We start from the raw sequence: 144,179 nt of genomic DNA, 5'->3' as shown, positions 1-144,179 counted from the left end.
GCATTAATTAACTTTAAATTTCCAAAATGATCTCCTTTGACTCCATGTCTCACATCCAGGTCATGCAGAGAGAAGAAGTGGGCTTCCATGGCCTTGGGCTGCTCTACCACTGTGACTCTGCAGAATACAGCCCCCCTGCCAGCTGCTTTGATGGGTTGGTATTGAGTGTCTGCAGCTTTTCCAGATGCATGGTGCAAGGTGTCAGTGAATCTATCATTCTAGGGTCTGGAGGATGGCGACCCTCTTCTCACAGCTCCACTAGGCAGTACCCAGTGGAGACTCTGTGTGAAGGCTATGACCCCACATTTGCCTTCCACACTTTCCTAGCAGAGGTTCTTAATGAGACCTCCACCCTTGCAGCAAACTTCTGTCTGGGCATCCAGGTGTTTCCACACAACCTCTGAAATCTAGATGAAGGTTCCCAGACCTCAATTCTTGACTTCCGTGCACTGCAGGCACAATCCTACATGGAAACTGCAAAGGCTTGGAGCTTGCACCCTCTTAAATAATGGCCCAGGTTGTACCTTGGCCCCTTTAGCCACAGCTGGAGCTGTAGCAGCTGGGACTCAGGGCATCATGTCCCAAGGCTGCAGAGAGCAGGGGGCCTTGGTCCTGGCCCACAAAAACACTTTTTCTCCTAGGTTTCCAGACCTGTGATGGGAGAGCATGCTATGAAGGTCACTTTTATGCCCTGGAGACATTTTTCCCATTCTCTTGGTGGTTGACATTTGGTTCCATATTAATTATGTAAATTTAGGCAGCCAGCTTGAATTTCTCCCATAAAATGGTTTTTTTTTTTTCTGTTGCATCATCATGCTTCAAATTTTCCAAACTTTTCAAATCTTTATGCTCTTCTTTCTCTTAAACACTTTGCCATTTAGAAATTTCTCCTGCCAAATACCCTAAATCATCTCCCTCAAGTTCAAGTTTCCACAGATGTCTAGGGCAGGAGCAAAATGCCACCAGTATCTTTGCATAGCCGGAGTGACCTTTACTCCATTCCCAACAAGTTCCTCATCTCCATCTGAGACCACCTAAGCCTGGAACCCATTGTCCAATTCACTATCAGCATTTTCCATTCAACAATTCTCTAGCAAGTTCCAAAATTTCTCACATCTTCCTGTCTTCTGAGCCCTTCAAGTCTCTAGGGAGTTCTAAACTTTCCCACATTTTCCTGTCTTCTTTTGAGCCGTCCAAACTGTTCCAACCTCTGCCTGTTACCCAGTTCCAAAGTTGCTTCTACATCTTCAGGTATCTTTATTGCAGCACCCCTCCTCTGCTAACAGTTTACTGTATTAGTTCATTCTCATGCTGGTAATAATGACCTATCCAAGATTGGGCAATTTAAAGGGAAAAGAGAATTAATTGATACACAGTTTTGCATGACTGGAGAAGCCTCAGGAAACTTACCATGGCAGAAGGGGAAGCAAACATGTCCTTCTTCGCATGGTTGCAGGAGAGATAAATTCCAAGCAAAATTGGGGAAAAGCCCCTTGTGAAACCATCAGATCCTATGAGATGAGAATGGTAGCATGGGGTAACCATCCCAATGATTCAATTACTTCCCACCGGATCCCTCCCATGACATGTGGAGGTCATGGGAATCACAATTCAAGATGAGATTTGGGTGGGGAAACATATCATGTGGATTTTTCTATTTCTAGACAGACCCTCACCTAAAGGAAGAATAGCGGTAGTCAATGTGATATAATTTGAAAGATTTTGCAATATGCCCCTACCTAAATATTATTCCCCTTGGCCACCCATATATCCAAGGAGCAGGACTATAATGATTGTCTTGGTGGGAATAAAAAGCTAGAGAATTCTCAGGAATAGATACAATGCCTTAGTTAACAGGTATTCCCCAAAGTAATCACATTTATTTTTATTTTTACAAGCTCTGTTTGAGGGCGGAGGACAAACTTCTATTTTTGAAATTTAAGAGGACTGAAATCATATCAAGTAAATATTTTTACCACAATGGTAAAAAAACTAGAAATGAAAACAAAGTTTTTTGGAAAATTCACAAATATATGTGAAGTAAACCCCATGTTCCTGAACAGGCAATGAGTCCAAGAAAAGATTAAAAGGAAAATGTACAAATATTAAATGGCACACAAAAATGGAAACAACACACCAGAACTTATGATGTGCAGCAAAAGCAGTTCTAAGAGGGAATTTTATAGTTACAAAAGTTTGCATTCATAAAAAAGAAAGAACTGAAATAAAAATCCAAATATTATACCTCAATAAACTAGAGGAAGATAAACAAACTAAATTTACGACTAGTAGAAGAAAGAAGATAACAGATACAAGAGCAGAAATAAATGAAATAGGGACTAGAAAAGCAATAGAAGAGATCAAACTAAGAGTTGAGTTTTTAAAATGAACTTTTAGTCAGACTAAATAAGAAAATAGAAGATTCAAACAAACAATAAATGAAAGAGGAAACTTTACGAATATCAAAGAAATACAAAGATCTATAAGAAACTACTATGAACAGTTATATGCCAACAAATTGATAACCTAGAAGAAATGGATAAATTCCTAGAAACATGGAATCTATCAAGACTGAATCATGAAGAAATACAAAATCTAAACAGACTGACAATGAGTAAGGTAATTGGGTAACTAATTAGAAAAAGCTCCCATCAAAGCAAAGCCCAGGAACCAATAGCTTCCTGGCTCATTTCTACCAAACATTTAAGAAATAACTGGCTAGGTATGGTGGCTCAAGCCTGTAATTCCAGCACTTTGGGAGTCCGAGGTGGGTGGATCATTTGAGGTCAGGAATTCAAGACCACCCTGGCCAACGTGCTGAAACCCTGTCTCTACTAAAAACACAAAAATTAGCTGGTCAGGTAGTGGCACACGCATGTAATCCCAGCTACTCGGGAGACTGAGGCAGGAGAATCTCTTGAGCCTGGGAAGTGAGGGTTGCGGTGAGCCAAGATCACACCACTGCACTCCAGCCTGGGCGACAGAGTAAGACACTGTCACAAACAAACAAACAAACAAACAAACAAACCACAAAGCAAGAAATAACTAATACCATCCTTCTCAAACTCTTTTTTTTTTTTTTTTGAGACGGAGTCTCGCTCTGTCGCCCAGGCTGGAGTGCGGTGGCACCATCTCGGCTCAAACTGCAAACTCTGCCTCTGGGGTTCAGGCCATTCTCCTGCCCCAGCCTCCCGAATAGCTGGGTCTACAGGTGGCTGCCACCACGCCCAGCTAATTTTTTTGTATTTTTACTAGAAACCAGGTTTCACCGTGTTAGCCAGGATAGTCTCGATCTCCTGACCTCGTGATACACCCACCTCGGCCCCCCAAAGTGCTGGGATTACAGGTGTGAGCCACCACACCCAGCCTCAAACTCTTTCAAACACTGAAGAAGAGGAAGTAACTTCCAAATTCATTTTACAAGGCCAGTGTTACCCTTATAGCAGAGCCAGAAAAGGACACGACAAGGAAAGAAAATTACAGTCCAATATTCCTGATGGACAATAATGTAAAAGTCCTTGGTAAATACCAGCAAACTGATTAAAAGGCACAGTTAAATGATTATTCACCATGATCAAGTGGGATTTATCCATGGGATATAAGTTGGTTCAACATATACTTATTAATACAAGTGATATACGACATTAGCAGAATGAAAGACAAAACTATATGATCATCTCATTAGATGAAGATGAGTCATTTGAAAAAAGTCAATATCCTTTAATGATAAAAACTCTCAACAAATTAGGTATAGAAGAAATGTTACTCAACATAATAAAGGCCATACATACCAAACCCACAGCTAATATCATAATGAATAGTGAAAAGTTGAAGGCTTTTTCTCTAAGATCAGAAACAAAACAAGGATACTCATTTTCAATATGTCCCTTAAATATAGTACTAAAGTTCTGGCTGGGACAACTAGGGAAAAAAATAAATAAAATATCTCCAAATCAAAAGTTTACAGATGACATGATATTTTATAGAAAAAATGCTAAAGAGTTCACCAAAAACACTGTTAAAAATAATAAACAAATTCATTAAAGTTGCACAATATAAAATCAACATACAAAACTTAGTTGTGTTTCTGTACATTAACACTGCAAAAATGGAAAAAAAAATCCTAAAATTTGTATGGAACCTCAAAAAACAACAGCAAAAACAACAACAACAGCAACAAACACCAAAGGGCCAAAGTAGTCTTGGGAAAAACAAACAAAGCTGGAGACATGACATTACCTGATTTCAAAATATATTACAAAAGTATAGTTATTGGCCAGGCACAGTGGCCCACAAGTCTAATCCTAGCACTTTGGGAGGCCAAGGCAGGCAATTGCTTGAGCCAGGAGTTTGAGACCAGTCTGTGCCACATGGCAAGATACCTTCTTTAAAAAAGAAGAAAAAAAAAGTGTAGTTATCAAAACAACATGATATTCAAGTTCAAGAGATCTGTCATACAATGTGGTGGCTACTGTTAAAAACACTGTGTTGTATACTTAAAATGGGCTCAGAGCATAGATTTTAAGTGTTAAAAATAATACATGTAGTAATGCACATGTTAATTAACTTTATTCATTCTACAATGTACATATATTTATATATCTTTCAAGATATGTTGTAAACCATAAATATATGTAATTTTTATTTGTTAACTTAAGATACAAATAAGATAATTTTTCTGAGAAACAAAACCCAGCACAGTATTGGCACAGAAAGAGACATATAAACCAAATATACAGAAGAGAGAGCCCAGAAATAAATTCAAACATTTACAGTCAACTGATGAACAAATGTGCCAGAATACATAATAGGAAAAGGATAGTCTTTTAAATAAATAATGTTGGGAAAACTGGATATCCATAGGTAGAAAAATGAAATTAGAACCTCATCTCACATCATATGCAAAAATCAACTCAAAAAAGATTTAAATGTAAAGCCTGAAACTAGAAAACTACTAGAAGAAAACATAGAGAAAATCACCTTGATATTGATCTGCGCAAAGTTTTTCTGAATGTGACCCCAAAGGCACAGGGAATGAAATAAAAGGAGACAAATAAGATTACATCAAACAAAAAGTGGCACAGCAAAGAAAACAATCAACAGGGTGAAGAGACAACCTCCAGAATGTGATAAAGTATTCTCAAACCATACATCTGACAGAAGGTTAATGTCCAAAATATATAAAGAACTCAAATAAGTCAATACCAAGAAAACAAGTAACCTGATTACAAAATGGGCAAAGGACCTGAATAGACATTTCCCCAAATATAAGACAAAAATGGCCAACAGGTATATGAAAAAAAATGTTCATCATTTTTATATTTACATTATCAGGGAAATATAACTTAAAACCACATGAAATATCACCCCATACTTTTTAGAATGCCTATTATCAAAAAAACAAAAGATAAGTATTGGTGAGTATATGGAGAAAAAGAGAGCCTTGTACACGACTGGTAGAAGTGTAAATTGGTGCAACCATTTTGAAAAACAGTATGTAAATTTCTCAAAATTTTAAACATAGAAATAGCATACAATTCAGCAGTCCCATTTCTGGTTATATATCCAAAGGAAATGGCAATTAGTTTGCCAGAGATATTTGCATTCCCTGCTTATTGCAGCATTACTCACAATAGCCAAGATACAGAATCAAGCTGAGTCCATTGATAGATGAATGAATAAGAAAAATGCGATGTATACATACACACATACATATATAATATGCACACACACACACAGATATACACACATATATGTATACATAAAATGGAATACCATTCAGCCTTAAAAAGGATGCAATCTTGTGATTTGTGACAACAAGGATGAACCTGGGAGACTTATGCTAAGTGAAAGAGACCAGGCATGGAAAGACAAACACTGCAAACCTGTCATTTGTATGTGGAATTTTAAAAAGCTGAACTTATGGAATTAGAGAAGAAAATGGGGTTGAGCAGGGGTGCAAAGATGGAGAGATGTTAGTCATAGGTTACACATTTTTAATTAGGAGAAACACATTTTGGAAATCTGTTGTAGAGCATGATAACTACAGTTATTAAAATTTAATGTATAATTGAAAATTGCTCAGAAAATAGATTTTAAATATTCTCACCTCAAAAAAAAAAAGAAAAATATGAGAGGTAATGAGTATGTTTATTAGCTTCATTTAACTATTACACAATGTATACAAATATCAAAACATGTTGTATACCATAAATATATATGATTTCTATTTGTCAATTAAACCTTAAAACTGATACAACTGCTTTCTGTTTCCCAATATTATGTTAATTGTTAATTCTTATGACTAAATTGTTTTTTCCTTCTTTTTATTTATTAATTTTGGGATTAAATATGAAAATTTACAAGTAATTTTGTAAAAACATTTTTATATTCCATACACAAACCTATCCTAAAAATATCTCAGAAAAATTCCTTTGTGCCTGTTTTTTTCCCTGAGCCAAATGTATTTTTAGCCAACTAATTAATACCAGAAAGATAAAAAATTATCTTTTCATTTAGTATGAAATATTCATAGCTCTGAGTATTTAATTGTAAGAAATATATAGAATTAAAAAGCAGAAATTAATTTGTTCAGTGATAAAATATAACACCTCTAACTTAAGGGATTTTCACTGTCTTCTTAGAAAGTAGATCTTGGAGATTTCAAGCCAGATGTCTAAGTAGAGGTGTGACTACAAACCTAACTGTTTTATATGTAAGTTGAAGGTCAAAGAAACAAATGCAGCTGGAAAAGAACTGAGAGAAACTAGGAGATCCCCTACTATCAGGAAAATAGATCCACAAAAATTGCATCTGCATGTTTGAAGTAGAAAAAGATTGAAAATTTTGTAATGAAAAATTGAAATCTATGTTAAGTCCTACAATTGCCAATAGACAGAAGACTACTAGGATCCTCCAATGAATCATATGGCAAGGGCCATGAAAATAATAAGATGCCTTTCTGACTAGATATTTTCAATTCAGTAGTCCCCATCCCAATCTTTGCTCTGTTTTTTAATTTATAATGAAGCAAGACTGACTTTACAAGCATCTACCTTTCAGATGCCTTTTCTTTATTCTCTTATAGCGTAAATGATCACGTTTACTAGGTGAATGCAGATAAAATCTAAAGAATTGGATCCATTTCTTGTCTTCAAATAACCTAGCCACAAAGAATGACCTAACTTTACCTAAAATGTTGGATAAACTTATAACACAAATCAAGCAAGTAAGGAAACACAGGTGTCTATCAAATCAACAAGTCTAGCTTTGTTAGCGTTTCGGAATTTTCTTTATCAGTATTTTTGTTTGGTATCAACTTCCTCCTTCCATATCTCTGTCCCTTTTTCCTTGCACCTAACTCTCTCACTGTCTCCATATCATTTATAATTATTTCTCTTTCTTTAAAAACTGACTCTTATACTAAGGTACATTCTTCATTTAAATACAAACATACAAAATAAAAACATTTCTGCAAAGTTAGAGATCCTATAAAAATAGGATTTTTTTTCTGTTTCTACTTTGCTGCTACTTTATTTCTCTTTCAGTTACTCAGATGTTACTTCAGACCTTTTAAATTTCTTTTATTTCTGAGGCACTGAAGATATGTTTGCTTGAACTCAATCATGCTATAACCTTATTAAAAATAACTATAAATTGACCAAAAAAATGAAAGCCAGAAAAAAATCAGAGGAAAAGAAACAAAATAAAAGGACAGGAAAGCAAAGAAATGTGTTGCAGATTATCTTTAAGCAAAATAGCTGGTTCATGTATAAGCAACAATCCTTCAAGGGGAGATAAAAGTGTTTGCCTGAGTACAACTTTTATCTCCCCTTGAAGGGGAGTGTGATATCAGCAGACCCAATATCACACATTAGCTGAGAATGGATAATAACACTGAGGCCCTGATGTAACAAAGTGAGTCATCTCACATGAAGTACGGCAATATACAAGGATTTCTAGTAGATTGGGAATCAAACTGAGCCACGGTCCCAATTCTACCAGAGATGTTTTTCTAGGTTTCAGACGTCTCATAGGAAAAATGAGGGATGTTGCACTTGTTGCCTGGGCAGCATGTGTCGAAGGAACCCCTAGCATAATGATTTTAAGTATTTTGCTTTGCTATCAACATAAACTCACCAAATGGGCTATAATAAACAATTCAAATTCAACTTTTATTCAACAAAGAAATCAAGTATTAAAGGTCCCAGAATTTTCAATATTATGTTACAAAAAAAACTTTTTCTGCCACATGTCATAAATATTTTGTTAAACCATGTTTTCTAATTTGGAGATTAAATTAGGGATATCATAGTCACTATACAGGTTTATAAATTTTGCAATTCATATTTCACAAGCATCAGCAGCCTGTGGATATTCCAGCAGTAGCAACCCTAGGGCATTTTTTGGAGACCAGAGGCTATCTTTCATTGAACTCACAAACAAGTTCATGCCTGCAAGGTTTTGATGCTCCACTCCTACTTTTCCAAGGGGTAAGTTAGTCCCTTCATTAAATTCGAGGTAAACAGTTCCATGTTTATTTTTACTACTGGTTCATTTGGCCAATAAATACTGCTGCTGGATTGCAGGCTGTGACAATCCCCAGCACATATAAACTACATTCTATCTATGGTTGCTACCCTTGGCACTTCTGTCTCTTGTTTTACCAGGCACAGCATTTGCTCACTGATTGCCACCATTGCACAGTAGAAGGACCTAGTTTCTGTGGTGTCTGAGTTTCTCAAGGGCAAAACTCTAAAGTGGCCTGTGACTAAGGACATCTGAAAGACACGAACAAAGAACCATTATTTCCTGTTAGAGTGATACTAGGCAGTGTTTGTACAGTAATATATTTTGTAGTTCAATGAACAACCCCATTCAGTATTTTAGGAAGATATTTAATGTAGTCTATCTCTACCCTTCATAGGTCTCAGAAATGAATCCAATGGGGACTGAGTAGAAATGTAAATCCTGCAGACCAATTCCATATTCTGTCCAGAATTACTCCGTAATGATTAGGACAGTGGTATCAAGTTAATAGTTTTATACCTTGTTCTCTTACTTTAAAATTTATTTTCTCCTAAAAAGCTAATTATTTTCCCTGTTAATAGACTTCTCTTGAATAGTCCCACCAGTTTTCTACACATAACCACAGTGTCTGAATCCCCAAAATGGTCCTAGTTGATATTATTCCCCAGAGGTTTTTTCTACTACGTAGATAAAGACATTTCAATTAGGAATTGCTAGACAATTCACCAGATGTCTTCAGATATTCCACCACTTAGTAATAGACCAAGTGTGGGCTAAACCTGATGTTAGTGTTACACTTCAAACAAAAGGCACATAGGAAGGAAAACAGAAACTTACTCTCAAGATCTACCACAAGCTACTAACTGATTATTTCTCTACCGTAAGATTGCACATGAGTTTTGCTTGCTCGCTTGCTTGCTTGCTTGCTTGCTTGCTTGCTTTCTTTCTTTCTTTCTTTCTTTCTTTCTTTCTTTCTTTCTTTCTTTCTTTCTTTCCTCCTTCCTTCCTTCCTTCCTTCCTTCCTTCCTTCCTTCCTTCCTTCCTTCCTTCCTTCCTTCCTTCTTTCTTTCTTTCTTTCTTTCTTTCTTTCTTTCTTTCTTTCTTTCTTTCTTTCTTTCTTTCTTTCTCTTCTTTCTTTCTTTCTTTCTTTCTTTCTTTCTTTCTTTCTTTCTTTCTTTCTTTCTTTCTTTCTTTCTTTCTTTCTTTCTTTCTTTCTTTCTTTCTTTCTTTCTTTCTTTCTTTTGTTGGATCTGTACCTTTCAAGAGAACTTCAATAAGGAAATATGAGATTTTAAAATTAAGTAAGATAAACTTTTTTTTTTAAATGGCAGTCTATCTAGTTCCTACCAGGATGCTAAAGTAGCAAGACTACTGAAGTTCAGCCTTAAGAGAAGCTAGAAAGAAATTCCAGATAAATTGTAAAGGGAAAACATAAAACATCAAGGAAAGGAGAAAACTGTAAGAAATCCTTGGGTGATGGGTGGCTGTTTTAAAACTGCTGTGTGAGGGGTGGTACGGGGAGCAAGACCTACTACAAGGAGAAAACCTTAGCGGGGTAGGAACTGTAGAGTTCTGCCCTTGTTCTTCCACCATCCTCATTAACTTCTGGTTGTTGCTTCTGCAACCATTCAGGAAGTGTTCTCGCCCTTTTATTGGGGTAAAATAAATGAGATCATAACCTGAAGAATTATTATTATTATTATTATTATTATTTATTTATTTATTTATTTGTTTATTATTATTATTATTATTTTGAGACAGAGTCTCGCTCTGTCGCCCAGGCTGGAGTGCAGTGGCGCGATCTCAGCCCACTGCAAGCTCCGCCTCCCGGGTTTACGCCATTCTCCTGCCTCAGCCTCCCGAGTAGCTGGGACTACAGGCGCCCGCCACCTCGCCCGGCTAGTTTTTTGTATTTTTTAGTGGAGACGGGGTTTCACCATGTTAGCCCATGTTGGGATGGTCTCAATCTCCTGACCTCGTGATCCGCCCGTCTCGGCCTCCCAAAGTGCTGGGATTACAGGCTTGAGCCACCGCGCCCGGCGTGAAGAATTATTTTATAGAATGAGGAATACTCTGATATCAGCTCCCTCCATCTCAGGGCTCAATCCACCCTGAACTCACAGGGGTTGGACTGAGGTCTGGCGTTGCTCACATGCTGACTGTACAGAGATTTGATAATAGCAGGTTGGAGGTTGTAATTTTAAAAGAGCTTCCTTACAAGTTTGACCGTTGTCTGGAAACTTGGCTTCTGAAGCATTCTCGAAATGATAAGATTGTGTCTCTAAGTCTAGGTTGTTTATACGAACACCATGCTTTATGTGAAAACATGCTTTTCTTCTGGGAGTCTGGCATGTTTGTTGCTAGACTGAGAATGCCTGTGTGACCAGCCTCCACTAAAAACCCTAAATTATGTCTCAAACAAGATTACCTGGGTAGAAATGTCATGAAGATGCCACTGCATTTTTGGTGCTAGAGGGTGGGCATACTCTCTGCAACCCCTTATGGAAAGGAAAGAGCATAGGAAATCTGCACATGAATTCCTCCAGACACTGTTTACTTCTCTTTGTTGGTTCTTATTCTGTCTCTAATAAATCTTAGCTGTGAGTACAACAATATGCTAAGATTCCTGAATTTGTTTAATGAGTCATTAAATGTGTGGGACACTGGAAACACTGACGAAATAACTGATAACCTCCAGGAGATAGGAGGTCCAATGCCAAATTAACAGCACCCTTGAGGAGCACAGCCATCTCTGAAGAAAAACAAATATTGGCTTACCACTTTCATCACAAGCAGAATGTTAGAACAGATGGGCCAAGAATTAAAAAGTATTTCTATAAACCTTCTAAAAGAGATAAGAGAATATTTTGACAACAAGAAAAAAGGGAAGTATGAAGTATCTTCTAACCTGTTTTTTAGTCCATTTGCATGCTGTAATAGAACTCACTTCTTCTCATATATTTTAGGAATTTGTTAGTCCATGTTGGTTTTTGACTATATTTCTTGTCTCCATCTTCTCTCTCTTCTTGTATATTTGTAGAATATTCATGTGGAATGCTAGCTAGCTTACATTTCAGATCAAACTTTAATTGCTTCTTCTTTTCAAGTATGTTTCAGCTTCACCTTCATGAATCGAAATCATAGTCTTCCTCCAGGTCCAGCTTAAATTTCATAATCTCTATGAAACCACATTACTGTTCAATTCCTTAATTACCAATTCCATGCTACATTAACTACAATACTTTTTTTCATAGCATTATTTGTAAGGTGTTTATATTATTTGAACTGATATATGACTGCCCTATTAGAATACAGTACTTTGGGGAGTAGAGACTATATCTTAGTCAGCTATCCTACAACTCTCTGCAAAGATATATTGAATAGTATTGTATTAGTAAAAAAGATGGGATGTAATAAAATTAATAATTGCAATTGCTAATCTTTATTGAAGACTTACTATGTTATTAATTTTTCAATGTTCTGACTTTAATAACTTATGTAATCCTCAAAACAGTTTATAAGTGAAACTCTCCTATAGTCCCCATTTTGAAGATAAAACAACTAAAGCACATGGGAATTTAATAACCTCCCTAAGGTTAAAGTGATGCTAAGTGAAAAAACAATCTTTGAATCAGTGAGGTCCAGTCCCAGAGGCTGAACTGTTTAAATACGCTGTGAAACTTCTTTTATTAATAGATGAGAAATATTAAGATTTCCTGATTTAGAAACAAAACCTAACAAAGCAAAACAAAGTATTAAATTTGAATTTCAAGTAAACAACAAATCATTGTTTTTTTTATAAGTAGCTCCTAAATACTGCATGGGATATAATTATACTAAAATTTAATTGTTGTTTATCTGAAATTCAAATTTGACTGGGTGTCTTATATCCAGTCACTCTACAAATACAAATAATGATATATATCTAAATAGAAGTTTGACAACTTGTGTGGTAGACAGAGAGATGTACCACTCAGATAACCTTTATGAAATAGTGTACTTTCCAACTGTGGAGTGTGGAATGTCCAGACAAGCCTCCCCCCAGCACTTCCTCAGGGCCTGCTTGATTTCTGTCTGATCATTTCCCTTTCTAGGGCAGCTGGCATCTGCTGACTGAGGATGGTGCCTATAAAAGCCCAGCTAGTGTAGCCCAATGCCAGACAACTGTAACAGGCAATATTGACTCTAAGCTCCTGTAGTCAGTCCAAGCCTTTTATGACTTCCTGATTGACCAACTCTGCCTCCTTCTCCTTCCTTTCACAGATGTCAATCCTTAATAAATATCTTGAACCTCAAACTTTGTCTTCATGTCTGCCTTCGGGGAACTCAAACGTCAACAGCTTACATTTAGAGGTAACCAAGTAACAGAACAAGAACCTGTTTCTTTCTACAAAGCACTTCTATTAACAGACAAATAATTTTTACTGTAGCCCCTTTGCTGAAATCACAGCAATATACCTTGTATCAGTTAGGATTTGGACAGGAAGCAGATATATACTCAAAGGTGACAATTTAAAAAATTTAATGAAGACACTATTTACAAAGGTGTGGACAGGCCTAAGCAAACCCAGAAGGTTGTTACATAATTTGTTATGAAGAACAAAATTTGACATGGAGGCTATAAAAATCTAATTAGCAATGCAGAAAGTCATCACTAACCCTAATTCTCTAAGGGATATGGGTAAGAGATGGTTACCAGAGCCCAAAAAAATGTTCAGCTAATGCTGGGACAGGAGTATCCCTCACAGATGAGAAAAAAGTATAGCCACGGACCAACCATAGCCTAGTTGCAAGAAGCCATACGAACACAAACACAGATCTCTCATTCTTTCCAGGGTCCCAACTATCGCTGGTGCATGCCATGGGGTGAGCCCAGCCAGAAGCCAGAAGGCCAGGTGGAGGACAGCCTGCACGCAGAAAACAGGGCCAGCACAGAGTGAAGAGTGGACTTGACAGGAAAATAAAGACTAGACCAAAACACTAAAGCTCAAGATCAAGAATGGTATGCTAATTCATGAAGCAAAAGAAAGGCAGAACATGAGACAGACTATTGCATCAGAAATGGAAAGACCTCAGTTATAGTACTATTAATATACCTGATTATTTTTTATATTTCAGGCAAGTCACTGTCTCTCTGGGTCTGTTTGGTCATCTTTTAAATGAATCCATAAACTCTAGGGTTTCTTCAGGCTTTAACAATCCGTAATTATACCTACCTAAATTTCCTATATAAAGTCTATGAAGAGAACGACTTTGGGAAATGAGATACAGAATTATTTAAGAAAGCAGGATAATTATGAAATAGCAATGACCTGCTTTAAGAAAATTAAGAGAGCAGCAGGAAAGGTAATATGTAGGATTTGCTAATGACAATGGGTTATTCACAAGAGCAAAAGTTGTCACAGGAGATGGTGTGAAAATAAAAGGATAAAACATGGAACACAAAGGAAATACAGATGGATTAATAAATACATAAAAATTTTAATAGTAATTTTTAGTAATCCCAGTTTACTATGATCAAATTCAATCATGAAAGACTAGAAAGAAATAAGATGTCTACACATGTATATTTTTTTTCATTTGGATATAAGTACAATATGGGTTAATAAAAAGAACAGGTAAATTTAAGATCAAAGTTCAGAGAGTTCAAATATTCATAAAGTACTTTGAAAGAACAAATAAGATATTTAGTTGAAAGTGTTTTGAAAGCTTTAAATTGCCACTCAAATATTGTTGACCTTTTTGTTGGGATCAATCTATTGGTATCTTAATGGATTTTTTTTCTAGATAGAAAGTGTTTGAATGTTTCTAAACACATATTTCTGAAAGAGGGATCAAGGAGTCATGGCAAAATATGGCATGGATAAAACACAGTTTATTAGCATGGTAGATTATATTACTTGTTACCAAAAGTTCCAGTTCCTGTCCATGTAGTGCCTCTTCGTGTGAGAAGATGATGCCCTGTTGAACTTCGAAGTGGCCTTAAGACTTGCTTTGACTGATGAAATATAGGTAGAAGAGACATGTGTCACTTTGGGGCAGAAGTTCATGAGCTCACATGTCTCTTTCCCCTCTGTCCTGATGAATAGCAATGTACTGTGTAGCAGCTGCTCATCAGCCTGAGTCCCACAGTGGCTATGACATAAAACAAAGCCACAGTCAAACCAAGATAGACATACATTGTTAAAGAGAAATATAATTTTGTTGCTATGACTGACTGGGATTTTTGTGGTAGTTTTTACTGCAGCATAACTTAGTCTATATTAACTGATGTGATTGGTTTTCTACTATATTTACATTATTTTTCTTGCCTGAGCAGCTTTTGGGTACCCAGTTTTTGTTTTGACAGTTCAGCTATAGTTCAGAATATGTGTCTCCAAAGAGACATATGCTTGCTGCAGATTTGGCCTGATAGTTTTAGGGTGGAAATACCTTACCTGCTTCCTTCACTCTCAGGTAGATTCTGGACCTGAACTCAGGAGTTGTGATCGGAGACTGTAGTAAAGCTAAGGAATTACTAACTGTGTGTATTAGTCAGGGTTCTCCAGAGGGACAGAACTAAGAGGAGAGATGTATATATGAAAAGGAGTTTATCAAGGAGAATTGTCTCCCACGATCACAAGGCAAAGTCCCACAATAGGCCATCTGCAAGGTGAGAAAGAAATAAGCCAGTAGTAGCTCAGTCTGAGAATAAAGCCTCAAAAATAAGGAAGCCAACAGTGCAGCCTTTGGTCTGTAGCCGAAGGCCTGAGAGCCCCTGACAAACCACTGGTGTAAGTCCAAGAGTCCAAAGGCCAAAGAACTAGGAGTCTGATGTCTAAGGGCAGGAAGCAACCAGCATGGAAGGAAGATAAAGGCCAGAAGACTCAGGAAGCCAGCTTATCCCAGCTTCTTCCACCTGTTCTGTTCTAGCTGCACTGGCAGCCAATTGGATGGTGCCCACTAACATTGAGGGTGGGTCTTCTTCTCCCAGTTCACTGACTCAAATGTTAATCTCCTCTAGCAACACCTTCACCCTCATGGACACACTCAGAACAATACTTTGCCAGCTATCTAGGCATCCTTCAATCCAATCAAGTTGACACCTAATATTAACCATCACACTGTATTAATCCTATACATCAGTCTGTGGATTTTTCTTCCTGAGGCAAATCAGGGTGCTATTTCTGGTACTTATACTTTTCTTTTTTTACTAGTCTTCTTTGAAATTATTTCTTTGATTTGTTTCTTTGACCCTTTTTGTCATCATGTTCAAATTTAATATTCTTATTTATTTGATACTGTTGCAAATATTTCACTGGATATCTGCTGAAGTTGACATTAAATGCTATATTTATTGTGGGCAATTTAAATAAATCTATTCTGCAGAGGCGATGTCATTACAAAGACTGTAGCGTGTGTGTGTATGTGTGTGTGTGTATGTGTGTGTGTATTTGTAACCCTAGCCAATAACTTGATGACATATATAGAAAGAGTAAAGTACAGAGAAGGAAGGAAGGAGAGGAGATAAGCCAAGGCAAAAAGAGGAGAGAGAAGTATCATTCAGAGAAGTGGAAATAAATGGCCATGATAGTTCAGTTCAGGAGAGATTACATCTTCCTCAAAGAAAAAGTGATAGCCAACCTGTAATTTGCCGGTGATGTGGAAAATCAGATCATGCATGTTTAGTACATATGTATCATATGAGAGAGATGTTTACTATGAAGTGAATAAAGCCTTAAGTTTAAGCATCAATCCTTTTGCTTGCACTGAATCTTCCAAAACCCTGGGTGGAGGGTGTTTTGCAAAACAATATGATCACAAGGTAAAATCTTTCTGTAACGCAATTTTAAACTGCTGTGGAGATTATTTTCTCTTTACACGCTGACTTCCCTTTGTTGCAATTCTTATTTTATGTAGTGTTCGAGTGAACATGAATATTTTTGGAATCTGGCTAAGAGCAAGTTGAATGGGAAATACGTTTATTTGGGGTTTAAGGATATAATTGTGTGTTTCCTAGCCACTTCTGTGTCAATTTATTAATAATGAACCAATACAGAAATGTATTCCTGGAATACCTCTTTCTGCCTTTAATGATAGATGATATATGTGGTATTATGACCTGAAAGTGCAGGTTCATTAGATGTATCCTTATTCACACTTTTCAAGCACTGAGCATTACAAGTATGTGGTTAGTGTAGAAAAATAGTATATGGAGCAAGAAGGTATTCTGTGAAAATTTCTTCTAAACATCAAACAGACATGGAAAACTGTAAGTGGAAGATAAGAGTTTGCCTCAGTGCACAGTCAGAATGGACCTTATATCCTGTCAGAAACCCAATTGATAATGTGGTATATACCATGATAAAAAGTCAAATCTTGAGTTTCTCACCCCCCCGTTTTTAATGGGATTCAAAAAATAAATTTTTTTCAGAATGCTTCTGTTCAAAGGATCAAACTTTCAGCAGTGTTATACAAAAAAAAAAATCAATATGTGGGACAGCATATTTATGCATCTAATCTTTTAATAATAAAAATATGCTGCCAGTCATGCTAAAGGAAAGATTGATTTAACTGTAATTTCTCTAAAGAAAATAATATTACAAAATAATTGTCATTCAAAGAGATGATCGATGTATATGTATCTAAGTCAAGTAAATAAAAAAAGTCAAGCAATTAATTAATAAAAATGTAATTATTTTGGAGTTTATGACGTTTATAGTGTTTGTCACCCTTTAAAATTTGTAAAGGTTTGTCTTTTGAAATAAATACTTAGATTTATAATCAAATTTATATTTAAACTTCGTAATATTTAATGATGAAAATGGACCCCAAATTACATAAGCTTGAGGATGCACAAAACCTGAAACTCTATGAGTAATAGAAAGATAGTACTGTATAAAGATTATGGCGTAAGGAAAGCTATGGAAGTGCCAAATTGATAGCATTTATGGGAGAGGATAAGAATGCATTAAGTGGGATAGAGCCACTAAATACCATTGAAATAATTTGAATAATTATTAAAGGCTTTTATTGAGTTAACATCCATGTCTATAATTCAGTAGTTATACTTTGGCATCACTGATGAAGAAGAACAATGATGGTGAAGAATCATATTAAGAGATAATTAAGTAAAGGGTAGGAGGAGGCATAAATATATATTCAAGAAAAAATGTATGTGAAAATTATCTAGTCAACGAATCATTCCATATAGGAGTAAAAAAATAAAGGAAAATAAAAAAATACAACCTATTTTAAGATGTTTAGAATGATGGCAATGCTAATAACTAACATCAGTAATACATTCTAAAGAAATCAGATTGGGAAAGAATATGTCCTGGGTAGATGTTTTCAAAAAATAATCACCCAATTTCTCCATCCTCTTCAATGCCAGCTTCCTTAGCTTTCCTTTCCCACTTATAGGCCAGCTCCTAAGATGAGTTGACAATATTCACAGCCTTCATTACCAAAACTATTACTCAGTTGCCAAGCTACTGCAATTTGAATTCCAGTTCCTATCCTCCCCTGCAACTACTCTTTCAAAAATTACCAGAAATCTCAGTGTTTGTAAACATCAATAATACTTAGAAGTCTTGTTTCTAAACATCAGTAGATATTTTCCAGCTCTTATTTTACTATCTCAGCAGAATGGTTGACATTCCCTATTAAAGCACTCGTACTTTTAACACTCTTTGTTTTTCTCTCCACATTTTAACTACTTTGTCTATGTTTATTTTGTATCTCCATCATCTTCTACATGGCTATTCAATGTCAAAACCTCTAGAAATCAATTCTAGATCCTCTCCTTTTTCCACTTTATAATCTCTCTCTAGAAGACATCATTCAAATCTTCAATTACTATATCTAAATCTATGTCTCACAAATGCATATCTCCAGTCAAGAACTTTTGTCTGCACTCTGTACTCATATATATATGAGAGTATGTATATAATTATATACACACACATATATATGTGTGTGTGTGTGTGTGTATACTATTATTTGGTATGCAAGAAACTCAGAAATTCTTACACAAAATGAAAATGAAAATTTTCAATTTTGTCTTCTTCCAGTGTTTCCTAACAAAACTATTGTGTCCACATTATACCCATAAGAAAATTACATAATCTTTATTTCAATCAAACAGACAAGCAAAAAAAAATCACAGCAAATAGTTTATTTGGAGGGTGCAGCAGGTACCAGCAGAAAAGTAGAGAAGTTATACACGTAAAGAGAGTAAGCCAATAAAGGGTGAATTACTAAATCAAGTATCACAGAGAACAAACAAAACATAATTCTGTAGGGAAAATATGTGAAATGGTGAAAAACACTCAGCACAAAGTTGTACCACTTAAAAGGACAGGGAATTGGGGTATTTACGCACCATCTCCTACAATCATTTGTTAAGGGCTGTTCTTGAGACATGTTTATTTCTTGGTATTTCTGGAATATAAAAAGAACTGACTTCCATGGTTCCAAAAGAAACCTCTCTTGGACCAAGATGCGGATATTGACAGCTGGAAGTAATTTTTATTACAGCAAAGTAATAATATCCAAGGGACATATACAAGGGACTCTCAGTGACTGCTACAATCACCCTTTGCAATACTCAGATTCATTTTCTCCCTTCATGAAGCTCACTTCATCTGTTGTTGCTTACTCATGAAATTTTTAAAAAACTAAAATAAAACACAAAGAGTTACAACAGAGGAATAGTGGGACAAGTCAGACTAGTAGGACAAGATGACACAGTTGGCCCCAAGAACACAAGTGGTTTTCATTGTCTCTGTCTTCTTCCATCCATTCCAATGTTTTTTCACTTGAGGTTTATTTCTGAGGTTCTGAACCCCAGATTAACACCAATGGATCACAATTACTGTAATTGTCCATTTACAGTTATTACTGGACATTAAAGCACCAGGCAATGCCACAGTGAATCACCTGGGTTCCAGATATATTCCACCCACCTTATTATATAGTTGCAATCTCAAGACTTAATGATAATCAGAGTAAATCATCCTTGCCAGCATAGTTACTCCTTTCTTTGCCTGCTAATGCACTAGCATATAAACCCAACATAACTAATCCAAATTATAGTTTTATGTTTAATGGAACTCTTACTATCTAAAGGTAAAAGTGTGCTTCTCCTGGGAACAAAAACCTCTGTTTCAACAAAGCCTAAATTTGTGAAGACAAAAAGCACAACATTCTTAAGTGGATTATTGAGAGTAATGTTGAGACAGGTTACTCCTTTCATTTCTTGCTTTTTATGCCAAGGAATAAACAAACACCTATCAGCATGAAGCATCATATAATGCTCATTGGTTCAGAGTACCATCCCAACCCTGCATACAGGGCATCACTTCTAATAATATACATTAGCTGTGCTTTTAAAAGATAATCTCAACATTCTATCAGGATAGGCTTTCCTGGATTGTGGAATATGCGGTAGGATCAGTGGATACCATGGTCATTTGCCCATGATCACATCTCCTTATTTATGAAGTGCCTTTTCATTGTCATGTGGGATTCCATCTTGATAAATTACTTTTTGTTCCCTAGCATAGGCAGCGAGGGTGAAACAGTGTATAGATGAATTGTTGCCTCCTCCAGGATGGAAGGATGTAATAAAATGAACTTTCCTATGTGGATGGGTGGTTTCTTTAAGGGAGGATAGCATATATAAGTTTAGTGTTGGGTTTTGTTACTAAAAAGTCAATCATGCAATGTCATTAACTAGATGAGCATGAATAAGAAGGAACCAATGATGTTAGGCCCATGCATAGCCTTCATCCTTATGCTGAAAGAGTAAGCCCACAAAAGACACTGAACAAGACGGGCAGTAGAACTCCTGCAGCAGAGGCCAGTCTTTACTCTTGGCCATTCCAGTTTTTACACAGTGCATGTAATAGCCGTGATTGCAGGAATGAATGAATGATCCTCATGCTTCCTGGCACTCTCACAGATAAATCCCCGGATTCCTTTCTTTCCTTCCAATCATTTAACTTTGTTCCTTCCAGGCCCTCAAACAACCAGCTAATCACTTTTCATTGCTCAAAAAAACGTGTCTTTACATAAATTGGAGACCAGTTAAAACTGTGGCCATTGTAAAAATTTTACCTACCTTCCAAAGCCATTTGAAAATATGGAGATAAAATATGATAAACATTTTTAGCTATGATCATTGCATTGAGCCTACTTATTATAAACTGGGTCATGGTTTTATGTAAATAACATGTGCCCGATAGTCTTACTTGCACCTTCTACTGAATGAATAATCCCCATCATATGATGGATTTCTACTGTTGGGTCTGACAATATCCAATTTGTGAGAGCTCTGAATGCAAAGGAATTTGACTCCCATGGTTGGGTATTCTTTCTCTGCTAAGGCTAGGAGCATGATAAGAGCAATTTTTCAAATTATGAACAGTTTCCTGCTACAGACCATATGCCATGGCTCTAAAACACTAGAATTTCTATTGCAGCTCTCTTATTGGGACTTCCCAAATATTCTACATGCTTATGTTATTGACTACAAATGCCCCTAGCAACGTAGGATCATTTGGATATTACATAAGTAGCAGGTTTGTATACTGCTGCAGTGACCTTTCTTGATATGGTCCTTCATCAAAATTAGCAAACTCTGACTCAACTGATAAATTAGCTAGAGCATTATTTTCCAATGATGTACTGCCTCTGTAACATGAAAGGATCTAAAGTGTGAAGTAGAATATGTGTTCTTTGTCTGGGAGAGGCATGTCAGAATTTTTCACTCTAATAGATCCTTAAAAGTTTTATCCATGTGGCAAGAATCTGAAGCTTTTTAGGTTTTATCTTCTATAATCTAGTGCATATGTGCCTCACTAGGGCACCTAGAGTATGATCTACTTTTTGTTCTCCATGCTTAATTCATAGAATATTATCAATCCAGTGAGACCAGCTTATTGTTCTGTAGAATGTCTAATCAGAGTCCTATGTGAAGAATAATACAAGCATAATATAACTTTGGAGCAAGACCATGAATGCATCTTGTTTGTCTCATGACTGTTTCCCAGTGTCTATTCTTTGTGAATTGCTTCAAATTATTCTTGATAATAGGGATTGAAAATACCACATTTGCCAGATCAATAGCTTCTGGTGCTCGCTATGAAGCTATTGATCTGGTGAATGTGTTCTCATCAATTCCTGTCATAAATTGTTATTGCCTATTATTATCTATTTTATAGATCAATTATTGTACATTAAATATACTCGACATAGCAGCTCCAAACGAGGCTGACAGTTAAGCTTATGACAGTCCCCATAAAAAGGACATCATTCAGTCAGGTTTTGAAAGGGCCAGATAGGTGAATTAAATAGAAAGGTGACCACCAACTTTGCATCCTTTAAGGCTCTCAGGTGGCACTAATCTCTCCATTATGGCTTCTGGCTTAACATGTCCAGGGCTTGGGGAGTCATGGTTTTACAAATATTTTCTTGGCTTTTTCTACATTGCAGTTCTTATTTCACAGGTGAGATAACTAGTTACTATTATGTTATAGCAAGCCAGGGATTATTACCACTCCATTTACTTCTTTCTGGTTAGTGATCCAGTTCCAGAAACTTCTCCTAGAAATCACTTTCTAATCACTTTTAATTTGAATTGTTTGATTTTGGATTTCCTAAGATGCAGATTCTGAGATAAAGGTTCAATTTTAAGTAGCTAATATCAGCTATTCAGAAAAAAAAAATGAATATAGGAATGAAAAGCAAATGCAAGGCTGAAAAGATGTCTCTAAAACACTGCCTGTGGTTACTGAGGTCACGTAATGACACTGGGAAAATGTACAGATTGTTTTTCAGGATAATATAATTGTTTGAATGCTACTTTATTAATATCTGTCAGTTATTCTTTGAGGGCCAATACGGAGGGGTTTTTATTTCTTAGCGCTTCTAGCCTCCCATCCTTGTAGCGTACAGTGATCTTCAGCACTTTCAGAAAAAAAGCCTTCAGGCATAGTGATGCAAAGACGCACACCTGGAAGTTGGCAGTCATCTAGTGCACAAGAAAACGTTGAAGTCTGAGCTTCTGCTACAAGTTTGCTAATAATAATTACTCTAGGCAACGGGCTTTTGTTGAGGATGTTCTGGACAAGCCAGAACATGTGGTAACCTTATCTTTCCACGTCTAAGTTCTCTCTTGACTCCCACATTCTCTACACTGAAGAAGGCCACCAGATTGACCTTCTCAAGACACAAATCTGATCAAGTTATCTTCTTGCATCAAACCTTTTGGGGGCTTGTATTGTTCAAAGGATGAAATCAAATCTCCTTAATATGGCCTATGTGTTCTGGATGACATACTCGCATTTGTTCCAGGGTCTCTGCTCATGTGGTTCTCTCTGATTTCAGTATGCTTCTCTCTTATCCTTCACATTTTAGTTCAAGCATCACTTCCTCAGAGATGCTGGTGTGCATCTTATCTGTTGGTATTTTAACTTATCTTTAATCAAAACAGTCTGATTTATTATGGAGAATACGGGACACTTGATAGCTGCCATAGACAATAGAGGGTGTAGAATGTTTTTAAACTGTCTGAATCATTATAAAATCTCTTTCTCCTACCTAATCTCAAGGTTCATGTCTAAGAAGAAATGGGAAAACTTTTTTTAATCTAATGTATTAGTCGGCTTGGACTGCCATAAAATAATACTGGAGCCAGAGTGTGAGTAGGGCCCTGGAAGAGAGCAGTGGTGTAGGCTGCACCCCACAGAACCATTGAGGTGATGTCACCTCATTGGTGGGCCTGTACTGAACAACATATCAACAAAGAGGATTGTTTTTGTTTTCCACATGTTTAATGGGGTAAAGTTGCCTTGTTAAATATTTGCCTTGCTAGGTTTTGAAGGTACTTTGGACCCCTCATCCCTCTCTTTCCTATTTCTCCCCTGAATATGAGAACGTCTAACTTATGCCTGTACAGCAATTGTACTTGGCAGCACACAACATGTTTGGTTTCATACATTCACAACTGGAGAGAAATTTTGCACCAGGATGAATCATACATACAGTCTCATCCATGTCTGATTTAGATGAGATTTAGAGGAGACTAGACTTTAAAGTAGAGGCTGGATTGAATTAAGATTTGGGGGCTGTTAGAATGGAATGAATGGATTTGTTGTGCGGGAAGGTCATTAATTATGGAGGGCCAGGGACAAATGCTATAGACTCAACGTTATGTCCATTTAAAATGTATATGCTGAAACCCTAATCTCTATTGTGATGGTATTTGAAGATGGGACCTATGGAAAGTATTTAGGTCACAAGAGTAGAACCTTCATGATGGGAGTAGTATCCTTTTTAGAGGAGATATGAGTGAGCTTGCCTACTTCTCTCATTCTACCATATGATGAAATATCAGGAAGACAGCCATATACAAACCAGAAGCAGTGCCTTCACCATAACCTGACCATGCTGACACCCTAATCTCAGACTTTCTATCCTCCAGAACTGAGAAATAGATTTCTGTTATTTAAGCAACCAGTCTATGTTATCCTTGTTATAACAGTCCAAATTTACAAAGATAGGCACTAATCCTATTGTAAGAGCCCTACCCTCATGACTTTATCTTTCCCTAATTGTCTCTGTGAGGCCTCATCTCTGAAAACCCATCACATCCTTCTGATTTGTCTTGACGTCGTTTTTCTTTTTTTATTCTTTGTTTTGTTTTGTTTTGAGATGAGGTCTTACTCTATCATCCAGACTGGAGGGTGGTGGTGTGATCTCATCTCACTGCAGATTTGACACCCCCCCCAACCCCCGGGCTCAAGTGATCCTCCCACCTCCACTTCCTGAGTAGCTAGGACAACAGGTGTGTCACCAAGCCTGGATAATTTTTTGTTGGTGTTGTAGAGATGGGGTCTTGTTATGTTCCCTAGGCTGGTCTCAAACTCTTGACCCCTAGCAATCCTTTCACCTTGACCTTCCAAAGTGCTCAGATTACAGGCCTGAGCCACTTCACCTGGCAATATCTTGATTTCTTTCATCTTGGGTTGAGTATAGGCCCAGAATACTTGCAGCCTATTAAAGACTCCATTTACCAAGGCTAATTGTTACTAACTGTGGTTAGTAATGTGTTAGAAATGTAGTCCATTTCTGGACTACAGCTTGATGCAGCTATACATAGGTTTCCAGTGTTATATGTGCAGTTTGAATCAAAGCATCTATAGCATGTTGAAAGTGGCAGAGTATTGATGTTATGCTTATATAGAAATCCAGCAAGTCATATCTTATACTACCCTTTGGCATTGAGATTCTAAGCTTCCTAGTGTCGATAGGGCCATCACTAGAGGATTTTTTTTTTTGGTTGTTTCCTGCTCTGCTCCATCATATATTGATGCTGGCTGAATATGGGCCTTAAATAGATTTCAGACAGTTTCCTCCTTAGCTATGGTAGGACCTTGTATAGCAGCACTGACACTAACAACCCAGAATTAGAACAGAATTCCCAGGTTAAGGGCTAAGTCCTCCCTAAGACTGAGTCCCCTCACTTCAGCTACCAACCACAAGTTCTTGGGGTTCCAAATGTGACCATACTTCTCATTAACTGGTTATAAATTTGGCAATTCCCACTACCCTTTCAGGTTTAGTAATTCACTAGAATGAGTCACAGAATGTGAGAAAGTGCTCTACTTACAATTACATGTTGCAAAGGATAGAAGTCAGGAGCAGTCAAATGAAGAGAGGCATAGAATGAAGTCTGGCAGGGTCCCGAATTCAAAGTACCCATCTCCGCAAGATGTGTCACCCTCCCAGACTATCAGTATGTATCACCAACCAGGAAGCTCAACCCAACTACAAGTTTCAAGTTTTTATGAGATTTTATAACATAGACATGATTGATTGAATTGCTGGGGCTATGGTGTCGAACTCAATTTTTAGTCTCCCTCTCCTCCACAGAGGTCAGACCGATATTAAGTGGCTCAAAGCTGTAACCCTCTAATCATGTGATTACTCCTTCCCACATGGCCAGCCCTATCCTTAAACTATCTAGGGGCCAACTATGAGTCATATCATCAGCATAAACTCAGGTATGATCGCAGTGACTCATCATGAATAACAAAGGCACCTTACCACTTGGGAAGTTTCAAAGATTTAGAAATTGTGTCTCAGGAACCCAGGACAAAGACTAGACAAATGCTTTATTATACAATAAATATGCATAATATTGTCTATGTTCCTAGAACTTAGATTATTGGCAAATAAACTCCCAAAATTTCTGGGTGAATAAGCTGTTCATAGTCCATGTAGAAATAAAGTATCCTAAGACATAATGACATAATGACATAATTAATTATTCATATATTTTGACTATGAAACATATAAAACACTGGTCTATTTCATCATGCTGAAAACGGTTTCTTTTCCTAATGCTTTTATTTTGGTTAGTAGGTCATACACATTTGTGGTTTAACATTTGCAAATCATTATTATTTTTACCTAATATGTGAAGTATAAAACAGAAGTAAATTTTTTTTTTCTTTTTTTTTTGAGATGGAGTTTCGCTCATGTTGCCCAGGCTGGAGTGCAATGGCGCGATCTTGGCTCACTGCAACCTCCGCCTCCTGGGTTCAAGCTATTCTCTTCTCAGCCTCCCAAGTAGCTGGGATTACAGGCACCTGCCACCACGCCCAGCTAATTTTCTGTACTTTTAGTAGAGACAAGGTTTCACCATGTTGGCCAGGCTAGTCTCGAACTCCCGACCTCAGGTGATCTACCCGCCTCAGCCTCCCAAAGTGCTGGGATTACAGGCATGAGCCACTGTGCCCGGTCAAACAGAAGTAAATTTTATCAGAAAAAATTTAAGGATATTTAGCTCCTGTGTGACCCTTAAAAAATGTAAACCACATTATACCATACAATCTTAAGTGCCATAAATGGGAAAAAAAATCCATATTTCTTCTCAATATACTATTTAACTTATGGCCAAAAGAATAGATGGTTTCTTTTAAAAGTCATTGTATTTTGATTAGTAAGATTTTCTATCTGGTTAAAATAATCTAGTTATTCCACCATTTTAACTCTCAAACATACTATCCAGCCTGATTATTTGGTTTAAATAAAAGTAAAAGTAAAAGAAGAAACTTTCAAAGTTGCAGGATGTAACCATAGTCTCAATTCTACTTTTTCCACTAAAGAAAACCTCTGTTACGTGGATAATAAAGTCATAGGCACAGTGATATCTTAAGCAAACAAAAAACGCTGTTCCTAAATCTTTATTAGCATATCAGTTGCCCCACTGGAACGTTAAACATGCCACTTAAGCCTTGGAACTGTGGCTCTTTTTTTTTTTTTTCTGAGACGGAGTCTCGCTCTGTCACCCAGGCTGCAGTGTAGTGGCTCCATCTCCCATCTCCGCTCACTGCAAGCTCCGCCTCCCAGATTCATGCCATTCTCCTGCCTCAACCTTTGGAGTAGCTGGGACTACAGGCGCCCGCCACCACACCCAGCTAATTTTTTGTACTTTTTTTAGTAGAGACAGGGTTTCACCATGTTAGCCAGGATAGTCTCGATCTCCCAACCTCATGATCCGCCCGCCTGGGCCTCCCAAAGTGCTGGGATTACAGGCATGAGCCACCTCGCCTGGCCGCTATGGCTCTTTTATATCAATTAATCATCATATTTGGATGGATCCCAGAACGGCCCAACTATTTTAAGCATTGTTTCTTTTTGTTTTGAAATCTCAGAATGCTCTGGGGTTAGAGAAGGAAGAGAGGTAAAGTGAAGGGAGGCTGATAATAGCAGGAATGAAACATTGTGTTTGTTTTCTTAGAAATATAATTTTATAAGCCTCCTCTCATCTGCTGAAAGAATGTGGGCCCACTACATTTTCAATGTTATACTGTTAAAATATTCTCCTCATTTGATATTCTTCACCACATCAAATTATGCTACATAAAATCGGTGTTAACTTTTAAAGTATTAGCATGGGATATTCTGGGACTAAATGTTTCCCTCAAATGTATGTGAATCTTGCTGGCACTCAAGACTCATCCTTCAAGAAATGGATTTGCTCATACAATTAAACATAAGCAATTGAGAGTTAAGCAGATTTCTATTGCTTCTTACCAGCCAAACTCCAGTGGGGGTCATGTAGGAAGAGCCTTAACCTTTAAAATTGTGGCTTTCTGCCATGCCTGTATTAAAGCATTCATTGTGTGGGGGCTGGGCATATACGATAATGAGAATTTAAAATTCCAAACTAAATATACTAAGGAAAATTGTTGCAGACCTAATTAGCCATACGCGGGCTAAACCACTCAGCTTTTAGGAGCACCGTGAGCACACAGTCACTGCAAAGAGGGAGATGGCAGGCTAGAGTGTGAATGTTACAAAAGTTTAACTGGCATGACTTCATTACTACTGCCATTACCACTTTATTTAGACCCTCATCGACACTGACCTGTCATGTTCCAAATGGTCTTGAACATTTGCCCTGCTGCTGCTATTCTATAGTCAATTTCTCTAGTCTCTCTTCTGGTTTCCCTCATATTTTTCAAAGTGCTGCCTGGGTGAGTATCTAACATTTAGAAATATATTATCATATCACTTTTTTATTTAAAATTATTTAAAAGCACCCTGTATGTTGTATTCAAGTAAACTACCTTAAGAGGGTACCTCCTTTATAGTCAGGCCGTTACTTTGCTATCCATTTTGATCACAAACTATGATGTGGTTTCTTTTATTTATGTTATAGGAAAATTCACATGTTGAATCATATCTACATGCATCATTAGAATAAACAAGATGATTAATCGAAATTCCAATTCTGTACAGTGTTTAGTCTTCTTATAGTGCCACTCTGCTCTTGCTATTGGAGGTTGGAGAATGAGAGAGAATTAACTACAACATTTTCCACCAGATTATTGAATCAAGAGTGAGCTCTTTGTTTTTCCTTAGTGTCTTCTTGCTGCAATAAATAAATAAATAAATAAATAAATAAATAAATAAATAAGTAAATAAAATTTAAAAAGAAAAGAAAAAATGAAAATCCCTTTAGAGCACAACTCTTTTATTTCTTAATAAAATTATATATATAATGATATTTAAAGTGCTTTTGTGATCAGCACTTGTTGACCAGGTGAGCATTTCCCAGCATTCTTATGTCTGTATTCTTATAGTGCTTGTTTATTTTAGCTTTTGTTACAGGATTTTTGGGGTGTTACTTTTCTGGCTGAAAACTTCTGTGGCCAGTGGCTCCTTTGCCTGAGTTCTTGTCCTGCATCCAGGAAGAATGAAGTACACGGACAAGTGGAGAGTGAGCAAGACAAACAGGAGTTTTATTGAGTGTTAGAATAGCTCAGAGGAGACCCGCAAGGGTAGGTCCTCTGTGCAGACAAGTCATCCCATCAAGTGTTCAGCTCTCAGCAGAGTAGAGGCCCTAGAGTGGGTGGCCACTCTCTGCAAGCAGGTCCTCCCATCCTCTCTGCAGTTATCAGCAGAGAGGACGCCTGGAAAGGGTGGCTACTCTCTGCAGCTGGCAGTCCCAACATCTCTGAAGGTCTCTGAAGTTTTCAGCTGAGAGGGTGGCTCCTCTGTACTGCTGGTCGTCCTGTCATTTACTGCTATCAGCAGAGAGGATAGCTCATCTCTGCAGCTGCTCCTCCCATCGTCTCTTCCTCTTCTGCACTGCTCTGGCTGAGCTCGGGGCTTTTATAAACCTCAGAGGGGAGGAAGTGTGTGCTGACTGGTTCATGGGCTGACATGGGAGGGCCTGGAAAAGGCAAAAGACCCCGCTGGGGACCCCTGACTGGTAGTCCAGCCCCTGCCTTCAGGCCTTCCCTGGCCTGAAGGTGGGGCTTTACTGGGAACCCGCCCCCTTCTGCCCAGGAGCCTGTCTGCCTCTCACTGCCATCCATGACACTCAGGCTGCTTGAACCAAGGAGCACTTGCAGTCCAGCGTCCAGCCTCCCTCAGACTCCTTCAGCTTCCCCTCTCATGTTCCTTGGGCCCCAATTCCGGAGAGGGCTGAGGTGTACCGGGGCTGGCGTGTCAGTGCTGCCCTAAGCGTGCTCACACCTAGCTGGACTGTGCAGCACCAGGGCTCGGCCTCAAACCCGCTCCCAGATCAGAGTAGGCACTGACAGCAGGGAGAAGCCAGGCAGCAGCATCAGGTACTTCTGAGCCTGTGAGGGTGGGGGGCCTTCGCAGGCCCCCATGAGTGCAGGGATGCCTGAGTCTTCAGTGCCCCTTTGGGTGGCTGCAGCTGTCCCCAAGACAGGGCTCCTGCCTGCTCTGTGGAGCAGGCGGCTTGGGTCTGCGCTGTGCATTGGGCGGCTGCAGCTGCACACGGGAGGGCAGGGATCCTGCCTGCTCCTGCCCCTGCGACAACCCAAAGACACAGGGAGGCTCTGATCTGCAGCCATAACTTGGATGGTTGCAGCCCCACCGAGGAGGTCAGGGCCCCTGCCTGCTCCATGGAGTCGGAGACCCAGGTCTACAGCACTAGTTTGGGGAGCTACAGCAGCACCTAGGGAACTCCCGCCCCAACACGGAAGGGGCAGGGCTCCTGCAGACTCCATGGAGCATGCAGCCATAGGGGGCTTCCCTGCTGCAGTTGCATGATGGCAGTGGGAGGCCATCTGGAGTGGTGGCTGCCAAAGATCTATCTCCATTAACTGACTTTGATATTGGTTCCCATTTTTTTTATCGCTCAAAGTATAATAATCTATCCACGCAATCAAATTAATAAGTCATGGAATTTCAGAGGTGAAAAATGGATTTCAAGCTTGTCTAAGGCATTAACATTTTGGGCTACTCTGGATTAAGTAATTCTCCACCCATTACAGTTTATATGAAGAAGTTAGGTAGATCCTCGGCAAGAATTATGTTTTTGTATGGGGATGGATGGGGGTAAGGTAGAAAACAAAGTATTAGACCAGGAATAATAAAATTTCCAAATTCCTTTCAGCTTCAAAATCTTAGCCTAGCATTCCTTTTATAAATATCAGAAGATATAACCGATGTTCTATGGATTTAACTACATTACTCAGGTCACACAGCTATGTGCTAGAAAACTTATATTAAGTATCACTTCCTGGATACATGGTATTTCTGTCGTACCCTGTATCTCTCCTCAAAAACTAATCATATTAATTTTGTCCATTTTTCCTTGTGCCATCCACTAGGTGCGAAGTTTTAAGCTATTAAAGACATAAGCCATATATATTCCAACCCTAGAGTTTAAAGTTAATTGTAAGTAAAAGGAGTAATGAAAAAATAATAATTATTGAAAACTTAGGCATCCATGAGTGCTGAGATATATGCCACAAGGTGGAATGATTGAAAAAATATATTCCTGGAGAAAGTCAATTTTAGCTTCAGTTGAAATGGTAAGGCATATGGATGTGTGTGTGTGTGTGTGTGTGTGTGTGTGTGTGTGTGTTGTGTGTGTGTGTACATGTGTTTTGATGGAGAAAGGGTTGAAATGATTTTATGAGAAAAAGGGTTGCTGAAGTTCTTAGAGCTAATAAAGTGTAGTGTTCTGGTACAATGAATGTGCCTTGGACATTTTCATCTTTGTTCTACCCATTTTTAAACTGTGTTTTCTAGAATACTGACATTCTACAGACAGTAAATAGTTTAACAGTATATAATCAGGGAGAACTTTTAATATCAGATCTTACTTTTTAGAAATTCAAAGGCTCATTATAATAAAGGTGTTTGCATAACAGAAATTTAGTTAATGTTATTAAATCCAATGTCTTCCAAGGTTTAACCAGGAACTCTTTATTAGCAGAACAAATATGAATATTTTGTTTTTGTTTTTGTTTTGTAGAATACTATTTGAATAACATGCTCCAAATGGTAAAGTATCCTATTCTGAGTCTCCGATTTCTCTAGCCAGGCTTATTCTGTTTGTTAAAGTATTTTGTTTATTGTGTCTGTTTGAATATTTTGTCATCCATCTTGTCCAGATAATTCATTCTGAATCTGTTCTGAGTCAAGTATTGACTAATGGGCCAGGATAGGGCATTGTTTCATTTCCACAATCTGGAGGCTTTTCGTGTAGTGAAGAAAAAGATCCAGAAAAAGAACTAAGCAGGTCTTCCTGAGAGAGCAGATTTCAATCAACCACATTCAAATAAAAAGAATTAAAAATTCAAAAACTAGAAAAAAGTTTATTCTAAAAACAAAACTAAATGATTATTCTGAAACTTCCTTTTGAAAATAAATTCATGTTTTCTGAAATTTCAAAATATTTCTACATAATTTCAAAGCTGGAAATAAATGGAAAAGTAATGATCTGTGTTAGATAAGAGTTCTAAATTTCTTTTTAAAGAAGCAATATGTCAGTGTGTTCAATTCTTTGCCTTCTACTTTTAAACTTAACTTTCTGAACCCAGGAGGCAGAGCTTGCAGTGAGTGGAGATCACGCCACTGCACTCCAGCCTGGGTGACAGAGCAAGATTCCATCTCAAAACACACAAACAAAAACTTAACTTCCTCATAAAGCAATCTTTTTCGATTACCTGCTCCACCCTGACTCATTTCAAGCACCTGCTCCACCCTGACTCATTCCCATTACCTGCTCCACCCTGACTCATTCCCATTACCTGCTCCATCCTGACTCATTCTGATTATCTGCTCTGTCATAACCACTTTTCCTGCCAAACCACTCACCCTGTCACTGCCTTTAAATTAGCCAATCGGAATTAGTTTAGCTTGTGTGGTCTAACTCTAGCCAATAGGGGAAGGACACAGCAGCAGGAGCCACGTGTGTCAGGGATAAGAACCCCTTCTTTGTCCAAGTGTGTGCTCACCATTGCTCCATCTGTAAGGGTGCACACTTCCATAGAAGTAACTTGCCTTGCTGAGAATTAAAAAGAAAAATTTATATTTGAGTACTGTTCCCTTTGCGGCACCAAAACTTTATTTATAACATCTGTATGATTAAATATTCATTAACCACAATTTCTTTAAATAGCTAAAAATGTGTATACTTTTAAAACATTTTTGGTTTCCTAAAACCACTGCCTTCTACAGTGTTTACAAGAGCACCATACTCTAAGTCATTGTAGAACTATTTTTCACAATGAGATAATGATCCTGTGGTCTTAACTGTCCTAATAATACATCATGGCTTCATACCTAATAGAGATGTGTTGTTTTGATAATATCCCTTACTAGCAGGCCTGATTAGACAGTTCTAGTAGGAGGTATACTGGAAAATTACTTGTATAATTAATCAGAAGCCAGCCTGGGCCTGAATATTCCTCTGCTTATAGGTTACCCATTGCCTAATTATACTCTCTTTAATTATAGTGAGTTCAAGCTTCTCCTTTTGTTGCTCAAGGGGGTTATTTGGGAGTGTATTAACACAGAAACTGTTGCACAGTATTTTAATGAGTGGCTCAGGTAACAAGATGAGGTTATACAATTTATCAAAAGTTTGGTTGAACTGAATAATTTTTAATGTCTAAAATTCATTGAATGTTGTTTAGTTGTAGGGCAATGAATAATCATAACCATGTTCTCATTTTAATGAACATGTAAGTATTTGACTATCAAGTAAAAACAATATAATAAAATATATTTCAGCAGTTCCATGATGCAATCACTAATCTGATATTTGTGAAAGTTATGTGAATTAGGCAGTCACATCTTATTGGCCACTTTGCCTAAAATCTGTTAAATTTCACCTTGCTCAATACTAACATCACAATAAAAAGAGAGTTAAAACTAAAATCAACATTAGATATCCTACATAATACATTAATAAGATAATATGTGATTATAATGTCTTCAGTCTTCTTCAAGTCTCATCCCTGTGCCATCATCATCAAGGATCCAATGAAGGGTTATTAATGCTATCTTTTCAAGGGGTTCTATGATGGTTAATTTTAGGTGTCAACTTTACCTAGACATTTGATTAAACATTACACCGAATGTGTCTCTGAGGGTGTTTTCTGGATGAGATTAGCATTTGAATTAGTAGACTGAGTGAAGATTGCTTTACCCAGCGCAAGGGAGAATCATTCAATTGGCTGAGGGTCTGAATAGAACAAAATGTGGGATAGGGGACAATTTGCTCTCTCTGACTGAATGTTTTTGGCATGGGACATTGGTCTTTTCCTGCCCTTGAGCTAGAACTTACATCAGTGGTTCTCCAAGCTCTCAGGTCTTTGAACTTGAACTGGAACTACACAATAGACTCTCCCAGGTCTGCAGCTTACAGATAGCAGATAGTGGGACTTCCCAGCCCCCGTAATCACTTAAACTTAGTGCTTATCATCTCACTCTCTCTCCTCTTTCTTTCTCTCTTTTTATGGGTTGGTGTATGTGTTTGTATCTCCTATTGGTTCTGTTTCTCTGGAGAGCACTGATTAAAACTTTGGTATAGCAAGATTTATAACTGCATCAATGCATTTTTTTATTGTTCTTAAAAAATCAGGTAATTGAAGTTTATGTTTTAAAAATAGTCTCAAGAGATGAAGGAAATCACACTTTACTAAAGGAAAAGTTAGAGCCAAAAAATATAACAAATGAAGTTTATTATGCAATTATAAGCAATTATATTGCCATTCAAGCCAGATATTTCATGAGTTTTGAAAGAGAATGGGAGAGGCTAATAGGTTAAAAAGTTTTCTGTGTGTTTGGCTTCTTCATTCCTTCTTATAAACTATTATTGTTATTATAATGAAACTTATATTCTGAGAAAGATTGTAAGGCATTTCTTTATAACTGTGGGAAAACAGTAAATTCAAATTTACTTATAAAATTCTGATTGGCAATATAGAATTTTTGAAAATGTGTATTCAATTTGAAAAGTTGAAATATAACACAACATATTAACAAACTGAATGATTTTATTCTTTAATGGTGAGAATAGACTTGTGAAGAGTGTGACATGACATCAGTGGAAAGGTAGAAGTTTTAGATATTGGCAAAAATATACAATGAAAGATTTAGCAACAAAATGCATGAGATTAAAGAATAGAAAAGGGTCTAGTTATTGTTACATAAAATACTTTTAATAAAAGTTTGCTATGTTAGATTATGAGGTTGCATAAAAGATATGTGAAAATTCAATGTGAATTCAGAACAATTAATATTTGATTTTTAATAATACAATAGGAATCCTAGACACATCTTATACAGGATCTGGAGAAAGCTTACTCTTACAGGGAATATAAAAGGCTCAGTTAGAATGTCAGCTAGATAATAGAGTGCAAAGAGTTACTGTACATCAGGGATGCATATCTTTTGTGTTAGACACTGTTTAGAATGCTTCAATATTTTCAAAGGTAATATGGGAAAATGATTTTAAGAATGACACTTACAGAAATGCACTGAAAAAAAGTACAGGAATAATAACTACTGCACAAAGAAGTAAAATTAAAGCTGCCAAAATTCAATACATTTCACAGTTGAAAAAGTGCCCCTTTAAAAGCTTATTGCTTAATTTTGAAGCAATTGGGAATCCTCATGGAAGTTAAATAAAAAATAAAATTACTTGTTCTGGCATTGCAACTTTACTCAGAAATTCTTGAAGTTGAGTTAAGCAGACATCATTGTTATGGTTATTCTTTTATATATTCTGAATGGCATGCCAGTCATTTCTGATAGAGTTGTTCATCATAAAATAGACCATATAGACTCACAGATTTGGTAAGTTAAATCCTGTTATAACAATATTGACCAGTCCAGCAGAAAAGAATGGCCACCTTGATTTGCTAAGGAGTGTGACTGTAGGTTGTAAAACTTTCCCATATTGCTAATATTTTCTACAAATCATTAATGATCTGTTCATTTTTTCTTTCTCCTCTTTATGCTTCATGTTGGAATTCTGTTACTGTGTATTCAAGTTCAGTGGCCTTTACTTCTCCAGTGAATTACCTGCAATTCATTCCATATAGTGTCTTTGTAATTATCGATAATGTGTATTTCATTACTGGAAGTTTTATTTGAGTTTCTTTTTCATCTTCCATTTCTCTTCTCTCTTCATATTCATATCTTTCATTTTGAACATGTATATCTTTCCTAGTTACATGTCACATTTTTATATCTCTACATGCTAATATTTTTATTGAATGTAAAATATTGCAAATTTTACAATTTGCTACTGATTTTTTAAAACATATTTTGCCTTTACTTTGGGACATATTTTATATTCTAAGAATTAGTTTGTTCCTTTAGGGCTTGCTTTTCAGTTTTATTTTTTCGATAGCCCTAGTAGTAGACCTAGTAATCTCACTTCTAAACCAATTCCTTCCTACAGATTCTAAGCAATTTCCTATGAATCAGGAGGTCTTTCTATTGTAGTGCTAGCAGCATGACTGTTTTTTCTTTTTTTGGCTTTAAAATGCTCCAGTGAGGGCTCCTCCTTCTCCTTTCTGATTGTTCTTTCTCTGGCTACAGGTATTTTCCTCACACAAGCTGATAAATTCTAAACAAAAGACTTAAAAGACCCCTTCTGCATATCTCCAGAGCCCTCTCCTTACACAGTTTCTTTCTTTGTTGTATTTTTCCAATGAAGTCTAACCATTGTCCTCTGAGAACTTTGATCACTGTCTCCTCGCTGCAGCAGGACTGCTGATTTATATTTGAGTTTCTCTTCTCCCTATTGCATTTTCAAACTTATTACCACATACTAAATAGGACAATCATCCACCTCATCTGCTTTCTTTCTTTTACGTGTCATTGTCCTGAAATGCCTCTTTTCCAGTGTCTAAAAACTGTCTTGTATATTGTGTCTGATTTTATATGCAGTTAATGTGGGAGGGTAAATTCTGCTCCTGCCATTTCATTGTGGCCAGAAATGGGAGTTCTTTACCCTCAGATTTTGATGATAAATGTACTTAAATTTTGCCATCGAATGCTTTACAGAGTGTTGAAGTTAATAAGCAAGTGAAGGAATGGAGTAGCTTTTAGTCTAGGCCTGGGGCTATCACCACTCTAAAACAGAAATATGAGTTGAAATTCCAGATCAAAACATGGGCTGGTTAGGTGAGATGGCTGGCAAGCCTGTGGGTATCAGATAAATACTATGGATGAAGGATAAGTAAAGACAAACATTATTGTGTGAAACCCAGATAATCACATCTATTACTTGAGGACATCTATATGTAGAGTTTAATTTAGTCCATTATTGACTCTGGGTCGAAGAAGTCTATTTGGATTTTTTAGATAAATATTACATCTATGTAGATCCACCTCAAATTTACTTTGAGTGTATATCTTCTACTCTTATGAAATCATGACATTTCAAATGTGGATTTTGTTCTTTCCTACAGACACCAACTACTCAAACTAAGCATATGAATAATTTATTTAAGAACATTAATAATAATTGAGACAGAAAATGATATAGCCAACATTTCTCTTTAGATTCATAATTGTTCCTGTACATTATATAAGTAACATTCACATTGATATTGTATACCAGGCAGTTCCTTTATGTGTATTTAGAAGCATTCATTCAACATACACTTATTCGGTGCCTATGTGCCAGATAATTACTGATGTAGTAAAAATACAGTGAAGAAAAAAGAAGACTGCTGTATGGTGTTTTAGGAAAATCAGACTATAATAAACAAACAATAAAATATGGTATGGCAGAGACTTCTATTATAACAACAATGAAGTAACTGAAAATGGATTTATCTTTTTCATGTAAATAATTTTAAGAAAAAATAGAAACCAAGAAAGATGTGACTGTGATTATTGAGAGAAAAAAATAAATCAATTTAAAATAAATAAATAAATAAAATGACTTTCTACCTGGAAACATTTTGCCAATCTTAGTAAAGGTTTAGGTTTCCACACAGAGCTTGTTAGCCCGGCTAAAGTGACAAGACAGAGCTCTAAGTTCAGGGAAGTAGAGGTGGTTTCACTTTGTAAGACAGACTACCTAGAAGAATAGAGTGATATGGAGAAAAAGCTGCAGAATTCTGCACAGGGGCCTCCCTCTATCTGTTACGGGCCTCCCTCTATCTGTTACTGAATTGTAGGCAATACATATATAGGTAGAAACATCATAAGGACAGGGAGAAAAGAACTGGGAATATGTGAGATAAAAGTTCCCAGAGAGCACACAGGGTTGAAAGACGTTTGCATTTCAACCATTAAGAGTGGGGAACTCTTCCAAAAATAAGATATTTTTAAAAACCCAAATGATATTTCTAAAAGTAAAAAAGTACAATACGTAGAAACAATTCACTGGGTTGACTTAATAACAAATATAAAATATTGCTGAATACGAGGATCATTATAGCTCAAGTCAAAGGTGTAAGAACTATCCACACTGAAAAAGAGATTGAGAAACACACACACACACACACACACACACACACACACACACACACATTCCCAGACTTTAGTGAAAACATGGGACAATATTGTTACATAATAGCTTATTTTTTTGTTTGTTGAAAACTGTAAATTCCCAAATTTAAACAGATCAGCAAACCTCTTAAAGCAAAAAGCGAAGAAACTAGTCCTAGGAAGATTATAGTCAATTGTTGAAAACAAGGTAAAAAACGGAAAAATTTAACGGCAAAACAAATAAAGGATATTTTATGTATAGATAAATAGAAAAAATAGCATAGCTATCATGACAAACTATGCAAGCAGAAAATGGAGTATCTTTAAAAATGAAAATGGAAAAAGTTTGTCAATCTAGAATTTTATAACTAGAGAAGATGGTGTTCAGACATTAATGTAAAATAAAGACATTTTCAGAAAAACAAAGTGAAGGGAAAACCATTTCCAGTAACTTATACTATGAGAAAACTTAAAGCACATTCTTTAATCAGGATACCAGGTGAAAATTTGAATCTAGACAAATGGAAAAGGACCACCAAAAGACAGTAAATATATGGATATAGAGAAAATACATTTTCTATTAAAAAATTATTCTTCTAAATGAAAACTAATAAAAAGTTTATTATAAAACTATTTTAATGCCAGCTTAGTTTATTGTATATATATACGTAAATGTGTGACACAAATAGCACAAAGGATAGGAGGGAGGATGTTGAAAGATACCACTTTTAATTGTCCAAGATTCTTAGTCTATTCAGGCTGCTATAACAGAATACCACAGACTGAGTGGTTTACAAACAACAAAAATTTATTTCTCATAATTCTGAAGACTAAGAATTTCAAGATCAAGATACCAACAGATTCAGCATCCAGATGGGGCCTGCTTTTTGCTTCAAAAATGACTGTCTTCTTGCTGTGTCCTCACATGGGAGAAGGGGCACACTCATCAGGGTTCTAATCCTATTGATGAAGTCCCCTCTCATGGCTGAATTACCACCCAGAGGCTTCACTACCTAATTCCATCACCTCAGACGTTAGGACTTCAGCATATACATTTTGGGGAGACACAAGCACTCGGAACATAATATTCCACCCCTGGTCTTCAAAAATTCATGTCCTTCTCACATGCCAAATACATTGATTTCACACTGTATTAGTCCATTTTCCCACTGCTGATAAAGACATATCTGAGACTGAGTAACTTATACAGAAAAAAGAGGTTTAATGCACTCACAGTTCCACGTGGCCGGGGAGGCCTCACAATCATGGCGGCAAGCGAAAGGCAAGTCTCACATAGCTGCAGGAAGGAGATAATGAGGGCCAAACACAAGGGGTTTTCCCCTATAAAACCATCAGATCTGGTGATACTTATTCACTACCATGAGAACACTATGGGAGGAACCACCCCCATGATTCAATTATCTCCCACGGGATCCCTCCAACAACACCCGGGAATTATGAGAGCTACAATTCAAGATGAGATTTCAGTGGAGACACAGGCAAACCATATCATACACCAACAGGTCCAAAAGTCCTATAATGAAGATATGTTAAGATTTCTGCCTGGCACCTCTTCATATCACCCTTTTGCTGTACTTGTCAGCTGTCTCAGACATGGCTCCCAAAGGCCCAGATGCTGTGTATACTGTACCTAGCATAGCTGTGAGGGCATGGCTGCCTTCACCTAGATTTCAAATGATGCCACAGACAGCCATAGCTAGGCTTGGGGCCCTAACACAGAACCCTCTTTACAACAATGCTTAATGGAGTCATGCAGGGAGTGTCACAACTGAGACCTTAGACTGGTAGAACCACCTGTATCCAATTCCACCCAGGAAGGGCAGCAGGCACATGCCCAACCTATGTGAGCTAGAATGTGAGCACAGCAACACCTGGAGCCTTGTGGCCCAATCAATGCATGGAAAGGCTGCAGGAGTTGTACCCACACCTTAGTGGTCCTGGAAGGCAGGACAGCATTTCCAATAGCCCTAGAAGATAGAGTATTGAGCCAAAGATTGGTTTTAGACTGTCTCAGAAATTGTCACTACTTTCTCTCTTCTTTTTTTTCTATTTCTCCCTTTTGAGAGCTTGTTTGGAGGTTCTAGCAGGGGAGCACAGTTACTCATATGCTCTTGACTGAAGAAAGTCCTCCTCTATTGGGGAGGCCATTCTCATCAACTGAGCACATGGAGCAGTGAAGGAGAAAAAGAGGAAAACATGCCCAACTACCCAGATCACCCTCGCATCCCTATTTTTCTGTTTGAGAATGGCAATGTCTGTCATGAGCCTGCCACACCACTGAATTTTGGAAGCACACACAGTTTCATTTTACAGATTCACAGCTGGAGAGCAATTTAAGATAAATCATACCTTGAATTTCACTCATATCTGAATTAGATATTTAAATGAGATGGGACTTTAGACATTTAAGTTGATGCTGGAATTGGTTAAAACTTTTAGGGCTATTGGGATGGAATGATGTATTTTATATGTGAGAAAGGTAGAACCCTTATGAATGGGATTGGTGCACTTACAAAATAGGCCCAAGAGAGATCATTGACCCCTCCCACTATGGGATGCAACAAGAATGCACCATCTATTAACCAGAAAACAGGCCTTCACCAGAACCTGTATTTCCCAGAGCCTTGATCTTGGACTTTCTAGCCTTCAGACCTGTGAGAAATAAATTTCTGTTGCTCATAAGCTACTCTGTTTATGGTGCTTTGTTAAGGCAGACTACCAGACTAGGTCAGTGTTCCTCATTTCCATATGAGACTTCATCAGAATACCTTCTACCATCCATATTTCTACCAACATTCTGTTTATCATAATTTAAGTATTGTTTAAGAAGATGCTTTTGTGTCCAGCTGTGTTATTTTCTTTTCTTTTTGAACTATTATCAGAATCACCTTTAAAAGTCCCTTAACAGAAATATTGGCTTTGTCTAACATGCACTTCAAAACTCTTTCAGCCTCTATCCATTACACAGTTCTGAATATGCTTCCACATCTTTAGGTATTTGTTTTGGTAATACCTCATTTCTAGATAGGAATATTTGTCTTAATCAGTTCAGGCTACTATAAGAAGGATACCATAGCCTAGGTAACTTAGAAACAACATAAATTTATTTTTCACTGTTCTGAACATTTGTAAATCCAGGATCAAGGTGCTGGCAGATTGGTGTCCAGTGAGAGCCTTCTTGCTGGTTCATAAACAATTCTCTTTTCACTGTGTCCTCAGAAGCAAGAAGGGTTAAGGGAATTCCCTCAGTCTCTTTCAAAAGGGCACTATTCCACTCATTAGGGCTCCATCTCCAGGACCTAAATACTTACCATGGCCCTACCTCCCAATCCCATCGCCGTAGTGGTTAGGATTTCAACAAATGAATTTTGGGAGAGATACCAAGTGTTTAGGATTTCAACAGGTGCATTTTGGAGAGACATAAACATTTAGTCTATAATAAAGATATGTAAACTTGTTTAAATTGGGATAGGTTAAAGGTACACATTTAAAGATAAAATACTGTGTAGCTTGTGTATAATAAGATAATATTCTGTAGATAAAACTAAAACTTTGTATTTTTAGTTGACATAATTATATGCTTAAAAAACAAAAATATATATTCAAAAAATTGTAACATAGAAATGAATTTTGTAATACAACATTATACAAGATGAGTTAAAAAAAAAACCTATTGTATTTTTATAGATGAGCAATGATCAATGGGAAGAGAAAATTTTGATTTGTCATTTAAAATAGCACCAAAACAAGTAAAGACTTATCTAAATATTTGACCCAATGTGTGCAAAACCTATATTCTGAAAAGTATAAAATATGACTTTGAGAAACTAAAGAACTTTCAAACAAATGGGAAACTCTACCATGTTACTGGATTGGACAACTAAATATTTTAGTGTAAAAATTCTTTCCATATTGATCTAAAGATAAAGAGCAATCCTTTTAATGCAATAGGTTCTTTTGAATAAATTGTTAACTTGTTTCTAAAACTTATATGCTATATTGGTCATCTATTGCTGTATAAGAAATTACCACAAATTTACCAACTTAAAACATTGCACATTTATTTTCTCATAAATTATGTGTCAGGAATAAAGGTTACAGCTTAGCTTTTCCTCTGACTCAGAATATCTCTGGCTTCAATCAAGGTGCCAGCCAGGGCTGCCATCTCATCTGAATATTCACCAAGGAAAAGATGTATTTTTAGTATTACTTATGAGGTTGTTGGTAGAATTCATTTCCTTTGTGGGCTATTGAACCAAGGGCCTCAGTTCCTAGCTGGTTGTTGGCTAGAGGCCATCCTCAATTCCCTGTCATACAGCCTCCCTCACAAGGCAACTTGTTTCATAAAAATGTGCAAGAAAAAGAAGTTGCTAGCAAGGCTATTCATTCTTTTGTAATTAACGATTATAACATCTTCATTTCAATTAGAGTGTTTGTTTCTAACAGGGCTATGAATATCAGGAGGTGAGGATCGCAGCAGAGCATCTTATTATCTACCTATCATAAATGGAAATGCAAATGACCAGGAATCACCAACATAATTGTTTGCAAAAGATAAATGGCCAGGCGTGCTGGCTCACGCCTGTGATCCCAGCACTTTGGGAGGCCAATGCAGGTGGATCACCTGAGGTCAGGAGTTTGAGACCCACCTGGCCAACATGGTGAAATCCCATCTCTATTAAAATACAAAATTAGCCAAGCGTGGTAGCACACGCCTGTAATCCCAGCTACTCAGGAGGTTGAGGAAGGAGAATATCCTGAACTCTGGAGGCAGAGGTTGCAGTGAGCAGAGATCGTGCCACTGCACTCCAGGCTGAGCAACAAAGTGAGACTCCATCTCAAAAAAAAAAAAAAAAAAAAAAAAAAAAAAAAAAGAGAGAGAGAAAAGATAAAGATAAACGACACTAGCAAATTTTCACTAGCTGATTTCAGGATTTAGTACTTATCTAGAGTGGTCAAGATAATATGATACAGGCAAATAGTCATATACGTCAGTGAAAGATTAGAAAGTACAGAAATAAACTCAGTCATAAGTGGCCAATTTTATTTCACCAAAGGAATCAAACTAACTTAATTGAGAAATGATTGTCTTTTTAACACATAGTCCTGGAGTAACTGAATAGACATATGTTGTCAAAGTAAAAATACAGCCTGGTGTGGCTCATGCCTGTACTCTCAGCACTTTGGGAAGCTGAGGTAGGAGGATGGCTTGAGCTCAGGGGTTTGAGACTAGCCTGGGCTCTACAAAAGATACAAAACCCTGTCTCTACAAAAGATACAAAAATTAGCCACATGTGGTGGTGTGTACTTGAAGTCCCAGATACTTGGCAGGCTGAGGTGGGAAGATCACTCGAGCCCAGGAGGTAGCAGTTGTAGTGAGCCATGATTGCATGACTGCACTCCAGCCAGAGTGACAGAGCGACACCATGTCTCAACAACAGCAACAACAACAAAAAAGTATTAAAGAAAAAAATGTAAAAGCTCCAAATTACAAAATTCTCAGAAAAATAAAAAAACTCAGTGGAAAAAAATTGTGACCTTTGCATTGGCCAACATTTCCTAAATGGGACTCATAAGGCACAAGTCATAAAAATTTTTAAAAAATTATTTAAACTTCTACCAATTAATAGACACTATTATGAAAATGAAAAAGACATGAAGAAAATATATATCTGACATTTATTAAGATGATAAAAATCTCCAATATCTCAATGATAAGAAAACAGCAGAAAACTAGAAAGTGGGTAAATATTTGGATAGGCAGCTCACAAAAGATAAGTAATCATATTTAACATGTCAAACATGCTCAATATTTTTAGCTATTAGAGAAATGCAAATCAAAACCACAGAGATATCATACACATCCACTAGAATGGCTAAAATAAAAAAGCCTGGCAAGATCAATTGTTGGTAGAGACTTGGGGCAACTGGGATATTAATACGTTGCAATGTGGAATAAAAATGGTACAACCACTTTAGAAAACATTTTGCTGTTTTTTAAAAAGTTAATTTACCATAAGACACAGAAATTTCACCCCTAATTATCAAAAGCAAACATTAAAAATATTTGTACCTAGATACTTGTATAGCTTCATTCATAATACCCAAAATTCAACTTAAAACAAATGTCTATCAAGAGCAAAATAAGCAAAATTATGATATATACATATATCTGTATATCGAAATACTAATTAACATTTAAAGTCCAATTATTATGCACAACACAAATAAAGAAACCTTTTATTTAGCCGAAAAAAACCAGAAAGAAAACCTTGTACACTATGTGATTCCCTTTATACAAAAACCTAGAAATGAAAAAATCAGATGAGTGATTACTGAGGGCCAAGCTTTTGGGGACTTTTGACTGCAGTGAGGCATAAGGGGATATTTTAGATTATTGAGACATTCTATCTCTTGATTTTACTGATGCATATAGGTGTGTATATTTGTCAAAACTCATAGGACTCAGAACATAATAGGGGTATATTTTATTAGGTAAGTTATCAATAAGGTTAATTAAATTATAAAAATAGATGTCAAAAAGTGATTTGAGAAAAAAATAGGAAGATAAGGAACTCTGTAAAATGAGGACTTCGATAAAATATAATGGTCAGCGAAGACTTCATCTTCACTGACACTTGAACAATTTGTTAAGAGAAGACAGTCAATGAGGTGGAAGAACCTTTTAGGTCAAGGGAACAATAATTGCAAAGTCCATTAGCTGGGAGTACACATGATATATTTGAAAAACAGCTGGAAGGTTATATTCTGGTCAGTAGTTAGCAAGAGAATAGTAATTAGAGATATTGTCAGAGCATTAAAGTCAGAAGTAGGAGAAAGGTGAAAAATCTTCAAAATCCTTGTAGGCTATTTTAAGGATTCAGCAGTTTTGAGCAGAGTGATGACACTATCTGACATATTTTAAATAGATAACCCTAGCTGTTGTATGGAATATTAATGTGAGGAAAGGAAACGGAACATGAAAGCACAATTCAAAAAGCTATAGCAAGATTCTAAAAATGCTTATATAACCTTCATATTTTCAACAGGATTTTCTGACAGACTGGATGTTGGATTTAAAGGAAATTAAGGAATTTTAGATGACTCCAAGCATGTTGGATGAATAAAGAGAAGAATAAAAGATTGCTTACTGAAGTAAATAAAACTACAGAAGATTCAAGATTTTACTATCAGGGATACAAAATTTCAGTATTGGGTATGCTAAGTTTAAAGTACTTATTATATATCTATCTCTAGGATGATTACTAGGTAATTGAAAATACATGACTAGTGTTCATTGAGATATACATTTATAAGGTATCAATTAATAGATAAAATTTAAATTATGAAATGTTTGAGATAGAAAGTGTGAATGAAGAAAATAAAATGCCCAATGACTGGATTTTGGATCATACCAATGTAAAAAATGTCAATGAGAGTATGACGTTAAGCAGATGGCAGAACAGAAAACTGTTTTCTGTGAGTGAGACACCTCATTAACAATAATACAAAGACCAACTTCCTGCGTGAGAAATCCATAAACCAATTAATAGGTTCCTTTATCCCAGGCAAACAGGAAAACAGCTGCATCAAAGCTGGCAGGAAATTTGTGAGGCCCACTCCACAGAGCTGCTTCCCATGGAACAGCAAGGTGCAATAGGGAAGAAATTTCCAACTCCAGCCTTCTCCCGAGGAAGGAAAATACTGGGCTCTACTTCCAACATTCTGAGTTTTCAGAGGAATAAACAAGTGATGGATTTCTGTATTGTTGGAAGCTAGAGGCTGCTGAGAAAGAAAAAAAGGCACAGTTTTGAATAGTAGGCATGCATCTGTGAGAGCCCCTCCTCCTGATACAGCATCGAGTGAGTGGGAAGCCAATGAGTTCCAGTTTCTCCATGGGTAGGGTGGGGTTGGGGCAGAGTTGGAACATGCATCCAGTGCCTTAGCTTTTCCAGGAGCATCAAAGGAATTTGTTTCTATCTGGCCTGTCTTGGAGTGCTGATGGCACCTAATATACTCTACATTCTTGGGAGTTGCTGAGAACAAAAATGTACTAGCTGTTGCTGCTCCAGAGAACCTGTAATACTGCTGCAAATAGACACCTGAGAATGCAATAACTTATGAGCTCCTGAAAAGAGAAACCAGTAAAGAAAACCTCTGTAGTTGGACATTCACATGCACGAATCTGAGAAGATGTATCCACAGAAAATATTTGAGACATCTTCAGAATCTATACCCAGGCTGATTTTCAAAGATATTTTCCTGAAGGAAGCTAGGCTGTAAAGTCTAGGTAGGAGAGGTTGCTGTTTTATTCAAATGCGGAGATAACAACACAAAGCTATAAGACACATAGAAACAGGAAATCATGGCATATAATCAGAGAAACAAATTAAATGTCCAGCAAATATCTATAAAGAAATGGAGGTCTATAAGTTACCTGACAAATAATTCAAATTTATTTTCATAAGATGCTCAATTGGCTCAGGAAAATGATACATGAATAAAATTAAAATGTCAACAAAGAGAAAACATTAAAAATATAAAAGAACCAAACAGATTTTGGCTTGGAATAATATAAAAGCCGAATTAAAATTTAGTGAAATTTCAGCAGTACACTTGATCAAACAGAAGAAAGAATTGGCAAATTCACAGACAGGTATTTAAAATTATCCAGTCAGAGAAGCAAAAAGAAAAATGAATGAAGAAGAATGGGACATCATGAAGCATAGCAATGTGCACATTATGGCAGTCCCAGAAAATAGAGAGAGATAAAAAGATAGAAAGCATATTTACAGAAATAGTGGCCACACATTTCCCAAATCCGGAAAAGAAAACGGACATCCAGATTCAAGACCCGTAGATGCTAAATAGAATGAACTACACTGAGCCATATCATAATCAAACTGTCAAAATTCAAAGACAGTATTTTGAAAGTAGCAAAAGAGGAGATAATTATCACCTACAAAGGAACCCCCATTCATAAAATCTCAATCAGCAAAATTCTCAGTTAAAATTTTGCAGGACAGATGAAGTGGAATTATGAAATTTCATTCACAATGAAAAAAGAAAATAAATCTGCCAAGCAAGAATATTATATCTGGAAAAACTGCCCTTCAAAAATGAAGGAGAAATAAAATCCTTCCCAGATAAACAAAAACTGAAAGACTTTGTTACCACTATATCTGGCTTACTATTAGCTAAAAGTCACCTTTCAAGTCAAAAAGAAAGGACAGTAGATAGCAACATGAAGACACATGTAAGTTTCAGAGTACCTGTAAGCTTTCTGATAAAGGTAAATATGTAGACAAATAAAGAATACTGTAATATTGTAATAGTAGTGTGTAAATCATTTTGAATTTTGGTATAGAATTTAAAAAGCAAAAAGACTAAAAATAGTTTAAACTATATAATATATAAATGGATAAATATAAAAAGATACAATTTGTGACATCACTAACATAAATTGTGGAGTATAGAAGTAATTGAGTACAATATTCATATGTGATTAAAGCTAAGTTGACATCAGTGTAAAATAGATTGCTATGTTTTATGAATGTCATGGTAACCATTTAAAAACAAACAAACAAACAAAACCCAAAAAACAAACAAACAAAAACACTTACAAAAGAAACACATAGCTGAGCATGATGGCTCATGCCAGAAATCCCAGAAGTTGGGAGACCAAGGCAGGAAGATTGTTTGAGCCCAGGAGTTGAACACCAGCCTGAGCAACATAGCTACAAAAAGTACAAAAATTAACTGGATGTGGTTGCATATACCTGTAAGTCCCAGCTATAATACTACTTGGGAAGCTGAGACATGAGGATCAGTTGAGCCCAGGAGGCTGCAGTGAGCTGTGTTCACACCACTCTACTTCAAGCTGGGCAATGGAGTGAGACCCTGTCTCAATAAACAAACAAACAAACAAACAAACACACCAAAGAAAATTAAAGAAAAATCAAAACATGTTACCAGAAAGAAAAAAAAAAATGAATGAAACACAAAGGAAACAGCAGGAGAGGAAAAGATGGGCAAAAATTATAAGACAGATAAAATTAATTAACAAAACAGCAAGTCATTTGCTATTAGTAATTACTTTAAATATAAACAAACTTCCCAATCAAAAGTCATGGTAATTGAGTGGATACAAAACAACACCAAACTCTATGTGGTCTGTAAGAGACTCCTTTTAGATTTAAAGACACAAAGGGTCTGAAAGTGGCTAGATTAAAAAAGATATTCCATGCAAATGCTAACAAAAAGAAAGCAGGAGAGGTCATACTTATTGCAGGAGATCAATCAGCGTGGTGGAAAAGTTGTAAGAAAAGTTATCGGGAAAGACGCAAGCCTTCTTGGAAGGCCAGGAGGTTTTGCAAAGTTTCAGGAGAGAATAAAGGCTGAAGTCAGCTAATTCTCTTACCTGAGGCAGAAGGCAAAAAGTAGGTGCAAGGGAATGTAAGGGAGTTTATCTAGATAAGTTTATTTACTTATGCTTTCCGGAAACCTACCTTTGATCAACCACCCGCAAGACTGCTCCCTGCAATGGGGACAACAATGTTAATTATCCACAAGTTGTGTTAGCTCCAGGCCTTTGTCATTGTATCTGTACTGAATAAAAATAAGCAGCTCTGTCTTATGGAGACTGCTAACTCTCTTCGGCCCCTAGTGCTGGCAATCCGCTAGCCCACTGTTTCACTGGATACCTGTGTTTGAGTACTCCTTTCATCCGTTGCTCACCCAAGGTCTGCAGGACAGACTTGACAACCTATACTGGAAAAAATAGTTAAAAAATCAAAAATGTTCACAAAAGACAAGGAAGGACATTATCTAATGATAAAAAATCAGTTCACTGGGTAGTTATAATTATAGAGATATTATGCACACATACACATGCACGCACACATACACATGCACATATGCATGTATATATTCAGACTCTAAAATATAAAAGCAAATATTGGCAGAACTGAAGGGAGAAATAGAAATACAAAAAGAGTTTGAAATTTTGTTATCCTACTTTTAATTATGGATAGAACCACCATATAGATAATAAAGAGAGAATTTGAATAACGCTATAGACCAACTGAGCCTAATGGACATATCCAGAACATTCCACCAAACAGCAACAGAATTCAATGTTTTTTCCTCAAACTAATATTAAAAATTCTCCAGGAAAGGTCACATATTAGGTCACAAAACCAGTCTTACAAATTTAAAATGATCAAAATCATATTAAATATCTCTTCCAAGTACAATGAAATGAAATTAGAAATTAATACCAGGAGAAAACCGGAAAATTAACTAACGTAAATATTAAACAACATACGTGTGTGTGTGTGTGTGTGTGTGTGTGTGTGTGTGTGTGTTGTGTGTGTGAGAGAGAGAGAATGAGAGAGAGAGAGAGAAGATCTCATTCTATCAACAGGCTGGAGTGCAGTGGCACAATTTTGGCTCACTGTAACCTCTGTCCCCCAGGCTCAGCAATCCTCCCACCTCAGCCTCCTACTCACGAGGAGCTAGGACCGCAAATGCAAGCCACCACAGCCAGCTAATTTTTGTGTTTTTAGTAGAGACGGGGTTTCACTATGTTGCCCAGGCTAGTCTGGAACTCCTGAGCTCAAGCAATCTGCCCACCTCGGCCCACGAAGTGTTGGGATTACCAGCATAAGCTACTGTGCCCAGCCAGTTAAACCACATGCTTTTGGTTTAAATCTATGGTTTAAATACCAATAAATTACTAGAGACTTAGACAACATCTTGAGACAAACACAAAAATACAGTATACAGAAATGTATATGATTTAGCAACGTTAGCAGCAAGACGGAAATAATAAACATTAGAGCTGAAATAAAATAGATAATATAAAAACAATAGAACAAAATCAATAAATGTAAAAGGTTGTTTTTTGAAAAAATTAACAAAATTGACAAATCTTTAGCCAGACTACCTAAGAATGAGAGGACTCAAGCAAAAGCAGAAAAGAAATAAGAGACGTTACGATTGATGACCCAGAAATACAAAGGATTTTAATAGAATACAATGAACAATTATATGCAAATAAATTGACTAGCCTAGAAAAAATAGACAAATTCCAAGAAACTTACAGCCTACCAAGACTGAATCATTAAGAAATGGAAATCTGAACAGAAATATAATTTGTAGGAATAATGAGTCAGTAATTAAAACACTCCCATTAAAGAAAAGCTCAGGTCTCGGTAGATTCACTGAAAAATTCTACCAAACATTTAAAGAATTAACATCAATCCTCACCAACTTGTTCCAAAAAATTGAAAAGGTGAAAACATTTCTAAACTCATTTTATGATGCCAGCATCATCTGATACTAAAACTGGGCAAAGATGCTATACTACAAGAAAACTGTAAGACAATATCTTAATAAATATAGATGCAAAAATCCTCAAAACTTATTAGCAAACTCAATTCAAAAGCACATTTGAAAGATTATACACCCTGACCAAGATTGATTTTTCCCTGGGATACAAGGAGGGTTCATCACATGAAAATAATCCATGTGATATACCACAATGACAGAATGAAGGATACAAATCACAGGATTATCCCAACAAATGCAGAAAAGGCGTTTGAAAAATTTTAATGCCATTTTTATTTATAGAAGCATTCGACAAACTAGGAATTCCCTCAACATAATAAAAACCATGTATTATTAGCCATAGCTACCATCATACTCAATGGCAACAACTGAAAGTTTTTCTTGGAATACTGGAAACAAGGCAAAGATGCCCAGTCTTGCCAATTCTATTCAAGATAGGACTAGAAGTCCCAGCTAAAGCAATTAGGCAAGAAAAAGAAAATTAAACACCAAAATTGGAAAAAAAAGGAAAACTATCTCTCTTCACAGATAGTATGATTTTATATGTAGAAAACCCTAACATTTCCACCAAAAATTAAATCTATTAGATATAATAAGAAAATTCAACAAAGTTGCAGGATATGAAATTAAGATATAACATAGAAATAAACTTAAGCATGGACATGAGAGACCTATATACTAAAAACTGCAAAATATTGCTGAAAGAATATAAAGACAACATAGATAAATGCAAATACATCTCCTGTTCATGAACTGGAAAACTTAGTATTATTAAAGTGTTCATACTACCAAAAGTGATCCACAGATTCATTGCAATTACTATCAAAATCACAATGACATTTTTTAGATAAATAAAAGAAGCAATCCCAAAATTTGCATAAAAGCATAAAAAACCCCAAGTAGCCAAAATAACATTGAGAAAGAACAAAATTCATGTTACAATAATTAAAACAGTATGTACAAGCAGGAAGACAGACATATAGACCAACAGAATAGAATATTGAATCAAATAATATATGTATACATATTTATATATGAAATGGTCCATGACTATTTTAATTTTTAATTAAAATTATATATATATAAAGATACAAAAATCCTCAAAATTTAGCAAAATGAATTCAATAGCACATTAGGAGGATTATGCACCATGATCAAGATTGATTTTTCAATCTTGTAATCTAATTTTTCACCTTCTAATGTGTTGTTGAATTCAATAAATATAATATATGTTTAATTTCCATATATGTATATGGAATTTAATTTTAGAGACAGGATTTCACTCTGTCACCTAGGCTGGAGTGCAGGGGCATGTTCATAGCTCACTGTAATCTCAAACTCCTAGGCTCAAGCAATCCTCCTACCTCAGCCTCCCAAGAACCTGGGACTACAGCTGCACACCACCATGCCCAGTTATTTTTTTTTAACTTTTGTAGAGGTGAGATCTTGCTATGTTGCGTGGGCTCATGTTGAATTCTGGCCTCAAGTTATCCTCCTGCCTCAGCCTTCCCAAATGATGGTGTTACATGCATCAGCTATGGCACCTGGCTTCAAATGACTTTGAAAAGGCTGCTATGACTATACATTGGGGAAAGAATATCTGTTCAACAAATGGTGTTGGTAAAACTGGATATTTATATGCAAAATAGTTAAATTGGATTTTTTTCTTATACCTTACCCAAAAATAAACACAAAATGAGTTAAATATTTAAATGTAAAACCTTTAAACTATGAAAGTCTTAGAATTAAAAAAAGGGGAAAGCTTGAAAACATGGTCTTGGTAACAATTTGTTAGATTTAATTTAAAAAACTTAGGCAGCAAAAGCAATACAAAGGAAACAATCAACAATGTAAAAAGACAATTTATGAAATAAGAGGAAATATTTACATAACATATATCTGATAAGAGGTTAATATCCAAAACATGCACAGAAATCCTATTACTCATTAACAAAAACAAATAACCCAATTTAAAAATGGACAAATAACTTAAATGGATATTTCTCCAAAGGAGACATATGTATGGCCAACATGTGAATGAAAAGATACCCATCATCACTAATCATTAGGGAAATGCAAATTTAACCCACAATAAGATACCACCTCACATCTGTTGGTATGTCAATTATCCAAAAAATAGAAAACAACAAATGCTCGTGAGGATGTGAAGAAATTGTAACATTTGTGTGCTTTAGTGTGGATATAAATGATTCAGTCATTGTGAAAAAGAGTATCTAGGTCCCTCAGAAAATTGAAAATAGTACTGAATCGTATGATTCAGGAATTCTTCTTCTGAGTATTTATGCACAAGTATTGAACACAGGATGTCAGAGATACTTGCAATCCTGTGTTTATTGCAGGATTATACAAAATAGACAAGAGGTGAAACTAACCTAAATATCCATCATTGACACATAAATTGGTAAAGAAATTGTGATACATACATACAATGAAATGTTTTTCATCCTTAACAAAAGGATAAAATTCTGCCATTTGTACAACAGAGGTGAATCTTGATGACATATTAAGTGAGATACGCAAGTCACAGCAGGACAAATATTGCAGTTTCACTTTCATAAGGTAGCTAAAGTCATCAAAGTAACAGAAGCATTAGGTAAAATGGTGGTTGCTGGGGGCTGGAGGGAGAAGGAAACAGAGAGCTGCTGTTTAATGGGCACAGAGTTTTAGTCATACAAGATGAAAACTTTTTAGATATCTTCTAGACAAAAATGTGCATATAATTAACATAGTATTATACATCTACAAGTTTATCAAGAGGGCAGATTTCATATTGGATATTTTTACCACAATAATAAAAATGCCAGTAACATAAGAATAAAACAATAAAAGAGAATCACTAGAGTATCGAGGAAGTGTGTGATATTCATGAAAAATAAATGAGATATATATATTAATAGTCAAATACTGATCTAGTTACTTAGAGGAGGATTCACTTGGTTTAGCAACATGTAGGTCATTGGTAAATTTCAAAAGAACATTTATATAGCATGCGAGGACAAACCTAGTTTGAAGATGATTCAAGAAGAATAGGAAACTGTGGCAAAAATGTAAAAATGCCATTAGAGTGAAATAGCAATTAGTCTTAGGACAGAAAGAAGAGTTTGTCATTGAGGGAGTATTATGAAAGACTTCTGAAAGTCAGGCAAGGTTCTATTTCCTGACTTGCATAGTAGTTATAAGCTGGTTTGTGCTAAAATTATTTAAGATAAATATTTTTTTTCTAATTTTATTTATGTTAAATTTAGTAATTTCTAAATTCAAAACTTTAGAAAAGAATGATGGAAAGAAGCAGGACAACAAATTTTTCTGTATATGCACGCTGAGAAATAGGGTAGTAGGTTAGAGAAAATTATAAAATCAAGAACATTTTAAATGTTTTAATGCAGAATGCAGTATATGTTTATATTCTAATAAAAATGATCCAACTGGGAGTGAAAATTGGTGATTCAAATTAAGTGGGAGAATTACAGGTGAAATATTCTTTAAAAATACATTAGAAGATGGGATCTAGTACACACAGACCTAGGTCACATAGATCTAATACACATGTGCTTTAGTTAACATCAAGGACAGTTTATCTATAATAAGGGTATACTTCAAGAGTAAACATAGATTTAAGTAGATGAGTATTCAAGGATTTGAGCTTAGGAAAGAGCTGTTCAAATGTGCATTTCACGCTTCAAGAGACACTAGGTCATCAAAGAAGTTTGAGGTTTGAGTAGGAGGAATTGCTGTTTAATATGACTAAAGAACTCATAAAATTGAAATCTAAGAGCATGGAAGTGGGACTGAAATAGGCAAACGCAGTAAGATTGTTGACATTGGGACTTTCTCCAAGATGGCTAACTAGATGCAGCTGGAAACCTCTTTCTACAGAAAGACCGTGATTGTCACTACACCAACAAAATTTGAACAGATTTTTGGAGAGAACATGCAAAACATTGATGGAGAAAAGATCCATTTGCTAAGGCTAAAAAGGGAGGAAGCAGAGGACCCTATATGGGGTGACTGGATGGTGCTTGGGGAAGGGGTGAGTTAAATGACTGGAGAACTGCCCACTCTTACCACGGACCTCTGGGATCCTAGCTACAGAAGATCCCACATCCCCACAGACATGTGAGATGGCAAGGGGATATCCATGGATATTAGATGAAGGTATTAGATGAATATGGAACTGCAGTAGTCAGAGAGCTGAGAATCTTTGAGAACAGGTCAGTTCTGGCAGAGAGTGGGCATGAGTGCCCACCCACGAGGGCTCCCTGCCTCCCACCCACTTAGAGGTCCTGGCCCCAGCTAGCAACCAGGGAGAAAGCAAGACCAGCTTCCTCATAGGACTGAGGCACATCTGTCCTACAGACCTGTTTGTTTACCAGCACCTCCCATGGTCCTTGCCTGGCCACTCCGTAAGAATGCGCACCCAGTGCAGCCTCTGCTGCCCAGCCTAGGTGCTTTGTTTCACCTGAGTGCATCCTAGCAGCTTGGGAACCCTTCAGATCCCACACTGCACCTGGAACCCAACCCCAAGCAACCAGAGGAAGAAGCAGTCAGCATGTTCTCGCACCCCAGTACTGTGACCTGCAGCTTATGAGTGCCAAACTGGGATCTGTGCTTAGCACTTGAAAGGGGGAGGAGCCCACACTCTCAGAAAACTGAGAGGGCCGTGTTGCACAGGTTCAGAAGTCGGTGTGGGGCCAAGCCGTACTTCCCTCCAGAGTTACTCCAGTAAAGATGTAGCTTATTTTCCTGTCAGACCTCTCCCCAAAGGAGCCCTTTGGCCCAAAAGACCTAACAACAACAAAAGCATGTATATATATCAGGCACAGCACCAGTGACTGGAGTGATCTCCCAAGGCCCAGGAGCAAACTTGGTGATGGAGGTCACCTCTCTCCCCCTTGCACTGCAAAACACAGCTGCAAACATGAAGATACACAAATAAACCACATTACTGGGTAACAGCCTATCTACTGCCCATTGCTCTCAAGCACCATCTCCTGGATCACAGCCCAATTACAAAAGCAGAAATCACTTTACTAACTCTTTCCCTGCAAACCCAAGAGCAAGAATTTTACAACAAAGACCCTGTACAGAGCTTATGTCATCTGAAAACTTCCAGAAATGAGGTCAATAGACTACAGTTGATTTATTCCACAATAAAAGGAATGTCAGCCCTCCCAGATGAAAGAATCAGCACAAGAACTGTGGCAATTCAAAATGCCAGATGCCCCTATGCCTCCAAATAAGCCCATTAACTCCCCAGGAAGGGTTCTTAACAAGACTAAATTATCTGAAATGACAGACGTGGAATTCAGAATCTGAATGACAAAGAACCTCATCACTATCTAAGAGAAAGTTGAAACTCAATCCAAGGAACCAAGAAATACAGTAAAACGATTCAAGAGCTGAAAGACAAAATTCCCATTTTAAGAAAGACTCAAACTCAGCTTCTTGAGCTGAACAATTCACTACAAGAATTTCATAATACAATTGGAAGTATTAACAGGAGAACAGACTAAGCTGAGGAGAGAATCTCGGAGCTCAAAGACAAGTTCTCTGAATTAGCTCAGTCAGACAAAAGTAAGGAAAAAATTAAGAAAAAAGAACAAAACCTCCCAGAAATATGGGATTATGTAAACAGACCATATCTAAACTCACCAGCATTTCAGAGAGAGCAGAAGACAGAATAAACAACTTGGAAAATATACTTAAGAGTATCGTCCATGAACATTTCTCTAATCTCACTAAAGAGGATTATATGAAAATCTGAGAAATGCAGAGAACCCCAGCCAGATACTATACAAAATAACCATCCCCAAGACACATAGTCATCAGATTAACCAAGGTCTATGCAAAATAAAAAATAAAATAAGACAGCTAGAGAGAAGGGACAGGTAACCTACACAGAGAACCCTATCAGCCTAGCAGCAGCCCTCTTAGCAGAAACCTTACAAACCAGAAGAGTTTGGGGGCCTATTTCCTGCATCCATTAAGAAAAGAAATTCCAACCAAGCAATTCATATCCTGCCACACTAAGCTTCATAAGTGAAGAAGAAATAAAATCCTTCTCTGACAATTCATTTCAATTAGACCTGGCTTCCAAGTGGTTCATAAGGGAGTGCTAAACATGAATTCAAATGAATGACACATGCTAACACAAAAGCACACACCTAAGCACATAGTCCACAGACACTATAAAGCAATTACACAATCGAGTCTGCATAACAACCAGCTAATAATACAATGGAAGGATAAAAATAACACATATCAATACTAACCTTGAATGTAAATGGACTAAATGCCCCCACTTAAAAGACACAGAGTGACTTTAAGGGATAAAAGCACAAGATCCAACCATCTGTTGTCTTCAAAAGACCCATCTCAAATGTAATGACACACACGGGCTCAAAGTCAAAGGGTGGAGTAAGATTTACCATACAAACAGAAAACAAAAAGAGCAGGCATGTCTATTCTTATATCAGATAAAACAGACTTTAAACCAATAAAAGTTAAGAATAATGAAGGGAATTACATAATGATAAAAGATACAATTCAACAAGAAGCCTTAACTATCCTAAATATATAATCACTCAACATTAGAGCACCCAGATTGATAAAACTTTTCTCTTGGTGCTATAAAAAGACCTAGACAACCATACAATAATAGTGGAAGACTTCAGTACTCAACTGACAGTGTTAGACAGATCATTGAGGCAAAAAACTAAGAAAGAAACTCTAAACTTAAACTCAATTGGACATAGTAGACATCTACAGAACACTCCACCCAACAACCACAGAAGAAAATACATTCTTCTCATCTGCACAGGGAACATATTCAAAGACTGACCACATACTTAGTCATAAAGAAAGCCTCAATAAACTTAAAAAAAGAGAAATCATACCAAGCACACTCTTGGACTACAGTGCAATCAAGGTAGAAACAAATACCAAGGACATCCCTCAAAGTTACACAAACACATTAAAATTAAACAACTTACCCCTGAGTATCTCCTGGCCAAATATCAAAATTAAGTTAGAAATAAGCATAATTCTTTGATGTCAATGAAAACAGGAACACAACTACCAAAATCTCTCAAATGCAGTCAAAACAATGTTAAGAAAAAATTATATAGCCCTAAATGCCTTTATCAAGAAGTTAGAAGGTTTCAAATGAACAATCTAGCATTGCACTTAAAGGAAGAACAAACCAACCTCAAAGCTAGTATAAGAAAAGAAATAACTAAAATTAGGTAAGAAGTTAATAAAAATGAGATGTACAAGTGAATACAAAATACAAATGAAACCAGGAGTTTTTTGTTTTTTTTTTTTTTTTAAAGAAGATTGATATACCCCTAGCTAGATTAACAAAGAAAAAGAAAGAGAAAATACAAATAAGCACAATCAGAAATGACAAGATGATGTTACAATTGATCCTACAGAAATATAATGGATCCTCAGAGACTACTATGAACAACTCTATGGATACATGTTAGAAAATCTAGAGAAAATGTATAAATTTCTGGAAGCACACAAACTCCCAAGATTGAATCAGGAGAAGATTAAAACCTGAATAGACCAATATCAACTTCTGAAATTGAATCAGTGGTGAAGAACCTACCAATCAAAAGAAAAAAAGAAAAAAAAAAAAAACAAAAAACCCCGGGACTAGATAGATTTGCAGCCAAATTCTACAAGATATATAAAGAACTGATACCAATCTTACTCAAACTTCTCCAAAAATTGGAAGGAGGAGGGGCTCCTCCCTAATTTGTTCTAAAAAGCTAGCATCAGCCTGATAACAAATCCTGGCAGAGACACAACAAAATGAAGAAGACTTACAACCAATACTCTTCATGAACATAGGTGCAAAAATTCTCAGTGAAATACTGGCACATCAAATCTAGCAGCACATGAACAAGTTAATACACCACAGTACAGTAGATTTTATTCCTGGGATGCAACACTGGCTAAACATGCAAATCAATACATGTAATTTACAATATAAACAGAATCAAAACCAAAAACTATATGATCATCTCAATAGACACAGAAAAGCTTTTGATAAAATTCAATATTCTTTCATGATAAAAACCCTCAAAAGACTATGCAAGGAAGGAACCTCAAAATAATAAGAGCTGTCTATGACAAACCCACAGCCAACATCATGCTGAGTAGGCAAAATCTTGAGCCACTCCTCTTGAGAACTGGAGTAAGACAAGAATGCCCACTCTCACCACTCCGAACTCCTTGCCACAGCGATCAGGCAAGAGAAAGAAATAAAAGGCAACCATATAGGAAAAGAAGAAGTCAAACTTTATCTCTTCACTGCTAATATGATTCTATACCTATAAAATCCTAAACACTCTGCCAAAAGAGTCCTAGAATTTACAAGTGACTTTAGTAATGTTTCAGAATACAAAATCAACGCACAGAAGTTAGTGGCATTTCTATACACCAACAACATCCAGACTGAGAGTGGAATCAAGAACACAATCGTGGCCTGGCGTGCTGACTGCCACCTGTAATCCTAGCACTTTGGGAGGCTGAGGCAGGAGGATCACCTGAAGTCAGGAGTTTGAGACCAGCATGGTCAACATGGCAAAACCCTGTCTCAACTAAAAATACAAAAATCATCTGGGCATGGTGGTGTGTGCCTATAATCCTAACTGCCCAGGAGGCTGAGGAAGGAGAATCGCTGGAACCTAGGGGGCAGAGGCTGCAGTGAGCCGACACTGCACCACTGCACTCCAGCTCGGGTGACAGAGCAAGACTCCATCTCAAAAACAAACAAACAAACAAACAAACAAAAAACACACTTATGATAGTCACGAAGAAAACAAACTAAACAGGAATACAGCTACCAAGGAGGTGAAAGATCTTTACAGGGAGAGCTACAAGCTACTGCAGAAAGCAATCAGAGACATGCCAAATAAGTGCAAAAACATTCCATGATCCTGGATTGGAAGAATCAATATTGTAGAAATGATCAAACTGCCAAAAGCAATGTACAAATTCAATGCTATTTCTATCAAATTTTGAACGTTATCTTCACAGAATTAAAAAAAAAAAAAAACTATTCTAAAATTCTAATGGAACCAGATAGGTGCTCAAATAGTCAAAGCAATTCTAAGCAAAAACAATAAAGCTGGAGGCATCACATTACTTGACTTCCAATTATACTGTAAAGCCACAGTAATCAAAACAGCTGGATACTAGTACAAAAACAGACATATAGACCAATAAAACAGAATAGAAAATTCAGAAATAAAGCCACACACATACAACTCTCTGATCTTTGACAAGGCTGACAAAAACAAGCAGTGTGGAAGTGGCTTCCTGTTCCATAAATGATGCTGGGATAACTGGCTAGCCACATGCAGAAGAATGAAGCAGGATCCCTACCTTTCACCATATGCAAAAAATTAATGCATAATGTATTAAAGATTTAAATGTAAGACCTCAAATTACAAAAATCCTAGAAGATATCCTAGGAAATAATCTTCTTGACTTTGGCCTTGGCAAATTATTTTTTACTGAGTCCCCAAAAACAATTGCAAGAAAAAACAAAATTGACAAGTGAAACCTAATTAAACAAAAGAGCTTCTGCACAGTAAAGAAACTGTCAACTAAACAAACAGATACCCTACAGATGGGAGAAGGTATTTACAAAGTATGCATCCAACAAATATCCAACATCCAATATCTCTAAGTAACTTAAATCAACAAGCAAAAAAACAAATAAGTTCGTTAAAAGATGGGCAAAAGACATGAACAGACACTTCTCAAAAGAAACCATGCAAGTGACCAACAAACATATGAAAAAAATGGTCGTCATCACCAGTAATCCGAGAAATATATATATCAAAACCACAATGAGATACCATCTCACAACAGTCAGAATGGATATTATTAAAAAGTCAAAAACAACAAATGTAAGATGTTGCCAAGAAAAGGGAATGCTTACACATCATTCATAGGAATGTGAATTAGCCCAGCCACTGTGGAAACCAATTTGGAGCTTCCTCAAATAACATAGAACTACCATTCAACCCAGCAATCCCATTACTGGGTATGTACCCAAAAGGAAAAAAAATCATTCTAGCAAAAACGCATGAATTCGTATTTTCATTGCTGTGCTAGTCACAATAGCAAAGACATAGAGTCAACCTGGTTGGCCATCGATGATAGAGTGGATAAAGAAAATGTGGTATATATACACTATGGAAAACTGCACAGCCATAAAAAAAGAATGAAATGTCTTTGCAGCAATATGGATAGTACTAGAGGTCATAATTCTAAGTAAATTAATGTAGGAGCAGAAAACCAAGAAAATAGTACATCTTCTTATTTATAAGTGAGAGCTAAGCATTGGGCATATCATAGACATAAATATGGGAATAACAGACACTGTGGACTATTGGAGGGTGAAAGCAGGGGGCTTGGGTTAAAAAACTACCTATTCAAACAACACTCACCACCATGGTGACAGGATTAGTACATCAAGCCTCAACATCATGCAATATTTCCATGTAATAAATCTTCACATGTGCTCCTTGTATCTAAAATAAAAATTGAAATTAAGAAAGAAAGCTTATATGTCTTAAAATTCTAAAGAATAATAATTTCACTTGATTTTCTTAGACAAATTGAAGTAAATCATTTCATAAAAGACAGAAAAGTCAATCATGCTGTACAACCTGCTGCTATTGAGGTCAGACAGTAAAATGACATTAAAAAATAGAATTAAATACATTTATAGTCACTTAAAAATAAAAAGATTGCTGACATTATTAAAGATCAACTTAAGGTTAGTAGTTATGATTTCAAAGTGGTAAGAGTCAGCATGATTATGTTTTTTTAAAGTTATGGTTTTTATGAGTGAATAAGAAATAGCAAAAAAGGACCAAGGGAACTAAAGTGTGAGAGGAAGTAATTATAATAATTAATTTTGCTTCAAGCTAAAAATGAGGGAAGTAAGAGATCAGAGGTTTGAAAGGCAGTGAATTAGAATTTTTGGTGTGAAAATATTATTGGAGTTGAAGTATTTAAATCAATGAGCTATTAAGAATCTATGGTTAGAGATTAAGGGGTTTGAAACTGAATTTACAGTAAGAATGAGATTAAGGTAGTTGTGTAGGACGAACATAGGAATGCATTGCTTAGGAAGGGAGTTAGATGAGATCATTGATGACAAAGAGATCAAGTTATTGAAAGAGATCATTGAGACAAAGAGATTAAATTATTGGAGATATAATCCACATGGATATTTAAATTACTGAAAATTATGACAGGAGTGATTACACAGAGTGGCAGTGAGCCAGGATTTAATATCTTCAAGGAATCAGAAGTTGTAGTTGAAGAGACTTTGGAGGAATGCAAGGTAGAATTGAGTGGCTTAATTTGCTAAAAACTTTTAGTTTTTTAGGGTGGAATGAGGGAGAAAATCCTGGAAATAATAGTGAAATGCAAGAAATGTACCCAACTATATCACCCAAGTCTCGTGATATGAAGGTCAGGGTGCACAAGGAGCCACTCAATTTGTGTTAGAGCAAGAAGATATAGAAAAATACATTGAGTTGGAAAGCTGAAGATTTCAAGAGTTCCAGAAAGTACATTAAATGAATGTTAGGAGCACAAAAACTGTAATAGATGGGGTCAGCACCTTTGGAGGATAGACAACAGAGGTTATATAGAACAAATTGGTAATCCAGTATATTTTGATAGAACTGACATAGTGATCAAAGGATTAAATATTATTCTTACACATAGTTTCAGAGATAATTGGTTGAGATTGTTTTAGGGAAGGAATGGTGTGGACCTTGTTAAAAGTATTCAGAACTCTGAGACTGTTGCTTAACTCCTTGTGTGGTATGACATCTAGGAAATTGATGTACTAGCATTCAAAGTACTAGCATTCCTGATGTTCCCTCCTAGCTCTGGGACCACACTAGAGCTTCAATGTCCTGAATACTAAATGACAGGTGGTTCTACCTAGACCACCTAGAATTCTGTGGTCCTTTCTTAACTTCTTCCAGGGAAGGTATATTCCAGGGAAGATCCACTCTCACATTGTATGAATACCTCTGTATCCATCCCTTTTCACACTGCTATGAAGAAATACCTGAGACTGGATAATTTGTAAAGAAAAAGAGGCTTAATGGACTCACAGTTCCACATGACTGGGGAGGCCTCACAATCATGGTGGAAGGCAATGGAGGAACAAAGTCATGTCTTACATGGTGGCAGGCAAGAGAGTATGTGTCGAGGAGCTTCTTTTTATAAAACCATCAAATCTTGGGAGACTTACTCATTATCATGAGAACAGCAGGGGAAAACTCATCTCCATGAATCAATTCCTCCCACTGGCTCCCTCATATGGGAATTATGGGAACTACAATTCAAGATGAGATTTGGGTGGGGACAGCCAAACCATATCAACCTGACACTGGGTAATCGACTCCGTCTCCAAAAAAAAAAAAAAAAAAAAAAGAGGTTTAATTGGTTCATGGGTTTGCAGGCTGTACACAGAACATGATGCTAGCATCTGCGGAGGCCTAAGGACACTTACAATCATGGCAGAAGGTTAAGAGGGAATAGTCATGTCACATGAGCAGAGGAGGAGCAAGAGAGAGATGGAGAAGGTGACAAACACATTCAGTGACCAGGTTTCCCAATAACTCATGCACTATTGCAAGGATAGTACCAAGGGATGGTACTAAACCAATCATGAGAAATTCTCCCTCAGGATCCAATCACCTATCACCAGGTCCTACCTAGAACATTGAGGATTATAACTGAAAATGACATTTGGGTGGAGACACAGATCCAAACCATGTTAGGAGGCAATGTAATTTTGCTGAATACATATCAACTACTTAAGGGCATTTTGTACACAATAAACTTTCTCTAACTCACAAAATCTCATACTAAATTATCATCACTTTCTTTTCTATCTATATTTCTAACCTACAAGTCTTCAATCTCTTTTTGAAAATAGAGTTTCCTACTCATATCCCTAACTGGTAAGATTTATGCATAATAGTGAAAGAACGGGTGTTTTCTCAGATTGAACTTGCAAAAATTTCAACTGAAGAAATAAATCCCTTTTGTGTGCTAGTGTGTGTACTTCCTTTCAAGAACACTTTTCATTGTCTAAATACAGCATTTAAGTGGAAAGTTCTGAGGAAAGTTTTAGCAATTAAAACAATTAGCGATTCAGGTTTTTTTTCCAGAAAGTTTTGTTTTTGTTTTTCTTTTCTTGTGTCTTAAAATTTTGCTAAACCCTAATGATAAAAGTAAGAAAAAAAAGTTTCTTTAAAGGCAATAATATTAACTGAAACAGTATCTTATGTCAAGAACTTATGACATAACAATAAAATTATTTATTAACCTTCAGTTATTATGCTTATAATCTACAGAGAGAGGCAGACATGGAAATAAACTGTGATAAAACATAGTGCTATCATTCAGAGATTAAAATATCACGGTGGGAGAAATTGTATGATTAAAAAATATGCTCTATTTATTTATTTACTAATATTTTCTTAGAATAAACATAATTCCAAAACCAATTACCCTTAATAAAAACTGCACTGGAATAGTCAAGATAAATTGAGTCTCTTGCAAGCTTTTTAAATTAGCATCCAAACTATGGAGGATGTTATACACATGACCAGCAGGATAATCCTACAAAATAAGGATTACTAATTCCATTGTATTTACTGAACAATCAAAACTTCAGAGAGATTGTGTTGTTTGCTGAAATTAGAAAGTGACACAAAGAGATTATCAGCAAAGGCTTGTGAGACGGCAGAACCAGTATCATTTCCAATATACCACAGATGCTCTTGTAATATCTGTAGAAACATGAGCTTATAAAATTCTTTCTATTTTTGGTGTGGATCGTTGCAACTTCTCTTGGTTGTTCTCAGAAACAAAAAATACATGAGTCATTTTTAATTGTAAATTTACTTTCTGGAAAAAAGGTTAATGACTTAACTCATGCAAACAAGCTCATAAGTTATTTAATACTTTTTCAATGTTAGCAAAGTCAATATGGATTTAAAGCAAAACATTCTTTTAGAATGTAAGTGAAAGGAACTTTGCCCTGCAAACAACTTCTTGTCCAAATGGGTTTGCTGATAAAGCAATGTTGTGCTCCCACTGAAAACTGTACAAGGTAAGTGCCATCTGCATCCTAAATTAGACATCTTCATGCAAAGAATCAGTCTGCCTAATGCATCGATATGTAATACAATGACAGCACTCACTTTTAAATATGTTGCCAAAGAGGCAAAACAGCACATTATTCTTATAGCATTTTGCCTACCATGTATTTTTCCATGAAATAAATTGCCAGCCTTTCAAGGAAAACTTTACCCTTGCTATCAAAGATACAAAATCACAAAAAAAGTCTTAGTATACATTATATGGTTTAGGTTCTTCAAAAACTAATTTTTGAGATAGTTTGTCCAAATGCTCATATTCAGGATTAATGAACTCCAAGCCCTAACCTTTTATATGTTTCTAAATTAAATCATTCTTCATAAATGAAAACATAAACTGTACGTGATATCTTATTGTTGGCAAAAAGATTTATTACAATGAAAATAAAGTAAACCGCATTGTAAAATGTTGGAATATCTATAAATGCAAATAAAAACATTAATATAGTAAAAACCGCATTTAGAATATCATGCTAGTGAACATTTGATTATGTAGATAGTTAAATTAGGTCTCTATGTATATAGTAAGACATAATATGTGCTCCTCATAACATACAAACCCATTAATATGTATGTAACCCATGTTTTATAAAATAAGAATTCAGAATGATTCATGACTATTATGATAAAACTAATACAGCCTTCTGATCCTTGAAAATAAAGGCATTACCAAATGGTTTATTACACTGACTTTATCCACTAGTTTTTAACTCTTTTCAAAGGAAACTAGAAAACTATTTTTTGTATAAACCATATTGGGTGTCTTAGTCCATTTTATATTTCTTACAACAGAATACCAGAATCTGAGTAATTTATAATGAAAAATAATTTATTTCTTACAGTTATGGAGGCTGTAACATTGAGGGTCTATATCTTGTGGGAGCCTTCTTACTGTTGAGGACTCAGGGAAAAGTCCCAAGGTGGTGCAGGACGTCAAACGGCAAGGAGGCTCAAAGTGGTCACATGCAATCTCAAATCTCTCTTTCTCTTCTTATTAAACCACCAGTTACTCCCATAATGACCCATTAATCCATGAAGCCATCAATCCATGAATTAATCTATTAATGAAGGCAGAGTAATCATGATCCAATCACCTCCTAAAAACTCTACTTCTCAGTACTGCCACATTAGGGACTAAATTTCAACATGAATTTTGAAAGGAACATTGAAAACATTGGGCTTTCTGTGAATGAGGAACTCACTAACTCTGGTTGAAAAACTAAATCCAGAAACAGAAATAATACACCAATTTTCATACACTGTACTTGTTTAATAGTAGCTGATACACAATTATGAATGTCTTAGATGCTGAGAAGCAGGGGTATTATCTTATCAAGTTTTTTATGCATTGTTATCAAAACATTATCACAAAAGCAAAAAATGAGGGGAAAATAACAGTTTTCCTCCAATTAATACTTATTGGCCAATTTCTAGATCTCTGAAAATTCTGGGCTAAAGTATTAAAATATAAGTAAGGTAATGTCTCTACTACTAATGTCTCTTAATGTCTACTAGGCCAGAGAGGTGCATAAATACATAATTATAGTGTTGTATGAAATATGCCCTTGAAAAGTATTTCAAAGACTAATCATAAGCTGATTTTTTAAGTGGACTTTGTTCATCAAACATTTTAAATTTGGTATTCCATTTAATTAAAAGCACGCTTGGAAACTAATTTGGATAAATTTGTTGATGTTTATTAAATTGCTGCCATCTCTGAGGACATTACCGAGTGTTTACCTTTTTACTCAAGACTTCCTTCTTTTCTGGTATATATGTTCAGTCCAAAACATTCAAGTTACACAAGTTTAAATATATCATTTTCCCCCACAAGATTTCATACTTACAGTCTCTATGTGGGGTTTAATCTGTTTGCAATATATTTATGAGAATCATCAGATAATAATCTTCCTATATCAGTATACTTCTGAGGCTATAAATTGCCTGAGATTCTGAATTTTCAATATCCTAGGGGGTGCTAATGCTGATGGTGCTTACATCACACTTCAAGTAGCTACAATAGGCAACATTATTTCTAGTGACAGTGAGAGAAAAGGTTAAAACAGATCAATGAAATAGAGTCTATTTGGAAGCATGTTATAGCCATAAGTGAACTAAGAGGTTTTGAAGTATTGAGCTTGATTATTTAAATGAATTGCCCACCTGTTAACAGTGAGAAAGTGTTCTTGGTTCCAAGCAGTTGAAAACCATCCTGGCAAAATAAAACAAACAGGCAAAAATAAATAAATTGAAAAAATCTGGGATACTTCACAGACTAAATGGAAAGATTAGAGAGAATCTCAGGAAACAACCAGGAACCAAAGAAAGCTAAGCCATAGAAATCATAAGCAAATTCATCCTACAGATACATTTGAGATACGATAGCTGGATCCATCGCCACTGCTGTCAAAAGGCCACCATCACCGCTGGAAACTGACTATACTTAGTGCCCTGTTGTGAACATTCGCCTGCGTATTACTTACTCTAGTAGAATCATCTGATTTTCAAAACTGGGACATGGGCTCTCATCTGAGATGTCAGACCGTGGAGAGAAAGGATATCCCTCTGGCTTTCCTTTGAATTATAATCATAGGGATTTCAGGCATTTGGGAGCAAAATTAAACTAATTAATGCCCACCACAATTACTTTTCATCTCAACTGCCATGCAACCTTCCAGGTTATCTGAGTCATCTTTCTAGCACATACATCCAATCTTGTCACTTCCTTGCTTAAAAGATTTCAGTGGATTCCCACTACCTACTTAGTACTGTTCAAAGTTCACAGTGGAATTTAAGCTGGTCCCAGCTGGCCTTTTTCAACTTTTCAGCTTCACTAAACTTTCTGTATTATGCAAATATGCAACACTAGAAAGTCAAAATTTCCTATTTATACCATATATTTTTTATAACTTTGGTTCTCATCATTTTAATTCCACATCCCCTTGTTAAATTGCAAAAATAATTTTAATCATGTACTATTCAAGGTTTTTAAATTTATCACTTCCTCTTTGAAATCTTTCTATACTATTTTTCTCAAACACAGAATTACCTACTCTATTTCCTTTGCTTTGATGTACTCTTATTTATACCATTTATGCAAGTGTATACATACTTTTGTTTCTTCTTATAGATCCTGAATTTTTGAGAGGGTGAGCTATGTTGTATTTTATTTGTTCTCCAATCATTAAAAATACTTTTATTGGCTGGGTGTGTTGGTTCACACCTGTGATCCCAGCACTTTGGGAGGCTGAGGCGGGTGGATCACCTGAGGTCAGGAGTTCAAGCCTGGCCACCATGGTGAAACCCCATCTCTATTAAAAATACACAAATTAGCTGGGCATGGTGGCAGCTGTAATCTCAGCTTCTCAGGAGGCTGAGAGGCAGGAGAATCACTTGAACCCAGGGGATGGAGGTTGCAGTAAGCGGAGATCACACCACTGCACTCCAGCCTGCACCACAAGAGCAAAACTCCATCTCAAAAACAAAACAAAACAAAACAAACAAACAAACAAACAAAAACTTTCATTAATTACCTGTTACTTTACTTGGTACTGAGGATGCAGTGGAGATCTTATTTCTCATTTAAAACAATAGTTGGTATCAAATAAGAATCAGTGTTCGTTGAATGAAGACATAAATGACAATCATTCAAGGATGTTGCTTTGAATCTCTTATTTTCAGAAATTATGGGGATAAGAAATTATTTATCAATTGCTCCTGATTATTTCTCAATTCTGACCTCTATCTGAGAGTTGAGACTGATATAGATTGAAACACTTTCAACCACTCAGTTTTAACTTATTGCCCCATTACTAACAAAATTATTGGAATAGATATATTACATAAAACGGTAACTTTTTTCCAACTTTTGGAATTATACTGGTCTTGGAGGCAAGTAGTTATTTGTTAAAAGGTTTGCAGTTTTTCCAGAATTTTTGTAACTTCTGCTTTAAATCCCAAGCTAGATATACCAAATTGATACCTTTGTATTCATTCCACACTGTTAAAGATAAGTACTATCTTCTACAATTTTACTGTGAATAATTATTTTTAGTAAAACTACCTATTCAAATCTCAGTAGAAGACATTTAATCTTCCCATCAAATCCTCACACATTTCTTTAAGTGTTCCTACTAAACTATCCTCAAATTTTTCTGTCACGGTTTAGGTAGCAATACTGATTGTGAATGCTCTATGATGATTTGCTGTCAAGATTGGAAATCTAGTCAAGCTCAAAGAAATGAATGGTGTCAGTGATATAATGCTATTTAATAAGTGTGGCAGCATTCAAATCCTTCCACTTGTAATAGACATGGATTTATTTCAAGGGAGAAGACTTGACAGTAAAAGCGAGGTGGAAGAAAGTGTGAAATTTTGTGAAGAATGTGAAGGAAGAATGTGTTTTCTTTTGGAAGACTGATTCTTCCCAGGATGAATAAAGGAATGTTTTAGCAGTGAGTCTTTAATTTCTTGCAACCTGCAGAGAATTCATGCAAAGCTAACCACCTCCTTATATTTTCTACCATTTTTGGGGGGGTTTTCAAATCATGGCACTAGGATCCCTGGGTTTCTCTGTACTGTTTTCTGAAGGTACCTGTGGTCAAAATTTTTTCCACAGCAGTATTAAAATTTTACTTTCCTTTTATGCTCTCAGTCACAAGTGTGAAATTTTTAAAAGTCTATATGATATATAATATTGCAAAGATTGAATACAGAAGCTATGTTGTATTTGATTTATTCTCTAGAGAATCTGAGAATCTTTGAGAATCTACCTGTCTTCTGTGAAGTCAGACATTAAAAAGATTGGAAACATGCAATAGAATGCCACTCTTTTCATTGTTTTTTTATATGTTATATCATATAAACATTATTTACTCTGGGAAACAGGCTTGTGAAGAGTTCTCCATTCTCCCTTTTCAGAACCATCATTACACTCCACTTGGATTACTTATTTAATATCTGCCAGCTCCATATCTCAGAATACAGTGGATAATGACTGAAAAGTAGATTAAGGTGATAAAATTTAATGATTTATTAATACTGTTTTAATATCTGTATGCTCTGTCACTCAACTATACATCTATATATTCAAGTGTACCATACACAAATATATCTCAACTCCCTTGTACCCTTTCTTTATTTGTGTTTACCCTTTTGCCTTAGGATTAATTTTATTAGAAGTCAAAAGCAGAAATTACATCTAAGCTAGTTGTTTTCCCAGCACATGCTTTTCAAAGCCTTAGCTAATGGTAGGAATTGTGCAACAGCACAGAGGGCAAGGAGGAAGTATATCTGAAGACAGCAAAATAGGATATAAAGAAAATAGAGAAAAGGTGAGAAAGAGAGAGACAGAGACAGAGAGAGAGAAAGAGATTGGAAGAGAGAGTTAATTAAGGTTAACAAGCTGGGATCTGTATTAGTCTGTTTTAATGCTGCTGATAAAGACATACCCAAGACTGGGCAATTTACAATGGAAAGAGGTTTAATTGGAATTACAGTTCCATGTGGCTGGGGAAGCCTCACAATCATGGCAGAAGGCAAGGAGGAGCAAGTCACATCTTAAGTGGAGGACAGCAGGCAAAAGAGAGTTTGTGCAGGAAAACTCTCCCCTTATAATAACCATCAGATATCATGAGACTCTCACTATCACAAGAACAGCATGGGAAAGACCTGTCTCCATGATTCAATCACCTTCCACTGGGTCCCTCCCCTAATACGTCAGAATTCAAGATAAGATCTGGATGGGGAAACAGGCAAACCATATCATTCTGCCCTGGGCTCCTCTGAAATCTCATGTCCTCACATTTCAAAACCAATCATGCCTTATCAAGAGTCCTGCAAAGTCTTAACTCATTTCAGCATTAACTCAAAAGTCCACAGTAGAAAGTATCATTTGAAATAAGGCTCTTCCACCTATCAGCCTGTAAAATCCAAAGCAAGTTAGTTTCCTCCTAGATACAACAGGGATACAGGTATAGGGTAAATACAGCCATCTAAAATGGGAGACATTGGCCAAAACAAAGGGGCTACAGGCCCCTTGCAAGTCCAAAATCCAGCAGGGCTGTCAAATCTTAAAACTCCAAAATGACTTCCTTTGACTCCATGTCTCACATCCAGGTCACACTGATGTAAGCTGTGGGTTCCCGATGTCTTGGGTATCTCTGTCCCTGTGACTTTGCAGGGTATAGCCCCACTCCTGGCTGCTTTTATGGACTGGCATTGAGTGTCTGCAGCTTTTTCAGGCACATGGTGCAGGTTGTTGGTGGATCTAACAATCTGGGGTCTGGAGGACGACAGCCTTCTTCTCATAGATCCATTAGGCAGTGCCCCAGTAGGGACTCTGTGTGGGGCCACCCCACCCCACATTTCCCTTTTGCACTGTGCTAGCAGAGGTTTTCCATGAGAGCCCTTCCTCTGCAGCAAACTTTTGCTTGGGAATCCAGACATTTCTATATATCCTCTGAAATCTAGGTGGAGGTTTCAAAGCCTCAATTCTTGACTTCTGTGTACCTGCAGGCTCCACATCACATAGAAGCTGCCAAGGCTACAGGTTTCCACCCTCTGAAGCAACAGCCTGAGGAATACCTTGGCCCCTTTTAGTCACAACTGGTATGGCTGGGAGAGAGGCACCAAGTCCCTAGACTGTACACAGCATGAGGACCCTGGGCCTGGCCCACTAAACTATTTTCTCCTAGGTCTCTAGGCCTGTGATGGGAGGGGCTGCTGTGAAGACCTCTGACATGCCCTGGAGACATTTTCCCCATTATCTTGAGATTAACATTTGGCTCCTCCTTACTTATGAAAATTTCTGCAGTCTGCTTGAATGTCTTCTCAAAATAAATGGGGTTTTCTTTTCTATCACATTGTCAGACTGCAACTTTTCTGAATTTTTATGCTCTGCTTCCTTTTATAAAACTGAATGCCTTTAACAGCACCCAAGTCACATCTTGATTGCTTTGCTGCTTAGAAATTTCTTCCACCAGATACCCTAAATCATCTCTTTCAAGTTCAAAGTTCCACAAATCTCTAGGGCCAGGGCAAAATGTCATCAGTCTCCTTGCTAAGACATAATCAGAGTCACCTTTGCTCCAGTTCCCAACAAGTTCCTCATCTCCATTTGAGACCTCCTCAGCCTGGAAGTTATTGTCTATGTCACTATCAAGATTTTGATCAAAGTCATTCAACAAGTCTCTAGGAAGTTCCAAACTTTCACACATTTTCCTGTCTTCTTCTGAGCCCTCCAGACTCTTCCAACCTCTTCCTGTTACCCATTTCCAAAGAGTTTCCACATTTTCATGTATCTTTTCAGCAGCATCCCATTCCTGGTACTAATTTACTGTATTAATCCGTTTTTATCCTGCTGATAAAGACATACCTGAGGCTGGACAATTTACAAAGAAAAGAGGTTTAATTGGACTTGGAGTTCCATGTGGCTGGGGAAGCCTCATGATCATGGCAGAAGGCAAGGTGGAGCAAGTCACATCTTACATGGATGGCAGCAGGAAAAGAGAGTTTATGCAGGGAAACTCCTCCTTATAGAAACCATCAGATCTTGTGAGAGTCACTCACTATCATGAGAACAGCACAGGAAAGACCTGCCCCATGATTCAATCACCCCTCACTGTATTCCTCCCAGGACACATGGGAATTCAAGATGAGATTTGTATGGGGACCAAACCATATTAGGATCTGTAGAAAGTAATGACCTTAGTGCTTAAAGACTTAGTGCTTCAAGAATAGACGTTGTGAACCATAGGAATGGAAAGACGTTATAAGGGATAGTTCTATAGTAAGCATAGGGCATGGAGGTTTTTGTCACCAAAATAATACTCAGGCCTAATCAGGTTTTTCTTACATTATGTGAGACAGAGAACAATGATACTATCAATTTCCAAGGAATCACTTCTGATTTGATTGGGAAGTCCAGTGATACTCATCTTGGCAATTAGCAAATCTCCTCCAATTTTCAGCTAATTAAGGTTGACTCAATTTCCAGAAACCTCTCTCATAAAAGCCTAATAAGAACTCAAGGTCAGATTAAATTTGAGCTAAAACATATAAGAATGAATATTTATTACTCAATGGAATTTGTAGAATAATGTTCATAATGCATATTTAGGGTAAATCTGCATTCCTATAGTGCATGCATATTTCTGATTGATTGGAAAATAATTCTAGAATAATATTGTCCTATTCAATTATGCCACATTAATGAATTATAGGAATTAAAGAAAAACAATGCAGATCCCTTTAGGAAACAGCATACTCACTGTTCATTCATGTGAATCATGAGGGAGAGACATGAAGCAAGATCATTTGCCTACGGCCACAGAGCTGCCTGGCTTTGTGGTCAGTCTTCTGAGTTACTCTGGAAACTTCCATCTCTTGGAAAGACTATGTTTTCATTATTAAAGAACAGAAGGCCTGCTTCATAGTTTGCCCCAGTGTACCATTTAAAAAAAAAAGTGATATTGAACATTAAAAATACAAGCTTGTAAACGGCCAGAGGAACAAACAGTATCCTGTGCCAAGATACAAAATCCAAGTGCAAAATTGAACTCCTTCTGTTATCAATTCTCAGGCACCCTCAAGCTAACCCTTTGAGATCTGCCTTCTGTTTCAGTGACTTTTTGCATTCAAGCTAGGAAGTTGGACCATCAAACACATATCATGGCAAAAAAACAAAAGCTACTCATGGCATGTTCCTGGAACTCTCTATACAGAGAAACTGGACTGGATAGTCTTTCTTGAACTTTTTATATTTCAATTTTTTTCTATTTTGGTAAAATCATGTGGTAGGAACTCCTCTTGTATAATATTAGCAGTTTATTATTTTAATAAGTGTCTCATCATCCTTCATTTAACTATTTTCTATATTCTCAGCCATGAAATATAAAATTTAAGAAAAAAGTTTTTTTTTTTTTTTTTTTTTTTTTAGTTTCAAAGATCATGCCTGCATAATTGCTTTCTTCTGATGATGTAACCAAATTATTAATTTTAAGAAAATATTTCAAATCCCAGTTAGGGGTGGTGACTCATGCCTGTAATCCTAGCACTTTGGGAGGCTGAGATGGGCAAATCCCTTGTGTCCAGGAGTTTGAGACCAGCCTGCACAACATGATGAAAACCCATCTCAAGAAAAAATACAAAAATTAGCTGAGTGTGGTGGTATACGCCTGTAGTCCCAGTTACTTGGGAAGCTGAGGTGGGAGAATCAACAGAACCCAGGAGGCTGAGGCTGCATTGAGTCAAAATTGCACCACTGCGCTCCAGCCTGGGTGACAGAATGAGACCCTGTCTCAATAACAACAACAACAATAATAATAATTCCAATCCCATATCTCAACCTAAACTGACTTTGAATGTTGATCTTAGAATAGGAATACCACAACTGTTTTCTATATGAATTTATTTATTTTTAACTTAATGCTAATCCTCTGGGTAATCTACAATATCAAATAATCATTAATCTGTAACTATGCAAATAAATGAAAGTCAAAGATGGTTGTCAGAAAGACTAAAATTGGGAGAGAGGCAGGAGTTCAAAGGATGTAAGTATGAACTGCTAGACATTTTATCATGATACATATAGCAGTGATGCACTGGAACTGGTTTATACTACTTCATGAGAGCCATTTGGTAAATTGCCAGAACATTTGTGATCTAGCTGACACAATTAGTAGCTAGAAATTGACCATGGTGGAAGTATTTGCACCATAGAACCTAGCAAAAATCCTTCCACCTCCAACCACCACCCCACCAGAAAGCAGGTTGTTAAAATTTTAGACCACATCACTGTATATAAGGCCACTGTTGGTAACGGCATTTTGTAGTACAATAGTTCCTGTCCACAGTTTTGCTTTCCATGGTTTTAGCTAACCATGATGAACCATGGTCCAAAAATAGGTGAGTACAGTATAATGTATTTTGAAAGAAAGATATGACACTGGCATAATTTTGTTATAGTTTGTTGTTAAAGTTGTTCATTTCATTATTCCTGTTGTTAATCTGTTCCTGTGCCTAATTCATAAGTTAAGCTTTGTCATAAGTGTGTATGTATAGGAAAAATAACATGGCATACATAGAATTGGGTGCTATCTTTAATTTTAGGCATCCGTTTGGGATCTTGGAACATATGTTCCATGGATCAGGTGGGACTACAAACATAATATTTGTCAGGAGCACATGTCTCTTCAAGTAAAACTATTAAGGTTATGTATAATGAGATAATTTCAGCACTTTTTAGCCATACTATGTAATCAATACTTTTCTCATACTAAGAAAATCAATAAAATTTCTTTTGACTAAATTGAGAAAATAAATATGGAAAGCTTATTTTTTTTGTCAAAATATTAATATGTAACTCATTTTTAGTACCCTAAATTGTTTTATAAACTAGTATCTAAGATGTTACTGGCTATGAACATATCTATTGTCTTATTCAATATGTCCCTAGGTAGTTCTTATTTCCAAGTTTAAGTACTTATTTGCTAATAATAATCATGCTTTCAATATTTTTGGGAACATCCTTTACTTTCATAATCTTTTCTTATATATCTAATGTGTGCCAAATATTGTACTAGACCAGTTATATTACTACCTAAATTAATTCTCACAATCATTGATGCCATTTTGTTCATTTTAGAAATAGAGAAAATTGGGATACTATGAGATTAAGAGCTCCTGATTTCATACAACTAGTAAATTGTATGAGAGAGAATCTTATTTCAGATTTTCAAATTTTTGTTTCTGGTGAAGAGCTATATATATGTATCCAAATAACAATTTATTTTTATTTATAATAAAGAACACTCAAAAACTTCATTATTATTTACATCATATGTTGCATAGCCACAAACCAACCCTGATTCACAAACACATGTTACATTACTTTTCACACCTGCTTAGTATATATCTAATATTCCATTGCTAGAAGGGGTGAAGGACAAGTTCCTGCATTTAAACATTCTTATAATTTTTCTTAGCAAGGAAGAACGTGTGCCTATTTTTTTGATGTGAAAACATAATTTATACATTTAGCTTTGGTAATGTGGAACAATTAAATTTTACTAAAATAGTCTCAGTTTGCATATTTATCCATCTTGGATATTTGTAAAAATATAATAGAAATCATGAAATGTAAACTTTGTGAATCTCTGCTTGAAAATAAAGTTGTAGACTATCTTATTTAAATATAGATGAATTATGTTTTACTTTAATAGAATCAATATGTGCCAAGTGCCACACAGGATTTGAACATTTTGTTGGACACAGAAACAGAAAAATAAACAAGACAGACTTTGTTCTGTCAACAATGTCATGGTCTTCTTAAAGAACTGCTATGAAGATATTTAATCCTAATATGCCATAAGGGTGATGTCTTCGCTCCAAGCATAGAACTCTTTGACTTTAAAATTCCAAGATCGTATTCTAATTTTTCAGAATATCTACGAGTTCCTTTTTATCCTTTCTTATCAACTTTGTTGATTATCCCCTATATGCCATCTGTATTTCATTGTCTAAAATCTGATCAATTCTCTCTAAATGTTATCTGTTTGCATTTTTTGTGGTGCCTGATTTTATTTGTACTTTATAGCACAATAATAGTCTCAACTGTTCCTCCATTCTTCGCAAACATATAAAATCATTAGACTCCTGGAATTTGAACTGGCACATAGCATCTAGATAAACTTGCTCAATATGTAAACATAGTTCTTTTCATCCCTCACTTCCCACTATCTTGCCCAACCTCTGGCAACCACCATTCTACTCTCTACCTGCATATGATCCACATTTTTAACTCCTACATATGAATAAGAATATACAATATTTGATTTTATGAGCCTGGTTTGTTTTACTTGACATAATGACAACCAATATCATCCATGTTGCTGCAAATGACATAATTTTATTATATTTTATGGCTGAATAACATTCCACTCTGTATCTATTCTATATTTTCTTTAGTCATTCATCCAATGATGGGCTCAGGTTGATTACTTACTTTAGCTATTGTGAATAGCATTGCAATAAATAGGGGAGTGCAGATATCTCTTTGATATACTGATTTCCTTTCTTTTTGGTACATACCCATCAGCAGGGTTGCTGGATCATCTGGTAGTTCTATTTTTAGTTGTTTTTAAGGAAACTCTATACTATTTTTCATCATAGTTGTGCTGTTTTACATTCCCTCCAGCAGGGTATGAAAATTACTCTTTTGCCACATCCTCACCAGCATCTGCTACTTTTAAATATTTTGGGTAACAGCCATTTTAACTAGGATAAGACAATGTCTCATACTGGTTTTAATTTGCATTTCCCTGATGATTTGTGATACTGACCATTTATTAATGAGTACAAAATTACAGTTAGATAGAAGGAATAAGTTCTAGTATTCTACAATACCACAGGAAGATAATAGTTAACAATAATTTATTGTATATTTCAAAAAAGCTAGAAAAGAAGAATTGGAATTTTCCTAACACAAAGAAAAGGTAAATATTTGAGGTGATGGATAACTCAATTACACTGATTTGAGCATTACATTTTCTTTGCACGTATCAAAATATTACATGTACCTCAAAGATCTGTACAACTATTATATATTAATAAAAATGTTTTAGAATGTAAGCCAAAACTTTGTAAAGCTGGATATTGCCAAAGATGGAAAATGTGTAATAACAGTCAGCATGATGGTGAGATTTTATTAGTAAATAATCAATATCCTTGAGCAGAGAGGGAATTTCATGGAATTTATTTATGTTAGGACATTCCAAACTATTATGAAGACCTTTTAAAAAATTAGTAACCATTTTGTACAAGCTTATCATTATAGAAATTAAATTTGGAAGAAGACTAGATGCTTATTGGAAATGGGATAATCAAGAAACATTTTGAAATTCATGAGAAGATGTAGCAAAATTGAAAATGTGATCAAGTTGCAGATATAAAAGCAGAAGGTTGATTATTGTATTTTAAGATGAAATTAAACATTTTTAAAGTATTAAAATTCCATGTGATAGCAAGATTTATAATGTAGTCTAGTTCTGGATTGAAACACAGTATCGTGAGGAATTGGATATGAAGAAGGTATGAAACTTAGTTACTATTAAGACTGTCTATATGGCCAATTAACTTTTCCAACATAGTTGAAGCACATGGAAATTTGAGAAAAGCTACAATCCGGATATGAAAGGCCCAACTAAATTTGCTCATACCCAACATCTTAACACATTCAAGTTTAGGGTGAAGGTATTGACTTGGAAAGAGTGTTTGGGTTGCAAAAAGTCAAGTGCATGCTTCCACCTTTGGCTATGACAAAGTAGATAAAAATTCTTCCATTAAGGACTACAATAAAAGAAGGACAAAATGTAAAGTTGAAAGTAATATTAAGGCAACTGGGATTCGAGAGACGAAGCTCCCAGAGGAAGATAAACTTAGAGAAGTAAGTCCAACATTTATGTTGTTTTTCCTCGTGAAGCACTTGCTGATTTGTAAGAAACAGGTGACAGGCTGAGAAACTCAGCAGTAAATGGTAGTTAAAGATTGAGATGCTAAGAAGAACTTTCAGCAGTAATATAACAAATCAGAATCCAGAGCTGGTTAAAGCCTGAGATGCTAAGAACTTTCAGCAGTAATATAACAAATCAGAATCAGAGATGGCTAAAGAGAAGATGCTCTAGAAAATAGCCAAGCTTTCATTTATATCTCCTAACGCTATTCTATTGTAGTAAGTACAAATTGGGGATAGATCTTCTCTCAAAAGATTGAACTCAGGTTCAAATCAGCTCAAACCAACATGGGCAAATTTACTCATATTCTAACTATTTATTAGAGGCAAAGGCAAATCTATACTAAAAACATCATTTAGGGCCTTGACAGTTTTTTAATGTAAAGTATTTAACTTTCAATTAAAAATTGCCAAATATACCAGCAAAAATAATAAGAAAATAAACTTTCAAGTAATGCCATCATTTCTACATCTGATTAAACTCCAATATATTATGGTAGTTGGATATTTCTATACATAGAAAACTTAAAAATATTATATTTTATAAGCAATGCCTAGCTTCAGAAGCAACAAATCACAATACCAGAAAAGACAGGGCCAAGGAGTAGAAATAAATCAGAGGTGGAATTAACCTGCAATTAAGCATTAACTCAGCGCAAGCCCTGAATGAATTGAAATGGTAGGAACTTTGTAATATAGTTTGACACAGGAAAGACAGAACCCTGTCTAGGGCAAGATGTGAAGTTTCCATGCTCTTTTATATGTAATGCCAAGCATAAAATTAAAAATTACTAGATAGTTGGGTTTCACTAAAATTAAATATTTCTGATTTGTGAAAGACACTCCATAGAGAATGAAGAGATAAGGGACAGACCAGAAGAAAATATTTGCAAATGAGACTTCTGATGAAGAACTGTTATCCAAAATATACAAAGAATGTTTAAAATTGAACAATAAAAACCCCAAAGACTTGATTACAAAATGGACCAAATACTTCATCAAAGAAGATATGCAGATGGGAAATGAATGTATAAAAAGATGCTCCATATCTTATGTCATCAGGGAAATGCAAATGAAAACAACAATGAGATACCACCACACACCTATTAAAATGGCCAAATTCCAGAACACTGACACCAAAGGCTGGTGAGGATGTGGCGGAAGAGGAGCGCTCGTTGATTGCAGGTGGGAATGCAAAATGGTACAGCCACTTTGAAAGAGAGTTTGGCAGTTTCTTATAAACCGGAACGTATTCTTACCGTATGATGCAGCAATCATGTTTTTTGGAATTTACTCAAAGGAGTTTAAAATTTGTGTTCACAGCTGGGCGCAGTGGCTCATGCCTATAATCCCAGCACTTTGAGAGGCCAAGGTGGATAGATCACGAGGTCGGGATTTCAAGACCAGCCTGACCAACATGGTGAAACCCCATCTCTACTAAAAATACAAAAATTAGCCAGGCATAGTGGTGCATGCTTGTAATCCCAGCTACTCAGGAGGTAGAGGCAGGAGAATCGCTTGAACCCAGGAGGCAGAGGTTGTGGTGAACTGAGATCACCACTGCACTCCAGCCTGGGCAACAGAACAAGACTCCATTTCAAAAAAATAAATACATACTTAAAAATAAATAAAATTTGTGTTCACACAAAAACCTGCCCATAAGTCTTTATAGTCACTTTATTAATAATTGCCAAAATGTGAACGTAAACAAGATGCCCACCAGTAGGTGAGTGAAGAAATAAACAGTGAAAATTGAATATTACTCAATAGTAAAAAACATGAGGTATAAAGTCATGAAAAGACATGGAGGAAGCGTAAATGTATATTGCTAAGTAAAAAAAAAAAAAAAATCAAACTGAAAAGGCTACATACTGTATGACATTCTGGGAAAAGCAAAGCTATGGAAATAGTAAAAAAGCAGTAGTTGCCAGAACTTAAGAGTGAGGAGGGATGAATTGGTGGAGTAGAGAGGACTTTTAGGACAGTGAACTGTCCTGTATAGTACCACAATGGTGGATACCTGTCATAACATATTTGTCTAATTCTATAGAATGTATACCAAGAACAAATCCTAATTTAACTATAGACTTTGAATGATAATGATGTATTATTGTAGGCTCTCTGTTGTTATAAATATGCTACTCAGATTGGGGACATTGAAATAGGGGGGTAGCCATGCATGTGTAGGGGCAGGAGGCATATGGGAAATCTGTATCTTATGCTCGATTTTGCTCTGAACCTAAAATCACTCTAAAAATAAAGTTCAAAATAATTACTAGATATGAAAAGAAGCAGCAAGTGTGACAACAAATAGAACAAACTCATTTATGTTTCAGTTATTGAAATCATAAAACTTTTACAAGAAAACCTGAAATAATCGGTATATGACTTGGAGGTAGATAAAGTTTTCATAGTTTACAGAAAGCAATAACAATTAAAGAAAAAAAGTGATAAATTAGACTTAACCAGAAATTAAAGTTCTGTTCATTAAAAGAAAGCAATACTAAGCAAATAAGTGTGCAAGGCACAGACTGGAGAAACTATTTTCAAAACATACATCAGGCAAAAGTACAATGCCCGTGACATATAGAGGCCTCTTATATCTGAATTCTAAATGAAACAAACAACCCAATAAAATAGAAAACAGAACAGAACAGAACAGACACTTCAAAAACAAAACATATCAATTGCTAATATGCTCATGGAAAAGTTCTGAACATCACTAATCATCAAGAAAAGGTAAATTAAAACCAATGAGAAAACAATAAACATCAATCAAAATATCTAAATTTAAAAGAATTATATCACCAAATGTTACTGATGATTTGTAACAAATTCTTCATGGAACTGTAAAATTGTACAACTAGTTTGGAAAAGAGCTGACAACTTCTTGTTAGAGTTCAAAACAGAAGTATCTTGACACTGTATTATAAAATTAAATACCCTAAAACCTGGCACTCTTATTCCTGAATGCAGTTTGCCAAAAATAAATGGAAACATATGTTCCTGAAAAGACCAAAATAGAAATATCTATAACAGTTTTATTGATAATAGGCCCCTGCATGTCCATCAATAGCAGATCAGATCAGCACACTGTCATATATTCATACTAGTGGAATCATGCTCTGCATGTAAGAATATGCTACTAATATGCCCAACAAGGATGAATCTCAGAAACATTAGGCTGGGCGACAGAAGCATTACACAAAATAATATATAATGCATAATTTTTGAATTTCTAGAACAACAAACATGTTATGGTGAGGAAAAATCATAATAATGTTACTTGTGATGATGGGATTGATTGGAAAAGAACATGAACTAATTTTATGGAATGATGGAAATGTTTTTTGCCATTGTAGGTATTTGGGTTACACAGGAATATGCATTTTTCAAAACTCAGCCAACATGCACTGAAGACACTGGAACTTTATTGTAAATGATACCAGATACCAAAGCAGTGTGCGAAATTCAAAAGATAAAGTCAACACAGCATGGACTATGTAATGAAAACGAAACCTAAGGCCTGGAATTTTTCAAATCAGATCAAATGGAAGAAAGCAAACAGAGGTTTATGAAGTGCAACTAAGAATTTTATATAAAGAAAAAATCTTCAGCATGAAAATCTGAGAGGACAAACCAGTGACTTGAAGCCATCACACCAGACGAATTATCCCTCATATAATTATATTATTAAAACTTGGAAGCTGAGAATCACTTTCCTGATTAATTTTGATCTCACCAAACAACAATAGCTATGACTCATCTTGAATATTTCTATACCAGATAATGACATTTATCTTTATACTATAGATAAATTAATTGGATGATCTAATTTATGTATCAATCTTCTGTAAGATGGGTTATTATAATCAACTTTTAAAAATATACTTTAACCTAGGAAACTTAAAAAAGTAATTTTCTGGATGTGAAAAGATGAAAGAACACTTAACCAGAGTAAATTGATAAAGAAAATTAAGAGAAGATGTTTTTGACTGCTTTAGTTATATACTTTCCATCATTGTCACTGTTTTTAATTTGTTATTTAAAAAAGATGCCATTACTTATTATGAAGCTATAAAAAATAATAATGTATATTCTGTATATTCTTTTTTTTTTTTTTTGAGATGGAGTCTCGCTCTGTCACCCAGGTTGGAGTATACAGGCAAGATCTCAGCTCACTGCAACCTCCACCTCCCGGGTTCAAGAGATTCTCTTACCTCAGCCTCCTGAGTAGCTGGGATAACAGGTGCCCACCCACACGCCTGGCTAATTTTTGTATTTTTAGTAGAGACAGAGTTTCACCATGTTTTCCAGGCTGGTCTCAAACTCCTGACCTCAGGTGATCTGTCCGCCTCGTCCTCCCAAATTGCTGAGATTACAGGCGTGAGCCACTGCGCCTGGCCAATAATGTACATTTTAAATGTTATGGAAATTGAAGAGGGAGAAACTAATTCAGCCTGATTATGTGATCAAGGAAATTGCATTGAAGGAATTGGATAGGTTAAAGTTTGAACTACAAAATTTCTTAATTTATTCAGAGCTTATTGTACACGTATCACACAAAACAACTGTTTTTCTAGACATAGCAGCAGTGTTACTGGATGAAATGAGAAAATCTTTCCAGAAATGTGGAAATTTTATATTTATGTGTGTAAGTAGGCATGCATGTACATATGCATGTTTATGCATTTGGCTATATTTTCATTGCACAAAATGAATTAAATTACCTTACACATATGAACAATCTTCCAATCCCCAAGTATTTTCTTTGCACACCAAATAACTCTTTGGTCTGACCCTATGTTATTCCTACTATTGTTATAACCACAGTCTAGCACAGTGCTGGCCACATGTAGTTCATGAAAATATTTTTGTTTCATGACTTCTTCAGAATCCTTTCACAAACTTTCCATAGAACTTTCTGACCGACAATTCTATTTGTGCTTCTCTATCAAAATCTCATAATAGTGCTTAGGAAAAGTAAATGTATTGAAGTGACAAGTTACTTTCAAACGGTGTTTCTTTCATTAAATGCCATCTCTTCAGGATGGAATAAGATGGATATAACAAGACACACACATTTTATCTTTCATAAACATACATTTTATGCTTTATCACTAATTAATTAACTTATTTATTTATTTTCCCCAGCTTTATTAAGGTATACTTGACAAATACAAATTGTATATATTTATGGGTTACAATGTGATGTTTTTATATATGTATACATTGTGAAACGATTAAATCAAGCTACTTAATATAACCCTTACTTCACATACTTATCAATTTTTTTATGGTGAGAAATTTAAGATCACCATCACATCTTTTCATATTTTTCAGGTATACATTTGCTATTAACTATACTCACCATGCTGTACAAGATCTTCAGAACTTATTCTTCCCAACTGAAACTCTGTACACTTTGATCAACATCTCCCTATCCCCAAAGCCCCCAGACCCTGATAACCACCATTTTACTTTCTGCTTCTATGAGTTCAAGATTTTTAGATTGTATATATGAGATTATGCAGTACCTGACTTTCTGTGTCTCACTTATTTCACTTAACATAAGGTCCTCTAGGTTCATTCATGCTTTTGCAAATGAGAGAATTTACTTCTTTCTTAAGGCTGAAAAGTACTCTGTTTATATAGATAATATATTTTCTTTATACATTTATCTGATGACTGGCACTTAGGCTGCCTCCAAATCTTGTCTATCATAAAGAATGTAGCAATGACACAATAGGGCAGACATCTCTTCAACCTACTAATTTTATTTCCTTTAAATGTATGTGATGATACATTTAAAGTGAAGTGAGATTACTGGGGCACATAGTAGTCCTATTTTTAAGTTTTTGAGGAACCCCCATTCTGTTCCATAATGACTGAGTTAATCATCAACAGTGTACAAGAGTTCTGTTTTCCCACCTTCTAGCCAACACTTGTTATCTTTCGTCTTTTTGATAATGACCATTCTAATGATGGATATGATTATATCTCATTGTGGTTGAAAAGTACATTTCCCTGATGATTAGTAATGTTGAACTTTTGTTTTTATTTTTATATATTTATTTATTTTTTTGAGATGGAGTTTTGCTCTTGTTGCCGGAGTGCAATGGCGTGATCTCGGCTCACTGAAACCTCCGCCTCCCAGGTTTAAGCGATTCTCCTGCCTCAGCCTCCCGAGTATTTGGGATTACATGCATGTACCACCACGCCTGGCCAATTTTGTATTTTTAGTAGACATGGGTTTTCTCCACGTTGGTCAGGCTGGTCTCGAACTCCCAGCCTCAGGTGATCCACCTGCCTCGGCCTTCCAAAGTGCTGGGATTACAGGCGTGAGCCACTATGCCCAGCCGTAATGTTGAACATTTTCACATAACTATTGAATACATATATTTTAAATGCTATTTTATTTTACTTTGCCGCTGATATAAAGTACTTTCTTGAAGAACATTTGTCATGGAAAATATTTTCTCAATCATAAGAATACTTATTTTAAAGGTGGAATTGCAGTCAAAGGGAACTGTGATTTTCTCTGTCACTTCTTTTGAATAGTTTAGAATTGTGATTTATGCTGCTGCCAAATATCTAGACATTTCTAAAGCAAATCTTAGTTTTTCTAAAACAAAATGGTAACCGGTATAAATTAGTAATACTATTATAATTTATTATATTTCATATTTATTCTTGTTTATAATATTTATTTAATGAATTATCAGTGGTGACAGAAGACAATATCTAATACGAGATGACTTAGGAAGCACTTTGGTCTTTATGGTATGGCCACATTTATAATGAGTGTCAGTGTGGTACAGTGGGAAGAACATGGAAATTTCACAAATAGTGTTTTAGTCCTTGCTCCAATTCTAGCTTACAATATTACTGATAAAAAAATTGTTGAGACATCGTGCGTATCATTGGCCTGTTCCGTAAAATGCATAATAAGCATAAGTCATGTATAATAATAATAAAAAATAGATTGTTTTGAAAATTTCAAACTATTAAATACGAATGAAAAACATAATTATATATAATTTTTGAACACCAAAGTTATACTAATTTATTAGATTACATTTGTCTTTGATGACCTAGCTGATAGACTTTCCTTTTATAACATGAGCTATGATAAATTACTTTGGCATTTTTTTTTCTTTGTACTACCATGTAACTCATAGGTACTAAATATATTCTATTGCTGACACCATACATTTCTGACAACAAATCACAAATATATGATATGTCTTTTAGGCATCAATGTGGTTATAGTTGTGAGCTTTTACACTTTTAAGTAGTTTTTCACTCATTTCTTAAGCAAATAAATTATGACTGACTTTTATGTGATTCACATCTGTTAGATAGAAAAGATGCAATTGTGAGTAGGAGGTCCTTAAATTACTTTTTGATAAAGACAAAGTAATTAGAATACTAGGTAAAAAAATACATGTTTGATTGTAAGTAACTTCAGAGTAGGAAAAACGTTCCAAACCTATTAAAAACTATTAAAATCTGTGTTAGTTGTTAAATGGATTAATTGCTGAATGGCTGGAAGACTACTGACTGGGAGAAAGGAGCAGCTCATTTAGGATCTACTCATTCCTTTCAGATGTGGGTTGATGGTCACCTTGGTAAATACATAACATAATGCATTGATATTTGGAAGGAGAAAGACACCTTATCTTTCACTTTAACAAGATGCCCTGTACCTGTATATTCTGATTTCTTAGGAAATTTTGCTATGTAATATAAGGAAGGCTATGCAACTCTCTGGGGGTATAAAATGATAATTTTAGTATTTAAAATCTCCCTCTAAATTAGGAATCCTTTGAACCTCCCATATCTATTCTCATGCATAAAGAACTTAAGAAATTGTCCTTTACCTCTCAGACCTCTTTCTGCTTCATCTGAGTCTTTGAATTGCCTGTATCCTTGACATTAGTTAGTCAAGCTTAATGTGTGCAAGTTCAGTTTGACAATCTAATCATTGGTATAAATTCAGCTATATCATGTATGGATAGATAAAAAAAGAAAATAAAATAATTAAATTTAAGTGCCTCTTTGTACATAAAACAAGCAATCTTGTTTGTGTCTGTCTATGTGTGTCTGCATTGTTTGATATATGTTTTGACTACTTTCATTTGAATCTTTTTGTACTGCTATTTTATACATTCCCAAATGCATTTAGGGAAGATATTGAATCAAATTTCAAGTTCAGTAACATATATATAGATGTTCTGAACACATTTGTCTTAGAGACAGAAATGAAAATAAAGTGTTTCCTATTTGGACAAAATTCAGTCATCAAGATGTAAAATAGGTGGGACAGCCCACTCTTGCTGTGGGCCTCTAGGATCCTAGCTAAAAAAGATCCCACTACCTCCACAGATATGCCCAGAGACTAGGCAGAGACAGAACTCAAGCATGCAAGGAACCCAGAGGGGATTCTGGGAATAGGATAACTATGGTAGAGCATAGCCATATGAGCCTATATGTTTTATGGATGAGCCATATGAGGCCATCCCCCAAGGTTCCCCATCTTCCTCCAAATTGCTCTAACTCCAGCTTACTATGGGACAAAGAAAAAGCAGTGTCAACTTTCTTGCAAGGGCATTTCTGATCTGTAGGCTGTCCTGCCAACTAGTCCCTCCCAAGACCCCTGCCTGGTCATTCCCACAGGAATATGTACTTGCAGCAGCCTCTGCTGTCCGCCTGAATGCATTGCAATTATCCCTACCTTAGTAATTCCTGGTGGCCTGAGGGTACTTCAGATCCCCCAACAAAGTTGGTATCCAAATACAAGAGCTTGGAAGGGAAGCCATGTACTGGTGCCAGCACTCTAGAGCACCAGTGTGCAGCTTAGGAGTGCCAAGCAGAGAGCTCTTGTCAGCACATGAGCACAGGTGGAGCTCCCACCCTCAGAACACTAAGATGGGTGAGATGTGTGGGTTTCTGGATTGGTCCAGAGGCAGGGCATTGTCTCCCACTGCATGGCCAGTCTAGGAAGTGTGTGACCTCTCTGCCAGTTGCAGCCTCCATCTGACAGAGCTCTGATAGCCCAGAACATCTCACAAAAGAAATACAGGCACAGCACTGGTGATCACAAGGGCCTCCCCAAAGCCTAGGAGCAGATCTGGCAGGGGATCATTTTTCTCCACCCTCAAAACTAAGCACTACTGCAAATGCAGCTGAGTAATGAGATATTTGCCTGCAATTACTCTTAAGCAAAATCTACTGGTTTTCACCTCAAATTACAACACCAAAATATTCTGAAATTATACACCACCTATGAAATGCAGGGCAAGAATCTACTCACAAATGAAGATCCTGCACAGAGCTGTATCCCTCTGAAAACACCCACAAATGAAACCAGTTGACTATTCTCAGATTACAATACAATTAAAGAAACACTAGATCTCTCAGACGAGAACAAATTAGCATTAGAATGCTGGCAATCCAAAAAGTAAGAGTGGCCCTTTAACTCAAGAAAAGCACACTAGCTCTCTAGCAGTAATTCTTAATCAGATTGAAATGACAGACATAGATATCAGAAAGTTCACTGAGATTCAGGATAATGTGGAAACCCAATCCAAGAAATCCAGTAAAATAATTCAAGAGCTGAAAGATGAAATAACCATTTTAAGAAAGAACAAAACTGAACTTCATGGAATTAAAAAATTTACAAAAAGAATTTTATAATTCTGTCAGAAAAATTAACAGCAAAATAGATGAAGCTAAGGAAAGAATTTCAGAGCTTAAAGACTGTTCCTTCAAATCAACTCAGATAAAAATAAAGAAAAAATAATCTTATAAAATGTACAAAAACCTTTAAGAAATATGGTATTGTGTAAGGAGCCCAAACCTCTGACTCAGTGGCATTTCAGAAAGAGGAGAAAAAGTAAATGACTTGGAAAACATATTTGAGGATATAGTCCATGATAATTTCCCCAATTTAGCTAGAGAAGTTGACATGAAAATTTAATAAATGAAGAGGACATTAATGAGATACTATGCAAGACAACCATCCCCAAGGAAATTAGTCATCCAGTTCACCAAGGCAAATGTGAAAGAAAAAAATCTTAAAGGCAGCTAGAGGGAAGGAATAAGTCATGTAAAAAGGGAATCCCATCAGGCTAGCAATGAACTTCTCAGTATAAACCTTAACAAGCCAAGAGAGATTGGGGACCTATTTTCACCATAGTTAAAGCAAAGAAATGTTAACCAATAATATAATATCCCATCAAATTAAACTTCATAAGTGAAGGAGAAATAAAATCTTTCTCAGACAAGCAAACGCTATTGGAACTCATTACCACTAGACCAGCCTTACAAGAGGTCATTAAGGGAGTGTTAAACAAGGAAAGAACGGTACCTGCTATCACAAAAAGACACTTGAGCACCTAGCCCACAGACACTATAAAGAAACTATGCAATCAAGTCTACATAATCAGAAAACAACATAATGACAGAATCAAATGACCATCAAATCAATGACAGAATCAAATCTTCACATATCAATACTAAACCTGAATGTAAATGATCTCAATGCCCTATTTAAAAGGCATTTTAAAAGGCATATAGTGGCAGCACAGATAAAAAGAGAAGACTTAACTGTCTGCTGTCTTCAAGAAACCCATCTCATGTGTAACAACACCCACCGGCTCAAAGTAAAGAAATGGAGAATGATCTACCATGCATACAGAAAAAAAGAGAGTAGAAGCAGCAATTCTTATATTTGAGAACCCAGACTTCAAACCAACACAATAAAACATTTAATTCAAAAATAAAACTAAGCTATTCTAAATATATATGTACCCAACATTGGAACACCCAGATTCATAAAACAAGTTCTTTTTGACCTACAAAAGGACTTGGGTAACTACATAGTAATAATGGGAGAGTACAACTCATCACTGACAGTGTTAGAGAGATCATCAAGGAAGAAAACTAACAAGGAAATTCTGTCTACTCAACTAAGTGAACCTGATAGACTCAACAACCCACCACAGAATACATTTTTTTTCTCATCTGCAAAAAGAACATATTCTAAGATCAACCACATGTGTGGACATAAAATGAGTCTTAATAAATTCAAAACAATCAAAATCATATTAAATACACTCTCAGATAACAGTAGAATAAAAATGGAAATCAATACAAAGAAGATCTCTCAAAACTATGCAAATATATGGAAATTAAATTAAACAATTTTCTCCTGAATAACTTTTGGGTGAACAATGAAATTAAGGCATGAATATGAAATATTTAAAATTAATGAAAATAAAGAAATAACTTTTTTTTGAATCTTTGTGATGCAGCAAAAGCATTATTGAAAGGAAAGTTCATGGCACTAAACACCTTCATTTAATAGAAAGATCTCAGATTAACAATCTAACTTTATATCTAGAGGAACTAGAACAAAAGAGCAAACAAATTCCCTAGCTAGCAGAAGAAAAGAAATGACTAAATCTTGAAAGAACAACACAAATTTGAGATGCACAAATCCATACAAAAGTTGCATGAAACCAAGAGCTGGTCCTTCAAAAATAAATAAATAAATAAATAAATAAATAAATAAATAAACAAGTTCACAGACTGCTAACTAGATTAGCAAATGGAAAAACAGAAAAGATCCAAATACGCACAACCAGAAATGACAAAGTTTACATGACAACCAATAGCACAGAAATACAAAGATCCTCAGACTGTTTTGAACACCTTTATACACATGAATTAGGAAACCTAGAGGAAATGGATAATTTCCTGGAAATACACAAACTCCCAAGATTGAATCAGGAAGAAAGGGAAAACATAAACAGATCATCAACAAGTTCCAAAGTTGAATCAATAATAAAATCTCTGCTATCCAAAAAAAAAATATTGGAACAGATGGATTAGCATCTGAATTCTACCAGACATACAAAGAAGAACTAGTTTCAATGCTACTGAAACATTTGCAAAAAATTGAAGAGGAAGAGCTCTTCCATACCTCATTCTATGAAGGCAGAATTATCATCAGCCTGATACCAAAATCTGGCAGAGACACAACAGTAAAAGAAAACATTAGACCAATAACCCGGATGAACATAGATGCAAAAATTGTCAACAAAATGCTAGCAAACAGAATTCTGAAATAATTCAAAAATTAATTCACTGCAATCAATTTCTGGGATGCAAGTTTGTTTCAACATATGCAAATCAATAAATGTCATTCACCACATAAACAGAATTAAAAATAGAAACCATATGATCATCTTAATAGATACAGAATAAGCTTTTGATAAAATCCAATATTCCCTCGTGATTAAAAACCCTCACAGACTAGGCATTGAAGGAACACACCTTAAAATAGTAAGAGTCATCTATGACAAACCCACAGCCAACATTATACTAAATGGGCAAAAGCTGCAACTATTTTCCTTGAGAACTGCAACAAGATACGTATGACTGCTTTTGCCACTCCTATTCAACATAGTACTAGAAGTCCTAGCCAGAACAATTAGACAACAGAAAGAAATAAAAGTTATCCACGTAGGAAAGGAAGAAGTCAAACTATATTGTTTCACTGGTGATATGATTTATAACTAGAAAACCTTAAAGATTCTGCCAAAAGGCTTCTAGAACTGATAAATGAATTTGGTAAAGTTTCAGATCAATGTACCCAAATCATTAACATTTATATATACCAATAAGTTTTTAGCTGACAGCTGAATCAAAAACACAATTCCATATAACATAGCTACAAAAAAGAAGTACCTAGGAATACAGCTAACCAAGGAGGTGGAAGATCTCTACAACAGAACTATAAAACACTGCTGAAAGAGATCAGTGATGACATAAATAAATGGAAAAGTATTCCATGCTCACTGGAACTGGAAGAATCAATATTGTTAAAATGGCCATAATGCCCAAAGCAATTTATAGGTTCAATGCCATGCCTACCAAAGTACCAACATCATTTTTTTCACAGAAATAGAAAAACCTATTCTAAAATGCATATGGAATAATAAAAGAGCCCAAATAGCCAAAGCAATCCTAAGCAAAAAGAGCAAAGTCAGAGGCATCACATTACCAGACTTCAAACTGTATTATAAGGCAGTTTGAACCTGACTTATAAACTAAAAAAAAATGATACTGGTACAAACACAGACACATAGACCAATGGAACATAATAGAGAACCCAGAAATAAAGCTATACACCTGCAACCATCTGATCTTTAACAAAGTCGATGAAAACTAGCAATGAGGAAAGAACTTCCTATTCAATAACTTGTGTTTGTATAACTGGCTAGCCACATATAAAAGAATGAAACAACTCCTACCTTTCAACATATACAAAAATTAACTCATGATAGATTAAAACTTAAATGTAAGATATCAAGCTATAAAAATCCTAGGTGAAAATCCAGGAAATACCCTTCTCAAAAATGGGCCTTAGGAAATAATTTTCAGCTAAGTCCACAAAAGCAATTTCGACAAAAAGCAAAATTTACAAGTGAGACTGACTTAAACTAAAGAGATTTTGCATGGAAAAAAGAATTCCAACAGAGTATACAGACAGATTACAGAATGGGAGAAAATATTCACAAACTGTACATCTAATAAAGGGCTAATATCCAGAACCTATAAGGAACTTCATCATCAAAAAACAAAAAACAATCCTATTAAAAATGGGCAAAAAACATGAACAGGCACTTCTCAAAAGAAGACATACAAGTGACCAACAAACATGATGAAATGGTCAACATCACTAATCATCAGAGAAATGCAAATCAAAACCACAATGAGACAGCATCTCACACCAATCAGAGTGGCTATTACTAAAAAGTCAAAAAACAACATATGCAAGTGAAGCTATGGAGAAAAGGAAACCCTTATATTATTTTGGTGGGAATGTAAACTATTTCAGCTACTGTGAAAAGTAGTTCGGAGACATCTTAAATAACTTAAGAGAGAGCTATCCTCAGACCCAGCAGTCCCAGTATTGTGTATATACACAAAGGAAAATAAATCATTCAACCAAGTATTTTCATGCACAGTGCTATTCACAATAGCAAAGCCACAGAATCAACCTTCATGCCCATCAAATGGTGGACTGAATAAAGAAAATGTGGTACACATACACCATGGAATACTAAGCAGTCATTAAAAGGTATGAAATCATGTTCTTTGCAGCAACATTGTTGCAGTTGGATGCCATTTTCCTGAGCAAATTAAAGCATGAACAGAAAAACAAACAAACAAACAAACAATCATGTTCTCACTTTCAAGTAGGAGCTAAACATTGAGAGCACATGGATATAAAGGTGAGAACAATAGACACTGGGGGCTATTAGAAGGGAGAGGGAATTGGGGACATGGGCTGAAAAACTGCCTATCCAGTACTAAGCTCACAACCTGGGTGACTAGATTATCTGTACCCCAACCCTCCGCATCATGCAACACACCCATTTAACAAACCTGTACTTGTACACCCTGAATCTAAAATAAAAGTGGAAATTATTTATGAAAAGGTGTCTTCTTGAGAAAAATAGTTATCTTTGGTCTTTTTCATTAAAAGCAATAAACAAACAACTAGTAGCTCCAAATGAATCCTGTATTTATTTATCTTCCTTTTCTTGCCTAGTTGCTGACAATTTTATACTGCTAAGAATTACACACTTCTGTGTTCTCACATACAACCAATTTGTACCACAATAAAGATTTCACATACTAAAATGAGAGAAGATATATATCATCTCAATCTCATTTTTCTTGATAAAACAAAAGATTGCAAACAATGTCTGTTCTCTTTAACTTATGACATGGGACAATTTTAAATATATCATTTCCAACTGCTTGTATATGTTATCCATGAAAGATATGCTTCTCTGTTTATTTTTAAATTTGTATACACTAAAGAATCTGCCAAAAATATTTGTATTACACCTCATATACCTTTCTAGACAATCTAGTTCCTACAAATGCCATTATGGAATTTTCTGAGTTTCTTCCTAGTAATAATACTAGTATTAACTAGTTAGGAAATAAGAAAAAGTAGCTAAAAATTTTAAGAAGTTTGCCTAGGTTTCAAAGTACAGAACGTTCTATTTAACTTAATTGTGAAGCTGTGCAAAGAGGATAATGTAAGTTTCTTAGTTGTATACTTTTAATACACTCAGTGTTTGTATTCTTTAATAATACCAGACCAGATCCCTAAGTGAATATATGCAACAGCAAATTTTCTAGAAAATGTCCTCTATTTATTTACAGTATAAAGTAACTTTTCTTATTAAGTATTGTGAATTAAGGCTAAAATTAATTGTTCTTAAAACAATTTTTCTCAACCACTTCAAACTATTAAACATATCTCAATTAAAGATTATGAATTTCATCCTTTCTGAGCTCTCAACTTGCTTTGCTTTTGCTTTTTGTGTCCTGTATGACTGTTGAACTAAGAACTGTCTAATATTATGCCAACTGTTTTAATATAAAAGAGGCATTTTAAAATGTGAATAGCTTTAGTAAAATAATATAAAACACAGTCATTATTAGAATAAGTGTGCTTGTTCTGAACATGAATAATTTCTGGTACCTGCATAAAATGAATTCAATTTTATTGGTTGAATTTGTAGTTTCAAATATTAAGTCTTACCTGCTTCAAATCACTCCATAACACGGATTCATGGGGATCTTATATGAATTTGAGGTACTGCTCAAATTTATGGTTTCATTTGTATAGGAGGAAAAATATTTTCCTTATCTTAAATAGAAGAAACATCTGTTGGTATGTCAAGTAGTTCATTCATATCCAAAAGAATATTCTTGCCTCAGAACTAAATTTTTAATTATTGGCTAAATATAGTCCTTTCTAGCCTAATTAAAAGATGAGAGTTGTACATATAAAAACAAAGATAATTTCAAAATTAATGAGAATTGTAATATATATTCTACTACAAACAATATTCATAAAGCTCCATGCATCTGCATAATTGGATCCTGGCAGATGAGGTATCTCTTTTTTCAATATCACTAAACATTCTTCAATGAAAGATTTATTTGTAATATTTCTAAATCAAAGATTTTATAAAGCATATATACTATTAGTTTTAAAATTATAGTTTGTGACCTGCCATCAATAGATTAACAAGAAGGTCATTCAAATAACAAAATCCAGCATTTTTTTACATACTGGGTATATCCTCCTTTTACTCTTGGCAACTGGTTGCTCATATATGCAAATAATATTCTATTTCCACTATTAACATTAGTTTATGATTTGTAATTATTAAAACTGCACTCATATTAACTACTGACTTCTATATTTGTTGATAAATATAATACCATTTTCATGTGTACCTTTTTATAGGAAATAAGTATATTGCCTATAAATATACATATTGCCTATAAAATGTAAACATAGCTAATAGAGAGACACACACAGACACAGACACACAAGCTCTCGGGTGCTGCATAATGATGTTTCAGTCAATGACAAACCACATTTAGAATTGTGATCCCCTAAGATTATATACCATATTTTTACTGTACTTTCTCTATGTTTAACTATGTTAAGCTACACAAATTCTTGTTGTGTTACAATGGCCTACAATATTCAGTACAATAGCATGTAGCACAGGTTTGCAGCCTAGGAGCAATAGTCTATACCATATAGTTTAGGTGTGTAGTAGGCTCTACTATCTAGGTTTATGTAAATACACACAATGACAAAATTGCCTAAGGACCATGTATTTCTCAGAATGTATCCTTGTCATTAAGTGATGCATGACTGTGCGTGTGTGTGAGTGTGTAACACAGTCACTAAAATGTTGGTGTATTGGTAGGTTTTATATACACATATATATAAATGTGTATGTATGTATCTTCATGTTTTATATATACACATATAAAGGCATATATAAATGTGTGTGTGTGTGTGTGTGTGTGTGTGTGTGTGTATAAACCTACCAATACACCAACATTCTAGTGTGGTACTGCAGATTAAATAGTGAACAATGGGGCTTCAAATAGGTTTTGGTAGTAGATCAATGAATTAATTCATTAGCACATGAGATGCACTGGTGAAATAGAAAGCTTAGCTAGCCAAACATTGTTCAACAGATTTTTATCACAAAAAGTGAAAATGTAACAAAATGAGTATTAGCCAGTCTCTACAGTTGTCCCAGCCAATAATTCTATAATCTCTTAAGTCTTATACAGTAAGCATAAGGTTTCAGAAATTAGTCTGTAACTTACTTAATAATAAAAAACCCCACAAATCATATAGAATATTTCATGCATATACTTTAAATTTCCTATCATGTAATTACACATGAACATTTTTATCAAAGTTTGTTGTAACATTATTCATATATTTTAGTGAATTAAATAAATAGATTTTTATTATAAACTTTGTGCCTGATCCTGCAAGTGAAAATGCATTTAGTAAATAGCTAAAGTAGAATCTTGATTACAAACTTTACTTTCTGTTTCTCAAAACACCATAGGTTTCTCAAGCAATTGTTTTTCCTCAGCTGGTTTGAAATGATGTGGTGAAAGATGTTATCATATTCATATTTTTTCATATATAAAGCCAGGAGTAATTGACTCTGTTTTGTGGAAGATGATGTATTCACCATCTCTTATTTTGTTACCACCGTCATCTGATGGTTTGTTTTGTGAAAAAGGCAAAGTGCAGCCGTCTCAAATGTGAATTACAGTATAAAGGGTCATAGAGACTTCATCTTGGATAAAATATGTATCTAATAAAGTTGAATAAGACTTTTTTTTAGCTTTCCCTTTGTGTGCTTATGCCCAGGCAGATACCAAATTATAATTCTGGATGGTTATTTAATTTTTTTTTCAGAGAGTATCTCTGATTTTCCCAGTGCAAGAGGTGTACGTTGCTAACACTGGGAGGTGCATCAATTCTGTCAGAATATCAGAGTTGACTTAATATGATTTTTCCCTCACTCTCTCTTCCTCTTTCTTTTAACTTAGGGAAGGCCAAATATTTTCAAATTTAGTTATTCTCCTATTTATGTTTGCCAGAAAAATCAAATGAAAATGCATTGGAAAAACAGAAGAACACCTGAAATAAGAATAGAAAAAAAGATATTATAAATTATCTCCCGGAAAGAACGAACTGGTTAAAATGAATTAACCACCTTGGATTGTAATCTTCACAGCAGTTGAAAGTTGAAAATTTGAAAATTTCTGGTAATCACATCTTAATCTATGTATTTGTAGATATATATCTACATATGTAGGTATATATATTTCTCTCTATATAGATAAATGTTACATATGTAAAATAATATATGATACAATCTAGTATATATTCTGTATAAATAAATGCATATATAAAATTCTAAAAATGTCAATAATACTATTTTTACTCTACATTTTGCAAAATCAAAATAAACGTACTTTCATTAGCAGTAGTTTCTTTGAGGACAGGGACTGCATTATGGCTCAGTGTCTATGTGCATCTAATACTTGACAAACCACTAGTTTCTGAAATGTTTTCTTTTTTTCTTTTTCTTTTTCTTTTTTTTTTTTAAACAGAGTAGAGTCTTGCCCTGTCACTCCGGCTGGAGTGCAGTGGCGCGATCTGGGCTCACTACAACGTCCGCCTCCTGGGTTTAAGCGATTCTCCTGCCTCAGCCTCTCGAGTAGTTGGAACTATAGGCGCGTGCCACAACGCCCGGCTAATTTTTTGTATTTTTAGTACAACCGGTGTTTCACTGTGTTAGCCAGGATGGTCTGGAACTCTTCTTGATCTCATAATTCGCCTGCCTTGGCCTCCTAAAGCGCTGGGATTACAGGCGTCAGCCGACGCGCCTGGCCGAGATGCTTTCTTGGAACGTAAATTTCTCTCTCCTCTATATCCTAATGGCTTCTGTTCTAGTTCAAGAAGTCATCCTTTCTTTACCAGACTGGTGGTTTTGCAGTGACTTTTTAAATGACAGTAAATATACTAAAGTATTACATTAAAAATCCCACTTTCTAGATTCCAGACCTTCAATGGCAGATGGTTACGTTCCTTAACACTATTGGTAAAGTCCTCCAGTAATTGTAGTTTATCTTATCCATTTTTTCAACAAACATTTTTGATATTTTACATGCCAGATAATATGATTACTTTATGACACTTACTGTATTGTAGTAGCATAAACTATACCACAATATTTCACACTTCTATGCCATTCTGTATTTAAGTTGGGGTAAAATTCACATAATATATAATTCACCATTTTGACCATCTTATAGCACACAATTCAATATCTTTTAGTACATTCACAAGGTTGTATGACTATCACACATATCTATTAACAGAACATTTTACCACCTGAAAATGAAACCTCATACCCACTGATAAATCATTCCTCATTCACCACTCTCCCAGGTTCTGGCAACCACTATTATACTTTCTTTCTCTATGGATTTTTCTATTATGGACATTTTATATAAGTGATATGTTACCTCTTGAACCTGGCTTCTTTCACTTAGCATAATGATTTTAAAGTTGGTCCATGTTGTAGTATCAGTACTTTATTACCTTTTATGGCTGAATAATATTCCTTCGTATGTACATGTCATATTTTGTTCATTCATTCTGCAATTGGTAGACACTTGAGTTGTTGTTTCTACTCTTTGCCTTTTATAATGTTCATCTTTCTTTATAAAAACCTTGTCCAACATTGTTTTTAGATCTCTCTTGCATATTTATAAAGGTATAAACATAACTTCCCATGAAGCTTTTCTTTAAACTTGAAAATACTTCTTTTTTCTTATCATGACATTATGTTAAAGTTGCATAATTTTTAGTCTATGAATATGTTATAAAGTTGGGAAATATTTACTTGTCTTGTAATTGCATAATATGTGACATCTATTTATATTTATAGTTTAACCACTTATTTCTAAAATAAAGTAAGGAGACTGAAGTAATTAAGAAACTGATTAGGAAGGTACAACAGCAAAATAAAAGTTGATACATATATATATATATATCAATTTATGATCCATGCAAAACTCTAGTAGGTCAGAGAATTTATTTAAATGATTATTATGTTTTTCACTGTGGTTCAGCAGTTGAGATAGAGAATGTTTTCTTAATATAAATGTCAGGCTATTGGGATTACATATTATTCACAATTTACATGTTTCAAATGCCACAATTCATTGAGTATTTTCTATATGTAAGAAAGCAATAGAAAATATAAAATTTTGCTTTGAGACAGCAACAATAAATAGAGATACTATTTACCAGGAAGGATGTGAGAGAAAATGGAAGAGAATAAAGCTGAAGCCCATAATTTCAAGATGCCTTTACAACTTCAGTTCATGTCATTTAAAAGTACAGTGAGCAATTAAAAAAAATAACATTGTGCATAATTTTAGAAAACATGAAAAAAGCTACACGTGTTTTCTTACTGCAACTTCAATAACGTGCACATAGGAAAAGAAGTTACAAGCTAAGAAAAAATGAGTTTGATAAAATATATGCAGCAATTTTTATGTGTAATTATTTTTAATTTGAGACTATTTCAAATCTTTCTTTTGGTCACTCACCAAGCATTTCCAAAACCGGACTGTTTTCTTGAGCATTTAATAAAGAAAAACAATTTGCTTTTAAATGTGTAAAACATGTTTTCCTGACTGTGTATTCATGCTGTTTCCACAGAAATAAACTTTTCCTTAACTCTGTGTTAACAACAGTGTCTGAACTTGAAATACAATTGATGACATTGCTCTATAATACCTATGAATCTACTACAAAGGTTAATCTCAAGAACTTGAAGATAAATATACATCATTTTATTTCAGTTAATATGCATCATATGTCTCCTGTAAGTCATGTGTCCTGCTATAATAAATGCCCATTCCGGAAATGTATTTGGTCATTGGAATTAAATAGTACTAATTTAAAGGGAGAAAATCAAGCCAAATTCAGATTTCTGAAAGAAAGTGATGGATTCTACTAATAAATTTTTGCTAAATTAAAATTGTTTTCTATTAAGAGAAAAATATTATTACTCTATTATCCTAAGTTAATAGAGCTTGTAAAATTTTCCAAAGGTACTCCCTTTTCAGAACATCCATTACTAAATATTATCATTCATATGGTACTAAAGTTGAAACAATTTACTCTTGACTATATTGCTCTATTAAAAATAAAAGCTTCATGTAAAGTTTTGGCTCTTGATATATACAATGCAAGTTTTCTTTATAAGTGTTCTGGTAACTTGAGGGAAGAATTGACCAAGAAGGTAAATTCCCATACAAAACAGGGAGATGTTAAACCTTTGTCATCCAGGTCTCTTTAGGATAGAATGGAGTATTACTTTGCTGCTGCAGTGTTAAATACAAGTCAAATTAATATGACAAAATCTAAAATCAATTGAAAGCCAAAACCAAGCCTAGAGCCAGGCTCAGAGTTCTTTCATTTAATCTAAATGTTTTGAATATTTATTATGCAACAGTCTTTTTCGGTGGTCTTTAGTCTGAACAAGCACTTGTTAGAGAATTTAAAACTAACACTGTTACCAAAACACCAGGGTTTGGTCTAGGTCCTGTTGCTCACTGCACAGAAAGCCAATCACTAAGATAACAAGTATTGCCAAGCAAGAAGGCTGTCACCAGGTGCTGCAGTGGAGGAGATGGAATCTCAGTCTCCCTGATCGACTAGAACCAGGGGTTTATGTAGCAGAGAAGAAATGTAACAATATGTAAGGAAACAGGAGTTTGGGAGGGGCAATGAAGCAATCAAGGTGAATGAGGCCTCCAGAATCGGATATGGTGATCTGGTTTCAGATCTTTGATCCTTTTTGTGAGAGGCCTGAGGGTTGTTTCCTGGAAGAAGGAACTCAGATAAAACAAATATAAGTTTTAAGCTTTAACAGCAGAAGGGTCCAAAAGCAACATTATTCTTGAAATAGGTTATCTTTGCTAGAAAAATTTTAAAAACTTAATCACTGCTTCATTACCCTAGCCCAAAAGTTATCAACAAAGACATCTATGGGTTTTTTTTTTTTTTCAAGTAACTCTCTCCGTAACTGATATTTTATATTCATGAAAGTAAAGTCCCTAAATATGTCAGCTAATCAGAGGAAAAATTTCAATTCCAGATCCACCTTAATAACAACAACTTGTTTCCCCTTATTTCTTTGCTTCCTTTTCTTTCCTTCCTTTCCTTTCTTCTTTTCTTTCTCTCTTCTTTCCTTCCTTGCTCGTTTCCTTTTTCTTTCTTTATTCTTTTATTTATTTTACTATGTTGTTGTTGAGATGAATGAATGACTTTTCTCAGAGGGACCCTCTTGGTTTAGATCTAAATCCTGTATAACCAAGATGGAGGTAAAACTCTGTTTCTTTAAAGTTGTTTTTGATCTTATATTTAATTTTTTTTTTCTATTTTGTACCACACAAAATGTGGGAATTTGGTGTGTTAAGAATTTTCACATGATATTGAGAGATGAAGCAGGCTGGGCTTCTGGGTCAGGTGGGGAGGAGAACTTTTCTGTCTAGCTAAAGGTTGTAAACACACCAATCAGCACTCTGTGTCTAACTAAAGGTTTGTAAATCCACCAATCAGCACTCTGTAAAAATGCACCAATCAGTACTCCGTGTCTAGCTAAAAGTTTGTAAATACAGCAATCAGCACTCTGTAAAAACACACCAATCAGCACTCTGTGTCTAGGCAAAGATTTGTAAATGCACCAATCAGTGCTTTGTAAAAATGCACCAATCAGCACTCTGTGTCTAGCTAAAGGTTTGTAAACCCACCAATCAGCACTCTGCAAAATGGACCAATCAGCAGGATGTGGGTGGAGACAAATAAGGGAATAAAAGCTGGAACCGAGCCAGGAGTGGCAACCTGCTTGGGTCCCCTTCCACACTGTGGAAGCTTTGTTCTTTCTCTCTTTGCAATAAATCTTGCTGCTGCTCACTCTTTGGGTCCACACTACCTTTATGAACTGTAACACTCACCGTGAAGGTCTGTGGCTTCAGTTCTGAAGTCAGCATGACCATGAACCCACCGGAAGGAAGAAACGCTGAAAGCATCTGAACATCTGAAGGAACAAACTCCGGACACACCATCTTTAAGAACTGTAACATTCACTGTGAGGGTCCGTGGCTTCATTCTTGAAGTCAGTGAGACCAAGAACCCACCAGAAGGAATAAATTCTGGACACAATATGTTCCATTAGCCTTATCAATTATACTACTTACATAATTTAGCCACCTTTTTCCCCTCAAAATGGAAGAGGCTTAGCAATTTTTAATATCTTGCCTAACATTTATCTTCAAGTAGGCAATTTCAATCTGCCCTATCTTTTTCGCTTTGGCAAGCCTTAAAGCTATTACAATAATTACTATTTAGTGCATATATCAGAAATAAATGTCCCCTGTTGATTTAGTAACAGCTGCGAGTATTGAGTACTTTTTTTGTTTGTTTGTTTGTTTGTTTGTTTGTTGAGATGGAATCTTGCTCTGTCGCCCAAACTGGAGTCCAGTGGTGCGAGCTCGGCTCACTGCAAGCTCCACCTCCTGGGTTCATGCCATTCTCCTACCTCAGCCTCCCAAGTAGCTGGGACTACAGGTGCCTGCCACCACACCCAACTAATTTTTTGTATTTTTAGTAGAGATGGGGTTTCACCATGTTAGCCAGGATGGTCTCAATCTCACCTCATGATCTGCCTGCCTCGGCCTCCCAAAGTGCTGGGATCACAGGCGTGAGTCACCCTGTCAGGCTGTATTGAGTACTTTCTGTGAGACATATGGTCTGCTAAATATAGTACTTCTATATAAGTATAAAATTTTCTATTCTTATAATATATGTTTATACTTATATGTGTATACTTATAAAATCCTCTTAGTACCTCTGTGAGGTATCAGTTATTAAAATCTGTTTAAAGATTAGGAGCCTCAGTCACAAAGGGGATAATTTTCTAAATTTTTAAGAAGCAGAAAAAATTGGGGGCCTATATTAAGCTCACATATCTCTAGTTTGAATTTGTATTCAGTTTTATTACTTTCTAGCATCTTGTTTAATTCCTGGCAGATAGTAGGCATTCAAATTAGACCCATCATTCCTCATAGAATCAAGTAAATTGCCTAACACAAAGGACCCCAAAATGGGTGGAGTGGAATGCTTGCTTCATTCTAAGATATTTGTTTAAAAATATTCTGAAGAAAGTATACGGAGATAATTTCTAACTCGTGATGAAAGAAAATACTTCTTTCAAAGCCAGGAAAATTTAAATTTTATTTCTAAATGGAGAAAGGATAATATCCATTTTACCAGAAGTTGGATAATTACCTGACAAAGATGACAGTGATTCTAACTCCCACAAAATGGTTTTTGTTTTCAGAGATCCAAAGAAGACAATTAATCTGCTTAAAAAAAATAAAAAAATTTCAATGTGTTCTGTTGTACTACAACACCACTACTGCTATTTTACATGCAGAAGCTGAAAGATGCCTAATTCATTTTATTCCACTCTATTTTTAAATTTGAGTAAATCTTTTGTATACTCTGATTTTAAAGCCTTCAAATGTTATTAAATATAAAAATTACACAAATACTCTCTTCTGACCAAAGATTACATAGAAAATATGTAGAATTGGCTCTGTAAACAGGAAATCTGTATTCCAAGGACTAATTCCATTGCAGGAAAATGTTTTATATAGTAATAGAATATAAACTTCGGGACCAGGCTAGGATTTGAATTACAGTGTAGGGGATAAATTTGCAGAGGTACTCAGATAATAATAATGCCCTTACTTTGCCAGGCCCTTAGATAAATAGGGTCCAGCCCTCTGAATTTAAAGTGTAACTTTTCTCAGTCACAAGAAATTAGATACTGATCATTACGTACACATCATGGCCTTAATGGTTTCAACATATATGTTCTATTATCAGTAGGCTGCCAGATAAATTGTAGAGCACCCAGTTAAATTTAAATTTCAGATCAACAGTTTACAATTTTTAGTATGTGTCCCCAAATCATTAACACATTGATCTGGATATCCAATCCAGTACTGGGGGAAATATTTATACTAAAAAATTCAGCTGTTGATCTGAAATTCAAATTTAACTGAATACCTTGTATTTTTGTTTGCTAAACCTAGCAACCCTAAATATGATAACCCTTTTTTTTTTTTTTTTTGAGACCGAGTCTCGTTCTGTCACTCAGGCTGGAGTGTAGTGGTGTGATGTTGGCTCACTGCAACCTCTGCCTCCCGGGTTCAAGCAATTCTCCTGCCTGCTGAGGCAGAAAGTATATGGAGATAATTTCTCCGTATACTTTGGGAGTATATTTAATACTCCCAAGTAGCTGAGATTACAGACGCCTTCCACCACACCTAGCTAATTTTTGTATTTTTAGTAGAGACGGGGTTTCACCATGTTCGACAGGCTGGTCTCGAACTGCTGACCTCGTGATCTGCCTGCCTTGGCCTCCCAAAGTGCTGGGATTACAGTCATGAACCACCATGGCCTGGCAGAGAGTTTTTTGTAAAAAGGAATCCAACAGAGTTTTCAGGTAGAGATGAAAAAAATTCAGAGGTTAAGATCTAATATCTTAACATTTAAGTGGCGATATTTTGCCTACAAAACCGAGAGATAAAATATAAACTTTAAATATGAAAGATTGTATAGATTTTTTTTTTCAACTGGACAAAACTTTAAACAAATGCTATTTTCTTTGTGTGTTTATGAGCGTGAGCACACATATGTGCATAAGCGTAATCTTAATATGCTCAATTTCACTTTCTGAAAACATCAGTGCTAACATGAGCTAAGAGAGCATTAAATGTTCAGTCCTGAAAACATTCCAAAAGTAAAGCTGTATCACTTCTTAGAGGATACTAAGAAATCTGTATTTTGAGGTTTAATAATAGTAACTCACAGTTTGCAATATGGAAAAATATATATAAATTATATTTTGACAATTGCTTGCCACTTCAACTTTTAAAACTTATTTTTTCACTATGGAAAATAAGTGTCTATTAATAGTATAATTGTCTTTGATTCAAAGTGAAGAAATTGAGAATGAAACAGATGTCTGCAAAGTAATCCCTACATAGTAGAATTCAAAATCAATATTCAAAAAGGAAATCTTGAAGTTTAAAAAAATATAATAGTCAGCTGGGTGTGGTGGCTCACACCTATAATCCTGACACTTTCGGAGGCCGAGGCGGGTGGATCACGAGGTTAGGAGTTCGAGACCAGCCTGGCCAACATGGTGAAACCCCATCTCTACTAAAGATACAAAAAATTAGCCAGGCATGGTGGCACATGCCTGTAATCCCAGCTACTTGGGAGGCTGATGCAGGAGAATCACTTGAAACCAGGGCAGGTGGAGGTTGCAGTGGGCCGAGATTAGGCCATTGCACTCCAGCCTGGGTGACAGGATGAGATTCCATCTCATAAAAAAAATATATATATACACACAAATATATATATATATATATATATATGTATGTATGTGTGTGTATATATGTTATATATAATAGTCAAAAGATATCTGGCTTACAAATTTAAAAATATAATTTCTAGTATTTATCTCAAAATTGTAAATAAACAAAAATTTTGTTGATGTATACTAACATTGTAATGTGAATAGTTATGAGTTTTATTATCTTTAATTACATATGTTCTATTTCAAATTCAAATTTGACTCCACCTTTAAATGGTAGTTATAGGAAATTTTCAACTGGCGTATTAAAACAACAAAATAATCATACTATGCCGTGATTAATATTCTATAATCAAATGACAAACATTGCTGGAATTGTCTACTATATTACCTATACAGTTTATGTGATGTATAGCTTGTGAATGTCTTTTTAAAAAGGTAATGTGAAATGGGAAATACATATGAGTTTTACTTTGCTCTCAAGAGGAATTTGTTTCTTCTGTAATCTGAGTAAAATTATTTCATATCAAATGTTTATGTTTCTTTAATGAATCTATTTTATTTGGTCACGTATTCAAAGTGTTGAACAAGTATTTTAATGAACATGAGAAAACTGTTGCTTTTCCAATTTATGGCATTGTTATGCATGTGACAGTATCTGGAATTCTGCCACTAAATTGAGCCCATTTGACTTTTCACTATCAAGGTTATGTTTCCTAATTCTAGACTCAAGTGCTTGCACGTAACCCAGATTTTCTACCACATATGGAGATAATTCGTATTTTTTGGAGAATCTAGAAATGATGACCCAATACACTCTCTGACAATGTTCAAACTTTTTTCTAGTCAATTTCAATGCTAATACCTAATTATCTTAAAACCAGGAGATGATTTGGATAAATATCTTGAATAAAGCCTTTTACAAGTTTGTATAATTTAAAAGTTAATTTAATTATTAGAAATTTTGCAGTTGATTAGGGTGCTTAGTCACTTGAAATAAAAAGCAGCATTTCACCAGTGTTTATTTAAAGAAAATCAATTAATTCTGCCAGTTTGTCAGTTGCTTTCTTCTAAGAAGTTTAAGACAACTAACTTGTGAAAAGTTAATATATAAACTAATTGAATTCAAGTTACTAGAAATTTTTAAATTGTAATTTAAAGAATCAGAATTAGCTTCGCAAATTCTGTTACTATTCAGTTCAGAAGCCTGCCCCCATGGCTAGTATCAAACGAATTAATTTTTTCTCTAACTTTCATTTTTGTCCACGCACTGCCACAGCCTTTTCATCATAGCTATGACACAATGATGACAAAATTAGTTTACAGCTGACTTTTTTTTCAGTTCATCAACTCATCAGTGGTTTCATTTTCATCATTTTAATACATAAATACTTTACATAACAGGATAAATCTGATATCACTATACTTCTACTTGAATGCTCAAAAGAAAAAAAAAGGAATTCAGAATATATACATTAAAATGGGTACAAAAATGAGTAAAAAATCTTGAAAGAAGCTAGAGTGGCTACCAATTCAACATTATTCTATGAAACCTTAGCAAATTATTATTTTCTGAGTATTTAAACATCAACTGTCAGATATACTTAATGATAAATGTGACAACGAATGTTTCCTTTTTCAAATATTGGTGTTAATCTTTGATTATATTTTTGCATAAGCATACATTTGGGATTTTTTGGACTGTTTATGTCATTGATTATTTCCCTGAACTTAAAAATAACATCAAAAATATTGATCTTTAATTATACTAAGGAATCAATAGCCATAGAGTATGTAGAGGTGTACTCCAAGATAAAGTTTATAGAATGTATGTTTGTGACTTAGAATGTACTATTTTTATTGAATTTACAATGTTTATTAAGCATCTATTCTGTACAGTACATTCTGTCTTTACTTAGTCTTATGTTAAATAACCACTTCTCTCAAAAAGTAACAAATTAAGAATTACAGCAAAGAATGTATTTGCACAATATGGGTTTTATTAAATAAGAAATGAAATGATTGTTCTTAAATATACCATGAGCATTGTAAAAATATTTATGAAATAAAATAATACATTAAAAATAAAACGAAAGCACCTATATCTCTTTCAGAGATATCTATATTAACATTTCAGTGTACATTCTTATAAGCATTTAGGAGTGCATGTGTTTGTGTGAGTATGTGTGACAAAAGAAGTTTTTGTTTGTTTTGTTTTTGTTTTTGTTTTTTTTTTTTTTGTTTTTTTTCTTTGAGACGGAGTCTCTCTGTGTCGCCCAGGCTGGAGTGCAGTGGCGCGATCTCGGCTCACTGCAAGCTCCACCTCCCGGGTTCACGCCACTCTGCCGCCTCAGCCTCCCGAGCAGCTGGGATTACAGGCGCCCACCACACGCCCGGCTAGTTTTTTGTATTTTTAGTAGAGACGGGGTTTCACCATGTTAGCCAGGATGGTCTTGATCTCCTGACCTCGTGATCCGCCCACCTCGGCCTCCCAAAGTGCTGGGATTACAGGCGGACAAAAGAAGTTTTACAGTCATTTGCTGCATAACAATGTTTTGGTCAATGATGGACCATGTATAGGATAGTGGTCCCATAAAATTATATTACCATATTTTTACTCTACCTTTTATGTTATCATTGCTTTACAGTTGCCTACAGTGGTCCATACAGTAACATGCTGTAAAGGTTTATAGTCTAGAAGCAATAAGCTGTATCATATATCCTAGGTGTGTAGTAGTCTATACCATCTAGGTTTATGTAGATATACTCTGTAATGTCAGCATAATGACAAAATCATCTAATGATGCATTTCTCAGAATACATTCCCAGTGTTAAGTGATGCACAACTATATATTATTTATTCTGCTTTTAATGTAAAAATTTAAAACATTATGCCTAAAATTACCCTGGTTAAACCAACAATGACTAAGGGAGATATGTTAATTTATTATGTGCTGTTTTAGCACTGGTAATTAATGTGGAAATCTAGAACCTTGGAAATTAATTTTAAATTTTTCATGTGCCTTGCATTCATATGATATCTACATACTAATGCTTTGAAAACCACTATCAAAATTTATTTAAATAATCTATTATTGAATAGTCTGTTAAATATTAATTAAGCACTTACTGTAAGTCAAGCATTGTTCTGAATATTGGGGTTGCCTGGGCATGAGAAGTGAGATCAGTTAAGACATAACTGCAACTGTTTAGGAGATATATGATGACAGGAGTAGAGGTGTTGACTAGTGTTTAGGTAATGGGCATATATTTTTTCAAGTACATTCACATATTGAAGAATCTACAATAAAAACACAGATATTTTGTTCTAAGTTCAATACGTTTCTAAAATATATACAGTCTTCTAAACAACATCCCCATCAAGGAAAACTTTATGTCATCCAAAAAGTTCTCTCTCTATTTATGCATGGTGATCACTACTACCCATCTTTCGACAATATAGAAAATTGGTGTTGTGATTTTTGTCATCATAATTCAAATTAGCATTTTCTATACCTGAACCTCATATAAATAGAATCGTATAGCATGCTCTCTTGTATCTGCCGTCAATAACACTATATTGTTTCTGAGATTCATGTATATCATTGTGTGTTACAGAGGATTGTCCCTTTCACTTCAAAGAAGTATCCCATTGTATAAATGTAACACAATTTCTTTATACATTACTTTGGTGATGAACATGTGGGTTTATTTCTACGTCATGGAGTACATGTATGTGTCACTATATGAGAAGGTGCCAAACATTTTTCCAAATTCCTTGTAAAATGTTAGAATGTGAGGTTTTCAGTTGCTACCCATCCCCACTAAAACTTAGTATTCGGTCTTCGTTTTAATGTTTATAATTCTATCGGGAGTGCAATGGTATCACATTGTGGTTTTAATTTGCATTTCCTAGAAGCTAAATTATGTTAAGCACATGTTCATTTGCTTTTAGATATTCATATATATTCAGTGGGCAGAGTTCAGTTTAGTCTTTTGTACATTTTTATTGGATTGTCTCTTTATTGGCTGTTGATTTATAGAAGTTGTTCAACACTATGGATGTAAGTCCTATGTCAGATATATATATCATAAATATTTTCTTCTAGGTGATGCCTTACTTTTTCATTTTTAAGGATGACTTTTGATTAAGTAAAAGATACGAAGTTTTTCATGATCGCTTATTTTTTTTAGTAAATTTATTTTTTAGGAATAATTTTATCTTTACATAAAAACTGCAAAGACAGCTTAGAGAGTTTCTGGATAACCCTCACCCATTAAGACATTAATTTTAATGAATTAATGATGATTAGAAATACCTCATAAGATAACCTCGCCAACCCAAATGTCATAAAATATACTTTATGCTTTATTCCAGAAGCATTAATATTTTAAGATTTTAATTTAAATCCGTGATTTGTCCTGAATTAATTTTGTTAGCATGTGGAGTTTACTTTTTCTAGGCAGAGATCTCATTGTTCCAGCACCATCAGTTGAAATGATATTCTCTTCTGTATTGAATTCTTTGGGACCTCTGATGGATATTGATGATGAATGAATTGCATCAATAAAAGATTTTGGACGGTTCTAACCTTTTAATACTGTTTTCCAATACATAAACATTATATAGTTCTCTAATTTTAAGGTTTTCTTTATTCTGTATCTGCAATTGTACGTCATTTTCAGCATTGAGTTTCTTTTTACACTGTTGGCTAAATTTATTACTAAATATTTTACTTTTATGCTATCAAATTTTGTTTTTTCATGTTTGTTTAAATACAAATTATGTGCCTTAAACTTCATCCTTTTAAAAGTATATTAATTAATTAGTTTTGAAACATGTAAAAAGTCCTGTAGTTATGAACAAAATCAAGAAAATGAATATTTAGATCACTCTCAAAAGATTATTTGAGTCCCTTTGAAGCCAGTTTTCTTCTCCAACCCCCAGCACATAAAAATGGCTCTGCTTATTGTCATTATAGTTTTATATTTTCTAGAGTTTTAATATAACTGGAACCTTAAATTATGTAGCCTATTAAGAATCTTTAGGGAATTAACTATGTTGTTTATGTATTAGCAACTCATTTTCATTACTGAGTTGCATTCCATGGATGTACCATAATTTTTTATTGAGTAGTTGATGGAGACTGGTTTTTAATTACTATGATCAGAACAGTTTGGAAATTTTACATGCATGTATTAGTGGGAACCTTTGCTTTTGTTAGTCTTGGGTAAATACACAGGAATAGTATTGTTGGGTAGTATGATTGGGGTATACTTAACTTTACATATTTTTTTAAACAGACAGTATTTTTCCCAGTTGTTGGTATGGCATTGTTGGTGCATCATTGTTTATGTTAATGTTACCAACAATGAATAAGTTTTCAATTAGGATCACGCTGTGACTTTATTTACATTTCCATGTTGTCTAATGATATTGTGCACCTTTAAATGTGTGTATCAAACATTCATATATCACTTTTTTCCCCATTTTTATTGGATTGCTTCTCTTTTCAATATTGATTGTGATATTTCTTTATTTGACTCAAAAAAGTTCTTTATTAAACACGTTTTGTAAATATTTTTCTTAACTATGTTTTGCAAATATTAGAAAGTTTTAATATTAATAGATCTTATTAATCATTGTTTTTTGTATCTTTTTTGTGTGTCTTGTTTTGAAAATTCCTGTTTAACACAAGGTCAAAATTTTCTCTGATATTTTGTTCTGGAAGTGTTAAAGTTTAAATTCTTAGATTTAGAGTCTTAATATTCATTTTTAGTTAATTTTTGTACATGGTTTGAACTAAGATTGCATGAGTGTTCGTTTATTTAACATATATATGTGAAATATGTGTACGTGTGTATGTATATATGCATACACACGTGTACAAGCATATGTACATATGCGTATATATAATTGCCAGTTTTGAGGACTATGGGTTGAAAGGATTTTTTCGGTGGATTTTCTTGGCATCTTTGATGAATGTCTGTTGACCACACATGCGTGGGTCAATTAATGAACTTCCTATTCTGTTTCCTATGTACCTAAGGACTATAACATACTATTTGATTACTATAGCTTACTAGAAAGTTTTAAATCAATTAGTGGTGGCTCTAATTTTTTTTAAACTGACTATTCTAGTTCTTTTTTTCCACATAAATTTTATGATTATCAATTTCTAAAATAAATTGCTGAGATTTTGACTAGAATTTCATTGAATCTATATGTCACTGGAGATACATTTAAATTGGTATTTAAAAATAATGAATCTTCTGATTTGATAATTTGTAAAATCTGTTAACATATTTTCTCTTCTTTTAATTTCCATTGGCCTATGTTGTAGTTTTCAGTCATAGATCTTACACATATTTTCTTATATTTAATTCTGAGTTCCGTAAGTTCACTAGGCACAAACTGCTAGCCAGCTTTCTCACACTGAGGATATCACCTTTGGGACTTGTCCCATTCAGGACCAAAAACACTTTAATCATTTACCAGAGCCAAAGCAAACCGGGATTTAAGGTTCCAATTAGTGCCAAACTGCTGTATCAAGAGGATACAACAATTATAAACAACTATAAATCCCACACTGGAGAGTTCAGATATATGAAGCAAACATTAGTAGATCCAAAAGGGGAGCTGGAGCGCAATAAAATATCAGTAGGGGACTTCATCAGTCCATTGTTTTCACTCTTAGTAAGAGACAGATGATCCAGGCAGAAAATAGACAAATATCGGAGTTCAACTACACACTAGATCAAATACACCTAACTGACATTTAAAAATCATTTCACCATTCTTTTCATCAGCATATGGAATACATTCTTTCCATGAGTACATGAAACATTCTCCAGAATACACCATATATTATGCCACAAAACAAGGCTCAACAAATTCAAAAATGTAGAAAATATATCAAGTATCTTTTTCAAACACGAAGGAATAAAACTAGAAATCAATAACAACAGAAACCTCAGAAGCTGTACAAACTCATGGAAATTAAGCAGAATAACCCCAAACAACAAATGGGTTGATAAATAAATTAAAAAGAAAATTTAAAAATTAAAAAAAAAATGAAAATGGAAATAACATACCAAAACTATGGGATTCCACAAAAGTAGTAGTGAGAGGGAAGCTTTTAGCAATATACATCTAAATACAAAAAGTAGAAAGACTGCGACTGAAAAACTTAATGCTGTACCTCAAGGAACTAAAAAAGCATTAACAAAAAAAATCAAAATTCATAAAATGAAAGAAAAAATAAAGAGCAGAGTAGAAACAAATGAAATTGGGACTAAGAAAACAATACAGGAGTCAACAAAACAAGAAGTTTGTATTTTGTAAAGATAAACAAAATTGGCAAATTTTGACAGAATAGCAAGAATGAGAGAAGATACAAATAAAATCAGAAACGAAATAGAAGACATAACAACCGAGGCCACAGAAATTCAAAGAATCATTAGATATTATTATGAAGAATTCTACATCAACACATTGGAAAAAAATAGAAGAAATGGATTAATTCCTGGACACACACAATCTACCAAGGTTGAATCATAAAAAAATAGAAAACCTAAACAAACCAATGAAGAGTAATGAGATTGAAACTGTCAGAAAAAGTCTCCCAGCAAAGGAAATCTCATGGCCTCATGGCTTCATTGGTCCATTCTAGCATACTTTTAAAGAAGATTTAATATCAATTATACTCACTCTTTTCAAAAAAAATAAAAAAAGGAAAAGGAGAGAATATTACCAAATTCATCCTATAAGATTAGCATTACCCTGATACCAAAAGCAGACATGTACTCAACAAAAGAATTACAGGCCAGTATCACTGATGAACATGAATGGAAAGGTTCTCAGCAAAATACAAGCAAAGTTAATTAAAAAATGTTTAACAACTCTCCATGATCAAGTGGGATTTACCCAGGGGTACAAGAATATGCAAATCAATAGATATTATACATCACATTAATAGAACCCAAAACAAAAAAACTATATGATCAGTTCAACAGGTGTTGAAGAAGCACTCAATGTAATTCAAGATCTCTTTATGAGAAAAACCCTCAACAAACTGGGTATGGAAGGAACACCCCTCAAAATTATTAGGGCTGTGTATGACAAACCCATAGTGCCTCATCCTGAATAGGGAATAATTGAAGCCTTTTCTCTATGATTTGGAAGAAGGCAAAGATGTCTATTTTTGCCAGTGTTATTAAATATAATACCTGAAGGCCTAGCTAGAGCAATTAGGCAAGAGAAAGAAATGAGGGCAACCAAAACTGAAAAGAAAGAAAAAAAATTATTATTGTTCACAGATGGCATGATCTTGTATTTAGGAAAAGCTAAAGACTCCACTAAAAACTATTGAAACTGATTAGCACATTCAGTAAATTTTCAGAATAGAAAATCAACATACAAAATCAACATACAATATCAGTAGCATTTATATCTGCAAACATCAAACAATCTAAAAAAGAAATAAAAATGTAATACAATTTACAATAACTACAAAAATGTAAAATATTTGGAAATCAGTTTAATGAAAAAGCAAAAGATCTATATAAGAAAAACTATCACACACTGATGAAAAAATTGAAAAGAATACACAAAAATAAAAAGATATTTCATGTTTATGTATTGGAAGAAATAATAACATTTCAATGACAATATTACCCAAAGCAATTTTCAGATTCAATGCAATCCCTATCAAAACACCAATGACTTTCTTTATATATATATTTTAATATTAAAATGTATATGGAATCACAAAGGATCCTGAATAGCCAAAGCAATCCTGAGCAAACAACAAAGCTGGAGGCATCATACCTCCTGACTTCAAAATATTACAAAACTATAGTAAACAAATCAACATGGTAATGGCATAAAACAGATACATAGACCAGTGATACAAAATGGAGAACCCATAGAAAAATCCACACATTTATAGCTAACTCGTTTTTCACAAGGCACCAACAACACAGAATGAGAAAAAGAAAGCCTCTTCAATAAATTGTGCTGGGAAAAATGGATAATCATATGCAGAAAAATCTCTTGCCATATACAAAAATCAAATCAATATGGATTACATACTGAATCCTAAGACGTGAGGCTAAGAAATTACCAGAAAAATCTACTAGAAATGCACCAAGATACTGATCTAGACAAAGATCTTTTCTGTGTGTAAGACCTCAAAGGCATATGCAAGAAAAGCAAAACTAGGCAAAATGGGATTACATCAAGCTAAAAATCTTCTGCACAACAAAGAAAACAATAAACAAAGTGAAGAGATACACACAGAATGAGAAAACATATCTCAAGTTATCCATCTGATAAGGAATTAATAACCATAATGCATAAGGAGCTCAAATAAACAAACAAAAAAATGATTTAAAGATGGGCAAAAGATCTTAATAGACATTTCTCAAAAGAAGACATACAAATGGCCCAGCGCGGTGGCTCATGCCTGTAATCCCAACACTTTGGGAGGCCGAGGTGGGCGGATCACGAGGTCAGGAGATCGAGACCATCCTGGTTAACATGGTGAAACCGCGTCTCTACTAAAAATACAAAAAAAAAAAAATTAGCGGGGCGTAGTGGCAGGCACCTGTGGTCCCAGCTACTAGAGAGGCTGAGGTAGGAGAATGGCGTGAACCCAGGAGGCAGAGCTTGTAGTGAGCAGAAATCGTGTCACTGCACTCCAGCCTGGGAGACAGAGCAAGACTCCGTCTCAAAAAAAAAAAAAAAAAAAGACATACAAAGGGCCAACAGGTATATGAAAAAATGCTCAACATCACGAATCATCCAACAAATGCAAATCAAAACCACAATGATAGCACCCCAGTTAAAATGGCTTTTAGCAAAATGACAGGGAAAAACAGATAATAATTTGAATATTCCTGACAAATAAAATATAAATATTTAAGGTGATAGATATGCCAATTGCCTTGAATAGATCTTGACACATATTATATGGATGTATAAAATTATCACTAGTACCCTAAAAACATGTACATTTATTATGTATTAGTACAAAAGTGGCTTAATGATACACCCCTTCCACTTCTATATTGTGGAAGACAATATGTAATATATCTTTTAAAATTTATGGTAGAATTTGACATTGAAGTCATTTGAGCCTGAAATATGTAATGTGGAAAGTTTATTTTTTCTGTTATATTTGTGAAATGATTTTATCTAATAGCTATAAAAGCCAGATTACCTATTTCTTTTTAATTGAGCTTGGATTAGTTGCAGCTTCTCAGGGAAACTTTCACAAAAGTTATGAAAAATAAAATACTTTGATATTTTTCTATTTTACTATATATTTATAACCTTTCTTTCATTCCCATATAAATAATATTGATTATGTTTTTATTTTATTTATTAATCTGGAGTTTAGAAATTTTATTGAACTTTATAAAACTCAACTTTTGGTTTTATTGATTTTTCTTTGTTGCTTTTCTGCTTCATATTTCATTTCATCTATATTATTTTCTTCTTTTTGATGGATTTGGGCTTACTTTTCCTTTGTTATTTGTTAAAGTAGGATTTTATATTACTGACTTGAGATTTCTATTCATAAATTTTATAAGCATTAAATGCTATATATTTTTCTAAGCACTGTAGAAAAAAATTGTACCTGTATATTACAATTTTGATATATTGATTTTCATTTTCTTTAATTTCTAAATATATGCTACATTTCCTTGACTGATTCATTTAATATTTTAGTTTTCAGATAACACATTTCCTATTATTTCGGTCTCTAAATTTTGTAACACTTGTTACATAGCCCAGAATTTCATCTATTTTGTTAAATATTATGTTTGTACTTAATTAATATGTATACTATTTTAGTCATATGAAATGTTGTAAAAATGTCAAATAGGTCAACATTTTTGATAGTGTTGTTTAAGTCTTTAATATTTCATATGACTGTGTCATCACCCAAATTTCATGTTGAATTGTAATCACAACCCCCATATGTCTAGGGACAGACCTGGTGGGAGGTGATTGGATCATAAGGTTGGTTCCCCTATGCTGTTCTCAGGATAGTGAGTGAGTTCTCATGAGATCTGATGGTTTTATAAAGGCTCCTTCTCCTTTGCTCCTCACTCTTTTCTCTCCTGCTGCCATGTGAAGAAGGTTCTTGCTTCCTCCTTGCCTTCCACCATGATTGTAAGTTTCCTGAGGCCTCCAGAGCCATGTGGCACTGTGAGTCAATTGAATCTTTTTCCTTTGTAAATTACCCAGTCCCAAGTAGTATCTTTATAGCAGTATGAGAACAGACTCATACAGTCAATTGAAACCACAGAGTGTGGCACTGCTATAAACATACCCAAAAATGTGAAGTAACTTTGGAACTGGGTAGCAGGTAGAGGTTAGAACAGTTTGGAGGGCTCATAAGAAGACAGGAAGATGTGGGAAAGTTTGGTGGTTCCTAGACACTTGTTGAATAATTTTGACCAAATGCTGATAGTGATGTGAACAATGAAGTCCATGTTGAGGTGGTCTCAGATGGAGATGGGAAAATTACTGGGAACTGGGGAAAGGTCACTCTTGCTATGCTTTAGGAAAGAGACTGGCAGCATTTTGCCTCTGCTCTAGAGATCTGTGGAACTTTGAACTTGAGAGAGATAATTTAGGGGATCTGGTGGAAGAAATGTCTAAGCAGCAAAACATTTAAGATGTGACCTGGGTGCTCGTAAGAGCACAGTTACCTGCATTCACAATGAGATGGCTTGAAATGGGAACTTGTGTTTAAAACGGAAGCAGAGAACAGAACTTTGGAAAATTTGCAGCTTGACGATGTGATAATTTAATTTTATTTCCTAATAATTTTATTTCCTATTTAATTTTATTTCCTAATAGTTATCTTCTTGTAGCAGGTGTGTAAATAACAATATACTTTTTGATAAAGGAAGAATTTCATGGGGTCAAAGTTTAGCAACTACACTACAAAACATCTTGTAATAATTTCCGTATGTAAATTTGCATGTTACAAATATAGAAGATTACATGAGGTAAAGATTTTTATTTAGCCCCAGAAGGTAAAGTTGACCTAAGTTTGACTTGCTTATTTTTAAGTTTGTTGTTCAATTATTTGTTATAAATAATGCCTGGAATAATATATCTAGACTCTCTTGATAGTCACAAAAATTATTTTTAGGGGCATTCTAATTAATATTATATTATTAATGGAATAACTGGAAAGCACTGCAGTAATTGTTGGCTGTGTCAGTGTTTTTGACAACTCTCCTAATTTTGTACTCAAGAGAAAGTAATACCTCATGTTATCCCCTTTGCATGATTAATAAACTAAGAGTCATTCATCAACTTTTGACTGGCTGTGTATGATGAGGTCAAGGCAATCACTCAATGTTCTTATTCTTCAGAATTGTCTGAACCGGACATCAAGAAGTTCTTAATCAGAAGATAAAATTTGCCAGTGATATGAGTATTTTTTACATATAGACGAACCAAAGGTGTTAAACTCTTGGTATAGTAAGAGTTTGGTATGGTGATATTAAGAACAGATTTAAAGTGACATCCTGAGCATGAATTATTCTGTTTGTTGATCTCCAGTCATTCTTCAAATACACTGCGATATTGGCAGTCATCAGGGCTATTTTTCATAATATCCTTTAGCACATTTCAATGTCAGTATATGTTTCACTGTGACTGAATGTCCCTGCACTACAAATCTTTAGGGAGACAGTCTTGCCTGTCTCTGTGGAATTCTAAGACCTGAAGTATCTTCTACCTGTCACTTTCTGTCTAGAATTTTTGAAAGGTGGGTGGAGACAGCCTGGTTTTATTTATGATTTCTCAACTGTAACTTAATTTAGAAACCTCCCTTTGAGCACAAAATAACATATTTGTAAGAGATCTACAGTTGACCTATAGTGTCAATATGTATAATAAAGGAGAATGGACTTACAGAGTACTCATATCCACTTGTAGTGATAATAACAATAAAGTCTTTAGTGCAAAACAAGAGATATTTCATTTTAGAAAAAGAAGACCAAATATTAAATTAGAATTATTAACAATAACAATTATTTTACTGTACATTTAATTTTAACATTATATTCATTAAAAGATGACCCTTTTTGAAACATTTTATTAAAAATGCATATCAATTTATAACTTATAACAATGACATGTATTTGGTTAAATATGCTTTATAATGATATCTATATTACATATTTTGTACTCCATGTAAAAACTATCAGCTTATAAATCAAATCACGAAATTTGATGCATAAAATGTATTCATTAGCTGGGTTATAGAGATTGAATAAACATTTCAACAAGAAATTCTATACAGCACTAAAGAACACATGCACTCATAATGGAAAATATGTCCTCTCTGCCGAGCTCTAAAGAAATATGATTTAAGTGTACAGATATTAAGGAAATTATATTTAGTGAAATCATGAGCTCAGGAAACTTTTTATTTCCTAAATTAATTTAATGCAATCAGCTTGAACTGAAGAGAAATAGATGTCAGTAACATTCTCCAAATTTACCTTTCAAAAATCATGCTTAAAACTATATATATTAACTTTAATTTTATATAGTAGTTTGACCTCTAGTATTTATAATTTTTACATTAATTAGAGTTTTTGATAGTTTATGATAGTTCAAAATGTATACTTGCTTTTTCTTGCTTGAATTTTACCCTAATCGTAAAGAGGCAGAACCCAGCCCAATTAATCCAAAGCAGAAACAGAGAAGGAACTTTTTTTCTACTTTTATATTGACGTAAAAGTAGAAAATAATTATTTTCACCTATAAAACTAGACAGAAGATTTAAGCAAATAGTTCTCATTCATAGATAACTTTTCAAACAAATGATAGTAAACAAGAAATAATTTTTTTTTTTTTTTTGACATGGAGTCTGGCTTTGTCGCCCAGGCTGGAGTGCAATGGCATGATGTTGGCTCACTGCAACCTCTGCCTCCTAGGTCCAAGCGATTCTCCTGCCTCAGCCTCCAGAGTAGCTGGGATTACAGGTGCTCATCACCATGCCCGGCTAGTTTTTGTAGTTTTAGTAGATACGGGGTTTCACCATGTTTGTCAGGCTGGTCTTGAACTCCTGACCTCAAGGAATCCACCTAGCTCAGTCTCCCAGGAAATAATTCTTGGTTAATTATACTATTCATATGTAGAAATATAAATGAATTATTACTAAAATATATGAACAAATACTGCAGAGGATTATCAAAGGTTTGAGATAAGCTGTGAGAATAAAGCAAAATTATGAACACTTGAGGAAACAAGAACAAGATATTACATCTACAGGATGTTCGATTTCTTTTAAGAATTTATTAAAATAATTGTCACTTATTAGATAAAATAATATATTACAGTGGTGGATGGAAATGGCTTCATACAGATGCATTTTTGAGAGTTATGTAAATTACAGAAAACAAAACAGGTGTATAATAATATGTTATGCCAGGTGAGATTGTCATATTCTTTTCTGTGACGTTTTAATAGGTGTTGCTCCCTTGTTATCATCAGCCGGAACTGTGTACTGATACCTCCTCCAAACACTGTGTTGTCATGATGAAGGTATCCCAAACACTGTGCCTTGACATCATTGTTGTCCACCTGGAGCTGCCCTTGGTGGTCTTGAACATCAGTACTTTGGGTTCTCTTTCTCTGACCATTAGTTCCTCACAGCACAAAAACATTATCTCATTGCTATTATTAAATATGGAAGAGACAGTTCAGTCTGCTCTTCTGTTTGACATGCCTATGATTTAAACCTTGTGACAGCAGGTGAATATCTAGCTGAGAAGCTTGAAGAAGAAATAAGCTACATTTTTTTCTAATGAGTTCTTAGACACTATCAGAACATTTGAAGGAAATTTTTATATGTCCACTTTGTTTTCCCTGTTCGATCATGTTTACTGAAAAATAACTACAATTAATCTGAAGTGCCTTCCATGTTCTCTTCTATAGTTTATAGTTGATACAGTTAATACTCTAAAAGACCTTTCTCATCATTGCTTTTTCTTAGTCATTCCCAGGTAACTAAAAAGAGAGTCTGTGCTAGGGGATTTGTATCATCCTCTTGCATACACCCTCAACTCCCTTGTTTCTTTCTACTTTTACTATACTCATTAGTCCTCTTTCTTCTACTTATATCATACACTACACTGATTTTATTTGACTCAAATTTATCCTCTTTCAAACACTTTCTTTATTTGCCTCAGTGAAAATATTTTTTAAATATTTTACTTCTATCTCACTGACTCTTTTGTAAGTCTCTATTTGGTGGCCTTTCTGTTGTTAATAATCTCTAAATACTAAAATGCCCCAGGGCTCAGTACTCATGTCTCTATATTTTCCTTGTCTAATCTTATTTCTTAGCATTTTAGTCAGTTTTTTGGCTCTAAATAGTGCGTATATTGTAATGATTCCTGATTGCATATTCTATTCTGAGAGAAAAGTGGAGCAAGATAGAACAGGATTCCCAGGAATTGTCCCCTCACAGAAATCTCAATTTGAACTACTATCCACAAACGTTCCTAAACAAGAGCTATAAGAACCAGGTAAGCGATCCCAGAACTGGTTGAGGCAAAAAAATGAGAAAGAGATATTGAAGAAGATAGGAAGGAGGGTTTTACAATACACACCGTTATCCTTTCCCCAACCCCAGGCAGCACAACCCAGACAGAAATACCATCCACTAGAAGCAGAGGGGTAAATTAGCACAGGACTTTGCTTTGTGCCCTCAAACTAAGCACACGACAATAAAACTCAGCATTGGATAGGCCCCAGTAACCTCAAACTCCAGGCCAGTATCCATCAATTGAGCTAGCACTAAGCCAGATTCTGTTGCCCCAGGTTTCAAGCTTGTGAAGTGGACTCAATCTCTGGTTCACACTCAGTAGCTCTATGTTCAGAACATCCCTCAGTGACCGGCAGGCCTCAATGACCCCAAGTTTCCAGGCTGTCCCAGTGCCATGCTAGCCTCAGCAACTCCAGGTGTTCGGCATGCCCTAGCACCACAGAAAATGCAGTGGCCTCAGGCATCAAAACCACCTCAAATGACCTGCCTAAAAATCTGCAAAGACAAATCCAGTCTGCAAAGCCTGGAATAAATACTGACTTCCTTAAATGTGCAGACATAGATGCACAACAACAAGGATCAAAAACAATCTTAAAAACATGACATAACTAAAGAAATAAAATAATGCCAGTAACAACCCTAAAGAAATGGAGATGCATGAACTGTCTGATAAAATTTCAAAAAAAAAAAAAAAAAACTATTTTATGGAAGTTCAGTGAAATTTAAGAAAATACAGAGAAACAATTTAATAAAGATTGAAAAACAATACATGACCAGAAAAGAAAATTTAACAGACAGATTGAAATATTTAAAAAAGTAGAATATGCATCCTGAGCAGAAAACACAATTAACAAAATGGTAAATGCAATAGAAAGCATTAATAGAACTGATCAAGCATAAGAAAACCTCTGTGAACTTGAATAAAAGTTATTTTAAAATGGACAGTCTGAAGAGAAAAAAGAATACACAATAATGGAGAAAGCTTATGGGATTTATGAGACAGCACCAAAAATTAAATATTTGAGTTATGAAGTTAAAGAAGAGACAGATAAATGGATAGTAAGCTTATTTAAGAAAATAATAGCAGAAAACTTGTCAAATCTAGAAATGTCAAAAAAATTACTAACCAGAATTAACACCAAAAAGACTACTCCAAAATAGGACTTTTGCATTTCTATATGCATATTAGAACAAATTTGACAATTTCTCAAAAAAAATGCACCTGGTATTTTAGCATTCTGATAGGTATTGGGTTGGCTCTGTAGATGATTTGTGGGAGTATTGCACTTTTAACAAGCTTTCTAGACCATGAACATGGAATGTTTTTAAAAAATTATTTATATCTTCTCTATTTCATTAATAATGTTTTGAGTTTTCCTTGCACACACTTTATACTTTTGTTCCTTTTATTTTTAAATATTTTATTTTTACTTAAGCTTTTGTAATATAATAATTTTATAAATTTTATTTTCAGGTTGTTTACTGTTTTTGGATAGAAATGCAATAGATCTTTTAAGACTATTTTTTTTAGATTGCAGCAATTTTAAGAATGCAGCAAAACTGAGAGGAAGTTACAGATATTTTCTATATATCCCTTACCCTCCACATATGCATAACCTCCACTAGGATCAATATCACCACCCAACAGAGTGATAAGAGTTATAACAATGGATAAACCCACAATTACACATCATAACCCCCCAAAATTCATAATTTACTTGAGAGTTCCTTCTTGGCGTTGTACATTATGTGAGTTTGCACAAATGTATGATGACATGTAGTTACTGTTATAGTATCACATAAAGTGTTTCAGCTGCCTTAAAAGTCCTCTGTACTCGGCCGGGCGCGGTGGCTCAAGCCTGTAATCCCAGCACTTTGGGAGGCTGAGACGGGTGGATCACGAGGTCAGGAGATCGAGACCATCCTGGCTAACACGGTGAAACCCCGTCTCTACTAAAAAATACAAAAAACTAGCCGGACGTGGTGGCAGGTGCCTGTAGTCCCAGCTACTCGGGAGGCTGAGGCAGGAGAATGGCGTGAACCCTGGAGACAGAGCTTGCGCTGAGCTGAGATCCATCCACTGCACTCCAGCCTGGGCAACAGAGCAAGACTCCATCTCAAAGAAAAAAAAAAAAAAGTCCTCTGTACTCTGCCTATGTATCATTTCTTTTCCCCAACCCCTGGCAACTAATAATTTCTTAATTAGGTTGTTTTCTTATTGTTAAGTTTTAAGAGTTATATAATTTAGATAATAGTCTTTTATTAGAAATATCTTTTGCAAATATTTCCCCATTGTCTGTACCTTGCTTTTTATTCCCATAACATTGTCCTTTACAGGAAGAAGGCTTTAATATTAATGATATCCAGATTATCAGTTATTTTTTTTCATAAATAGTGTCTTTGATGTGGTAGTAAAAAGTCATTGTCATATCCAATCTAACTCATCTACATTGTCCCCTGTTATCTTATAGAAGTTTTATAGTTTTGTGTTATATATTTAGATCTATAATCCATTTTGAGCTTATTTTTTGAAGAGTATAGGTCTGTTTCCAGCTTATTTTTCTTGGGAATGCATAGCTGTTCCAGAACAATTTGAAAAAAAGACCATTTACTTCATTGTATTGCCTTTGCTCCTTTATAAAAGGATTAGTTGACTATATCATTGGGTCTATTTCTGGGCTCTCCATATTGTTCCATTGATCATTTTGTATTTCTTTCAGCCAGATGTCTTGATTACTCTAGCTTTATAGTGGTTCTTAAAGTTGGGCAATGTCAGTCCTCCAGTTTTGTTTTTCTCCTTCAATATTGTGTTGGCTTTTCTGAAACTTTGCCTCTCTCTGTAAACATAAGAATCAGTTTGTTGATGTTGACAGTGTAACTTGGGATTTTGATTGCAATTGCATTAAACCCATAGATCAGTTGTAGAAGAACATATCTTGGCAATATCAAATTTTCCTATCAATAAAAATAGGATATCTCTCCATTTGTTTAGTTCTTTAAGTTTTTATCTCATTTATAAAATTTTCCTAATATAGATCTTGCACATATTTCGTTAAATGTATATGTATTTTGTTTTTGAGGTGAAAATTTAAATAGCATTGTATTTTCAACGTCAAATTTCACTTGTTTATTGCTAATACATAGGAAAACACTTGACTTTAATATATTTGTCTTGTATTCCGCAACCTTGTATTCAGCTATGATTGCTTACTAGTTCCAGGAGATCTTTTTCTTGTTGTTTCTTTCATATTTTCTACATAGACTACCATGTCCCTATGTACAAAGAATTTTATTTCTTTTTTTCCAATCTACAAATTTTAATTCTTTTTCTTGTCTTATTGCATTAGATAGAACTCCTAGTACAACGTCTAAAAACGTATGGAAAGGGGACATTTTTGCCCTGTTTCTGATTTTAGTGAAAAAGCTTCTAGTTCTTCATCATTAAGCACAATATTAGTTGCATGTTTTTTTGTAGCTAGATATTATTTAACCAAGTTGAGGAATATTTGCTATTTCTCATTCCTGTTTTGCTCAGAGATTTTGTTTTTTAGTTGATTTTTGTTTTGTTTTGTTTTTATCATGTACACATTTAGCATCATGTAAAATGGGTGGGATTTTTTGCTTGTTTTGTTTAGTTTGTTCATCTCAATGTGACCATGTGTTTTTTTTTCAACCTGTTGATATGGTAAATTGCATTAGTTGTTATTCAAATGTTGAATGACATTTGCATATATAAAATAAATTTTTCTTGGTTTCAGTATGTAATTCTTTTTATGCATTGTTGGATTTTTTTTGCTAGTATTTTGTTGAGGATTCTTGCATCTATTTAAATGAGAGATATGGGTCTGTAGTTTTCTTTTCTTATAAGATCTTTTTCTGGCTTTGGTATTATAATATCGTTGACCTCATAATGAGTTAGACATTACTCTCTCTGCTTCCATCTTCTAAAAAATATTTTAGAGAATTGGTGTACTTTGTTCAGATTGTCTATTTCTTATTATGTGAGTTTTGACTGTGTCTTGCAAGCAATCAGTTCATTTTATCTAGGTTATCAACTTTGTGGCTATAGAGATGTTCATAGTGTATCTTTTCTATCCATTAAATGGACCTGAACATGGGGTCATAGTGATGTTCTCTCTTTAATTTCTGATATTTGTAATTTGTGCATCTTCTTACCTCCAACTCTCTCTCTCTTTTGTTTTTGTTTGTTTGTTTTTTGGTAGCCTGGCTAGAGGTTTATCAATTTTGTTGATCTTTAAAAAAAAACAGGTTTGAATTTTGTTAACTTTTATCTCCCGTTTTGAATTTTATTAATTTCTTCTCTAATTTTTTAAAATTGATTTTCTTCTTTCTTTGGATTGATCTTGTTTTTCTTTTTTCTAGCTTTCTATGGTGGAAATTTAAGTTATTTATTTTATATCTTTAGTCTTTTCTAATATATACATTCAGTGATATAAAGTTTCCTATGAGTTATGTTTTTTGTGCATCCCACAAATTTTGATAAGTTGCATTTTTATTTTTATTTAGATACAAATATTTTTTTCAAATTTACCTTGAGATTTTTTTTGACCCACGTATTATTTAGAAGTATGTTCTTTCACCACCATTTATTTTGGAATTTTACAGTTTTCCTTCTGTTATTGACTTCTAGTTTAATTCCACTGTGGTCTGATAGAAGAGTTTGTATGGTTTCTATGCTTTTAAATTTGTTAAAGTGTGTTTTATGGCACAGAATACAGTCTTTCCTGGATGAATCTTCTACTTGAGTTTAAAAGTATATTCTACTGTTGTTAGATGAAATGGTTTATAGTTGTCAATTATAACTAAATGATTGATGGTGTTGTATATCCTTAATAATATTCTGCCTACTAGAACTATTTTTGATAGGCTGTTAAAGTTTCCAACTACAGTAATGGATTCATACATTTCTTCCTATGTTTCTAAGATATTTTGCATCACATAATTTGGTATTCTTTTGTTAGGTTTATTCACATTAAGGATTGTTAAGTCTTTCTAAATAATTGACTACTTTATTAAAATATCTTTTTTAACCACAATAACTTTCCTTGATTTGATGCCGGCTTTGTCTAAAATTAACGTAGCTACTCTTTATTTTTTATTATTGTTATTATGGTAAAATTTTCTATCCCTTTTCTTTTAATCTATTAGGTTGATCCAAAAGAAAATGTGGCTTTTGCCACTAGGTATAGTGCCTTTATTAACACCACACATCTACAACCATCTAACATTTGACAAACTTAACAGAAACAAGCAATGGAAAAGGATTCCCTATTGAATAAATAGTGCTGGGAAAACCAGGTAGCTATATGTAGAAAACTTCAACTGGACCCCTTCCTTACACCTTATACAAAAATTAGCTCAAGATAGATTAAAGACTTAAATTTAAAACCTAAAACCATAAAAACCTTACAAGAAAACCTGGGCGATACAATTCAGGACACGGGCATGGGCAAAGACTTCATGACTAAAACACCAAAAGCAATTGCAACAAAAGCCAAAATAGATAAATGGGATCTAATTAAACTAAAGAACTTCTGCACAGCAAAATAAACTATCATCAGAGTGAATAGGAAACCTCCAGAATAGGAGAAAATTTTTTTATATCTACTCATCTGACAAAGATCTAATATCCAGAATCTACAAGGAACTTAAACAAATTTACAAGAAAAAAACAACCCTATGAAAAAGTGGGCAAAGTATATAAACAGACAGTTTTTAAAAGAAAATGCTTACACATCCAACAAACATATAAAGAAAAGTTTAACATCACTGATCATTAGAGAAATGCAAATCAAAATAACAATGAGATACCATCTCACACCAGTTGGAATGGGCATTATTAAAGGAGCAAGAAACAATAGATGCTGGTGATGCTGTGGAGAAATAGGAACACTTTTACACTGTTGGTGGGGATGTAAATTAGTTTAACCATTGCAGAAGACAATGTGATGATTCCTCAAAGATCTAGAACCAGAAATACCATTTGACCCAGCAGTCCCCTTACTGGGTATATACCCAAAAGAATATATATCATTCTACTTTAAAGACACATGCACATGTCTGTTTATTGCAGCACTATTTACAAAAGCAATGACATGGAACCAACACAGATGCCCATCAATGATAGTCTGGATAAAGAAAATGTGGTACATATACACCATGGAATACTATGCAGCCACAAAAAAGAATGAGATCGTTTCCTTTGCAGCAACATGGATGAAGCTGGAAGTCATCATCCTCAGCAAACTAACACAGGAACAGAAAATCAAACACTGCATATTCTCAGTCATAAGTGGGAGTTGAACAATGAGAACACATAGACACAGTGAGGGGAACAACACACACTGGGGCCAGATGGGGGTTCAGAGGTGAGGGGAGGAAGAGAATTAGGACAAATAAGTAATGTATGCGGGGCTTGAAACCTAGACTACAGATTGATAGGTGCAGCAAACCACTCTGGCAAATGTATACCTATGTAAGAAACCTACACATTTTGCACTTGCCTCCTGAAACTTAAAGTAAAATAAAATAAAAATAAAAATAAAAATAAAAAACAAATTTTTAAAAGGTAGTGTATTTATATTTAAAGTGGGTTTTGTAGAAAACATATAGTTCAGTTTTATTTTTTGATCCACTTTGACAATTTCTGTCTTTTAATAGGTGCATTATATAATTGGTTGTCTATTTGTTGCCCTTGTTTTTGATTCCTATTTTAATCTTCTATATTTTCTCTGCATTATATGGTTTTTAACTGATAATTTGATATGATTCTGTTTTCTCTCCTTTTTTAGTACATCAGTTTTGCTTTTTAAATTTATTTTTAGTGGTTGCCCTAGAGTTTGTCATACACATTTAAAACTCACCCAAGTATACTTGAAGTTACTCTATATTGCTTCAAAGGTAGTATGAATATTTTATAACAATCATCTTAATTTCTCCCTTCTCTACCCTTTTATTATTGCTGTCATTTATTTCACTTACGTGAGCATATGAACAACATGTGTTATATATAAACGATGTGTACATATGTGTACATAATCAAATACACTTTTGCTATTATTTTGATCTGTTATCTGTTAGATTGCTTAAAAATAAGAAAAATGAAAGTTCTCAGTTTCATTGTTTCTTCTTTGATGCTCTTCCTTTCTTTATGTAGATCAGAGTTTCTGACTTATATTATTTTCCATATCTCAAAATAACTTCTACTCACATTAATTGCAAGGCAGGTATACTGGCAACACATTGCCACAATCTTTGTTTAAGAAATTATTTTTCTTTCATTTTTAAAGGATAAATGCAGAAGATATAGAATTCTAACTTAGTGGGGTTTTCTTTCAATACTTTTAAGTTTTTTCACTCCATTCTCTTCTTCCTTGCATGGTTTCTGAAGAAAAGTCATATGTAATTCTTATCTTCATTCCATTATAGATAAGGTGTTTTTTATTTATTTTTTTTCCACTCTGGCTTCTTTTAGTTTTTTTTTTTTTTTTATCTTGAAAATGCCATATCTAGATGTAAATGTTTTTGTTTGTTTGTATGTTTTGTTTTGGTTTATTTATCCTGCTTGACGTTTTCTGAGTTTCCTGGATCTTTGTTGATGGCTGATATTAATTTGGATATATTCTCAGCCATTATTGTTTCAAATATTTCTTCTATGTTCTCCTTTACTCCCCTTCCAGTATTCTTATTATGTGTAAATTACCCTGAATTTTCTATTAAAATAGCCTCAGTTTTGTAGATTCACTTCTTAGTTTTGTCCCATTTACTAATATGGTCATCAAAGGTATTCTTTATTCCTGTTACAGTGTTTTTTATCTCTAGCATTTCTGTTTGGTTCTTTCTTAAGATTTTCATGTCTCTACTTATATTTTCTACCTGTTTTTGCATGCTATCTATTTCATCACTAGAGCCCTTAGCATATTAATTACAGCTATTTTAAATTCTCAATCTGATGTCAACAATTCTACCATGTCTGGTTCTGATGCTTGCTGTCTCTTCAAATTGTATGGGTTTTTTTGTTTGTTTGTTTGTTTGTTTGTTTTTTCTTGTAGTATGCCTGGCATTTTTTCTTCCTGATAGCTGAATATAATATAATGTGTAAAAGGAACTGCTGCTAATAAATATTTAGCAATGTGATGGTACAGTGTGCAATAGGGGAGTACAGTGATTAGGTCCTAGTCTTTTAGTAAGCCTATGCCTCTTGATGATGAACTTCACATGTACTTCTAGGTTTTCCTTCTTAGGTGCAACAGAATGGTTAGTGTGGACTAGAGTTGGATATTTCCTCTCTGCCAAATAGGGGGCTAGAGTGGACTGAAGTTGAGTATCTCTTCTCCCACATAAAATGTTATTGCTGGCCAGGCACGGTGGCTCACGCTAGGTCTTATTAAGAAGAACAGAATGATCTAGCATGTTTCAAAATGAAACCTCCTCCAACCCCATCCCTGCTGCCAGAAACAATTGGGGTTTTTTGTCCAGTATTTCCTTTGAGAACCTGGTTGTTATCCTGGAAGTAGAACTCACAAAATTGTAGTAGCCCCACTATGATTGGTTCCTTTGAAATTTTTAATATTCAGATTATCCAAAGATTGTCTAACAATTTCTTAACTACAATTTAGGTTTTCCTACCCTGGCACTAGTTCATGTGGTTGTTTCTGCTTGTGATTCTCTACTCTGGTTGGCCATGACTCCATTTGTTTGCCTGTCTTTTTCTTCAATCACAGGGACAGCAGTTTGCTTTTTTTGTGTCCCTCTCTTATGGATCCAAAAAGAAGTTAATTTTTCAGTTTGTTCAGTCTCTTACTTGTTGGGATGAGAGTAGCAAATTTCAAGCTTATATGCAAAACCTTCCAACAGATTTTTGTATATTAATCCTATGCCCTTTAATCTTGCTGAACTTGTTTAATAGTAGATACTTTAGTGGACTCCTTCAGATTTTTCATATACAGAATTATACCATCTGGAAATAAATATGGATTTCTATTTTTTGTGTGCCTATTATTTCATTTTTATGCCTCATTTCCCTGAATAGAACCTCCAGTAAAACGTTGACATAAAGTTTTGTTACTGATCTTTTGGTAAGCTTTGAGTATTTCACCAATAAGTATACTAGCCAATAAGTTTTGCCTTTATTAGGTTGACCAGGTGTTCACTTATTCCTGGTTTGTTGAATGCTTTTATCATAAAAGCATACTGGATTTTTAAAATACTTTTTTTCTGAATCTACTCAGGTAATCATGCTGGGTGTTTATTTATTTATTTATTTAATATTTTGTATTACATTAATTGTTCTTTAATGTTATTAAATAATGCTTGCCTTTCTCAGGTAAATTCTACTTGATCTTAGCGTATAATCTATTTTACATTGTGTGAATTCAATTTGATCATATTTAGGTAAGGATTTTTGCATATATATTCATAAAGAAACTTGGCATACATCTTTCTCTTTCCATGATGTGTTTCTCAAATTTGATATCAGGGAAACATAATACTAGCCTCATACAACACATTTTTTAAAGTTCACACCTCTTTTATATTCTAAAAGTTTATGTGATGATTGGCATTTTTGTTGTTAAAAGTATTAGAATTCACCAAAAAAGACATCTGGGCCTGGAAGTTTTTTATAGGAAGTATTTTTGCTTAATAATTCACTCATCATAGATATAGTCATATATTTTATATCACTTTCTGTCAATTTCTTTGTGTCTTCTAAAAATTCATCAATTTTTTATTACTTTTTAACATTTTGGGCACACAATCATTCATTTTATTTTCTTGTATTCATTTTTATTTCTGTAAGTTTCTTAGTGATATTCTTTTCTATTTCTGATTTCAGTAATTTGGGTGTTTCTCTTTCTTCTTGGTGTGTCCATGTAAAAATTAGTAAATTTTGAACCATATTTGAGTTTGTTGATGTTATTATTTTTCTATTCTCTGTCTTATTTACTTGAGCTCTGGTTTTTATTATTTTCTTCCTCTTGCTTGTTTTTGGCATAGTGTGCTACAATAAGTTACTTAAAATGGGAGCTTACATCAAAGATTTGAGATCTCTCCTTTTTAGTGTTGGCATTTTCAGTTTAGAAATTTTCCTCTAAACACTATTATAACAACACACCATAAGTTTAAATATATCATGTTTTAAAAATATATCATATTTTACTTATCTCAAATATGTTATAATATTCCTTGTGATTTATTCTTTTAGCCATTAATTATTTAGGAGGGTTTTGCTTAAGTTCACACATTTCCCAAATTTCTTTGTCTTGTACTGTTTTAATTTAATTTCACTATGATCAGAAAAAAAAATTACATTATTCAATTCTTTGAGATTTAATAAAATTTGTTTTATATTTCAGTATACTCTATTCTAAAGAAAGTTCTATTTGCTCCTGAGAAAAATGTGCATTCTTTTCTTTCTTTTCCTTCCTTCCTTCCTTCCTTCCTTCCTTCCTTCCTTCCTTCCTTCCTTCCTTCCTTTCCTTCTTTCCTTCCTTCCTTCCTCTCTCCCCTCCCCTCCCCTTCCCCTCCCCTTCCCCTCCCCTCCCCTCCCCCTCCCGTCCCCTTCCCCTCCCCTCCTCTTCCCCTCCCCTCCCCTCCCCTTCCCTTCCCCTCCCCTCCCCTTCCCTTCCCCTCCTTTTGTTCTTTCCTTCCTTCCTTTATTTTTCTGAGGGTGAAACATTCTGTAGATATTTGTTAGGTCTAATTTGTTTACAGTGTCATTCACGTGTTCTGTTTTCTTACTGATATTCTGCCTAGTATTTCTGCTATGAAATTGACATATTTAAGTATCCAGCTATTTAGAATGTTGAATTTTCTACTTCTTTCTTCAATTCCGTCAGTTTTTATTCCATGTTTTGGGTTTTTTGTTGTTAGGTACATATATTTTCAAAATTTTAATGTCTTTTTTCAATCTATTTGTTTATGTTAAAGAGAAACTTTTGTATACAATACAAAATTTGTACTTTTTAAGATACGTTCTGCTCATCCTTTACTTTTGATTTGGTGTCTAAGTTGTTATGTTTAATGTAATACTAATAAGGTAGGATTTTTGTCTGTCATTTTTTAATTTGTTTTATACCTGTCTGATGTGATTTTATTTCACTCTTCTTTAATAATTGACTTATTTTCTGTCAAATGGATATTTCTTATATACCATATTAATTTCATTATTGTTTCATTTGATATATTGTTCTCTTTTGTTCTGTTTTCTTAGTGGTTGTCCTGGGGATTGTGAATAATATTTTAAGTTAAAACAGTATAGTTCTGATTAATATCAACTAATCTTAAATAGTACATAATAATTTTGCTCCATGGCAACTACATTCCTTCCATGTCCTTTTATTCTGTTATTGCCATGTAAACTAAATTTTTGTACATTTTTATGACCATCAACAGTTATATAATTATTGCTTTGTGCCATTGTCTCTTACATCAGATAAGAGTAGAAAAAATTATAAACACGTTTTTATTAACAGTTCAATTACATTTACTCATGTAATTTACTTCTCCATGTGAATTAAGTTATTGTTTAGGGTCTTTTCAATTGAGCCTGAGGAATGCCTTTAATATTTCTTCTAGGCCAATTCTACAACTTATAAGATTTCATAGCTTTTGTTTATCAATGCATGTGTTAATTTATTTTTAGTTTTAAAGGACAGTTATAATAGATATATAACCAGTGCTTCATAGTTGTTTTGTTTTGTTTCAGTACTTGGACTAATTCCATAGCATTCTGGTCTCCTTGGTTTCTGACAAGAAGTTAGCTGCTAATCTTACAAGCATTCCCTGATACTTTCTCTTGAATCTTTTATGATTCACTTTATGTCACTGAATTTCCACAACTTGACTCTGATTGTGTCTAGGTGTTGATCTCTGAGTTTATACTACTTTGAGTTTATTAAGCTTCTTGAATGTACTGGTTCAGTTTTACATCAAATAAAGAAACTACTTTACTTGCTCATCCCTAAGAAGCAATTCTGCATCTGTTCAAGTTTTATCACAAAATTGTAGCAGTGCAGGAACACCTTCAGGCTCCACTTTAAAATCAAGTTCTCTTGCTATTTTCTTCATATCTGCAGTTACATCCTTTACTTAAGTCCTGAACCCTTCAAAGTCATTTATGTGGACTGGAATCAGCTTCTTCCAAACTCACGTGAATGTTCATATTTTGATCTCCTCGCATGAAACTCAAATTTTTTTTCTGAGTCTTGCTCTGTCGCCCAGGCTGGAGTGCAGTGGCACAATCTCAGCTCACTGCAACCTCTGTCTCCCAGGTTCAAGCAATTCTTCTGCCTCAGCATTCCGAGTAGCTGGGACTACAGGCGCACACCACCATGCTTGGCTAATTTTTGTATTTTTAGTAGAGGTGGGGTTTCATCATATTGGCCAGGCTGTTCTCAAACTCCTGACCTTGTGATCTGCCTGCCTCGGCATCCCAAAGCATTGGGATTACAGGCATGAGCCACCGCGTTTGGCATTTACAATGTAAATCCTTTCCAGATAATTTTCAGTGTGCTTTTCTCAGATTGATCAGATGAATTATAATCTATGTCAGCTACCTTCTTTCAACCTGTTGTTCTTAAATAATAAGACTTGAAAGTCTAAATCCTTGATCCATTGACTGTAAGATGGATGTTGTGTTAGAAGTCATGAAAATACTGAACAATTTGTACATTTTCACCAGTGCTCTTGGGTAACCAGGTGCATTGGCAATGAGCAGTAATACTTTAAAATAAGTTATTATCATTATTATTATTATTATTATTATTATTATTTCTGAGCAGTAGGTCACAATCGTGGGCTTAAAATATTCAGTAAACCCTATGCTGTAAACAGATATACTGTTACCGAGACTTTGTTGTTCCATGTATAGAGCACAGGCATTGTAGATTTAGCTAATTTTTAAGAGCTCAATACTTTTTGGAATTGTAAATGAACATTGGTTTTAACTTAAAGTAAGCAGCTGCTTAGCCCTAACAAGACAGCCAGCCTATTGTTTTAAACTTTGAACCAAATATTGACTTCCTCTCTCTAGCTATGAAAGTCTTACATGACATATTTTTCTGCTATATTGCTGCTTCATGTATTACTATATGGACAATCTGTTGTTTAGTGCAGTCACCTTCGTATAACTGATGACAAGATAACTGCTTAGGTAGATCTGGTAACTTGCTGCAACACCAAGATAGGCACTTGCTGCTTCATCTTACACTTTTATCTTAAGGATATGGCTTCTTTCCTTAAACCTCATGAACCAACCTCAACTAACTTCAAACTTTTATGTTATTTTACTGTTGAAACATTCTAGGAAATTTTTCATTTCAATTACTGAATTTTTCACCTCCAGAATTTATGTTTGCTTATTTTTTATAATTCTATTCCTGTATTCATATCTCGATTGAGTGAGAAATCATTGTTATACTTTAATCATTTTGCATGATTGCTGTTTTAAGGATATTTTAAATTATTTGTTTGGCTCATTCAACATTTGTGCTTCCTCGGGGATAATTCCATTAACTGCTTTCTACCATGTGTACAGGACAAACTTTTCTATTTTTTGTTTAACTTTTTGTTGTTGTTTTAAAAGTTGCCATTTTAATAATCTAACGGATAACATTTTAAATCAAATTTCCTCACAGGGTTTCTTCTTGTGGTTGAGTATAGTGGTTTTCGTTATTGTGTGTGTTTGTTGTATAGTGAATTTGTTGGGCTAATTCTATAATATCTATATTGTTTTTCATGTGCAACCACTGATGTCTTTGCTTAATTAGCCTAGTAATCATTAAATTACTGGACAAAAATTTCTGTTAACTATATTAAGCCAATATGTATTTTAGCCAGCTGAGTGATTATGAGTGTATGTTGAGACAAGTCTCTGTGCTCTGAAAGGCAGTTTATCACTCTATTTTAGCCTCTATTTCACACTTGAGCATTACCTTAAGGTCAACCAGAATTGAGAAATTAAGGTCTTCTCAGGTCTTTTCTTGTTTTCTACACAACACTTCAAATGTTCATGGCCTTTTATGTTTCTAGGAATTTGTTGAGTCTATAAAAATTTCCCAGGTGCAGCCATTTCCAAACTTTTTTTTCTGGCCAATGTCTTCTTCAATTAACTGGTAACACTGTCACAGAGTTTTCATATTAAATAATTCTTGTTTCTTGGTTTTGACAAATTCCCTGAGAATAAGGCTATTTGAAAAAAGTTAACTCAAAGTTAGATAAAATAATAACAAGTTCTAAGAATAGAGCCCTTCAACAAGCTGCAAAGTTAGAAAATGATAATTCTCTAATAATGGGGGTCCTGGAGAGCTCTAAATTCATCTTCCCCCTCCAGATGCTACTAAGGTACTAGTTTTAATAGGCACCATACTTGGGAAATCCTTAAATACTTAAATATAGGGTTTTGTTTGTTTGTTTGTTTCTGAAACAGCGTCTTGCTATGTTGCCCAGGCTGGAATGGAGTAGCATCATCTTGGCTCACTGCAAGCTCCACCTCCCAGGTTCATGCCATTCTCCTGCCTCAGCCTCCCAAGTAGCTGGGACTACAGGCACCTGCCACCACGCCTGGCTTTTTTTTGTATTTTGAGTAGAGACAGGGTTTTACTGTGTTAGCCAGGATGGTCTCAATCTCCTGACCTAGTGATCCGCCTGACTCGGCCTCCCACAGTGCTGGGATTACAGGCATGAGCCACGGTGCCCCGCCTAAAGATAGCTTTTAAAAGTTGAATCTTTTGACAAACTTTTGGATTCACATTATTTCAATTAAAAATTGGAAAGCAGTCTTAATCCATAGATCAAGTTTGAAAAGTTTATTTTTATGTATTACTTACTAAAGAATGTTTAGTACATAGTATCATCTTTGCACAAATTAACCAACTTACGCTTATAGTAACTGCATAAGGAAATTGAAGCCCAAAGAGAAAAGTAAGGCACAGACAGAATAGATAATTTGAGCAAAGTCCATATTTACCAAGTGAGAGAGTCAAGGCTAGGATGAGGCAGTCGTATTGTGAAGTCCATGACCATGTTCGTAATACTTACATTCCTCATATAGAATATAATGGCTTACACATCTCTGTACCATGGATAAAGAAGCATTGCAGGTTCCTAGCCATCTGGAAGTCTCACCTAAAGGGTGACACAGAGCTTTCCATAAAGCACTAGTTGAACAAAATATTTTCCTACTTCACAATTTTGTCATTAACAATTTTAAGTGTGTACCAATTTAAGATATGGGAATAAGAAATTAAGATAGCTCATTAACAAAAATTCCAAATCAAATGGGCTAATAGTTGAGACATGAGCAGATTAATACTGAGTAGAATAAGGCAGAATTGCCACTTCTTTATACAAACGCATTGTAATTTATCTTTAACATAATTTATTGGTATCTACTTTGGTACTTAGGAGAATGCAGACAAAATATATTTACTGACTAATGACTACAACTGAAATTCAGTGCAATAAACTGATAACTGAATGATATTGAGGAGAGCTAGGTTCTAGTTCAGCTCTCCTTTCTTCTTTCTTGAAAAATTTCACCATTCCAGGTCTCAAGTTTCTTAATAGAAAATGAAAATTTGGGTAGAACACCTTTAAGAGTCATTCCAATCAACACAATTTGCTTGTTAAATATAAGGATATTTATACCATAAATTTCTTTGAAACAAAAAATATGTATTTTCTGCCATTTCTTGTTTATATGTGAAGATATAACAATTAATCAAAAATATAAAAGACACAGATCCTACCCTCAAAGATAGATAACAAAATTTTAAGATAGAAATATTCAGACCAGAGCAGATCAAGAATAGTTTGGTGCAGTCTGAAATTTTATCATTAACTATGTAGACAGTTCTCATAGTTGATGAAAATGCAGCTGAAGTGGTGTTTAATTGGAAATTTCTTGATTAGCCACTGCAACTCTAATGAATGCAAATTTTAACACTTTTAAAATTATATCCTACTGTGTGAATATTTTTTATGTAATCAACAACAAAACTAAGTACTGATTTACTAAAATGATGCTAAAAGTTATTATTTTATTGTTAACCAAATTTCACTTTCTATCTTTCTAAAAACCAAATATGTATATGCTTTTGTCTGTGTAACATAGTGGGATTCTTTTGGAATCTTAACTAGTAAACTACTCACTTCTAACTCTAATTTAGTCAAGGAAAAATAAGTCAGAAATAAAGTGTATTTTAAATTATTATTTTAACAAAAAGAAGTCATAAGGAAGCAAAATAATTGTTTAGGTATCTTCTTTTATGTACTTCAACAATATCTACCAAGCACAGTTTGTTGTACCACTGTAAATTTGCTTCAGATCCAGACCTTCTTGTTAAAGTTCACAATGATACTATAAGGTAAGAAAGGAAGAAGATATCTACTCATTTGCAGAAACAGAGGAATGTATTGCTTTGCAAATATTCATTAATAAACATGGGATAAGAGAGTTGGAAACAAACCTAAGTTTTTCCAATTCAACATTTTTTTTTTTTCATTTCATGGGGAGGAAAAATAATCTCACTTGCTCCCAACCCCATCGTCACAGCCATTTGTGATTTATAAACTGTGCATCTAGTTTAGAATCTGGAAGATAAATCTGATTCTTGAGTACCTGTTGAGTGTTTTCTGCTAAACTACATTACCTTTTGAAAAGTCAATTTATTTTGCACTAACACAGGATAAACAAAATCTTGTCAAGAGCAAACTGATATAGAGGTTCTTCAATGTTAATCACAACTTTTACTGATTAGTCTGCACATAATAACTTGTGCTTTTTTATTAAATACATTTAAATATTCTGTCCTGAACTAGTTTACTTAGGGACTAAAGCATAACCACTTAATTGAACTAAATAATACTTGTGAAGTGCTTAATAATATTGAGAAAGACTATCACAAATCAATGTGATATTAGTTGAAAATAGTGATTCAAGATAGTTAATGTGCAGGAATTTTGATTGGCTTTTAATGCAATTTGAAAGCTAGAGTATTGATTTGGATTTGATATGCATCATTATATTTTCAAGTCATTCACCTATTGAAACACCCAGGATCTGTACAAAATGTAGAAGATCACATTCATTTCTTCCTCTGAGTTTGCCTGCAGCCAGTGTAGCTTTCATGCTTACACTTTCCCACTACTCCTCTAAGGACTTTTTCCAGAAACATTGCAGCTTGCTTGAAAAAAACAGACGTAAGATGGAATTAATGACTCCAAAGTAATCCTCACCTCCTGAAGGACAAGATGTGAATAATCCAGATTCACCGTATTCTGGTGGGACAATTCTGAGGCAGTATAAGACAGAACAATCCAATTATTAATGCACATATTATTGGCTTTTCCTTTTCCCTCTTTCATGTTTCCCATTGCCTCACTTGTTCCTCCTGGTGTCACCTCCCAAGACCGTACTCAAGACTTTCACTTAAAGTTTGTTTTCATAAAAACTTAAATAAGACATTGGGTGGGGATTATTCTTCATTGTTAATTATTTAAGTCATAAAAGTGAAACACCGTAATTTCTCACACTTGTATTCACAGAGCTAATAACCTGTTGGCAGCGATGACTATAGATAATATAAAATAGTATATTTACACTGGTTAAGTACAGATTTCCCTCTTACAGAACTTTAAAATGTACAGGGTACCTTAGAATATATAGTAGAACAGTTCACGTGTGAATAAGAAAAGTGCATGAATTTACTTAGAAATTTATGGTTTAAGTTTAAGAAATGATATGGCAATAAACCCATGCTAAAGGACCTCAATTGCTGGTTGGAGAGTCTTCAAAGATGTGTGTTGGTGTCTTAAATGCAATATCTTATTTTTAAAAATGTTTTAACAATTTATCTTTTTTCTTCTTTTTCAAGAATCTTTATGTGAGAATTTGTCATAATGCTTTTATATGACTCTACTTCAATTAAACATGAACTTTCTGTACATAAATATTGGACATTCCATTCTAGCAGCAGAACAGGTTAGTGAAATTATGGCTCAGAATCGGCTCATATGATACATACCAGGGTGTTTTAGAGGCAGAAAATACAATACAAGTATGTCTGTCGTTATATAACAAAGACAACAGTCCCCAAGTCATTTTTAGAAGCCATTATACACCATGAAAATAAGACTCAACAAGAATTCTACAGTTCTATACTATATTCCTGATAAATGAAAATATCCTTAATAATATTTAAAATACTTTAATATATACTATATATGTATATATATATAAAATGTGTATGTGTATGTGTGTGTGAGTCTGTGTGTGTGTGTGGTTTTATGTGTATTTCAAATATCATAGTATATCCAAGCAGAAATAAACTTGGTTTTATCTACCAAGCTCTATCAAGGGCATTATAATTTTATTTACAAAATAATTTTTAAAAGGTAGTACATACTATATAATGAGAACTATGTGCACTTCCGCATACACAGACCATTAATTTAAGCATACCTGGAAACTCTTGCACATGTGAATGAATGTGTTTAAAATTGAAAATATTTAAAATTAACTTCTTTCCAATAATGAAAACTCTTTGCAAGGGGAATATTTCATTCCAATCCCTGTTTTTCTCTCCCAAATAGTGCTAATCTTTACATCTTGAACATGCATGCTGTACATTTTTCTTGAACCCACTCTGCAATATTAGGGACCTTATAGTGTAGTAAAATATTCTTGTACTTTCTTCTCTAATTGCTTTTTCTTTTTATATAAGCCTTATTATTATTACTTACCTTTTGAAGTGGATACCTCCATTCTGTATGCTGCAAAATACTGGCTCCCTGCCCTTAACTCGCTAAGAAAGGCTTCTTTTTCTTTGCTTAGGGATAATTAATCAATGAACCTCTTGCTTTACTGTGTTAGTCCGTTTTCACGCTGCTGATAAAGACATATTCGAGACTTGGGGAAAAAAAGAGGTTTAATAGGACTTAGTCCACATAGCTAGAGAGGCCTCAGAATCATGGCAGGAGGCAAAAGGCACTTCTTATATGGCAGCAGTAAGAGAAAATGAGGACGATGCAAAAGCGAAAACCCCTGGTAAAACCATTAGATCTCGTGAGACTTACTCACTACCATGAGAACAGTACGGGCGAAACAGCCCCCATGATTCAAATTATCTCCCCTGGGTCCCTCCCACAATACGTGGGAATTATGGGAGTATAATTCAAAATGAGATTTGGTTAAGGGCACAGAGTCCAACCATATCATTTACCTAAATCCATGTTTTTCTCTCTCTTCCCCACCAAATCTAGAATCAAACAGTGCCTGGAACACAGTAGTTACATAATAATTGTTAAGTAGGGAGGATCAACATTCTGAAGTGATGTAAGAACAGTCATTTCTTTACTTTTTATTTATTTATTTTTGAGACGGCGTCTCGCTGTTGCCCAGGCTGGACAGGCTGGAGTGCAGTGGCATGATCTCGGCTCACTTCAAGCCCCGCCTCCCGGGTTCAGGCCATTCTCCTGCCTCCGCCTCCCGAGTAGCTCAGACTACAGGTGCCCGCCACCACGCCCAGATAATTGTGTGTGTGTGTGTGTGTGTGTGTGTGTGTGTGTGTATTTTTAGTAGAGATGGGGTTTCACCATGTTAGCCAGGATGGTCTAGATCTCCTGACCTCGTGATCCGCCTGCCTCGGCCTCCCAAAGTGTTGGGATTACTGGCGTGAGACGCTGCGCCCAGCCAAGAAGAGTAATTTCTTAATTAATTCTGAGTTAGAAGCACCTTCTGGCCACGCGCAGTGGCTCACTACTGTAATCCCAGCACTTCGGAAGGCCGAGACGGGCGGATCACTTGAGATGAGGAGCTGGAGACTACCCTGGTCAATATGGCGAAACCCCGTCTCTACTAAAAATATAAAAATTAGCCGGATGTGGTGGTGGACATCTATAATCCCAGCTACTAAGGAGGCTGAGGCAGGAGAATCACTTGAACCTGGAAGGCAGAGGTTGCAATGAACCAAGATCGTGCCACTGCACTCCAGCCTGGGCAACAAAGCGAGACTCCGTCTTAAAAAAATAAAAAATAAGAAATAAATAAGTAAAAAAGCACCTTCTTCTTGGAGCAAATATAACATGATTCTTCTTTTCTGAAAAAAACTACTTAAAAATATTCCCATCCCCAATACAGCAGCATGCTTTGCCATTTAACATTATTTTCAGCAAAATTTTACTATACGTTTAAATTTTAAGGGCTCTCACAGGTATATCTGAAAGTATCTTTGGTTCAATTAGATGATTTTATTTCCATCTAATAATGGAATTTTGGTAAATGTTAGAAGAGGTTTATAGCCTATTGTGGTACTAATTTATAGTCGTTATATATTTATTCATTCAGCAAATATCTATTTTTATGCTCTTAGTGTTTTAATCATTATTTTATTTATGACTAGTTGCAAACCTATGCTTGTTTAAGAGCTATTCAGTAATCACCAAGCTCTATGCTAGTTTCTCAGAATAATAAATCCTTTGTGACATCGAGTTCACTGTCTGGTAGTGGAAATAGTCAAGAAATGGGAAAATTGCAATATTGTGAAATTAGTGAAACAAAAAGTTCCTTAGTCCATTTCCTACTGCAGATAATACCTTAGGCTTGGTAATTTGTAAATAATAGAACTTTATTTCTCACAGTTCTGGAGGCTGGAGTTACAGCACCAGAAAAATTGGTGTCTGGTGATGACATCTTCTTGTCCTCCTCAAATGGTAAAAAAAGACAAAGTAGGGACAAATGTTGTGCCCTCATGTAGCAGAAGAGATGGAAGGGTAAAGCAGTTCTCTGGAAGCCTCATTTAAAAGGGCATAAATCCAATTCATAATGGTGGAAACCTAATGACTTAATCACTTCCCAAAAGGTCTCTCTTAATGCCATTAACTTGGGCTATAAGATGCAATATATGAATTTTGGAGGGACACATACATTCAAACAATAGTAATTGGGACAAATATTCACTTTAGTGGAAATATAAGAAGTCACCTAGCCCATCCTGGGTGAGTGGGGAGACAGGCAGAGCTTTATCAAAGACTAGCTTCAAAGTCATGACCTTAGATAAACAGTTGACTCTTGAACCACACAGGATTTAACTGTGCAAGTCCACTTATCAGGAAATTTTATTTCACCTCTGCTACCCCTGAGAAAGCAAGACCAACCACTGCCCTTCCTCCACCTCCTCAACCTACTCAATATGAAGATGACATGATGAGGTTGAGGACCTTTATGATAATTCACTTCCACCTAATAAAGGGTAAATAAATTTTCTCTTCCTTATGATTTTCTTAATAACATTTTATTTTCTATTTTGTACTTTCTTGTAATAATACAGTATATAATATATATATAGCATACATAATATGTGTTTATCAACTGTATATGTTATTGGCAAGGCTTCTGGTAAAAGTAGGTTATTAATAGTTAAGATTTGAGAAGTTAAAGTCATACATGGATTTTTAACTGTGTGGCGGTCAACACCCTAACCCTCATGTAGTTCAACGGTCAATTCTAGTTAATATATAGCTAGTTAGCCAGATGACTGATGTGATGATGGGGGCAGGGAATAGAAAAGTACATTCCAGTGAGAAAATGTCAAAGATAAAGCTGAACACTAGTTAAAGTGGTAAAGATAGACTGTAATCAGTAATATACTAGCGTAGTGTGACAAAGAGTCCAGCATGGACTGAATTCAATTTGATTTTCATAGAGGTAACTGGGCATGTTAGAAAGAGTACAAGTGAATAAAGGTAATGAACATAGGCTCACCAGAGTCAGGGAAATAAAAAGTTATTAGAATGAGGAGTGGGGAGTTAGTCAATGTGAAACCCCTTTTCAGGTTTGTTAACTGAGAGTTATCAGAGTCAGGCTCCTACCTTCTCATACAGGCTGGGAGACACGGGCCCTGTCTTTAGGTGTTGACTGACAAACACTCAAGTCCTTTGGCAGCCCGGAGTTTTCTCAGGTAGGCACTTTAAGGGGGCTGAGGGTTATTCCAGGGATGTAGCCTTTAGGTGTTAGAAACAATGTTTGTGTTTTGTTCAGATCTTTACATGTCAAGGTTACAGCCTATTTGAGAAGAGGGCTCAGAGGAGCCTGGCTGAAATTTGGTCAAAGACACAATCTTTGTAAAGATCATGAAATACACAACAACAGACAGGCAGGAGAAATATACTGTTTTAAGTATTGAAAGTGGTTTTATTAGTCATGATATAGTGGGTTATGATGCAGTAACAAACTAATAATTTCTAATGATTTAATACATTGGAGGTTTATTTCTCACATATACCAAATCAGCGGTGTTTTCAATACTTCTTAATGGCAACTCCCTCCCATGTGATGACTCAGAGATAAGATGGCTCTCCCTTATCTACAATGGCTTCCAGGGTGCTGCAGCCTGGAAACAGAACAGGAGGGTCATATGGAGCATTTTCTTTGCCTAAGTCCAGAAGTTCTCATTGTCAGTTCTGCTTAAAATTCATTAGCCAGAACAAACCACATTGTAAATGAGAGAAATTCAATTTAAATAAGGTTACACAGAAAATAGGAATTAAAGAGAATAAAACTGATATTTTTTAAAAAGTAAAAGAAAATAAAACAAATCTTGGTAAAAGAATGAACAAGAACTGTATCAGAATATATCCGTAACAGAAATGTATGCAAATTCTCTTTATGGTACCAGCATCAATGATATGACTCATCTCCTTGTATATTTCAATTTCTTTTTTTCCATGTCTCACGTTCCCAAGGGAAAGAATCCAATTGTCTCAGCTCAGGCCTGTTTTCTCCTTCTGGATCATTCAGCAATGACAAGAGAGGCACTGCCAATATAGCTAGATATTGCTACAGTATTCACCTTCATTGTACAGAGAACATTCCGAGAAAGTGGAAATCATGTCACAAATTTGCCACTGAAGGGACATCTACTGAAATAAGTAATAGGAATATTCTTGATAAAGAAAAAGTATGAGTAACAGGATATCCTAAGAAATAATAGTTTACTTAATTAAACTTCAATTACTTCAATAAACTTAGACATCAGCTGGTAAGTTTCATACTTCAACACAGGACCAGCCTGTTTCAATCGCATAATAGTTGCCCTGCTTTTCAAGGAAATGAGCAGACACAAAGTTGAATTAGGAGAATTGAGAATAAATAGGTTGTACCTTTTTTCTTGCCCAAGACTCTGAAGGCAGCCACAATGCTTTACACATAAATGTGCTTATGCTGTCAATGTAAATATGAAAATCAGTGGAAGTGGACTTCAGATATATCTCAGCAGCAGAAGGCCAAAGAAATAGAAGATAAAGGACTCTTAATGGTTAAAAAATATATTCCCAATGCTCTAAAGAACATATTTAGTGGGGGGAAATGTGTCCTCGGCAATAGACAGAACGTGGCTGAGAGTAAACTATTCCAGTCTAATAGGGTGGAGCAGAGTGGGGTACAGAGCATTTCCGCAGCATGAGACAAAGTCACTGTAGAAGCTAGTATGGAAGAATCCCAAGCTGACATCAAATAGGAGATGCAACAAGATGCCAGGGGATTAGCTCCAGCAAAAGCCAAGACAGAACTGAATTAACGGAAAAAGACTGCAAAGGCTTCCTGGAGCAGTCACCTCAGATTGTGCCAAACAACCATAGATATATTTTTATCAGCATGAGCACAGGCCAGTTGCATCCTTCCACAATGGTGTTAAACTTACCCTGAATCCAGACATAATCCCCAATATATGAGGCAAATGAGCAGCTCCTTGAACTGATGAAATATTAAATTGAAGTGACTGATAAATCACTGGAATTGAGCTAATTTGGCCGGAAGCATCCAGGTTAATATTTTAGCTTCAGACAAACTGGAGCTCAGAGTCAGACTTTTAAATCACTACAAGAAATAAAAAAATTCTGTGGAAACTGTAATATTATCTCTTTAACATGTTTCTAGACTTTGAAATAAAAAGCAAAAGCATAGTGAATATGTTCAATTTTAAAGGCACAATGCAAAGATACCTTAAAAGATGAAATTAGTAACCTGTTATAATAAAGGGAGGTAAAGAGAAATTGATGTGAAGTCTAGACTTGAGACTCTAAAATCAATTCTTACAAGCAGAATATATGTTTTGTGTATGGAGGATGGATATGGATGATAGTTGCTTGAAACTTTGGGTTCAAAAAATGTCATATTATCAGATTATAATGAATAGTATATTTTTGGATTTATATATGTGTGCATGTACAT

The 144,179-nt window shown here is 35.0% G+C and overlaps 1 long non-coding RNA gene across 4 annotated transcripts; it reads right to left on the bottom strand.

The window, feature by feature from the left end:
• Positions 1–48,473: 48,473 nt before the first annotated feature.
• On the bottom strand, positions 48,474–139,191 carry LOC105482644 (uncharacterized). 4 transcript variants are annotated; one of them, XR_011609223.1, is made up of 9 exons: positions 139,174–139,191; positions 138,695–138,839; positions 137,189–137,244; positions 134,990–135,076; positions 107,470–107,640; positions 102,239–102,312; positions 66,588–66,636; positions 60,675–60,758; positions 48,474–48,603 (listed from the first exon to the last, which is right to left on the bottom strand). It is a non-coding gene; the product is annotated as an uncharacterized lncRNA (long non-coding RNA). The 4 variants fall into 4 exon arrangements; XR_987738.2 differs by lacking the exon at positions 137,189–137,244 and adding an exon at positions 136,994–137,136; XR_011609224.1 differs by lacking the exon at positions 137,189–137,244 and adding an exon at positions 136,994–137,136 and having other exon boundaries at positions 48,500–48,598.
• Between the last annotated feature and the right edge of the window lie 4,988 nt (positions 139,192–144,179).

This window comes from Macaca nemestrina, chromosome 1 (assembly GCF_043159975.1).
Source record: "Macaca nemestrina isolate mMacNem1 chromosome 1, mMacNem.hap1, whole genome shotgun sequence".
Classification (NCBI taxonomy): domain Eukaryota; kingdom Metazoa; phylum Chordata; class Mammalia; order Primates; family Cercopithecidae; genus Macaca; species Macaca nemestrina.
Note: the sequence above shows the minus strand (reverse complement) of the source record. Positions and strands in the feature narration are given on the sequence as shown.